The 121,896-nt window shown below is 39.9% G+C and overlaps 12 protein-coding genes, 1 long non-coding RNA gene, 1 pseudogene and 1 gene segment (V, D, J or C); 9 read left to right on the forward strand and 6 right to left on the reverse strand.

The window, feature by feature from the left end:
* The window catches only part of LOC113569799, a 2,169-nt gene extending 925 nt beyond the window's left edge, over window positions 1-1,244 (reverse strand). Inside the window, exons 1-2 of the long non-coding RNA XR_003409835.2 lie at window positions 1,069-1,244; window positions 1-216 (exon numbers count right to left, since the gene is read on the reverse strand). The exon at window positions 1-216 is cut by the window's left edge and continues 925 nt beyond it. This is a non-coding gene — a long non-coding RNA (uncharacterized LOC113569799). The remainder of the gene's footprint in view (window positions 217-1,068) is intronic.
* A 200-nt stretch (window positions 1,245-1,444) lies between these two features.
* Window positions 1,445-26,594, forward strand: dagla (diacylglycerol lipase, alpha). Its single transcript, XM_026997936.2, has 20 exons — window positions 1,445-2,704; window positions 10,749-10,850; window positions 11,542-11,753; window positions 11,984-12,085; window positions 12,461-12,599; window positions 13,245-13,332; window positions 13,552-13,686; window positions 14,260-14,337; window positions 14,510-14,634; window positions 14,864-15,014; window positions 15,471-15,554; window positions 15,707-15,784; window positions 17,333-17,413; window positions 17,540-17,682; window positions 18,077-18,145; window positions 18,240-18,312; window positions 18,755-18,960; window positions 19,221-19,347; window positions 22,816-22,979; window positions 23,452-26,594. The coding sequence occupies exons 2-20, from the start codon at window positions 10,756-10,758 to the stop codon at window positions 24,590-24,592; spliced, it is 3,291 nt and encodes a 1,096-aa protein (XP_026853737.1). The 5' UTR covers window positions 1,445-2,704; window positions 10,749-10,755; the 3' UTR covers window positions 24,593-26,594.
* A 1,283-nt stretch (window positions 26,595-27,877) lies between these two features.
* arih1l (ariadne homolog, ubiquitin-conjugating enzyme E2 binding protein, 1 like) lies at window positions 27,878-37,443 on the forward strand. The gene is made up of 14 exons (XM_026997973.2): window positions 27,878-28,340; window positions 30,941-31,008; window positions 31,271-31,415; window positions 31,919-32,011; window positions 32,218-32,273; window positions 32,382-32,448; window positions 33,306-33,412; window positions 33,556-33,598; window positions 33,716-33,787; window positions 33,951-34,081; window positions 34,200-34,257; window positions 34,741-35,001; window positions 35,259-35,371; window positions 35,566-37,443. The coding sequence occupies exons 1-14, from the start codon at window positions 28,059-28,061 to the stop codon at window positions 35,648-35,650; spliced, it is 1,581 nt and encodes a 526-aa protein (XP_026853774.1). The 5' UTR covers window positions 27,878-28,058; the 3' UTR covers window positions 35,651-37,443.
* A 672-nt stretch (window positions 37,444-38,115) lies between these two features.
* Window positions 38,116-42,686, forward strand: LOC113569789 (very-long-chain (3R)-3-hydroxyacyl-CoA dehydratase-like). Of its 2 annotated transcripts, none has more exons than XM_026997815.2 (9): window positions 38,116-38,164; window positions 38,293-38,394; window positions 38,809-38,857; window positions 38,951-39,061; window positions 39,277-39,404; window positions 39,525-39,637; window positions 39,720-39,826; window positions 40,124-40,255; window positions 41,958-42,686. In XM_026997815.2, the coding sequence occupies exons 2-9, from the start codon at window positions 38,347-38,349 to the stop codon at window positions 42,023-42,025; spliced, it is 756 nt and encodes a 251-aa protein (XP_026853616.1). In that variant the 5' UTR covers window positions 38,116-38,164; window positions 38,293-38,346; the 3' UTR covers window positions 42,026-42,686. The 2 variants fall into 2 exon arrangements, with proteins under 2 accessions (XP_026853616.1, XP_026853617.1); XM_026997816.2 differs by having other exon boundaries at window positions 38,133-38,164; window positions 38,296-38,394.
* Window positions 42,687-42,714: 28 nt separating this feature from the next.
* Window positions 42,715-43,486, reverse strand: helz2c (helicase with zinc finger 2c; the record flags this gene model as incomplete). Its single annotated transcript, XM_035533870.1, is given in 4 exon segments — window positions 42,715-42,922; window positions 43,008-43,062; window positions 43,064-43,188; window positions 43,309-43,486. Coding segments are annotated over 4 exon segments (474 nt in total), but the record flags the coding sequence as incomplete, so codon positions are not given.
* A 2,307-nt stretch (window positions 43,487-45,793) lies between these two features.
* Window positions 45,794-50,400, reverse strand: LOC113569901. Its single transcript, XM_026998005.2, has 5 exons — window positions 50,347-50,400; window positions 47,370-47,488; window positions 46,898-47,218; window positions 46,069-46,362; window positions 45,794-45,937 (listed from the first exon to the last, which is right to left on the reverse strand). Exons 2-5 carry the CDS (start codon window positions 47,434-47,436, stop codon window positions 45,846-45,848), a joined length of 774 nt encoding a protein of 257 aa, XP_026853806.2. The 5' UTR covers window positions 47,437-47,488; window positions 50,347-50,400; the 3' UTR covers window positions 45,794-45,845.
* Window positions 50,401-56,693: 6,293 nt separating this feature from the next.
* Window positions 56,694-61,107, reverse strand: LOC113586075. The gene is made up of 4 exons (XM_027023933.2): window positions 60,788-61,107; window positions 60,345-60,662; window positions 59,945-60,253; window positions 56,694-57,117 (listed from the first exon to the last, which is right to left on the reverse strand). Exons 1-4 carry the CDS (start codon window positions 60,816-60,818, stop codon window positions 56,753-56,755), a joined length of 1,023 nt encoding a protein of 340 aa, XP_026879734.2. The 5' UTR covers window positions 60,819-61,107; the 3' UTR covers window positions 56,694-56,752.
* A 1,092-nt stretch (window positions 61,108-62,199) lies between these two features.
* On the reverse strand, window positions 62,200-64,087 carry LOC113586067. The segment is given in 3 exon segments: window positions 62,200-62,859; window positions 63,504-63,845; window positions 63,995-64,087. Coding segments are annotated over 3 exon segments (549 nt in total).
* A 2,959-nt stretch (window positions 64,088-67,046) lies between these two features.
* Window positions 67,047-70,971, forward strand: cmtr2 (cap methyltransferase 2). Its single transcript, XM_027023932.2, has 2 exons — window positions 67,047-67,144; window positions 68,120-70,971. The coding sequence occupies exon 2, from the start codon at window positions 68,129-68,131 to the stop codon at window positions 70,349-70,351; it is 2,223 nt and encodes a 740-aa protein (XP_026879733.2). The 5' UTR covers window positions 67,047-67,144; window positions 68,120-68,128; the 3' UTR covers window positions 70,352-70,971.
* A 3,747-nt stretch (window positions 70,972-74,718) lies between these two features.
* Window positions 74,719-83,017, forward strand: LOC113586068 (calretinin-like). 2 transcript variants are annotated; one of them, XM_027023923.2, is made up of 11 exons: window positions 74,719-74,896; window positions 76,404-76,480; window positions 77,017-77,106; window positions 79,359-79,439; window positions 80,198-80,254; window positions 80,332-80,409; window positions 80,664-80,719; window positions 80,922-80,961; window positions 81,794-81,847; window positions 82,007-82,078; window positions 82,386-83,017. In XM_027023923.2, the coding sequence occupies exons 1-11, from the start codon at window positions 74,803-74,805 to the stop codon at window positions 82,500-82,502; spliced, it is 816 nt and encodes a 271-aa protein (XP_026879724.2). In that variant the 5' UTR covers window positions 74,719-74,802; the 3' UTR covers window positions 82,503-83,017. The 2 variants fall into 2 exon arrangements, with proteins under 2 accessions (XP_026879724.2, XP_035385454.1); XM_035529561.1 differs by lacking the exons at window positions 81,794-81,847; window positions 82,007-82,078.
* A 1,495-nt stretch (window positions 83,018-84,512) lies between these two features.
* Window positions 84,513-86,340, forward strand: LOC113586076 (annotated as a pseudogene).
* Window positions 86,341-87,375: 1,035 nt separating this feature from the next.
* On the forward strand, window positions 87,376-93,535 carry slc38a7 (solute carrier family 38 member 7). 4 transcript variants are annotated; one of them, XM_027023928.2, is made up of 13 exons: window positions 87,376-87,580; window positions 88,445-88,502; window positions 88,659-88,955; window positions 89,103-89,156; window positions 89,286-89,430; window positions 89,739-89,883; window positions 90,424-90,522; window positions 90,716-90,773; window positions 90,895-91,009; window positions 91,186-91,333; window positions 91,570-91,769; window positions 91,938-91,989; window positions 92,072-93,535. In XM_027023928.2, the coding sequence occupies exons 3-13, from the start codon at window positions 88,692-88,694 to the stop codon at window positions 92,184-92,186; spliced, it is 1,395 nt and encodes a 464-aa protein (XP_026879729.2). In that variant the 5' UTR covers window positions 87,376-87,580; window positions 88,445-88,502; window positions 88,659-88,691; the 3' UTR covers window positions 92,187-93,535. The 4 variants fall into 4 exon arrangements, with proteins under 4 accessions (XP_026879729.2, XP_026879728.2, XP_026879730.2 ...); XM_027023927.2 differs by having other exon boundaries at window positions 88,445-88,955; XM_027023929.2 differs by lacking the exon at window positions 90,424-90,522 and having other exon boundaries at window positions 88,445-88,955.
* A 1,263-nt stretch (window positions 93,536-94,798) lies between these two features.
* mrpl21 (mitochondrial ribosomal protein L21) lies at window positions 94,799-99,027 on the forward strand. Its single transcript, XM_027023924.2, has 7 exons — window positions 94,799-94,910; window positions 95,749-95,809; window positions 96,394-96,479; window positions 97,312-97,475; window positions 97,577-97,629; window positions 97,988-98,091; window positions 98,825-99,027. The coding sequence occupies exons 1-7, from the start codon at window positions 94,820-94,822 to the stop codon at window positions 98,887-98,889; spliced, it is 624 nt and encodes a 207-aa protein (XP_026879725.2). The 5' UTR covers window positions 94,799-94,819; the 3' UTR covers window positions 98,890-99,027.
* Window positions 99,028-99,130: 103 nt separating this feature from the next.
* Window positions 99,131-102,352, forward strand: LOC113586070 (ras-related and estrogen-regulated growth inhibitor-like). Its single transcript, XM_027023925.2, has 4 exons — window positions 99,131-99,456; window positions 99,745-99,801; window positions 99,998-100,071; window positions 100,719-102,352. The coding sequence occupies exons 1-4, from the start codon at window positions 99,348-99,350 to the stop codon at window positions 101,202-101,204; spliced, it is 726 nt and encodes a 241-aa protein (XP_026879726.1). The 5' UTR covers window positions 99,131-99,347; the 3' UTR covers window positions 101,205-102,352.
* Window positions 102,353-104,345: 1,993 nt separating this feature from the next.
* LOC113586066 (AP-2 complex subunit alpha-2) lies at window positions 104,346-121,292 on the reverse strand. Of its 2 annotated transcripts, XM_027023920.2 has the most exons (23): window positions 121,138-121,292; window positions 119,159-119,227; window positions 118,307-118,449; window positions 117,865-118,058; window positions 117,404-117,533; window positions 116,683-116,784; window positions 114,952-115,060; window positions 113,863-114,013; window positions 113,530-113,698; window positions 113,083-113,220; window positions 112,065-112,247; window positions 111,437-111,534; window positions 110,386-110,617; window positions 109,691-109,864; window positions 109,377-109,541; window positions 108,150-108,322; window positions 107,767-107,849; window positions 107,565-107,654; window positions 107,039-107,162; window positions 106,771-106,887; window positions 106,108-106,177; window positions 105,728-105,862; window positions 104,346-105,447 (listed from the first exon to the last, which is right to left on the reverse strand). In XM_027023920.2, the coding sequence occupies exons 1-23, from the start codon at window positions 121,202-121,204 to the stop codon at window positions 105,370-105,372; spliced, it is 2,994 nt and encodes a 997-aa protein (XP_026879721.1). In that variant the 5' UTR covers window positions 121,205-121,292; the 3' UTR covers window positions 104,346-105,369. The 2 variants fall into 2 exon arrangements, with proteins under 2 accessions (XP_026879721.1, XP_026879722.1); XM_027023921.2 differs by lacking the exon at window positions 109,377-109,541.
* Between the last annotated feature and the right edge of the window lie 604 nt (window positions 121,293-121,896).

Here is a 121,896-nt window from a genome sequence, read left to right on the forward strand (position 1 = left end):
CGCTCCCCTCTGACACACCCTCTGGATTAGGAGCTCCATCTTCTGATGATTTTTCTGGTTTAGCAGATGGGTCAGGGTCAGCCTTTGTAGGGGTCACGGAATCTTTCTTCTCCATCTTTGGAGCTGATTTCACCCCACTCTTGGCTTTAGTTTCCATGTGGATGTGTCAGAAAAGAACGTTGACCTTTATCTGTCTCCTGGTATGTTTGGAAGTGCCTACACAGATAAGTAGTGAAATGTGCCGAGAGAGAGAGACTCAGAATAAGAGGAAAGGAAGCAGAAAAATGTAATTCCAGTAACACAAAGATTACAACAACAGAGCATCCCTCTCCTTGCTTGAAAACTCTGAGTTTCAGAAAGTGCATGACCTTGAAATGCTGTAATGTATAACAGAAACAGAAACAGAAATCTTATACTATTGCATTTGTGTTCGTTTGTGTTCGGCTGCTTGCCAAATGGCTGCTCTCGGGACAACAGCCAATAAAGTTGCTTTGCAGGAAAAGTGCACATCTGTACGTGCGCACACTCACAAGTGTGCCTGTGTGTGTGTGTGTGTTGTCGGTGGTGGTAACAGAGATCAGGCGTGCACATTTACAAAAGGGCCTGGACAGAGACACCCCCCCCCCTTGTGCTCTTACACACGCGTGCACGCGCTGCGTGCACAAACAATAGAATATGTGTTACCCAAATAGTGCAGCATGAGACAAAGCTGTGACTACTATGGCTGCAGCATGCACAAGGGTTCCTTATAGTCTGCCTCTATCCCTGCCTCTCGTTCTCTCTGTGTAAAACTGCATGAGTCATATGCTGCACTGGAGAGGGGGGGGAGGGGTGGACTGGAAATCAGGGAATAAATTAAGGAAAGAGCGAAAAGTTGAGCCCCAAAAGAAAACAGGAAATACAGAAGAGAGTGGTCGGCGGGCATGCAGAACTGAACTGAGGACAAGGTCTTGATGGGCTTGCAGAGATGCAGGCCTGGGGAGACACCGGAGGGCCTAGGCCCCGAGGCCCCTCATCTTCCCCGACCAGAAACAACAGCACAAATAAAAGCACACTGACAGAGCCTACCTTTGTCTTCTTCTTTACGTTGTTGTTTATTCCTCCACAGCCTTGAGAGGAGCGACGGAGTGACAAAAGTAAGACCCTGGATCTGCAGTCAGGGCTCGATTTCGACTTCAAGGAGAAATAGAGAATGAGGGGAAATGCAATGATGGAGGATGCAGAAATCAGGGACTGGAGGACAGAGGGGAGGAGGGGTTTGGGCTGTACCACTTTGGCTAGGAGTGGAGGGTGTAGGGGTGAGCTGTGCAATTGGAATGTCTGTCATTGGAAATAATCTGGTATTGTTACCCACTGTGTATATGTGTCTGTGACTGTGCATGTTGTGTTAGAAAAAGTCTATTTTACACGTTAATTTGCAGTTGTAACAGCATGCTAAATTTGCCAGTATATTGGGTGAAAAATACCTCATTCTGTTTCACGCAAAATTAATTTCTATGCATTAGTTGAAAATATGAGGAGAGTAAACCAGAGGAGAGATCCTAACTGTATTGAAAGGGATTGACAGGAACAAACGACAATCAGTCGTCTAAATATATACAGAACACAAGCAAATTCGCTTCAGATACATCAATTTCTACGTATATGGTGGGAATCTTAACCAATATCATATTATTTAGCTTCAGTCATTTTTAAAGCAGTGCTCAACAGGCTACGTTATAGGGTGCGTTTGAGAGCAAGCACTCAGTGTTGAGGCACACCCTCCTTAATTAAAGTCCATCGAAACTCAGGAAATGACGAAGTCTCACTCCCCAACCTTTTTTTCGGACGATCCACACTATTCACAAAGGTCGTCGTCGCACGCCTCCCTACAGTATGCCAATGGTTTCGTATGAGTGGAAAATCGCAGTGACGTTCGCCAGAAACGCAATGAAAACGAAGCGCTTTGAGGACCATAAGGATGACGTAAACTACGTTAAGGACGCAGGTAGAAATCGTGATCCAAACGACACATGCGTAATTGTCGATGTGAATACCAACGACGCCCGTTTTTTCTGGGGAAAAAACGGAAGGAAGGCATTGCACATAGCAGTCAATTTCTTGAGACCTGCTGCGTGCCGTGGTACCCGAAGTGTTTGACTTGATTTTCCCGAGGCGGAGGGAAAAGTCACACCCAGGCTTGAAATTACACGTAGTCTGATTTTGCGTCCGTTTTACAGGCTACTTAGGTTATCATCGGGAGCATGGAGTGCCTGTCACTGAGAAATCACCGAATGTGGTATAAGACGACAAGTACGGCGTAAAAATATCGAGTTTATGGACAGTGTCAGTGGGACGGACGGACGGACATTGAAGCAGTTTGAAAAATCTCAGTTAGTGACGGTCGCGCCGGACCACCCACACCATGTCACAACTGATCAGTCCCAGCGAGTCGGACTGACCCGGATCTCTTGTTAAGCTGTTTTGGGTGGGCAGATAGTAGATTCAAGGATAGTTTTGGTGTCTTGCGGTTTTATCCCGTGGAAACGCCGTTTTCTCGCGGGTAGACCCAGGCGATTGCCCAGCGCCGCGACATCTCGGCGGCGGAACCTTTGCTTGGATCGGTTCTGCTGCTGGACCATCCGTGAGGATCCGCAGAGGATGGGAGTGAGAGAGCGAGCAGAATCGAAGAAGAGGGTCTCGGGACGACGCCGTCAAAATACAGGTGAGGACGTACTGGCGAATCGGCAGGGTGGGGGAAACGTCATTTTATCATCAGCCTTGTAGCGTGGAGGATACGTGTCGGTGGATTCTCGTGAGTAGACCTAGCTCCTGCAGATTGCTTATGAATAAAACCCGGGTATTCGCAGAGTTGCCGTCGGTCGTTTGTCGCTGGTGTGTATATGCATGCATGCATGCATGCATGCGTGCGTTAGCGCGCGCGCACATATGTGCGATAACGCATACTAACGATACTGAACCAATTAGGAACATGAACCGCATTTCTGCGGCGTGTTCCCTCAGTCATCGCCGGTGTAACCTATCGCGTCTGTGTCAGGTGCGATTACCCCTTTATGCTGACCATCACTATGACGCATCTGGAGGCTGCCTGGCTTTTTTTTTTGCAAGTGGACTGCAGCCTCTACAGTGTAAAAATCTCAAGTGCTGGGACAATGCACACACAAATTCTGGGAAAATAGTTCTACCCCGATATGCCAGAGCTTACACGTAGACACATTAATGGCTTGCTTGTTGTTCAGATGTTGAATGGGTTTAATGGAAACACATCAGGCTTTTCCATAGGGAGATAGAAATGCATTTGTAATATCAAATGGTAACTGATAGTGTGTGTACCTGTGCGTGCATGAGAGAGAGAGAGAGAGAGACAGACAGACAGACAGACAGACAGACAGGATAACATACCAAGGGAGATCTGATTTGTAGAACTCTCATACGAGCTGAGCTTAGCTGGGATAAGGCAGACGACTATCAAGCCTTGCAGTCTCTCTGGAGAGGTTCCTCCTATGTGCTGCAACAAGCAGTAACAACCAAACATGCTCTCACAGTTACCAGGAAGTACATCCTGGTTTTGGTACTGACAGCTGATATTAACCCAGAACACTAATTTATGCTGAATTGGCAGAAGACTTAGAACTATTGTAATCCACAGTACTGTAAATATAGTCATATTGTCAAGCTTTACTTTGTTTGCCTGGTTCAGCCAAACCTCCCATTGTGTAAATACACATAGAACTCATCCAGGAAGAGTTTCCTGTTAGGACCCCTTGCAGAGTGTATTTTTCTCTCTGCATATGATCCAGACCTGTTGTATCTGGACACATCCCTAGGGGCCAACCAGAAGCTACATATTTTTACTCTAACTCCATGTCCAGCCCAGCAGGATTCAGTTTTCTAACAGTTTGGTTCAGCTGTGTGTGGGACAATTAATGGGTAAAAACTTCAACAATGACTAAACTGATGTGTTGCAAGAGCAAAAGTGTGTGTGTGTGTGTGTGTGTGTGTGTGTGTGTGTGTGTGTGTGTGTGTGTGTGTGCACACTTGTGTAATATAACATTCTCTGTTCTGCAGGCACACCTACATTATTAAGATCAGTGCTACCAAATCACTATAAGGTGGAGAAATAACCATACATCAGACATTTCACAAAGTGAATGCCTGAAGCCACTGAAGACCTTTCACATGCTTCAGAGGGTTCAGAGCAACACAGGAAACTTGATCGATTATGTTAACTGATCCACTGAATATTGATTTTCTTTTAAAATGTGTCCCACAGTAACGTTTGCAGCCTGCTTTTAAGGGACTCGTGCTGCTTTTGTATCTGTGGTATTAGCCTTTCATACACAGACAGAAATAGCCTCTTGAAAATACTTTCCCTGGACCAGATTTTTTGTTACTCATTTTTAAATTGAATTATTTAATCGATTGCAAGTTTTACCAATTAATTATTTATTTTAACAGCTTTGACTCCACTGAATGGACTCCACTCCATTGACTCCATGTTTTATGCCAGAAGGTTATATTCCAGGGCCTTTGTATGCTTTGTGTTAACATGTGGTCAGCCACTGTCTCTGATATGCTAAACCCAACGGAATGTGGCAAAGGTATGAGTTTATTCCGAGCTCTATCTGAGGTTTTCACATCAGTCACATCGTGACAGTCATGCCACATCTTCTGAGGTGACACGCTAAAAACTGCATGCTCGTTCCCGTCTGACATCAGATGCTGCTTGGGGCCATTCACTTTTGTCCACCAAATGGAATGGGCCTGAACAGAATGAGGACAGCGAGATGTTACGGGACAGCACAGCCTGGGTGGACAGCTGCACTATTTCTTCCATCCTTCTGGAAGAAGTGAATATACCTGTAATCACTGCTGAATATCGTCGCTAAAGTCATTCAGCTAAACATCCATCAAAATCATGGCTCGCTCTATAAGTCAATGTATCTGCTTTTTATGCAATTATAAATTTTTAATGTACATGGCTGGGTTATTTATCAAAGGTTGAGATCATTTTCAATCCAAATCTCGTTTCAAGAAGTAATGACATGTCTGATTCTGAATGAGCTATTAGACTGAGGAGCGGAATATTAGACCTGTAAATGTAGTCGCTGTCATGCTATTTCGTGTGTTTTAGTGTGATTGTTTTTGGTATTCCCAGATAGTTTAATACTGTAGTTACTAGGGAATTCACAGTGGCTATAAATTTGAAAGGGAACTTGGGAGAAAAGTTTAATTTACACAGATTTTCTACTTGCCTCAAGCCAAAACATTTTCAGTGTCCAAAATGTGAAATATTGGCCTTTGCAATACTGATCTTGCAGAAAGCTGCAATATGCAAATGAGCTCTCTAACAGCCTTTTTTTACATTGTGTTGTGTGAGCATCCTTACCAGTCTCAGATATTTCTGATGAGTGTTCTGAGGGTGTTTAGATGAATCACAGCGTTCGCATGACCCCACAATGATGCTATTTGGTGGTCATAAGCCTCTATTAGTTAGTTAGCAAATCTTAAACTTTTAGTTCCAGTACATCGACTAAAAAGCATGAACAACTGTTGCTTGGTTATTCAACTTCTTTTGAGGTAAATAAGAAATTTGTGTAGCTCTGATCCCCCCCCCCCCCCCCCCCCCCGCAAACCATTTCTCACCTTAGGCATGTTAAGTGTATGCCCAGGACAAATGGGTTAGAGAGTGACCACCATTACAAGAGCAGGATTACAGCAGTCTCTCTCTCTGTCTGTCTGTCTCTTTGCATCTTTCTCTATCTCTCTCACCCTATTTCTTTCTCTTCCCCTGCCATGTTTTCAGGGCTGTTTCTCCTGTCATGACCTATTTATTTTTTAGCATCCTTTATCATGCTGTGTTCCTGCATGTCCCTTCAGCCGGTTGCGCAGTGTGCAGTTTGTTTCGCACCTCTTTCCTCCATGCTATTTCAGCCCTCGCACTTTGCTTTTCATTCTATAGGTCCAACGTTTTAAGAGAACACTACTTTTTCCTCCTTGCTTTCATCACGTTCTGTCATGCTAAACTTCGGTGTGATTTTTTTTTTTTGTTTTTTTTTTTGAGACATTTAATGTTTCTTCCTGAGCAACTTTTGAGCACAGGCTGATGTTCCTTGTGGCTTTTTTTTTCTTTCTTTCTTTTTTCTACGGCTCCCTCTGTTTCAGTGGTAGGGCTGCCGCAGTCCTGTTATGTTGGAACAATTTCTCCTGACCTCCATCTCTTCATCCTCCTCCATCATTTCTCCTCATTGGCTCATAACTCCCCTTGTGCGTGGCTCTCGTCACTGCTATCTCACCACCACCACCACCTTCTCCTTTAGTTTTATCTTGCACATCCAGATTCAGACTTTGGCATCAAACTGTGCTCCTCCTTATTTTAGAATGAGGACTATCTGCCACTCACACCCACTGTCCCTCTGCCTTTCTTCTCTATCTTAATCTTTCTCTCTCTCTCTCTCTCTCTCTCTTACTCTCCTCTCTTTATCTTCTGCACTCTTACCCTCTTGTTTTCTTTCATGTTTCCCTCGTTTCACTCACCGTCTTTCACTCCTGCCGCCACCCACTCGGTCCTTTTCGCCTCTTCCAGCTTGTGTGTGCGCATGCGTGTGTGTGTACGTGAGTGTACTGATGTGTGCATTTCAGAAGGTACATTTATGTAGGAGTCCTGACAGTGTGTGAGAACATTCTGTATACCACACACATCCGCACGCAAACACCAGGGATAAAAGATTGCAGACTAATCTCATGCAATTTTAACAAAAACAACATAAGCACATTGCTGGCTGAAGTTATCCTTTGCTGAGGTCTGTCTTTGAGTGCTCTTTCACTGTTCAGCGCTTGTTTATGCCATTCCTCTGCATCAGGAAACATTTCAGATTTCTCTGTGATCACCTACTTAACACTATTCAGACTATTTATTTATTTATTTAGTTATTTATTTATTTATTTTTAAGTTTTGATTTGAATACATATGGCTCTCTACTCTGGTGAAATAGGGGTGTTTACTTTTCTTAAGGGAGTCACGGGGACTGATTAGGAACAAATCAGAGAGAGTCATATTTTTTCATCATATAGCAATTTTGCTGTAAGTTTGCTGGCTTTACCCAGGTGTATGCGTGCACATGTGCCTTGAGACTTTTACACTGCTACACACACACACACAAACACACACACTTTCTGCTACCCAGAATGCCATCTCTGGTTGCTCGTTCTGTATGATTGATGGGTGAGAGATGGGTAATGGAGGTGCCCTTGGAAAAGAGACGCCTCTCTAACAGGCACTTACCACCTTATAAAGACTACTACTGCCCTGTGCAATCTTTGAATAGTGTTCAGGAGCAAAAATATATTGTGTCCTGCTTAGAGAACCACTATTGATTGGGTGGAGCTTGAGGTATTCTAATGTTTATTGGCTGTTGGCTGACAGCTTTCTTGTTGGTTATCTCAGGAAAGGTGGTGTACGGGGCCACCACCCATGTGATATGTTGAATATCCTAAATCATAATATACTCAGTATAACAGTGTATAGACAGTAGTGGTGCTGCAGGTTTGGGCTTCACACAAGGAACTGAAATTGTTGTTTTTAATGATTTTGGAGACATCAAAGACTGATGAGTGGGTTATGGTCTCACCATTCTTGCTGTCAGTACTATGCAGGGTGGTGCTGCAAAGTTTCTCTGCCTTCTCTCTCTCCCTTTCTCTCCCTCTCTCACCAGAAGCCCCCAAAAAGCACCATGAACACCCTTTCTGAAAGTCAGTAAAGAGGCCCTTTATATCAGCATTGCATAAATGAATCTTAAAAATGGGCCCTTTTGTATGAGCACTGAATGAAAAATCAAGGCTTCTGACTGGTCCAAGCAGGCTTAATTTCTTTACACCATGACAATTTTATGTCACATTAATGTTGATAATAATAATAATAATAATATTGTTGTTGTTGTTACTACTACTACTACTACTAATAATAATAATAACAACAATAATAATAATAACAACAATAATAATAATAATATCATTGGTGGTGTTATGTTCAAATACAAACACCTATGCACTCACTTATGTATGATAATTTGTATTGCTATCATTTTGTTAACCTGGCTATCTGCCTTCTAGAGAGCATTTAAACGAGACAAAATAGTGTCTTAGCATTGTTCACAACCACAGATCTGCGACTAACAGTGATCTGTTTATTAATCCATTCTTTAAAAAAATACGACATTATTTCCAGTTTGGCCGTGAAGTAACAGATGTTCAGGGTCTGGAAAAGAGCAGCAGAAACTGGAGAAAAAACACAGAGGAGGAGGAAAAACCAAAAAAGTAAATCATTCTCCTCCTCTAAATTCAGGAAGTTAGTTACTCTATGCCTTTTAGTATACTCAAACCAAATGAAAAAGGAGAAGAGCTACTGAGGTTGAAGATGGACTGGAAAATTGAAAGAAGAAGCTAGAGAATGAGCTAATCTAACTCTGGCTACAAAGAATAACTGTGAAAAAAATGCAGCCAAACTCTCACTAAAAAAAGACACTGTATGGCAATGGAAGGGAAAAATGTAAAAGGCTTTAGTGTTATAAAGTTTTACTTTTTTTTTTGTTTTTTTAGAATTTTGTTTGTATTTATTTGTCATATTCATGCATCATATCTGTAAAAAATATTGCATATATAATACATCCTACACAAAATCATTCCCCCAAACAACTGAATCACAGTTCCACAGTGGTTTTTAATGAAACAATATTGGCTCAGTGTAGATATTGGGCGACATTCAAATACAAGATATCGATATTGGATCGGTACAGAAAAATTGGTATCGTGCCATCTCTAATTACAGCCTGTTGGTTTTTTTTTCTCCCCCACTGCCACATTAGTATGTCTTTGACGGGGACCAGTATCCATGGCAACCATCACTAGCCTCTCTTTCAGTGACAGCCACAAGACTGTTGGACTAATGAACTAAGTCGTCTCTTCCTCGTTCCCCAATTCTCTCACTCTCTCTCTCTTTTTTGACTGTTTGCTGTAGGTTGTAAGACAGTATGCCTCGTCTTCTGAACCATCTGGTACCCACGTGTTTACCCACGTGTTGTTTGTTGTCTCAGTCTGAACCAAACAGTCTCTCTCTCACCAGGTCCTCATATCCTCTCACCTCTTCATTTCTTTCTTGCTTTATACGCTGATATGTATGTGATGTGTATCAGAGGTCTTTTTTTTAAAATTTGAGGAATATTATTCAAAAATAGATGCATTTAATTAATTCATTTATTTATTTAGTTTTTGCCCAGTATGTCCAGCCTATTGTGTTTCTCACTACAATGCATACAAATATCTGTTTAGTTTCCGGTCAGCTTTGTGGCATATTGAATTAATACATTTTAATTGCAGCCACAATTCACAACTGTTGCTGATTAATTAGACATCACAAAAAAAGCCTGGATTCAGTTAGAACATACAGTGTTTAAGAAGTCCAGCATGCCATAAATCATCACTATAATTGTTCATTTCAGTGCTCGGGTGTTAGCTCAGCTCTTTTGCTGCGGCACATGAGATGAATCCATTACTCTTTGGTAGTAACATGAACTTGGTCTAACCCTGGCCCTTTCAAATGCATGTTTTAGTAATGTGAAATTAACTTCACTGTCATACCTGTGAAATACGTGAGCCATGTAATACATTTAAAAAGATTTTACACATGCACATATACATAATTTTGAGTTTGTGTGTGAGTTCACATTTTACAAAATAACATTTTGGATCAACTAAAGTAGTTGTTGGCGGGACTGTAAAATTCGAATGTAAGGTTCTGGATGAAGCTGTTTGGGACATGAATGTTTGCCCCACCTGAGCAGTAGAGATTAACACAAAGACTAAAGAAGTTCATGAAATGAGATGAAAGTTTGGTTTCAGCTTCACAATTGGTAAAAGCCAACGGAAGTGCAGGTTTGAAGCCGTGCTCAGTCTGCCAAGAAAACGAGTAAAGGGTGGTTTCCCGAGACTAGTCAGGGCAGTGTGAATTTGTGAAGAGAGGAAGGAAAAAACCAAAACGAAAAGGTGTGTACATTTAGCGCAAATGAGTGTAGGGCTGTGAATGATGAAGCTCCCAGCCCACTCATCAGACATGTTTGAGACTGGTAAGTGTGCTCATACAAAACACAATGGGGGGGGACAAATCTGTGGCTTGCTTCACTGCTTGTTGACTAACTGTATAATCCATCAGATTTATGGAGTATGTATTACGGAAGCCCGTACTTTGATGAAGGGGAATATTTTATAGGTTAAGCTGTCTTGGTTCTTCCTGTGCTGCTCAGTGATGCATCGGGGACACCTACATTATCACACTAACACTTTATGCTAACCTTTGTCAGGTAGAATTGTTCCTTAATGTTTCCTTCCAGAATGTCTATGAGAAGGTTTTACCAGACTTTGAAAAATGTTCCAGTCCTATTATTAAAAAAAAAAAAAAAAAAAAAAAGTGAGTTGCATAACTCACTGGAGCGTGATAAAATGAAGAAGTGGTAAAATTTGGTAATGTGTGTTGTTGGCAGCTGTATGTGTAGCTATTATTGGCAGGGGGTGCTGGCTCTGTTAGGGCCCATTCTGTTGAAGCTTTTAGGTTTTTTTTGTGTGTGTTAGGTTTTAGCTTAATCAGGCTTTTTTTGTGTGTGTGTCTATGTATTATGTGTATATCCAATAAGATGACCATACACAACACACATGCACACAGGTTATTAATCTGTATGTACGTGCGTGTGTTTCAGGGCAGTGATGCCGGGCATGGTGATGTTTCGGCGGCGGTGGTCAGTTGGCAGTGATGACCTGGTGCTGCCTGCTCTCTTCCTCTTCATACTACACTGCATATGGTCAGTAAGAGTGTGTGTGTGTGTGTGTGTGTGTGTGTGTGTGTGTGTGTGTGTGTGTGTGTGCGTGTAACTTAAGTTCTGATCTTCATGATTTTGACTTGTATTTGGACTCAAACTTGTTAACTGAAAATATTATTTATCTGTTGAAGTCCTGATGCTTTCATAATCACTTGGCGTAGCAAAGTATGATTTAGTATCACTTTTAAGAAGAGGTAACTGTCTTTGAGGCAAGCAGTTCAAGACAAGTTTATTACTTTCTGCTCAGGCAAAATGAATCAGGATGTCATTGCTTCAAGTTTGTGATATAATTCACATGGTTAATTTAAGGTATCAATAGCAGTTGTAGTAACTATAATATTCATAGCTTCCGACCTTGAAATAATGTTCAGAATTTAGGATTAGCAGTAAAATACAGAAATATTAATTGCTTAACCTAACTTTATAACACAAAATATTCTAAATGCCTTACTCCATAGTTCTCACCCAGACACAATGGGAGGAATAATTCAATAACTGAAAATCTAAACATGAAAGTGTTTAATTGTCCTAATGTTGAACTACAGAGGCAATGGGTGGTTTGAAGTCCGTGGGCTGGAAGCTAGAGTGTGTCTGTGCATGCCTGTCTGTGTGCGTCTTATCTGCCTACATATGTATCTGTGTCCATATCTGTGTGTTGGTATTATGCTCTCAGGCTGGTGGTTCTGTCTGTGGTTCTGTTCGGCCTGCCATACGGGTTGGGCCAGTCCTGCTCCGTCACTCTAGTAGACCATGGCCGCGGCTACCTGGGCATCCTGGTCAGCTGTCTGATCTGTGAGAGCGCCATCATGTGGTTGAGCATGCGTGGTAGCATCCTCTACACCCAGCCCAGAGAGGCCGTGCAGTATGTACTGTATATACGACTAGGTAAGACACGTGTGCGCGTCTTTGAGGCACTTAGTCATGTTTAAACTGGGAAGCAAAACAGTATGTTAAAAAGAAATGATAAAGACAAGCTTGATATTTGTTTGAAAGTGCTTAGGAAACCACCGAAAGCTTATACATACAGACACACCCCTGACATTCTACACCGTCTGAACCATTCCAGTTCAGTTTCATGTAATGATGCATGTTATTTGCTGGTATATCTTCCCCAGCCATCCTGCTGGTTGAGCTGGTCTATGCTGTGGTGGGCATCGCCTGGCTGGTTCAATATTACCAACCCTGCTCTGATGTCACTGCCAAGAACCTCGCCCTGGGTGAGAGACGCAGGGTGGTCTGTAGAGCCGCAGTGAGAGATTAGAGGACTTCATGGTGTGTGTTTAGGAGGGAGCCAATGAAGAAAGAATGGAAAATATGGCATTGAGGAGAAATTACATGGGGATGCAGCATGTTACACTAGATACATATATGCCTTGGTGGCACTGGTAATTTAGACTTTTAATTCTTTGTATAACTCTGTAGGATCATTGTGTAAAGACGTTTCTGTATAGCCTTTTTAAGACTTAAGATTTTAATGTCTAATGATGTCCTCAGTGCATTATTTATTTAAGAACATTTTAATAGCCTAGTGTTCGCATTGGTGTATGGACCACTTTATAAAATGCTTGCGTGTGCACGTCCGTGTTTTACAGGAATTGTGGTCTGTAACTGGTTGGTGATCTTCAGCGTGTTTTTTACCATGATGTGTACATTTGATCCCACTGGCCGAACGTTCGTCAAGCTTAAAGCCACCCGACGTCGCCAACGCAATCTGAAAACCTATACGCTCAGGTATCACACACGTGACCTAAAAACTCAGTTAAAACACATGAGGTACAACAAGCTCAGATAAAACACAGATGACGTACACTCTCAGGTAAAACATGTGCGACCTGTTAAATGTGCTGCCACACACGTTGTAATCTAGCTAGTTACAATTCCAAACAGTGTGGCCTGTTGTTATGGTTACAGTTTGTGTTGTCATATGAGCCATTTTTCTCTTCGCTTTCCTGAGAGGATGGATGCGAATACTCAACAATGAGCCTTTTTTTAAGGTTGTTTTTTTTCTAGCTACCTTGACCAGTGGCATCAACTTTTTTTACACCTATGAGCTTGATGAACAAACCAACTTGGATGGTACCTGATTTATATTGCTCTTTTGCCCATTCTACCTTCTTATTTCATAAAGGCTATTTTTGAAAGTGTCCCCATTTCTGTATATGAAATGCTACTGTATTTTGGCCAAAATGGTCCAATATGTTTCCTTCCCTGATATGACCTACACATTCAGGTAAAACGTGACACTTGAGTAAAATGACCATTACACTCCGGTAAAACATATAAGTACAACATACAGACAGATGTAATGTCTGTATTTGTTTGGCGGTTAGTTGTATTTTCTAAACACTGCTTCGTGTTTTATGGTTCATTTTTCAGGCACAGGCTAGAGGAGGGTCAAGCCAGCAGTTGGAGTAGGAGACTGAGGTTCTTCATGTGCTGCACCAGGGCTCAAGATTCCCAGTCTGTTAGTACACACACACACACACACACACACACACACACACACACCCACACACAAGCATTTTCTGGCTCCACTGAGAGGTATATCTTTATATCCACTATTTATCTAAGGTGTGTTGAAAATCCCCTCTAGTCACTGTTTAAAGCAGAACAGCACTGGCCTGAGCAGCATCAGTATGGGTTATACATGCATTCATGTACACTCACCCACCACCTTTGTCAGGACGCGTATTCAGAGGTGGCTAGCCTCTTCGCCGAGTTCTTCAGGGATCTGGACATTGTGCCCAGTGACATCATCGCCGGCCTTGTGCTCCTCAGACAGAGACAGAGAGCCAAGCGATCCGCCATCTTGGACCAGGTACGAACTGATGGAGGAGCGGCCGGTGAGGGTTCAGTCAGCATTAAACCATATCTTTAAGAAGAGAAGAGAAATTGCTGCTTATTTTCCCTTAGACACAAAAGCTCAATACCTTCAATGCCAGTTTTTTTTGGGACATTGGTTAAGACCCATCTTGGATTAAATTGCAATGTTTTATGGGATTTTCCTTAGTGAATCCGGGGTTAGGGCTAATCTTGGTCAGGGATACTGGCATATAAAGTGGCTACTTTCTGTAGTTAGTTATTGGCAAGACCTTTAGATATTAAACTCTTGCTGTGGAATGTCCTTGAACATTGACACTTGCTGTATGTAAGGGTACTGGAAGGGCCTCAGCCTTGCTAAGCTGACGTCCATTGGGAGTGGGCGGTTCAGAGCAGGAATCCATGCTGTTCCCAGAGGAAGAGCCAGCCGGGCCCTTAAAGTGCAAATTAGGCTGAGAGTGCAAATTACTGTGTGTTCCGTGTGCATGAGAACTGACATGACCATACCTCCTAACTGTTTTTCCATCTTTCATTCTCTTATTTTTTCTCTCAATATCTGTCTCTGTTTCAGCCAAACAACAACATTTTAGCCTTCCTGTCCGGTATGCCTGTAACACGCAGTACACGTTACTTGGACCTTAAAAGCTCGGTAAGGGAGCGAATGCATGCGTGGGTGTGCGCGCACGTGAGCGTGGGCAGGCGTGCGAGCGTAGCTGTTCACATGGACATGCATGTTTGTGAATGAGCGTATATCACAGATGTACCGCAGGTTGTGCAGTTTGTGTTTGAGGCCCCTTTCCTCCTGGGCCCTGTTTTTCCAGGTGGAGATGGCCATGTATAAGGAGGTGTGCTATTACATGCTCTTCGCCATGGCTGCATATGGCTGGCCCATGTACCTCCTGCGGAAGCCTGCCTGTGGTCTGTGCAGGCTACTCAGTTCCTGCTCGTGAGCCACCCTTCCTACAGACACCTTCGTTTAACACTCCCCCTTAGCCAAGGCATTAGATCACATACGCTGCATATTGTGCAGGGTCATCGTACTTGTTGCAGCTTTGCGCGACTCATTTTATTTTATTTTTTTGAATGTTTGCTATTTCTATATCAGCTGCTAAGACAAATGCTAGGTTAATGACGATTTAGAAGTGATCTCTCCATCTCCCTCACATCCTGGCTAGTTGTCCGTCTGCGTCCGGTTCTCGTCTGTCTCACTCAGTAACGGTGGAGGAGGACAACTGCTGCGGCTGCAACGTTCTGGCCATCCGTCGCCAGTTTTTAGACCGAGACCTCAGACAGGTCCAGATTGTCTACACATCTTGCCATGATGCGGTGAGCATTCAGTCTGACATCTTAAATCAAATCTCAAACCCGAAAGTAAAATAAAGCTGAAGTAAGGCTGGTTTTGTTTGACTGAAACTACGACTGTACTTCGAAAGAACTGTCTAGACCCCCCAAGTTTCGTCAGATGAGGAAGTTTGAACCTGTGTGTGAATATAAACATAGAGAAATCCCTTAGTGCTCCAAATTTAACATCATGACCTGTGATCTCAGCAAGTACAAACTAACCCCACTGATCTTTGTACTGTATGCTACAGTTGTTGTTTAGCAAACTAGCTCAGAAGTTAAATATTATCTCCCAATCTTCTTGTTTACCCTTTCCTGCATTTAACGTCCTTTCCTCCCTTTATGTCTGCATTATGTTAATTCTTTGTATAATTTGTCTTTGATCTGTTTGTGAGATGAAGGAGGGGGGGCGTGTGTCATATATGCCATCTGCTGTTTTAGGTATATGAGACACCTTTCTATGTAGCAGTAGACCACGGGAAAAAGAAAGTCGTCATCAGTATCAGGGGGACACTGTCGCCCAAAGTGAGCCTTAACCTGCAGCCTACACGCACTTTCTAACTGAACCCCTAAAAAAAACACATTAGACTGAATAGACTGAAATTACAGTGTTGGCCTTGTCTCGTTTGTGCCTCATGTTCTCTTACTCTGTGTGTATCTCTCATACTCTGTCTCAGGATGCACTCACTGATCTCACAGGGGATTCAGAACGTTTGCCTGTGGAGGAACAGCATGGGATCTGGCTTGGACATAAGGTATACACACACACACACACACAAACATATATACATATACATATACATATACATATACATATGTGTGTGTGTGTGTGTGTGTGTGTGTGTGTGTGTGTGTGTGTGTGTGTGTGTGTGTGTGTGTGTGTGTGTGTGTGAAGGTCACCAGCTGGATAATTACTGCATGGGTGATTATGTTTCAGCTGGCAACAAGTTATTTAAGCCAAACTGATGCAGTGAGCAGCTTCTCATTTGTTAAACAACCATGTCGAAAGTCAAATCCTGTGGTTGTGGAAAAGATGTTAACCTGTTTCAGAAGGGTCAAATTATTGGCATGCATCAAGCAGAGAAAACATCTAAGGAGATTGCTGAAACTACTAAAATCGGGTTAAGAACTGTCTGACGCATTATTAAGAAGTGGAAGGATGGTGGGGAAACATCTCCAAGGAAGGAATGCGGTCGGAAAAAAATCTTAAATGATCATGATCGGCAATCACTTAAACGTGTGGTGAAATCAAATCATAGAAAAACAACAGTAGAACTCAGGGATATGTTTAAAAGTGAAAGTAAGAGCATTTCCACACGCACAATGCAAAAGGAACTCAAGCAATTGGGACTAAACAGCTGTGTAGCCTTAAGAAAACCACTTGTCAGTGAGGCTGACCGGCAAAAATGGCTTCAATTTGCTAAAGATTGGACATAAAGATTGGACTCTGGAGCAATGGAAGAAGGTCATGTGGTCTGATGTGGTCAGATTTATCCTGTTCCAGAGTGATGGGCGCATCAAGATAAGAAGAGAGGTGGCTGAAGTGATGCACCCATCATGTCTAGTGCCTACCGTACAAGCCTGTGGGGACAGAGCTATGATCTGGGGTTGCTGCAGTTGGTCAGGTCTAGGTTCAGCAATGTTATGTGCCCAAAGAATGAGGTCGGCTGACTACCTGAATATACTGAACGACCAGGTTATTCCATCAATGGATTTTTTTTCTTCCCTGATGGCACAGGCATATTCCAAGATGACAATGCCGGGATTCATCGGGCTCAAATTGTGAAAGAGTGGTTCAGGGAGCATGAGACATCATTTTCACACATGGATTGGCCACCACAGAGTCCAGACTTGAACCCCATTGAGAATCATTGGGATGTGCTGGAGTAGACTTTACACAATGGTCCGAATCTCCCATCATCAATACAAGATCTTGGGGGAAAATTAATGCAACTCTGGACAGAAATAAATGTTGTGACATTGCAGAAGCTTGTGGAAACGATGCCATAGCGAATGCATGCCGTAATCAAAGCTAAAGTCGGTCCAATTAAATATTAGTGTGTGACTTTATTTTTGGCCAGGCTGTGTGTGTGTGTGTGTGTGTGTGTGTGTGTGTGTGTGTGTGTGTGTGTGTGTGTATGCACACACCATGCAATGTCTTCTGTAAAACAAATATGTATATAAGCTCAACAGAGCAGCAAAATGTGATCCGTCTCGCTTGTGATTTCTTCCACCCCCTTCTCTCTCTCTGTCTCTCTCTCTCTCTCTCTCTCTCCCTCCGTCTCTGTCCCTTGCTTGTATAGGGAATGGTTTACTCGGCTGAATACATAAAGAAGAAACTGGAACAAGAGATGATTCTATCTCAGGCCTTCGGGAGAGATCTGGTGGGTTCCAACGTACTGCTTTTCTTTCCTCAGTATTGCGAGCGCTTGCACCGGACTGAACGTGGCTCGCCTATGCACTTTGACCTGCGGTGCTGTGCTCTAGCAGTTGTCCTTTTTGCCCATCAGAGCAAAGGAACCATGCATTACGGGCTGGTGATCGTGGGCCACTCCCTGGGTGCCGGCACTGCTGCCATTCTCTCTTTCCTGCTTCGCCCCCAGTATCCCACACTGCACTGCTACTCCTACTCTCCGCCTGGAGGTCTTCTCAGGTCAGTGAGGCTTGAGAGGTTCCTCCTTTACGACTATGTTCTGCTCTTACTCTCATCCCCAGTAAGGGGCATTAGGCTCTATGCCATACATTATGCTGCTCATTAGATTACCCATATCCTCACCCTTTCTGGTCTTCCTATTCGAGTTTATATGTACTGCAATTAGTTAGACTACGAGAGGCAGAAATGATGGGAAAGACCATTAGGTGCATGTAATAGATTATTTGTTGTGGAGGCTTGTCTAAATGACTTCAGTAAAAACCACCCATCTTTATCTATTAAATGTGTTTTGCAATGCAAAGTAGCTTCCTGTCTACGGAGGTAAAGCAAGACCTTGGGAGCAGACCCTGAAGTTCGCTTGAAGCTGACCATGTGTGCCATGTTTTCTTTACAGTGAAGATGCGATGGAGTACTCGAAACAGTTCGTCACATCCGTGGTGTTGGGGAAAGACCTCGTCCCTAGGTGAGCTCTGCAGAATGCCTGCTTCAGTCGTGTGTGTGTGTGTGTGTGTGTCTGTCTGTCTGTCTCATTTTTCAGTTTTGTGTTTTCTCCTTAGGATCGGCCTTTCTCAGCTCGAGGGGTTTCGTCGCCACCTACTTGAAGTCCTACAGAAGAGTGATAAACCGAAGGTGGACACACACACATAATTCATAAAAAGCAACGACAGGCAACCCTTTAAAGTTGAATACCTGTGATATTCCAGCCCTGTGTAACATATATATCCCTTTGGGATTGGTCAGCCTAAAGTACCAGTTAAACCTCGGTGTCCTCGTTGCACTGAGCAGCTTCCAGCAGTGAGTGATACGGCACGACACCTGCCCGCGCGCTGCCCCCCTCCCACGTGTATACGCCCGAGTGAATCACATCGCTCAGTTTCCAGTCCCTCTGCACAGCATCGTCCAGCCCAGCTCCATTCCACTCATACCGCACCACGTCAGAGGACAACTCTCAGCCTCAGGCTTTTCATATTGCCTCTCTTTACCGCTCACGCAGCCATTAAGTGTGCAGTCCTCGGAGGGATTCATTTTCTGCCTCTCCCGCTCTGTCTGCCTCTCTCTCTCCATCTCCCAGTGGAGGATTATAATAGGGGGCACTAAGTGTATCCCTAAGACAGAGCTGCCTCTGGAGGACGAGGCCCCATCTCAGGGTGTGACGCCCTCTAGCTCCCGCCTGTGTCTACACCCCAGTGACCTGAGCATCGCCCTGTCTGCTTCCACTCCGCTCTACCTGCCCGGCCGGATCATCCACGTGGTTCACAACCACCCGCCAGAGACCTGGTGGGTGGGAGAGAACATGCACATTTCAAAAAGGAATGCACAATATTGAGTATTTTCTGTGTTTAACTATTTAATGCTCAGTTAGTGAAAAATTACAATCAGACAATCAGGTACATTATGCATGAATATTTGATTCTTTGTTTTTGGTTACTGGGAATCAGCATTTACATTACCAAAATATTACTTTGTCTTATCTTTTTTGTTCTTTCTTCCGATTTCCTGTCCTCTCTCTCTCTCTCTCTCTCTCTCTCTCTCCCCAGCTGTGGTCAGGAAGAGCCCACATATTCAGCTTTGTGGGGGGACAACAAGGCCTTTGATGAGGTCATCATCTCGCCAGCCATGCTGAATGAACACATGCCACATGTGGTGTTGGAGGGCCTCAACAAGGTGGGGGTGGGTGGGTGAGCGGGTGAGGATGGTTGAGTGTGTGTGTGTGTGCACGTGCGTGCATGCATGTCAGCATGTCTCTACATGCATGTCTGCATACGTGTAAGTATGTATGTAGACATGCATGTATTGGTGTTTTTCGTGCTTTTTTCCGAGTATCATCTTTCTGGAGCCATGCTTTCTGTGGGTGGAGGGCCGTACTGTGGCACTCAAACCCTGCTGTATATCAGACCCAGTGCGGCTGAGGTTCAAGAGGCTGACACAATACGAATCAGCAAATCTGCCACTCTCTTAGCAACACGAGTCATCGCTTTAATTAGCTCAGTTCTGCAGACGGCTGGCTGTGGAGTGGCCCAGGGTTGCATTGGGTTACATACCTCTCCTTCCTGTTTGGCATAATTGGAACTGGGCATATCTGTGTTGCAAAGGCCATGTGTGTGTGTGTGTATATGCGTGCGTGCCTATGTGCACACCCAGCAGAGACAGTGTGAGGATGTGAGAGAGGTTAAGATGCGTCTGTGTCCTGTGTTTTGGTAGGTCTGCGTGTGGTGCTCTGTTTAGCTTTGATCCAGTTTACTCACTTTCCCTTGCTGTGGTCTCCTGGGCTCTCTGGACACATCTGACACTCCTTGGTCCTTTCTCCGCCCCTCCTCTCTTGGTACAAACTCTTCTTGCAGGCCGCCGTGTGTGTCTGTGTGTCCCACTGTATGAGCCGGCGAATAGTAATGTGTTCTGGTGTGTCTCTGCAGGTGCTGGAAAACCCGTTTTACCTTTCAGAGCTGAACACTGTTCAAGATGAGGATGCTAGTGCCCTGGTTGCCATTTAAACCCTACCAGAATTCCCCTCATGCCTCTCATTTGCAGCTCCAGCCCTCAGCTACCCCAGAAAACTCTCCATTCCTCACTGGCTGTAGTTAACTTATCTGTGCCAGCACTGCCGTCAGACGCTCAAACACTGAAGCCTCCTCCAGCCGGAATGTGCCGTCTATCTGATATCTGAAACCGGGCCGGCACGCCTTCAACACGGGCGGACGGTCTGGCTTAATCTGGGACACAGGACAATGATCTAATAACACTGCTACTTAATCAAGCAGCATCGTGCCGTCAGACCATTCCAGATAGCATTTCTTCTGGTCTGCTGCTGCCATTTCGTTTCCCACAGCACCACAAACAGAATCTGCTTCAGCTGCTCCTACACAAAATAGCCCTGCCAATCCAAGGGCCTCGATTACCCCCCTCCCCCTTCTGCCAACCAAACAATGGCTCAGAGCCATTGTGCCAGATCTCATGGCTGTAGACAGATAGCCCTAATTCCCGTCTACATTCCCAGAGCTCCTCAGAAGTAGCACTTCCACAATCCACTCCGTTGCCCAGGACGCTGGCGAGCCTGCAGAACTCCTCCGCCCAGCTGCTCCATTCTTTGACACTTTCTCAGGGCCACCTCTTCCTCTACGCCCCCGAGCGAAATCTCCGGGATACGCAGGATCTGCTGATCCTCAGCCAGGAACAGCTAGAGGGCCCAAACACAGTGGATGGCGTACTTTTGTGATGAAGTGAATGATACCGTACTTCAAGGCATGTTGCCACAGTGCGCGTGCTCAGTGTCCCGGGGTTCTGGGCATCCCAAACCTGCTTCATTCAGTCTAATCTCCTCCACTCTGGCCTGCTGTTCACCTGTTTGGTCTCCTGCCTTTATTCCTGGGATTTGTGGAGTATGACTGCTGTATGGTCTACTCTTCTGCCTCTCTCTTCCCTCTCTCTCCTCCGTCTCTGTATTATTGCGTGCGTGCGTGTGTGCGTGCGTGCGTGCATGTGAGACAGAGAAAACTAGAGAGTAAAATATTACCTTTTACTATTACTTTCAGTCCTTCTCTTCAAATGGCTCTTTGTTTGTTTCCTGTGTTTTCATTTGCACTGCTGACCGTGGGAAAGGAGACCCTGGTGTTTTGGTGTTTACACTTGTGCTTGTGCTTGAAAGCTTGTGCTGTGCACTGTGCCTGCTTCCTCTCCTAGTGGTGCTGGTGGTACAGAAATAATTTTTGTAAACTGAGATGCTCTCCCCTCAGTGCTGAAATGATTTATGACAACTGGAGTTCATTCCCTTCCCTAGATCATATAGAGTTAGCTTCATGGTCATATTTACATTATAAATTAATCCTTTTAGTGGGAGGATGTTTACAGGACTTTCATACCCCATTTTGTATCTGTAGCTAACATGGATGCCTTATTAACCAGTGATGCAGCCAATAGATGGCTTCACGTGCAATCTGAACAGACTGTGTAATATACTCTGGTTCACACTTTTGCTAGGTCATTCCTGTAAAGCATACCTGGATTTATGTTACCCATTTGTGTTTAATGCACTGACACATTTTCATTTTTTCATGTGTACGTGTGCATGCATGTTTGACTTGGCGCAAATTTCCCACAATTTGGGCTATTTACTCTTGCTTTATGAACTGGATTACTACATGTATTCTGTGGATGTTGTTTTAGTTATTAACATGTCTATGCTCATTAATAAAAAACCAACAGAATTTGAACATAGTGGCTGTGTGACTGGAGTTGTTTGTATAAATGTAATTTATAACTGAATTTTAATATACATGTCGTGTTTGTAGAGTTGTTGTCTGTGCATCTGCTGGTCTCTCCATTATTGCAGTCATTTCCATTAACTGCGTCGCAACATAATGAACATTTAATCCTATGGGTACCCTGTTAGATGTCTAACAAAAACGCTGATGGGTAATACCTTCGGTCTCTCTTTTTTTAGCTGTTAGAGTATCATTTCAGTAATTTATTACTATTGCTTATATGTTCTCATAACACCTCTTATTGTTTTATGATCATGTAACTGACTATATGAACTTCAACTAAACCTTATTTGATAGTAAACCTTGTAGTTACATTTTAAGTACATTTTAAACATTATAATGATGTATACAAAAGACCTAGTGGGATAACTGGCTATTTGAGAAGATACTGGAATTCTGAATTTCAGAAAAAAAGATCATAGCAATGTCATCACCTTTGCTACATGTGTAGCCAATCCTGAAATCTACAGCACAGTTAAAAAAAAAAAAAAAAGTATGTAAACAAACTTTTCCTGAGGTTTCAGGAGGGAACCAGTCGCTTTGTGTGAAGCATTTATGCATGCTCTAAGGTAGAACTGACTTGCACTGTAGGTTCTGCAGTTTTTTTGACAGGACTGACCATGTGTTTGCATTTGTGGGAGAGAGAGAGCAACCAGATCCAGGTTCATTAAGACTTAAGAAGCTTGTGTGAAAGGCTCAATCAAACTGACTGAGTAGTCAATATAGAAACCGAAAGCATCATTTTGGTAGTGTTGCATCATTTATTATATTGACTCATACTTCCTGGAAACCTACGTGATGTGATTTTCAGTTTTTATTTTTTCCTTACAATATTCTGCTTTCCCTACCCTCTTTATATCTGTCACACTATTAGGTTTTGGAAAACTACAATAAGGGGAAGACAGCCCTTCTGTCGGCTGCCAAGATCATGGTTAGCCCCACGGAAGTTGACCTGAACGCAGAGACTGTCTTTCTCGCGGCCTCCAATTCCCAGCAGCCCACACCCCCAGCTCACCACCGCAGGAACAGTAGCGTCCGGTGAGTCCTTCTCGCTAACCCTAAAAGAGAGTAGAAAGACCATATCGTGCACCTGTACTGGGATACCATCAGCTGTAGTTGTTATTTATAAGGATGTAGAACTGGTATTCTGCTTTGTAACGTTCTCCCAGACATAAAGTTGGCTGTAATGTGAATGTATGACGTTTATCAGCTCAGACAAGTTCAGCCCTGTGAATATAACTTGATCATTTCTGTTCATTTACTCTCTTCTCCCTCATCCCTCTTTTTTACCTGTATGGTTTTCCCCTGACTTTTTCATTCTGTTTCATATACCTGCTTTGTGTTTCTTTACTTTCATATACATTATTGCTCCTGTGCACGTGTGCACATACACACACACACACACACACACACACTCTACCTGTTCTAACCTTTTGCTGTTGTCATTTGTTTGTTTTTTTTGCTGTTTCCTGTCCTCTGCCCATCCCTTTTCTGTACTCTCTGCTGGTAGCTCCTGCGCACGCTCTGAAATCTCTCTGGATGGTTTCTCGGAGTGCCCCCCTCCTCCTGTGCCCGTGGTGTTGACTGGAGCCCGCGAGCGGTTGACAGTGGAGCTGCAGGAGCGCAAGGCGCCGCTGGCGGTGATGGAGAGCCTGTCCGATGTGGACTCCATCTACAGCCTCGACTCCCGCCGCTCCTCGGCCGCTCTGAGGGGCTCTCCATGCCTGGGGTCACTGCCATTTCCCTTGGACGCACCCATTCCTGAGGAGAACCCGTCGCTCAGCTCCCGGACCGAGCTGCTGGCCGCAGATGGCCTGCTCCAGGTGTCCCCCGAGCGGGAGCTGGGCCAAGCCGGGCCCTGCTGCCCCACACCGCCAGAACTCCTCCTGCCTTCTAACGGGGGCCATCGCCTCCTGCCTGCCAACCCGCGCTACAGCGGACACTTCCCTCCGCTTCTCCTCGGGCAGACCGTCATAGGTCATCCAGGCCGGCAGAGGGTAACCTCGCGGCCCTCTTCGGTGGTGTTTGAGGCGTATAAGCGTTCAGGTGTCCCTGTCGGCCGGGAAACGAACCCCGCGGCACCCTGGACCGGTCCTGGTGGGGAGGGTCATGAAGAGATCACAAGAGATGGAGAAGTGGAGAAAATGACAGGGAGCCTGGCAGAGGTCAGGGTGGAGCCGAAGAGTGAGATTTCGCACGCTGTAACTATGGTGACCCCACTCTCCAACGGGAACCCCAGCCAGGCTGTGCTGGAGTTTGCCCAGTACCTCGACTCTCTCTTCAGGCTAGATGAGAGTAGCTCTCCTCCTCTGGAGCTCTCTGACGCGGAGTCCGAGTCTGGCCGGGGCTCTTGCGGCCAGGTGGAGGGGCAGTGTGACAAACAGCATGGGGAGGACTCAGACAGGGACAAGCAGCTACTAGCCAGGGCAACCTTGGAGCCCAATCTCGTCCCTAAGCCCCCTCGTACCTTTGCTGGTTCTGCTGACCCCTCGTCTGGCATCTCTCTCTCTCCGTCCTTCCCTTTGTCCTCATCGGGAGAGATGAATGAACTCTCACCCCCGGACGGGCCAGTGACGGTCAACCACTCCACACTACGAACTTCCACTGCCTGTCCTTTCCCTGAGGAAAACACACTGTCATCCATGGTGTAGTGCCCCACTATCTGACCCACACACTTCTTGTTCCTTCCCTTGTTGGTGTTATTACCCCCTGTTTGAACAAAAACAAACAAAAAAAAGTGTGAAATTTTCTTGCTTTCTTGGACAAACTCCTCGAAACATGCATGCGTAGCAATGCGACTTCCAGACAGAGACCATTAAAATCACAGAATAGAAGACCTCATTTTGTACTATAAATGAACAATATTGCACTGAATGCAGTCTGTCTCATGCATATCTGTTACAAAGTGTCCTGTTTGCTGCCTGCAACATGAGGGCGTGAGGGTGTTTGGTTGCTCCTACGAAAAAGACATAAGCTACTGCTGCCATATCTGAAGAAGCTTTGCACAGATGACCCAGAATGCCCACTAAGTCTCATGTTTATGTTTACATTAATGCCACTGAACAATAAGTGTGCAAGGTTAACATATTTGCAGGGAATTTCACTTGCAGGGAATGTAATAGGATGGCCAACAAGGAACAGCTAGCTTGGTGGAGAGGAGTCGATGGGTAAGAGGCATGCTTGATGCCTACAGAGTTAGAGTTCCTAGACAAGGTGACATTTCCTCAGGTCTTTAAAGAATGGAGATGAAGAAAGGACCCCCTAACAGTTTCTGATGTCAAAACCCAGATTTGGTCATTCTGCTTTTCAGATTTTGGATTGAAGGTTGTGTGAAATGTTGGACCAAGCATACAAATAGTGCAGCACCCAAGACTGTGGTACAGATCGTGGTATGGTGTGCATGAGAAAATAAAATAAGGAATGCTTATTTAGAACAGTTCATTTTGAAATTTGCTTAATATCATTGATCTTTATTCATGCACACATTCAGTAACGATAATGTGCTTTTACTTCCTTTCTTTTTTGCCAAACATAAACCCTGCCAAATATGTGTAGGAAATGTTACCTGAAATGGCTTTGAAAATTTATGTATGAAATTTTTTTCCACTTTGTCACATAAATTTGATGTACTGTCACGTGCAAATCCACCATGTAACAGTGAATTGAACTGGATGGCAAAAAGCATGCGCCAAATGCAGTCACAGTTTTGAATGTCCATGCTAATCATGTCGTCTTTAGGCATTAGACAATATTTTATTTTTTATTTTTTTAAATTCTCATCTCATTACACAAGGGCATAGACTGGAGAAACCAGGCAAACGTGCCCTATCGTTTGACACTATACTAGATCCAGTAGCAAACCTTTTTTAAGGGTCTCTCTCATCTGCATTTTTATCATTTCTACTGTTGTTGTTATGAATATATTTCAATAATTGGTGGTTTATCATTATGATAAATATTTTAATAACTGTTACAGTTTAACTTGCCTTTTATATTATCTCTGAATGAAGTGGTCTTGAGTTGAGATATTTTGGCCTTTTTAATAGCAGGAGTACACCTTGTGTCTGTGTGGGGGAAATGTACAGCAGTGGGGCAGGTATGAGTTAAAACACTACAGATCAAACAGTATATTACATGTGCCATACACTGAATGGTATGTTTTTAGCACTGTATGCAGAAAGGGAAATTGTACAGAGTTTTTACATTACAGTCCTACAATATGGTGTTAGAACCTACCACATACACAGGCTATTCCTTGCCACTTTTTGATATGAATATATTACATAGCAATGTGTTATGGTTATATATGATCGGTTATATACTGATATATGAAACACAATGGTTCCCATTTTCACAGGTTTTAGAATATGTATAGTATAAGATGATTCTTCACTGTTACATTATTTTTTAATCTTCCACTAGTTTGAGAATGCTAACTGGAAGAGTGCAGAAATAGTTCACTGCTGTACTTTTTCAAAATGGTTGTGTATAGCATTATCTTTCATGTGATTATTTTATGCAAGTAAAACCCATCTTTTTTTCAGTCTTTAAAAAAAAAATCCAATTAAATATTATCAAGAAAAATGGCTGTATCATGTATCATAGTGATTTATCTGAAATATATAACAATACTGAAATCTATCTATCTATCTATCACCTTATATATATATATATATATATATATATATATATATATATATATATATATAGATAGATATAGATATATATATATATGGGGGGAAAAAACATTTATCTGTGGAAATATTCTGATTTAAGAAAATTAATGATGTAGCCATTGGTCTTCAAAAGAAACATATTTCTTTCTATTGTTGCCAGCTACTTTACCAGTCCTTATTTTTCATGAATGAGAATGTATTTAAGATTTGCCTGCACATACACATGCACATACACATTACCCTGCCTGTAAAAGAATAAAACAGTACAGATTTCAGACTCTGGTGCTGTCTATTTCTTTTTTTATAATCACTTTAATAAGGTCATTTCATTTTGTTCAAAGGTTTATTATAGTTGGTATTATTTGCACGTTTTGGAATACAATCGAATTCAAACTCATTAATTATATCTATTTTGTTGTATATAGAAGCCAGTTTGTAGAGAACATACACCTGCTTTATTAGAAACACTTACATTACATGTACACTCATTGATCACAGCTCATTTGCTGGCATAGTTCTACTATATTCATCACTGGTCAGTTTGTAACAGCTGGACCACTGCAGAGCAAATATTTAGATGGAAGACCATTCTCAGTACAGTAGTGACATGACAGATGAATGGTAGTAGGTGGTGTTCTTGTATGAATGTAACATGCAAAACAGGTTTTACATGTATCATTGCACTGCCAAGGTCAGATTGCCTATCCAGAAATTGTCACAGTGGTCCTGTGTTAGGAAACAGACAATTGATAAAGACTTGCAGAATAGCAAACACAAATTGTCTACAGTATCTAAGTTTTCTAATAAGTAAATGGTACAAGTGCTGTTGGTAGCAAGTAGAAGTACAACAAAATATGGTGTATATAGTTGTATTCTCACTGTGGGATAACAATAGAATGCTACGAAACAGCCTGTGACAGTATAAAGTCAATTAAGAAGTCTACCACCTATACTATTTTAACTGTGCCATATTAGCTACTGCAGACTGATAAGAAAACGAGGAATATTTTAATTGGGGTTTAGAGGGCATTATTCTTAGGACCATTTTGACCTTTTAATTTATTTTGAATAGGATGAGTCAACATTTAAAACAAACCAAAATCAAATTATACTGACCAGTTGTTGAAATCAGATAATGTTCTTGTTTTATGTATTATTTTAGACTAGTTTTGGTGTTTTTTGTTTGTTGTTTTTTTCCCTCTGCCAATAAGTTTTCCATGCGCATGACGTAGTACACGTAGTTCTTTGTTGGCCTAGCTGAGGCTTCGCAGTTAGCTGTTCCGGCTAATGCGGTTGCAGTTCCTAGCCTGTAGGAGCTAGCTAGCATCGGAGGAATTTTTTTGAATCAAGGAATATTTTCCGCTAAGACTCATCTTGTTCCGTTCGCTGCCGCAGACCTCGCGTTTGCTATTTTTGTCATACGCCTAAAATATACCACGTAATGGACTCGGACGAGGGTTACAATTATGAATTTGACGACGAGGAAGAATGCAGCGAGGACAGCGTTGAGGAGGAACCCGAAGACGACACCCTGGATCTCGGAGAGGTGGAGTTGGTTGACCCTGTGGTAGCCGGCGGTGAACGGGATGAATGTGGAGAGACCGGGGGCAGTGGCCTTGGGGCTAGTCAGGATGAAGAGGACTACCGATTCGAAGTTTTAACAACTGAACAGATCCTCCAGCACATGGTTGAATGTATAAGGGAGGTCAACGAGGTCATCCAGGTAGCTAGCTAAGTTTTTGCAAGCTAATACGGAGTTGTGGAGACTTTTGGCAACGTCGTGTAAAGTTAGCCTGTTTTGACATGTTGATGAAGGCCGCAGATTGCGAAATTGAAATGAAAGCTACCTGGCTAGCCGTGGAGCTAGCATTTAGCTACAGTCAGATAGTTTGGCAGCTCAAATACACACTTTAAGGATGTGTTTCGCATCTCTGACATATCATGGTTGTCATACGACGACGTCTGATTGAATGGTGAATGTGTACGTTCAAAAAGCTTAACTTGCGTGATTTAGCTAGCTAGCTAGCAGTTGCTAACGTTGACCCAATTCTGTGAGGTGCTAGCTAGTTAGCTATCGGCTAACCCGTGCCTGTGAAATACGTTTTGTTGGATGTTATTCTGTATTGGAGAGTAACGAGTAATAAATAAGGACATATGAGATATGATTAATATTTAAGTGTCTGGGTATTTGTTTTATGCCATTGATGAACTTATGTAGTATGCATATTGCTACAAGCTAATAATTAGCTGGCTAGCTAGTTTTACATGTCAAACGAGTAGCTAGCTAAGCGAATCGGGTAATTTTAAGCAGTAACGTTAGTTAGGTCTCCGTACGAAGTATTTAACACCAGCCGACGTTATGACAAATCGTCAACGACTGAATTTATTTAAGTAGCTAACGTCACTTCGTTCAGAGCTCACAGTCATTAGCTTCACATCATAACCATCCGCCGTAGAGTAAACGACACCTAGCTACCTAGTTAACTACTAGCTAGCAAACATAGCTTGATCGAAACTTCCTTGGCAACAGATACAAACTAGCTTGGTAGTGAGCTCACAGCTCCCCAGTAACAAATTTTAGATCAGCACTGGTAGTTACTTGTCATCGTTATCTGCTTAAATGCTAGTATCAAAATGAATAACAGTCTTGACTAGCAAGCTATTACTGTGACACAGGAGGTATTGACTTGTGATTAACCTAGCTAGCCAGCTAACTGGTTAGTATCTCCTCATGAACCGTTTTAATTCTGTTTTTGGATGTTTATGTTCTTTTAGATTCATTTTCCTAACGGATTAAGATTCCTAACAGCTTCCCAACATTGGCATAGCCGACGTTATACTGAATATGGATTCTGCCCTAAAATTCATTTTCGTATAGGACTGTTTTATCGCTGTTAAGCAAGCCAACCAACACTTTCTATGAAATGAACGGAAATTCTGATACTAATGTAGGTTATTTAATGTGTCAAACTAAAGGCGAAAAGTCACGTATAAATGAGGTAATGACCACAGCGTTCATTTCTATGATGTTTCGTTTCATAAGTACTCTGCTTATGTCGCTTTAAAGGGGTGTCTTCACAATACCAGAGTTATATGCTTTTGTCCTAATATAATTTTCCCCTAGAGTTTGATGATAAACGACGAAACAAAATAAGCCAGAGAACCTTGTATCTAAACAAAAATGTGTCTAAATCCTGTAATGGAACTGTGGTATTTTATGCTAAAGAGATAGTGAGAAACATGTTTGTAAACAAGCATCACCGCTATAACGATGTGGGTTGTCATTTTATCCTCATGCTGTTTGAGTATTTCCAGTCTAAAATGTGTTTGGAAAGCCATACTGGCCACCCATGTCCAAAAGGATCAAATTTGGCCACAGATATTTGTTGGCTTAAGTGTTTTGTTTGCTTGATCATGGTGAATACTGAGAAATCCTGTATAGAAGCCATTGTACACTTGGAGTAAGAGTGAGAACGAAATGGCCCACAGTCTTACTCTTCAGAGAGATCCCTGCAGACCCAAAAGCCTGTGTCTTGAGGCCAAAGTATTACATTTGTACCTGGAAATAAAGCAGTGTCACTCAGGAATAGAGTGCACTATTATGCTTAGTCTTTCATGGTTGGAGGGCACAGTGTGGTGACTGTTCCTGAGCTTGCATGGTGAATTTAGATAAACTAGGGGCAGTTATTTGTCTTGTCCCCAAAAAGCAAGGACTTATTCTGCATATGCTTTTGCTGCTAATCATGTTTATAGCTACAACCAATGCTCATGTATCCATGCCCAGTTTTATCCAGAGCCCCTTGCTATGTTCTAGCTCTTGTGCCACAGATAAATAGCAAACTGATGCAATAAGGAGGAATAGAATAGCTGTGAGCTTTTTTTCTTTCTAGCACTCGTCACATTTCACTACACAGTCCTACCTTTTAAGCAAAATGCGCACTATGGTGAAAGACAATAAGTATAACACTGCACCTAATTACAGTCACTTTGCTAACCCCATTTCTGCTACCCAAGTATCATAAAAAATGCATCTACCCATGTTGCATTTGCCATTGTCTTGCTCACCTGAGTTTGGTAATGCTTGTGGCTTGCTGTCAGACATAACGCTACTTAATGTGTTTCTCTGACTGCGCCTCATTCTGGTAGTATTCCCTTTAATAAAGATTCTTTCAAACTCTGTTCATCGCAGCTGGTGGTCCCAGTGTATGCTTTTAATGCACAATGCAGTGAAGCTTCAGCTTGACGTGTCATAAACGCAGCCTGAGGAGCCGGAGGATGAGATCAGCCTTGCGGCGCTCTCTCACTGTGCTGTCTTTGTTCTAGAATCCTGCGACTATAACCAGAATACTCCTCAGTCACTTCAACTGGGACAAAGAGAAGCTTATGGAGAGGCAAGTGTATACCCTCCACCCTCTAGCCCCTCGGCTCCTGGGCCCCATCACAGTATTTTAAAAAAAAGTTGCATGGCTTCCTAGTTGAGAGACAAAGCAGCCTCCTGACATTCTAGTTCTTTACACATGGGTCTGGTAAGACTAGTGATTTTGTGAATTAAGCTTAAAATGAATGCTCTAGAGGGCATTTACATATCCAGTGTGCATTGCAAAAATATTGATAATATTTTTAGGCTGCTGTACGATCCGTTTTGCTTTTCAGGTACTTTGACGGGAATCTCGATAAGTTGTTCTCGGAGTGCCATGTCATTAATCCCAGTAAGAAGGCGAGGACGCGACCGATGAGTACACGCTCCTCCAGCCAGGACATGCACTGTCAGATCTGCTACCTGAACTATCCAAACTCGGTCAGTAAATTGCAGTTCATAATGCAACTTTGAGGTGAAATTTGACTCTCAGCAGTTAAAAAAAATGAAATGGAGATCATCATAAATTTTATTTTCCAAACATATTCTTACTTCTAATTTTCTGTGCTTCCACTCAAACTTGATATAGCCAGAAATGAGAGGTTTTAGACATTTTCTAAGTGGGCAAATATTGCTTTTTGATTGGCAGTTACAGACAAATGAATTTTGAATTCTAAATTGATACTGTTGTCTCTTGCACAGAATGACTAGGAATGTGAACTAAAAAGATGAAAATGGACCATCTTGATTTCTGCTTGGCTTTGAAGTACTCATAGTGCATTTTGATCTCAATTTCCTGTTCTACCCCAGAGCAGTGCTGTGAGATGTGCATGCCCATGCCCATCTCTGGCCGAGGTTTCTTCATTTTCTAGCCAAAGGAGTGTTGTACCATATAAGTAGGCCTGTTTGTCACCACATGCTTTAACAGTGCTTTTCTCCTGCAGTACTTCACAGGTCTGGAGTGTGGGCATAAGTTCTGCATGCAGTGCTGGGGTGACTACCTGACTACCAAAATTATTGAGGAGGGCATGGGTCAGGTAAGGCCCTGCCAAGAGGTTTATATGTAAACGTTTTGTTAACTGCTGTAGTGTTGTATTACCTGTTTACAGAGTAAAGATCAGTAAAACCAGTATGCTGCTGATTTTGTCATTTTAATTCAGGTTTCAGTTAGACGTCTTATTATTGTAAATTAAAAGTAAAATGGTTTGCTTAATATGCTATATATTTCTCCCCTCCCCCCCAGACCATCTCATGTCCTGCTCACAACTGTGACATTCTGGTTGATGACAACACTGTAATGTAAGATGTTCTATTCAGTAGCGTGCTTTACTTTGTGAATTTAATTTACTTGGTTTTGCTTACAAGAGGGTGTCAAATTGTGCTTTGTGCGTTGTTTGTTCTATGCAGGCGGTTGATCACCGATTCAAAAGTGAAGTTAAAGTACCAACATCTAATCACAAATAGTTTTGTAGAGGTAAGAACACTTGTTGTATTTGATGGGTGCAGCAGACCCCATTAGCCTACCAACCAAGCAAAAGCACATCTAATTCAACTTTAATCAGTTGCTCTCCCTCTTAAGTGAGATCATTTGTTCAATTGTTTCAATTATGCTCTTGCTAGTGCCTATTCCTGTTCTAAACTGTTGAAATAAAGAAGAAAACATTCTACACAAACTGTTTAGGACAAAGGGTGACAGTCCCATGTATTTCTCCTGCACTTTAACTTGCAGGCTATTTAACAAACCCTGTATGAGCTAAGCTGAGCTAGCATCATATGTAAGTTATAAGCCATGTAGGTACACACTCATAACACCACCCCCCTCTGGCAGACCAAGCATAAGAAAGGAGAACTGCAAAATACTGGCCAACAATGATTTCTTGTTTTATTGTCCTCAGAAGTGCGAGCTTTGGTCATAACCATGGCCCAAAAGAGCAAACAATTACCCCAAACGAAAACTCCAACTAAACAACTATCACCCCCTTACTCTCCTGGGTTTTAGAATGTAGGTCTGTATAAGTATACACCACACAGTTGCACACCAGCTCCTATTTCAGTACAAGAGTGCAGTCACTGGAGTGGATGAAAGGAGCCCTTTTATCCTCAGTCATCCAATGAAACAGATCCTGGATCCTAAACGTGGGGCACCTGCAGATCAGCAGAGGGAGAGAGACACGAACCAAGGCAGACGCACGATGTCTAGGCTACTAAAGCGACATACGCTACATCACAGAATATCATAGAGGGTCTCCAGAACGAGGCTTAAGAAGCATGGGTTTAAGCTACATGCTGGCACCAGTGTCTCAGATCCATGGTTTGCCTCCTCTCCTGTAGTGTAATAGGCTGCTGAAATGGTGTCCGGCTCCTGACTGCCATCACGTTATTAAAGTGCAGTATCCAGATGCCAAACCAGTGCGCTGCAAATGTGGCAGACAGTTCTGGTAAGACTTTAAGATTTTAGCTAAGCCCTCATAAAGTTAGTGGTCATGGGCATAAGTCAGGGAATACGGGTTCATAAACACACCATTGTGTGATTGGAAAGGAAGCCCAAACTAACTGCTTAATCCTTGTTTTGTCTATGTAGCTTCAACTGTGGAGAAAACTGGCATGACCCAGTAAAGTGTAAGGTGTGTTAACCCCTGTGTCTTTTAAAGAGCACTAGAAACAGTATACTGATGCTGTTACACTCAGGTATTTTACTTTTATTTATTATATGAATATATTTATTTGCTTCTCTTTTTAAGTGGTTGAGGAAATGGATTAAGAAATGTGATGATGACAGTGAAACATCTAACTGGATTGCAGCAAATACCAAGGTATCAAAAGCTTCACAAGAAATATTGTTTGAATCATAGTATGATTCATTGAGTGTCCACCGGCATCTTCCACACTAGTTTGTGAGGTAGTACATTCTGTTGGGGAGTAAAGGCACAACCTGTGAGCTGTGACATCTCAGTCTGGTTTTGCTTGTACTTTCAGGAGTGCCCCAAATGTCATGTGACCATCGAGAAGGATGGTGGCTGTAACCACATGGTGTGCCGTAACCAGAATTGTAAGGCAGAGTTCTGTTGGGTCTGCCTGGGGCCCTGGGAGCCACACGGTTCTGCCTGGTGAGTGCGGTCCCCACACAGCTGCTGTTGGTGCTACATTTATCTCGCTTGTTACATGTATAGAAGGGCACTGGCTATCAGCTAGAATATTGCATACTTGTAATGCTGTGTTCTGCAGGTACAACTGCAATCGCTACAATGAAGATGACGCAAAAGCAGCGAGAGATGCCCAAGAGGTAACACGCTCTGCTCTCATGGCACTCAACATTGCTTCAAATGCCTGTTGCATGGCTTACTGACTTCATTTTCCTCATTTGCTCGTTATACTTGCTAATGAACAGTATGAACTCTTGTGTAATGCATATTTTTGCATGCATTTGGCTACATTTTGTGTGCTCAGTGGACTACTACTCTAGTCTTTCCTGCTCCAACACACCTGATAAACCTAAAAAACACAGCTGCCCTGGTCAAGACCAGGTCACTCATGAAAGAGAACAATAAAGATTGACACAGCACATACAGGGACAGGACTCCAGTGTAGTCTGTCAGCTGACCTCAGGCTACAATAGCCATGCCAGGAGTGGTGGATTACAGCCTGCAACTAACTGAAATGTAGCACAGCCTGTGACGCACAGCAGTAGACTAGGTGTACTTCTTATAAAGTGATCACTCAATGTGGGATAAAGCCAAGGTGTGTGTGTACGTGTGTTGTGTTGCAGAGGTCCCGTGCAGCATTGCAGCGCTACCTCTTCTACTGCAACCGCTACATGAACCATATGCAGAGCCTGCGCTTCGAGCACAAGCTGTACGCACAGGTGAAGCAGAAGATGGAGGAGATGCAGCAGCACAACATGTCGTGGATCGAGGTGCAGTTCCTGAAGAAGGCTGTGGATGTGCTGTGCCAGTGCCGCTCCACGCTCATGTTCACATACGTCTTTGCCTTCTACCTCAAGAAGAACAACCAGTCCATCATATTTGAGGTGTGCACCGCTGGGGGCGGGGGGGTGCTCTGATTTTATAAAGAGTGAGTACACTGGGGAGTAGTTAACATTTTAATTTTTGCTTGTTTTGCTTTAAAATAAAAAGTTCACTTGGTGTATTTGATTTTAAATGAGTGCTTTGACAGCTGAAAAAACAACTTGGATTGTTTAAACTTTGATTTCAAATGTACATTTTAAAACCAGTAGTCTTTTGAGTTAAGAAGTGTGTGAAGTAAGTGTAATCGGCTATCCTCCAGAACAATCAGGCTGACCTGGAGAATGCCACGGAGGTGCTGTCTGGCTATCTGGAGCGAGACATCTCCCAGGATTCCTTGCAGGACATTAAACAGAAAGTCCAGGATAAGTATAGGTGAGTTGTGATCACAAAGCCTGTCCCATTTTATTTGTTTGTGGTCCTCATAATTATCTTCCTGAATGGTGGGTCTTTGTATTTGGTACATTCAGACCTCCCAGCATAGTCTGCCCACATACCAACGTGATTTGCTGTGATTAGCAGCTCCTTACTAATCTGGACATTTCTCTGGTGTCGTTTGCTTTGTTTAGATACTGTGAGAGTCGGCGGCGTGTTCTTCTGCAGCATGTGCACGAAGGCTATGAGAAAGACTTATGGGAGTACATAGAGGACTGAGGAGTCCTTGAATAATGAACTGTGCAAGGAAGAACCCAACCCCACCTACCCCCACCAGTTCAAAGAGTGCTGTTGTCCCTCACCTCAGCACTTATCTCAGCCATCTCCATACATCCTGTGTTGCATCCTCTTTTTCATGGCTATTGATTTATTTTTTGCTTGTTTGTTTTTATTGAGAATTTAAGTTAATTTTATTCTAATAAAAAGTTAGACTATTAAAGACAACCCCTGATGTCAGTATTGCAGTTTGCAGTGGAGTTGATTGTGAACACTGCAAGATTCTTCTTTCCTACAGTGGTTTTTGTGGAGACTTCCTCAGTAGTCTGTTTCGTTTTCTTTAGTTTCTTCATTTTTTTTAGTAGTTTGAAAATGGGCATAGCTTTACATGTTGGAGCCATGTGCAGTTGTGTTTAGAATGCTTGTGTGCGTGGCTTAAAGCTTGTTTTCTCAAGAGCAGAGGTCTTTAGGCGCTGGGAAAGGAGACATATTTCAAGCTGTAAATAATGTATGTGCATGGAACATGGCATGGGATGCATTTCTCTTTTTTGCTTCTTTTTTTCCCCAAAATATTTATTTCTTTACAGATATTCAAAAAATGCGTGGCAACCCAGTGTGGTGGGGTCATGTTCTCTCAACTTCAGTTATTTGGGTTGGATTTTTAGTTTTAGTTTTTAAGGGGTGGGAATGTTAATCCTCAGATGCAAGAGGACATAAACACAAGCAAGGGGCACAGTATCAACTCCCCCATGAGGACATGCAGGGAGCCTTGACATTAAGTACATTTTGAGTAGAAGTACTCCAGTTGTTGGATGCAACAGAGCCCTTCCTAAGTTGTACGTGTATGTGGCCCTGGACCAGACTGCTTTTAGGTTGGCTGGTATGGAACTATCCAGCTATCCTTACTTTGTCACTGACCTGCACATTTTCTCAGCCTAATTAAAGGCCATGCCTTTCCTAAAACAACTATGATTTGATAATTAATACGCTACTAGTTTCATGAGAGCAAACATGAGTGATATTCACTCAGCAGACAGCACACCTCCCTAGAGCTTTTACCTTTTTAATCATTATTTTAAAATATGCACCTGCACCTTTTGGGTTTGAGGAGGCAGATGGCATATTATAAACATTTATATGATGCACTAGCCAGCCAGGTGGTGTCCAGATTCATTAACACTAAGATGTGGAAAAGTAGTAAATTGAAGCTTTTGTAATGGATCCAGCATTTTTGGAAGTTGTCCTGTGTTTTAAGCTTATTCAGAACCATGCTAACACTACTAATGTACAGAGTGGTTCCAAACCTCCAGTTCACCATGTATGACCAAATCTGGCACTCACGGGGAATATGCACATTCAAAATTTGTGTGATTTGTTCGATGGGGAGAATTCTCACCCCCCCCCCCACCCCACCCTTGCCTTTTTGAGAGATTTCAAAGGAACTTATTTGAATGCTCTGTAATATTTTCCAACATCTCAGAAATTTGCATATGTATCTGAACCTGGTTTGTAAGGTAGCTGGCACCGTTTACTATCATTGTCACTCTCATGGCTTTTAAAGGGTCTTGCCTGGAGTGTACATAGTTGTGTGTTTTCCTCAAACTCTCATCGCAAGACGCCTAAAGGACTTCTCTGTTGGCTGTGCTGGGAGTTCTTTTCACCAAAGTGTGGATCTAGAATAAAAAAAAAAACTCAAAAACTGCCTCTGATCGGAGAAATGTTCTTCAGTGGCTTTCATGTGTTATAACCATTCTTACAAACAAATGTCCTATTTAAATAAATCTCATTCAAAAGTATTGAGTTTTATTTATTATTTTAGTTAAATCTAATGCTTGTGTACTTACACATTACATGCCTTTTTTTTCTCTAATTTGTGGAGATAGCTTTGTGGTTCTCCTAGTTCAAAGCTGTTAATGTGAGGTTTACACATCTAAAAATCATATTTCACCTCTAGAGAGGACAGGTAGAGAAGTGTGAACAATTGTGGACAGAACACAATTGTTTAAGGTGTTAAGTCATTAACAGTGTTAATGATGCTTCAAACTGTTTTTGTTATCAGATTCTGTTTACAGCTCATGATGAAATTGGAATTATTCTTGAAATACCCCAAAATAATAACTAATAATTTACTAATATTTGAAATGCATCTACTTGTGTCTGAATAATTTAATAATAATCTATTGGCCTACTAATAATCTACTGACCTGTTCACAACATTTGGAATATAAGGTGTTTGCCGTTTTGTCCTTTGTAATAGTGAATACTTTGAAAAGAACATTTATTTATTTTAGGAAGAGGGTTTTCGCGATTAAGTTTGAGTTTGCACTTGATGTGTGGATAATTTAATGCTCGTAGGTGTAAATGGTATGTTGCATTGTACGTCAATGTGTTTATTATCAGTTTATTTTTTTTGACAATGTCCTGAAAGTTTCGCAAGAGGGCGCACAAGTTAAACAAAACCAGTCTGACGTTCTTCCGCCCTTGCCCACCGTATTGCAATCAGAAAACAAGTCATAGGTATTGATGTTTCTCTGAGGCTACACTTTACAATGATGTTTGTACAACTTAGTGAACATTATACTGTATGTTTTCGTTGACTACATAGTCTATAGTTTTAGGATTTACATGCGTAAAATTTATGTCAGCAGTCTGGTCGACGGCATCTCCGAAGATTTGTCGGTGTAAATCACTGACAACACATGGTGATTTCACTATCACTATTTGCGTCCGAAATGGAGCGTCAAGAGGTAACTTTCATTGTATGGGTTTAGTAATAGTGTGTATGCGAAAGACTTCCCGTTAGATTCTGCATGCAAAACAAAAAAAAGCTATCTTCATAACATATCAATTGCAAAGTGTCAACACCCTCCCCGCCTCTGCCTCAAAACAGCCATTGTAAAGAATGTAATAAGGAATTGGGGGGGGGGTCACATGGACTTTTTCATTACAGAAAAAAGGATGGTTTAGACTTGTCTCAGGTAGGTTAGAATCCTTATTTTTTACACAAAAAGGACCTCTATTGCTGTGACTATTTTGCCACCCTTGATTGACTGAAAACTATCTTAATAAACTAGAACCAGTTTCGGTTCTATGATGGAATGGTAGCAAAAACTGGTCTGACTACTCCAGTGATGCTTACAAACATACAAACACTGTTACAGGGGGATGAACAGAATATTGCAACTGAAAGACATCTGGAGAACAAGAATGGTAGGCCATAACAACAAAGTGCATTGCCAATGTGAATCACATTTTGCTATATTGTTAGAATGAACCTTAAAGTTTGTGTTGCTTTTACATTAGTGTTGGACGTTCTGAGACAATGCTACCTGTTCTTGTACAACCTGCTTCAGTTCCTGGGGTTCTCCTGGACCTTGAGCCGATTGACTGCTGATCTCATATTGCAGGGCCAAGGTTACACCTCACCAGTTACATGCTGAAACAACTCTAAATATGATGACATAATGCTTAGAATTACATAATTATGGATGTTGTCTAATTAGCATACACAATAATAAATATCACCATTGTTCATATTAAAAGTTACAGAAGATAAAGTGATGAACTATTGTATGTAATTATGATATAGACTTATAGGACATATAGCTGTTTATGTATGTCATCTCTAGGTGCATTGAACAGTGCGTTTGGCTCATGTGCTGCAGTGCTGTACAGCTGTCAGATGCTGGCAGCACTGGAGGTGATGAATGCAACCCTGGGCCTTGTCAAGACTCCTGTCTTCCCCACTCTGATACAGGCAAGGCTTCTATCCCACAGCAGAAACCCCCCCTTTCACATCTTGCATCAACCCTGAAAACATGTTGTGTTTTGCTGCATTCCATCACACTGAGACTGCCCTGCCCTCCGTGGCTCACAGGTAGCGGGGAGAAACCTCATTCTGTTTGTCGTGTTCGGCAGCCTGCCAGACATGCAGGGACGAAGTGTCGTCTTCTGTGTCTTCTACCTCTGGAGTGCCATGGACATGTTCAGGTGATGCAGGTGGCTGACTGAAGCGGGGTGTGGGGCGAGTCCCATGCATGGTTGGATCTGACCCTGTTCGTGACTGCTCCAGGTACCTTGCTCATGCGGTGGTGAGCATCGGGATGGAGAGGAGGACCCTCACGTGGCTCCAGAATGCCGTCTGGGTGCTGCTGTATCCACTCACTGCTGTGGCAGAAGGTGACAAAGCACTCAGTAGCAAACACCTGGCCATGCATAAGCAAATTGATCAATTAAATTATTATAGATATGCACAAATGTCTGTCTATCACAAATGAGTGTTAAAAAAGGTAGGTTAAGTTTACTCTCAAACTGAAAGGTGGTAGGGCAAAAATGTATTAACTGTCACAGTCTAAGCCAGAGTGTGAGATAAAAGAGCCCCCTGCTCTCAGATGTGCAGTTTGGTTGCAGTTCCACATTGGGAATATCATATATCGTGTAGGTTAGGGGTTAAAGTCGGGCCATGTCCTCTTTCAGCTGCAGCTGTGCTCCAGTCCCTGCCTGTGTTTGACAAGAGCGGACTCTTCAGCATCCCTCTCCCTGAGGCAGTGGGCTTCTCCATCAGTTTCTCTTTCTCTCTTAGACTCTACCTGGTCCTCATGCTTTTTGGTATGATAAATCTGTTCTGCCATGTTAAACTTGATATCATTTATCTTTGTGAAAATGATCAAAGGCAAACTGGTGCCATTTGATTGGTTTCATTGACATACATTACAGTGGATATAAGTATAACTCTACACATTCCTGTTAAAATGCCACGTTTTTGTGATGTATAAAATTAGACCAAGATGAATCATATAATCTATACAATTCAACTGAAGAATTGATCCAAAATGATGCAAGAATTATTTTGGAGGGAAAAATGAAAACTTACAGTAACATTTGTTGCATAAATATGCACAATCACTTTGATAAAGCACCATTTGATTTTATGCACTCAGTCTTTTGGGTAGGACTCTATCAGCATGGCACATCTTGACATGGCGAGCTTTACCCACTCTTCCTTGCAGGATCGCTCCAGATCTGTCAAATTGTGAGGGAATTTCCTGTGCACAGCCCTCTTCAGGTCACCCCACAGATTTTGAGTGGAATTCAGATCTGTGCTCTTGTTGGGCCATTCAAAAGCTTCCAGTGAAGCCATTCTTTTGTGGAAGTGTGCTTTGGGTCATTGTCATGCTGAAAAGTGCAATTCCTCCTCATACTTAGTTTTGTGCCAAAATTGACTGATATTTGGCAGTGGTCATAATTCCCTCCACCTTGACCAAAGCCCCAGTTTCAGATGAAACAAAACAATTCAAAAGCGTAATACTGCCATCACCATGCTTCACCTGTGGGTATGGTGTTTTGGTGATGCAGTCTTTATACCAAACATACCTTTTGGAATTATGGCCAACATTGGTCTCATCAGTCCATAACACATATTCCCATGTGCTTTTGGCAGACTTGAAGTAGGTTTTTTGCGAAATGTAGCTGGGCTTGTGCGGTTTTTTTTTGTTTTTTTTTTGTTTGTAAGAACAGGCTTCCATCCTGCTACCCTACGCCATAGCCCAGACATGTGAAAGATACAGGAGGCTGTTGTCATATGTAGTACACAACCAGTACTTGCCGGAAATTCCTGCAGCTCCTTTAGTGTGACTGTAGGCCTTTTGGCAGCTTTCTGGAACAGTTTTCTTTCTATTTTCAGCAATTTTAGAGGGATGTCCAGTTCTTGGTGAAGTCTCTGTTGTGCCATATTTTGTTCTCTTGTTGATGACCATCTTCACTGTGTTCTATGGTATGTCTAATGCCTTGAAAATTTATTTGCAGTTCATTGCTTTTGCTGCAAGATGCTACTAAGAAAATGTCAGAAAAATCTTACATGAACAGTTGGATTAAATATGGGGTTAAACAGATTCACTTTAAATGATGGCAGATGTGTACTGACTGCTATTTATCAAGAGTTAGAATGTGATTGGTTAATTCTGAACACAGCCACATCCCCAATTATAAGTGTGTGTGCACACTTATGCAACTGCATTATTTCAGTTTTTTATTTTTATTTTGCCCCTCTAAAAGATTTTAGTTTGTTTCTCAGTTTAATTGTACAGATTATAAGTAAAAGCTTTCCATTAAAAGTGGAAATCTGAAATTTTTTATTGGTCTGATTTTTTACATCACAAAAACGTGCCATTTAACAGGGGTGCATAGACTTTTAAAATCTACTGTATATTATTGGCTTGTCGCTGGTCACATAACCTATCATTACCCACCAAAAAATGGAAGGTAGTTTCCCAACTGGGAGATGTGCACATTACATGTGTTTGTTTTACAGGTCTCTTGATAAATATCAGGCACCTGGTAAGCCAAAGGCGAAGACAGTTCCAACTGAAACGTGACTAACGTCTGTGAAAACAAACGGATTTGTTACTTTTAAATCCTCAATTTCACTTCATGATGGTTACACAGTGGTGATATGTAATTGCAGAACTGCTGGGAGGATGTTTGTTGTGTTTCCATAACTGATCATTTTCAGTGACAGCAAGGTGAATTTCTATTGTCATAAACCAGACAATAAAAGTATAGCTGTTTATGAAATTAAATCTGTATTTTCCCCCATTCAGCTGGGCAATGACAAACACAAATGTCAACAGAACAAGAAATAGATAGCAAGCTAAGTATATATTTAAAGCTATTTAATGATTGTTAGGATTTTTTATAGTCAGTGAGGAAATGGTTTCTGTAAACCATTGACTGCTTAAAAGTTCAACTCCTCTCACACCCTATTCATCAAAATATGATGAGTGTTTACAAATGCCATGAGAATACTAATCCATGGTAAGAAAAGGCTGTCATGAAAGCTCAAACGTTTGGGTACAGAATATTTATCTCTTACAATAACAATGCCAGTATTTGTTAATCTGCAAGCATTTCTTATTTAGACGTATTTTCTTTAATGAGGACCAAAAGTTTTGAGCTAGTTGCAGTGGTTGCTTAGCGGTTAAGGTACTTGACTTGTAATCAGAAGGTTGCTGGTTCAAGCCCCAGCCCTGCCAAGTTGCTGTTTTTGGGCCCCTGAGCAAGGCCCTTAACCCTTGATTGCTCAAGTTGTACTCAGTAGTAATTGTAAGTTGCTTTGGATAGAAGTGTCAGGTAAATGTAATGGGTTGAAGATGTTACACAATTAGCAGTTATGCCAGACTTTAATGTTTTGGGCTGAAATCAGCACACAATTCTGTGCTTGATAGTGAGATAGCAGTTTTTTCCAGAGTTCACTGCACTCCAGCAAGTGAGAATTACCTGCAAAACAGAAAAACACAAATCGCATCACTCCTTTGTGTATTTGTGTGAAAGCAGTGTGTTTGCTTTGTCCTTTGTCTTTTACCCAGAATGCAGAGTCCATTCTGAGCATGCATGATTGCGACGTTCACCTGGTTGGGGGTCAGTGACATACCCCAGTTTCTTCCCTAGCCAGCCTCTGCTGGCTACAGCCAGATACCTGTTTTGTATCTAAGAAAGAGGACAGGCTCGCACTTTAGAAACTATCACATAAGGCCACTTACTCCCTAAACACTCATACACACCCACATACAAAATACATATTGTACAGCCATTTCAGTCTTACAAGCAGACCTCAATATGTGGAGTTAACCTGTGTGAGGGTCTGTGAAAAAAAAACAACACACCTTGGCTTTTCATAATTGTGCAAACACTGACATGCTCAAAGCCTTTCTTCTCACTAGTCTTCTTTTTCAAAATCTTTTTGATTGTGGACATCTGTGCATTATAAGGTGTCAGGATGGCGATGATCTAAGGTGGCACACCAGAGAGACTGATCAATAGATCAGCTACCCACACCTGATTACAATAGAACCAAAACAGGGATTAGTGATTGCTGCTTAGACCAGCATCATGTAATATCCAAATTTATGAAATGGTTTAAACATCCCCTATTATATATTACAGCGGGTGAAATAAGTATTGACCACGTCACCAATTTTCTAAGTTTCTCCATACAGGAGGCGCCTTCAAGCTGTCATCGCCAACAAATGCTTTTGTACGAAGTATTAAATAAATTTCAGTAAGTGTGTTCAATACTTTTTCCCTGTGTCATTTCTCATTATTACACATAACGTAAGTTATGGACATCTATGGTTTTATTTCTTTGTACGTGTGGATTGGATGGATTGTTACCGACATCTGGTGAGAATTTCATGTCAATAGCACCTTTAGAAATATGTTTACTTAGAAAATACTTATTTCACCCTCTGTATATAAAATCCTGTAAAAATGTCATCTCATCTTTAAAACCAAGAAAGAATATCCTATAATACGTTCCTATAAGGTGTCATTCAGGTATTGGTGCGATCGCATGAATGTGTTCTGGTGGATATCATTGTTGATCTGCATGCTCCAATCTTACTGCTTGTTCTTCCTCCAATTTATTGGCCACTGAATTTTTTTTGCCAGCTTCTGTTGAAACAGCCAAAGTAATCTCATCTCCCTTGACGTGACCAAAGAGAATAGCTGTTGGTGTATTTCTGTTATTAAGCAGAAATCTGGATCTTTGCTGGGCTTCAGTCCTCAGCTTGCCTCCATAAAATTCTTCAGATGGAAATTTGCATATACTCTCTTGCTACGAAGGACAAAATAATAAATGCTTGATTTATTTATTTATTCCTTAAAAATGGGGGTGGGGGGATGTTACTCTAAGAGAACTAAATGAAGTGTACCAAAATCCTTTAACATTCTGTATGTCATTCAAAGAGAGACTGTTCCATGTCCAGCTCCTTCAACCGAGCAGAGCATACTATTGGCCAAACCTGTTTGTGGTCTCCCATAAGCACAATCTATAAAAAGACAGGGCAAATTAAACAAAAAAATACTTAATAGTTTCTAGAATTTGGATTTTGTGCTGTTCTAAATTGCTTTTTGAACATGAACTGAAAACAATATGTAATCTATTTAGAAAACTACATATCAGGGTTTGCAATTTGATAAGTGAATATGTTAAAGTACTTGACTTACAATTGAAAGGTTGCTGGTTCAAGTCCCACCACTGCCAAGTTGCCACTGTTGGGCCCCTGAGCAAGGCCCTTAACCCTCACTTGCTCAAATTGTACTCACTCATGATTGTAAGTTGCAAGCATTAAGACACTTGCTAAACATCAGTGTTTTGCATGTGTGCATCTGACAGATTATTTTTGACTGCCTATGCATTACCTACCAAGTTATTGTGTTTGAAATGCAGTGCATCATGATAGAGTCCCTAACAATCAAAGCCTTAAGATCATCACTCAAAGGTTGTAATAATCCTCCATCATCTCCATCAGTATTATCACTGAGAGACATCATGAAATATTTCATGAAATGCCTAAGTGATAAATGCTGCTGTGCCTGTTAAACCCACAATCAAGTCTTTAATGTAATTGCAAATGTTACGAGGGGTCTGCCATGCAAATAAAATATGACCATCAGTTGTACTGAGGCCAGAAGCCAGCCATGAATGATAATGATCACACTAACCACTGTGAGAATGATTACATAACTTCATGTGTGCACTGTTTGTACACACTTCACACCAAACAAGTATACCTGTTGCCAACCTCTTTATATTTAGCTATAAGTTGCTTAGGCACAAACTGAGCTTTCATTTTGGACACACACACACACACACACACACACACACACACACACACACACACACACACACACACACACATTGAATTCACCCTGCTCCCAATCCCCTGCATATTGATTCCTTCCACCTGTGTTTACCTCTTTTGTTTTTCCCTCTATTTAAAGACCACAGGAGCCCGGGTCCAGTGCTGCACATTGCTTCTCAACTACTGCGTTTCCAATGCCCCAATTGTATTTTGCTGGCAGCCTTCACTGACCTTCACTAACTCGCCTGTGTCTATATGCCTCGAGTCTTTACTGCCAGTGCTTTTCTTCACTTTCATTTTTAAAAGTTTTAAAAAGTTGTCAGCTCGCTGCTACGCTTCCTCTGTTCTATAATGACTATGCAGAATAAAGAGCCTCCCTTTCCACACTCACATCTCGCTTCTTACCTGCCACCACCACAGCTTAATCTGAATCTTTTTCTTAGGTGGTGATGAGTTATTACAAAAAACACACACAAAGATGTAATAAATGTAATTTAATGTGCAATAATATATTTACACAAAAGTTCCACATAGTGTAACATTTCAGCATTTCATTTTCATCTGTAGAATCTCGTCAATCTTTTACGTCTTTGAATGTAAATCCAAACCACCAGAATCAGACACAAAATAGTCCAACAGATATACATCACTAAAAAAGATCAGTGAAGGAGAATAAAGGATTATAATCAAGACTAAAGCAGGCCATTAAAAACATGATTTGAAATAATAAAATATTGTAGAGGTGGAGGAAACATGACAAAAACAAAATGTATTTCATACCTTTGGGAGGACTGCTTGAGATTTGAACATACACTTCTTTTATTATCCTATTCCCAAGAGCCTTTGTCACTGTGTATCTCCCTTCATCATCCTTTGTAAGGTGCTCCATAGTTAAAAGTCCATTCTTATATTTAAACCTTCCATAGCTGTCTGTTTTGCAAACTGCCCAGTCCAAAAAGAGAGAGCAAAGCCACTGTGGTGAGTCACTGTTGATAAACTTGATTTGAACTTCCTCAGGTGGAATAAGAATAGTCAGGGAATCTCCAGCATACCGGTGAAGTTTTAAAATTTTCTCTAGAAAATGCAAGGCAGACGATAGAAGCAAAATCACTTTCAATATCTACTGCAAATTGTAGCAACCCCCCCCAACATACGGTGATATGCAGAAGCAAAATATTCTCAGTTGATCTCAGATGAAAAATCAGACAGCAGATTACTTCACCCATAACAGTATCAGACTTGCAGTGCCAGTCCTGCACACTATTGTGTATTCAGTGCTCAAAGCCACATCAGACCCCTCAGCAAAGGCTTGAGAATTATTCGGAGATCATCAACTGAATCAACAAAATATGGGACTGGAATTCACTTTGGTACACCTTTTGTTACCTGTTACCTTTTGTGCTACATACTACTATGGTTATTATACAAAGTGTACCTTGGTGTGTAGTGGAGATCTGATTGCTATATTTTGTGACAATTTCTTGTTCATCATCTTTAAATCTATGTGAAGTATAGGAGCACAACACTTATTTTGATTCACATGACATGCAAATCAAAGAGGCATTTAAAACTGTATACTGTAGATTTTCTAATAATCCTGATAAATTACCTTCATACACATCCAGAATGATTGAACTAAGAATTCCACGGTAATAGTCCAGGCACTTGTACACACCACTGTCTGTGGTCTTTGTATCTGTTATGCTGAGAGAAAAATCCCCCTTAGGAACAGACTCAACTTCCACTGTTGTCCTGAAACTGTACTCTAAATCACGATCCATTTTGCCATCATGAAAGTCCAGAACTATTGTATCTCCTTTCTTCCACTGCATATGAATATTGTTACTGTTAAGTTGTTGGTCAACATGACTGTAGCACGGCAGAATTGCTGTGGATCCCACGGACACACGCACTTCCATACTGTAAGACACTGACAAATTTGAAAAAATCACTTTAGAAAAAAGTAGTTTTCAACACTATCGTGTGTAGTTCTGTCATTACATGCATACTAAATAAGGAAACTTTATTTAATGAGAAAGTGAGGAAATAAGACAGGATATGCAGGACTGATCTTGACTTACCACTGAGATGCAGTATGATCAGGACAAAGCTGACACTTGTAGCCAGGTTTGTTGGTAACAAGTGCATTTTTTTTTTTACATCTGCAGCTTGAACTACTTGATGTACTGGATATAACTGGCTGCAGGGAAATAAAAATGTAAGGGTGTAGAAAGCTACAGTATTCAGTGTGCATGCATATGTGCCATGGCGCATCAGGCACTCAGCCACTCTCACACACACCCACACACACACACCCATACACATGCACACACCACACCTGTCCCGTTCCCAATCACATGATTATTAACCTTGAGTACCAATGCCTTATTTGTTCTCTACCTTTTTAATGGCCAGAGGTACTCTCTTCCAGTGCTGTGCATTGCTCAATTGTACAACCACCTAGAAGCAGTCGCATGCAAGCCTGCTTCCACATCGATGTGCCATAAGCCATTGTTACGCTTTGCGTATTGTTGTGTTATTATAGAGAATAAAGACTCTCTGCAATTGTACTCTCATCTTGGTCCCTCCCTGCCACTTTTACAGTAGGTTTTAACTGCACTTGTCTAAACACTGAAACTGAGAATTATTTGTGCAGTTTAATTTGCATTCTAAACATTTGACATGATCAAACTTTACACTATTCAGACGCAAAAATAAACCAATACAAACCTTGTGCAGGTAAGATATAAATTCTGTTTCTTATGATTGTGTTGTATGATTATATAGTGACAGTTTTGCAGTTTTCTATAAATAAAGATAGTGGTCAAGATGATGGTCTCTTCAGTGCTTCTGTGCAAAAGGCTATAGGCTACTGTATGCCAAAACCTTGAGATTCTACCGCGGTCAAGCTTGTGTGTTTTTTTTTTTTAAGAGCTTTGACGAAGACACGCACTATTACTAGATTTAAAAGTACAAAATACAGTTTACTTGATTGAACTAGTTTACTTGCATCATTAGATCAAACACAATCAGTAATATATTTAAACAGCTTAATAAGCATTGTGCAAAAATGCTTTTTTCTATATGATTATTATAGTGCTTGAGTGCCAACTAAAACAGGGGTTATCACTAGTGAAATAGTGCAAGGCATGGGGTACTCCAGGGCTGAAAAATTCCACTGCCAGTTGAGTGGTGGCCCTTGGCTATCACCAGATCAAGTTTGAAAGATTCTACTGCACCAGTTTTTTAAATAAATCTATACTGTAGTCCTTGTATTTGTAATGGTGTTTACATGTGCATTTAATTCAGAGAAAGTATGGTTAAATATTTTTCTGAATTTGAACATAATGCAAAAACAGTTCCACTACCACATGTGAGCAGGAGCCCTTTAGCATAGGCAAAAAACTACCTTTAGGCAAAAATAATGCACTCATTTTGTATAGGCTAAATTTGGATATCTGTTTCTCAGAAATTTCTCATAATGTCAAGACAGTTCTACTAACACATTAGAGTAGGAGCCCTTGCCAATCAGCAAAGTGTGGACAGATTTCACTGTACCATTTTTTAATAAAGCCATATTAAAGTCATACTACCTTTGGGTGAATATGTATTAATTTCATATAGGCTGAAATTGGATATCTGTTTCTCAGATATTTCTCATAATGCCAAAACACTTTCACTACCACATAAGAATAAAAGCCCTTAGCTATGTTTACGATGCTGTCACTTTACCTCTCTTTTGTCACTCAAGTTTGTTGACTGAGAGTGGTGAAGTGCTGATGTTCCAGGGTGCCCTCATGCCTATGGTTCCTTCTGACTCTATCCTTTTAGCTATGCTGCCATAGATAGATCTGCTAGAGTCCATCTTTGCACATTATGGTTCCCTAATTTACACACCCTCGTACCTGGACATGCCTAACAATCTATTCTCTCTTTATGCTGAGGTACACCTACCCCTGATGTCATGATATTACTGAGCCTCAACCTGTCTCAGCTGCCATGGCTACTCCCATCTGATGTCCCATGATGTAGCTCACCACACCTCCATCCCAGCTAACTACTTCCCTGTTGACCTTGATGGACATTCTCTTGCGGGATGGGTTTCAGACACGCATACACCATTGGGACAGGACTATGACTTCTAAAAATCTGGACTAAACATGAATTGCTTTTTTTTTCATTTTATTATTTATTTATTTATTTTTCTCTTAAGATATTTGCTATTGTAGTGACCGTTGTCGGCCAGAGGAGGATGAATCTTAATTTCTCTCAAGGTTTCTTCCTCATGCTCTAAGGAGTTTTTCCTTGACACTGTCACCCTTGGCTTGCTAACTGGGGGCTTGGACCTGGATATTTGTAAAGCTGCTATGTGACAACATCTGTTGTAAAAAGCACTATATAAATAAATTTGACTTGATTTGATTTGATTTAACCGTGAATCGCTAAAGCGCGGATAGCTTCACCACAGTAAGACTCCGTGGAGTTCTTGTAAACAAGCGCTTCGGTACAGACTTTAAACGAGAGAGTCATGAAGATTAAAACATTGATGTTAGTGTGTCATCACAAACAAACCTGTAATCTGGCATGTAACCTGTAATTTGTTTAGCTATGGCGCATGAATGTCAGTAATGTCAACAAAAATGAATGCTGCAGCCAGTCAATAAGGTAGTAACAACAAAATTGAATTCAGAATTGCTTAACTACTAAACGAACTGGGCTGGGTTTCATCTACAAGCTTCAAAAAACAAAGATCTTTGTGTTACATATTATTACATATTTTACTTTCAAGACTACGAAGATTTTGCGAAACAGGACCCTGTTTCACATTATCGACAGTTGTGAAATACAGTTGACTAATTTATGATTCTCCATTACCTATGGAATTGTTCAACGTTATGTTAGTCACTGCACCTAAGGAGGTAAGAGTCTATTATAGAAGCATACTGGGAACATTTTACATTAGCCTATTATTAGATTACTACATTTACAACCTGCATTTACATTACTAGTTGCCAATGCATAAAACTTGATTTTGACAAACTAAAGCATTCCACTTACCAAAAACAAATTCCATTAATAGAAACAGACAATTTCGCTTTCGTTTTTACGGAATTCGTGCGCAAGGGTTTTTTTTTTTTTAATGGAAAGCCAAAGTGGTCAAAATTCGCGTCAAACTAAATCGCTTTATTTGTAAATCAGGCAAAATTCGGCGTTTTGGACATTTTTATGACGAAAAATACACCATTTTTCACTACGCTGTAAAATACGCCGCAACAAACATAAAAACGCCCTATTTTACCGAGTTTATATGTCAATTTAAAAAGGCCAAGGCCTCCTCCGGCCACTAGAGGGAGACCTCGAGTCAACCACACCACTAATCAGGCTTAACACCCAACAGCTGGGTGAGACCTTATAAAAGCCCTGTGACCCAGTCCGTCAGTGCTGGGTCTTTGCTAAAGTTTTGAGACAAGCTTCTAGCTGGTGACTTCAGGTATTTAGGTCTGTGAGCCCTCCTGCTACACCTCACTTCTTGTCTGTGTGGGTGTTTGTGTTTGTGTTTTCACACATCCCCTCCCCTCTCCAGTTTTCTCTCTCGAGTCTGTCTCTCTCCTGAGGCTTCCTTTAGCTCTTCAAGTTCCTCTCTGTTTTCTGGTTTTGTTTGGGAAGTTTTAGTTTGGTTTTCCCCAGTGCATCGGGGTTGCCATTTCTTCCTGTGGCATCCTTTGTTCTCCCTTTTTCCATGCTTGGTGTGGTGTTTAGTTTTTTTCTTTTGTTTTACCTAATGCAAGATCTAACTGTTCTGCACACGGGCCTACCATTCTTAGAGTTTGGTTGCTCACCCAGTAGGCTATTGGTGTTGTCACCTAGCTGACCTGGGTTTGAGCCCACCTTACACATACAGCTATTACATTAGCTAGCTAGCATGAAGTTTAGCAGACCTACCTGTGGTGACAATGGTTAGGTACTTTGAATATTGTACTTTTAAATTAGCTAACTAGTTAGCTAGCCAGCAACATTTCCTACAGCTGGAAGATGGTGAGGAACTTCATTTTGAGTTGTAGACAGATACAGAATGACTGCACTTGACAATCCTGAGCCTGATGTAATTCAATCAATAACTAAGGGCCATTTAATTGCAGACTTAATCATTAAAATGATAAAATACTAAAGACAACTAGCTAATTGATAATTGGCTGCAAAATCAAACTCACCCAAAGGTAACTATTGTTGGCAAGTAGTGAGTTGTTTCTAGTGCTAGACTGTAAACAAATTTGTCATCTTGTAGGAGCAAATGCACATTTGTGTCAAACTTGATTTTTAGCTAGCTATCAGGGGTACAGGCTGGTAGCATTGTTATAGCAATTGCTCACTTCAGACTTTTGTTATAATTAAAACTGAATGAAAGGGGAAGAGGTTATCGCAACAAACTCAAGAGGAAAGCCAAATAACGAATATGGATAACAGCATTATTGGATGTGGAGTTTTACTGTTTTGTACACTTGTGTTCTTGCTCCAAGTCTAGCACTGGGCAGTCTTAAAGTTTCAAGAACTGCCTGGTCTCCAAGCTTCTGAGTTTATTTGGTTTTGTTCAAGCTTGAGCTGTGTCTGTCTTCAAATAGCAGCTACTGAGTATTTCCTTCTTAAATGACTAATGAGAATAGCTTTGTTCTTTAAAAACTGTACAGTTTTTAAAAAATTATCTATGAAAATCATCTAAAATTAGATTACTGGTACATTGTGATTGTTGAGAGAATCTATATAAAATGTCTTCGTTCATTCTAGTTCATTTGGCTTGTCTGTTTTTCCACTGTGGGTTTTTAACAGTGTTTGATATGCCCTTTGTTTTTCTGTTTGTCTCCCATTCTGTGTGTTCTTGGTCAGGTTAGTTCCTACCACAGTGGAGTCACCTGCATGTGCCAGAGACACTCCTGCTGTGCTTGAAAACAAAGGCCTCACCTGTATGATCACTCATCCCCATGAAGAAACCAGCCTTTGCTGGAGATTTTAGTAATTAGCAGCCACCTTATTCTGTCTGGTTTGGTGATTGTCCTCTGTGCACTACAACTACAGAAGTTTCACCCTCTGACATAGCCATGATGGACTGAATTCTCATTCCCACTCTTTTTAAGTGACCTCTGTCATGCTCTTGTTCTTCATTGGTCTCTTCTGATTAATCTTAAGACTTATGTTTTAATGAAGAAATTTAAAAAATGAAAAAGCAGAGAAGTATGCCACCTAATTTTCCACAAAGTCGTTTGTTTTGGAAGCTACTCATATTAATTAGATTACTCTTTTTTGAAAACAAAAATATGAACAATTATACTTTTAATTAATTTATTTATTAGATTAACAAGACCAGTAACAATTGCCTTCAGAGCTGTAATATTTAATAAAATAAATAAAATACAAACACATGAAGTTAAAAAAAAATTGTGATGGTCATAGAATAAATCATCAGTTTTTATAAAGTTCCACTACTTCAGTAAACACTTTTCAGTAGTTCTGATGTACCTAGGTATACTTTCTTTAGGATCATGGGTAGGTGTACCTCAGCAGAAAGAATAAAATATATTATTAGTCATGTCCAGGTACGAGGGTGTGTAAATTAGGTAAATATAGTGGACTCTGGCAGATCTAGCTATGGCAGCACAGCTAAAAGGATAGAGCCAGACGGAAACACAGGCATGAGGGCACCCTGGAATATCAGCACTCTGCCACTTTCAGTCAACAAACGAGCATTATAGCATCCCAGTTTACTATAACTTTCAATGCTCATGGACACCCAGACCTACACCTTTACCTAAGATGGAAGGCAATTAACATGCCTGACTGTACAGTAGGTAACATTTTTTTAAATGTATAATGCCACCTACAGGTAGCATATATAAAGAAAAAAGCAGAGGCTTTAGAACAGATCTTTGTGGGACACCATAGCTACCCTTGTATGCTGAAAAAAGTCTCATTTATGTTAACAAACTGGTAATGGCCGACTAGATAAGATTTAAACCAGGAAAGGGCTATTCCCCTAATCCCAAGTCTATCTAGTAAAATGTTCTTATCTATAGTGTCAACTGCTGCACTCAGTTCAAGCGCTATATGCAAAGAAACATAACCCTGGTCAGAAGCCAACAACAGGTCATTAACCACTTTAATCAGTGTTGTCTCTGTACTATGATGAAGCCTAAACCCTGACTGAACGATTTCATGTATCTGGCTCTGATTCAGGTATGAGCTTAGCTGCTGAGCTACAGTTTTTTTTTTTTCTAGGACCTTGGAAATGAATGAAACGTTTGATATCGACCTGTAGTTTGACAACTGACATGGGTCAAGGTTAGATTTTTTGAAAGTGGTCTGATTACTACTAGTTTGAATTATTTAGGTATGTAGCCAATGTTCAAGGAGGAGTTTATTAAATTTAGTAAAGGTTCAGTTACTTCAGGTAGAATTTCCTTAAGAAAGTGTGTGTCTAGTAAGCAAGTGGAGGATTTTAAGCATGAGATCAGAGATGTAAATTCAGGCTCTTAGGTGTAAAGGATTCTAGAGTCTTTTTTAGCTTGGTTGTTCTGATCTCTAAGTAGCTGCCCAGTGTCACATCAATACTCTGAATGTTATCTGTAACGTGCTTAATTTTCTCATTGAAGGAATATATATATATATTGTTACAGAAAGATGGATGTGTGTATATGTGTTCTGCCAGGATTTCTAACCTGTTTGATACTCTGCCCTATTCCTTGCCAGGTTTTCCAGCCAACTGTGTCGGCTATTTAAAAACCCCTCCCACAAGAGAGAAAGAGGAAGAGAGAGAGAAAGGAGGCTGCATGTTAGTTTGGAGTTTTGTTTGGCTGTGACTGAAAATGTGTATGATGTTTTGTGTATGACCTTGTTTTTCCCCATTTTTGGACATTGTCTTTGGCTTCGCCCCTTCTGCTTCGGTAGCTGTGTATATATGCACATATATAGATTGTGTAAAGAGTGTAAATATTGTCTCTGTTTATGTATCAGGGAATTAGGAAAGTCTGTTGTATGTTTCTTGTGTTATTAGGCTTAGTTAGCGTGTATGTTTATTTAATTAGTGTGGGTTTTGGTTATTATTTTGGCCTGGGTCACTCCTGAAGGAATTGCACCAGTAAGATTATTTGTAAATGATAACCCCAGTAAAATACACTGAAAAAAATCCATTCCATTTGTGCTTTTGTTTACTTTGTTGCTGTTCACTTTTTCACAACTTCCATTACACTAGCCGTTTGTACTTCTTTTTCCTTGTTACGGCCTTACAGCCTAGACGGGGTTGTAACTATATATACTGCCTGGCCAAAAAAAGGTCACACACTCTAATATTTCGTTGGGCTGCCTTTAGCTTTGATTACGGCATGCATTTGCTGTGGCATTGTTTCCACAAGCTTCTGCAATGTCACATTTATTTCTGTCCAGAGTTGTATTAATTTTCCCCCCCAAGATCTTTTATTGATGATGGGCGATTTGGACCATTGTGTAAAGTCTACTCCAGCACATCCCAAAGATTCTCAGTGGGGTTCTGGTCTGGACTCTGTGGTGGCCAATCCATGTGTGAAAATTATGTCTCATGCTCCCTGAACCACTCTTTCACAATCTGAGCCAGATGAATCCAGGCATTGTCATCTTGGAATATGCCCGTGCCATCAAGGAAGAAAAAATCCATTGATGGAATAATCTGGTCGTTCAGTATATTCAGGTAGTCAGCCGACCTCATTCTTTGGGCACATAACGTTGCTGAACCTAGACCTGACCAACTGCAGCAACCCCAGATCATTGCCCCCACAGGCTTGTATGGTAGGCACTAGGCATGATGGGTGCATCACTTCAGCCGCCTCTCTTCTTATCCTGATGTGCCCATCACTCTGGAACAGGGTATATCTGGACTCATCAGACCACATGACCTTCTTCCATTGCTCTAGAGTCTAATCTTTATGCTCCCTAGCAAATTGTAGCCATTTTTGCCGGTTAGCCTCACTGACAAGTGGTTTTCTTAAAGCTACACAGCTGTTTAGTCCCAATTCCTTGAGTTCCTTTCACATTGTGCATGTGGAAATGCTCTTACTTTCACAACATATCCCCTACTGTTGTTTTTCTACGATTTTATTTCACCACACATTTAAGTGATCGTCGATCATGATCATTCAAGATTTTTTTCTGACCGCATTCCTTCCTCAGAGATGTTTCCCCACCGTCCTTTCACTTTTTAATAATGCGTCGGACAGTTCTTAACCCGATTTTAGTAGTTTCAGCAATCTCCTTGGATGTTTTCTCTGCTTGATGCATGCCAATAATTTGATCCTTCTGAAACAGATTAACATCTTTTCTACGACCACAGGATGTGTCTTTCGACATGGTTGTTTAATAAATGAGAAGCTACTCACTGCATCAGTTAGGGTTAAATAAGTTGTTGCCAGCTGAAACATAATCACCCATGCAGTAATTAAACAATAATGGTAGGCTCTTACCTATTTGTTTAGTTAAATGCAGGTGGTGACCTTTTTTTTTGGCCAGGCAGTGTGTGTGTGTGTGTGTGTGTGTGTGTGTGTATGTGTATAATTTATTTATATAATCACAAAGCAGCTTTACAAATGAGCTAGCCAAAGTCAACAGTGGCAAGGAAAATCTCCTTGATAAATTAAGAAAAACCTTTACAAGACCAAGACTCAAGAGGTAACCCATCCTCCATTGGGTGGCCCAGCTAGAAACCAGTCCATGCTTTATTACATTACGTTTAGTCCAAATAGCCACTTCTGTGTAGATGTGGAGCTTCAGTTATGGTCAAAGCAAAGCAAAGACAGCCACACACATTATGGTGACTGGAGAAAGCAAATGTCAGCATGAAAGGAAAGCCAAATCCTGGACATTTTAGGTACATTAGAAACCCAAGATGGACACATTTTAAAGGTCCCAACGAATGTATGGTCTCCTTATTTTTAAGCCCTCCCTGGTTCCAGGCCCAACAAATACAGCTGCAGGCTGAGCAGCTGTCTCACCATTCCCATACCGTTTCCGCGGAACCTCCTCTCAACGGAAGTAGGTGAGCAGCAATGTGTTGACATGTTATGATGTTAGTTGGAATAATTGCAGTGGGTCTGTGGGAATTTCTTTTTTAACTATGAAAAAATAAAAATAATTATATCCCCTTCATTAATTTGAAGACTGTAATTATTTCTACATAATTAAATGCTTATGTATTTTTTGTTTGTTTTTTTGTAATAAATAGGGAAATATAAGTATTAAAAAATGATAATGCTAGCTAGCTACATGTGTTTTTTTGGCCATTTAGGGGCCATTTGAGACATGACTTCAAAACTGAGACTAACTTCACTTCTTCCTCTGTTCTCAGCCTGACAGCTCATCTAAAAATTAAACATTCAAAGTCATTGTGTCAATGGGTCCAATTTAATGTTGTTTGATAAATGTCAGTGTAATAATATCAATGTAATGTTCAGATTCTGACACAAAAATAAATACAAGAACATACAATCAATGCAATGAAGACACGATTTGTGTTACATGTAAGTTCATTGTTATTCTTAATATTCTCAGGTGAAACGATGACATAGGTACAGATGGTCTGATGTTTGCTTCTGTGCATTATATTATATGTACCAATATGTTCTTTTCTAACTATTTTAAGTTCCATGTCATAAAGTCTTTTACTCCAGTCCATGGTGTTGCAGGATGTCTCACATATAACAATGTAGGTTTGTGAAATCTGTGGTCTTTGGAAGAGAACATTTACGTTCTCATCAGTATGTAGTGGAATTAAGAGTGCTTGTCCAAGAGCAACTGGTATTGTCCTGTGACAAGCTGAAAGACAAAAGGAGATTTAAATATTAAATGGTGAGTACAATAGCTAAATATTTGAAACACTATGAATGTCACAAAAGCCAAAAAAACATATCATGTCTGTTTTTTAGCATATATTACACACCCATGATATACACACGCACACACGCACACACACACACACACACACACACACACACACACACACACACACACACTGTGGAAGTCCATAATAACAATACCTTTCTTGACAAATTGAATCAATTATAATATATAACACATTTTCATTACCAGACTCTAATAGGTTAAGACATGAGGTTAAGAAATTAATCTGAATAATACTTTTCCATAGTAAAATGAATATCCTACCTATTTCTTCTTTTTCCACAGTCCCCCCCCCCAAACGAAAACCCCATGACATAACAAAATGAATCTTCCACAACTGAATCCCCTTCCTCTAATTAACCTTTCCTATCAATATTCCTCTCCTCAAATCACATCAGACCTTTGCAAAGCAATGCCAGTTATTCTTCTACTGCAGTCCTGAGCCATTTTCTCTCTCTGTATCCTTTGGTATTTCTCTTTCTTCTTGCCTCTGTCTTTTTTTTTTTTAGGATTATTGTTTTTTGCTCTGCATTTTTGTTTTTGTTTTTTTGTTTGTTTTTTCAATGCTGTCTGGGGTATTCAACATTTTTGCTTGTGTCTCCCATTTTGTTTTATTTGACTGTGCTTTGTTTATTTCTGCCCGAACTGATCTGGATTCTTTAGCTTTTGATCACTACCTCCTCCCTGACTCTGCCATCTGGACTGTATATACCAGTATTTCCCTATTAAAAGCTGCATCATTGTCATATCCCTTGCTACGCCCTCTAGAGTCCCCTGCTACGCCACTCTTCCTCACACACACAAAGGACTCTTGCGTTTAGACTCATTCCAAAGTCTATTGTGCTGAGTTTTTTTGCTGTTGATTATTCATCCTTTTTTGGACTGTTCTTTGACTTTGCCTTTTTGCCTGCCTCTCTTAACACTGTTTGCCCCTAATTGGAATTTAGACTTCTTTTTTAAACTTTGCTTCTTGCTTATCTCTCATCAATTGAGTCATTAATGTTTTGAATCAATTGAGTCAGGTCTGATTTGGGGGGCCTGTAGCTTCCCTAAATGTTATTGAGCACCCCCCCCCCCAAAAAAAAGCATGCATTATTGGTTTAAATCATCAAAAGTTCCTATTAATTCTATTTTATTCGACTGTGCCATCATGTCTCTAAATTGTCAATATACTGAGATAAAGAGCCACTAGGACCTAAGGGAGGTGCTGCTGCCACACAACAGCCATGAAACCTGGATTAATGCAAACATCTGAAAGATGTTTAGGGGATCTGTGACACTTGATTCACTGTGCACTGCTTTGCTAAAATCTCTACCAGTTTCAGTGTCTTGTGTCAGAGAATGTTCCTGAAGACTCTAACTTCAGCATAAAAGTAAATATCTAATTTGAATGTCTGTTTGTCTGAAATGAAATATCTTTGACACTCACTGATGATAAACAAATAATGTAACTACTTAAAAACCAAACTAAAAACTACTTTTGCTTTAAACAATGCAGCAGTTAGGGCAGGTGTTAATGGATGGCTGTTTTTCAAGTTTGCATTTCTCCTGGGATGCTTAGCCTCCCATTCAGAAATGTTCAGTGATGACCCTATCTCTGATATGTGTGTTTGCCCCCATCAACCTTGTTTATTGTAATAAACCAATTCTATCTTCACTCCCCCTTGTTTCAGTCATTGCAGTCATTAGATTGCACTCCCTGTAATGCTGAGAAGTGGTACACAAGCTTTTTTACTACAGTGAGATAATATCTATAGATAAACTTCGACATTATAATTTGATTTCTTTATATTTGTTTGTGAAAAAATATATTACTGCATATGAAATTCTGAATCAAATATCATACCAAGGTCTCTTTTTCAAGCACGTTTTAATCAAAATAGTGCAGTATGATTATAAGAATTCCTGTGAATTCCTGTGAATATTAGCCTTTGATGTACTTAGATTCAATTAGTACGATTTGAATTTTCATCCACAGAAAGTTTCCATCTAAACTCTTTTTTAAATAATGAATGATATATCTGGATTTGTTTAAAGATATTTTTTGTGGAGATTAAATTATTGTATTTATTCTTAAAAAGATTTTACTTTTTTTTTTTACAATTGTTCAAAGGATTTTGCAACATCTTAGTTTTTAAAAAAAGATTTGAAAAGAGGTTACACCATGAAATCTCAAAGAGATAGTCTCATAGTGGCAAATCTGAACACTGGAAACATTATTCTAGCTCTTGTTTTGTTTATCATGTATGCTTGTTCACTCCTTGTTGGCTCTTTGACCCTGGACTATCCTTACGACTACGACACTGTATTTGCCCCTAATAAATCTCTATTTTCCACACTTGCGTCCGCCTCCTTACCCCTTGTCATTACAATATATAATAACTTTTTACAGTTCTCCAAACTAATAAGGTAACAACATGAGAATAGAAAGCATGAGGAAAGTGAAAGTTTTGAAAATTATTTACATAAAACCATTGATATTAAATATAATGTGGGGAAGAGCTGATCTTTGATTTATACCCCACCATGATTATTTAAGCTTACAATGGTATGTTAACATTTAATGGTTAAAAAAAACACATGATTTATTCATTTTATTGCTATTATCACTAATGTTCAAAAGTGTTCATTTTTATCAAATTCCTCAATAGTGAATTAACTCTTTTACTGTTAAGAATATCATTCATTTAAAAGTTAGTTAATTCAACGGTGTAGGTATGGCACTGACATATGCTCACTATACCTGTAAGTTGAAGTGTCACGTGCTTGACATTGTTGTCCATTTGGCATGTATATGTGCCATTATCAGAGAGATACGTTTCACTGAAATGTAGAGAGATGTTGCCCTTTCGGATCTCGGAAGGTGTAACAGTAACTCTTTGTTGGAAATTCTTGAACTTCCTTAGAATTCCATTTTTAATGCTCAGCACTATCTCATCTCCTTTAGTCCACTGCAGAGTAATGTCACTCTCAGGTGTGTTTCTGTTTATACGTGCGTAGCAAGGGAGTGTTGCTGCATCCCCCAGCATCACATATGTTGCTGGCAAGCTGGCTGTGAACAAAAAGAACATCTTTCAGAAATTCTAGCTCTCAAATAATATAGGTTTATAGATGATTACTTGAATTATATGATAACCACTTACTCATAATTTTTAGAGTCCAGCTGTTCAAGTGTTCATTTTCATACCAACACTCATAGGTGTCATAGTCACTATAAACTGTGGGAGAGATAGTGAGTGAAAAATTCCCCTTCTTAAGCGTCCCATTGTCAGGGAGATGCACGCGGTCTTCAAAACCTCGGCCAGGCTTAAAAGTCCCAGCAGAATACTGAGCCACCATTTGGTCTGATGTGCTCCATTCTACCCTTCCTGGATAGTCTTTTTTCTGTTGTCCTTTACACAGGAGTGTTACTGGATCCCCAAGTTTTACTTGTTTCACATTGAAGGAAGTTGCTAAATACACTACAAAGGGAATTTTTGGTTTAAGGGAAAGAATTGAGTGAACTGAAAATAAGAGTAATTTATTACCAGATTTACAAAGAGTTTAACAAAAGACTTAAATGTTACTGAAAATAATTATTACTTACCAAAACTGAATAAAATCCAAAAACATTCCATAGGTTTTACTAAATGCAAAGTAATATTAATTAATTTGGAGGAAATTTTATTCCACCGAATAAAGAGAGTCGAGGAATCTGTTTTCTTTTTCCTAGTTTTGTTTTGCTTGATCGAACAATTTAGCGTTTAATGTATATAAGATACAACCACACAAATACAAGAAAAAAATCCCGCTGTAAAACAAAACACGCATTGATATACAAAAGACTACTAATAAATGAGTTAAATCGATAGATAGATATATATAATATTTATTAAGACTGTCGTTCCTTTACATAACCTCACCTGACTATTGATCACTTTCCATTTTGCCACTTTCAGTTTTGACAAACCGAAAGTATATTTTCCACGAGTATTTTTCTATTTTCCACATCGACCATGAACAAAAGTTTGTTCTTCATGAATGTTGTTTTCTCTTTCTTCTATTTACCATGAACATGTATGAGATGTTTCTTCTAATATTATATATTTAGGACAATGTAGCAAACAAGCTACACTCGTAATAAAAGTTCAGAATCTCAGTTTAAAATTGCTAATATTATGTCGATTTTGTTGGAAGTTTAAGCTGTGTGAAGAGAGGAATTAGCAGTTCATTGCTCAGATCTATCAATTGTTATTGCATATGTAAGGTTCTCAAAGAACAACACAAAGCCTGTTGGATATTTGTTTATTATGTTAAGACTTTTTAACCTCTTAAACTAACCCCTGTTCGAACACATGAATTGGCTTGCTTCTAGTTAAAATTAAAGATATATAAATCCTATGAACAAGCCAAGAAATTGCCTTTTGTGAAAGTTCTATTTGTGCGTTCAGTCTTGGCCTCACACCTGGGTCTTGTTTAGTCTTGTTTCTTTGTCTATTTAAACCGAGTTAGTATTTGTTGGTTTTTGTAAATATACATGCGGTTATTGTAAATGTGCATCCTACTATTGTGGTTAATTCCATTATTGTAAACATAGATGCTGTTATGTTTTTATGTTATTGTTTTGCTATTGTTATTGTTCATGTATCGTGTTTGCTTTCCTTTTGATCTCAAGTCTCTTGTTTGTTTCGGTCGTTTTCCCGTAATTTTATTAAAGCGTCTCACTGTTCGTGTATCTGACTTCCTGCCTCGTCCCTGCCTCAACGTTACACCCACAATTGGGTATAAAAATGGCTGATGTATAAAAATACCTTGATCTTGGGATGAAGATAACGACATGCAAAAAAAAAAAGCATTAGTCAGCAAGAAATTAAAAGAAATTAAAAGAAAACTCTTCAAGCAAAGCAAATAAATGCTAATGACCTTGATATTTACTTAACTTTTATATTAAATTCCAAATACTCTTGTAGAATATTTACAGAATTCAAAATCATTAGCAACAACAGAAGTTTAGCCAGGTTTGTATTTATTTACTTTGAAATATTCCTCTGGTAATTGGTATCAGTATTTGTCAGTACTTCCCTGAAATCAGGGAATCAGAAAAAGTTGTGTCTCACTTTCATAATATTACACCAGTGTAGCTGTATGTTGTAAAATGTGTTTGCCTACTCTGCCTTTCAGCACTACTGAATATTTCTCACAGTGAATGCAATTAGATCTCTTCAGCCAAAACCAGGTATCCCAAGTGACATGTGAGGCATTCACTGTGAAAAGCTACACCCAGTAGCCTGGGTAACTGTTCCCTAATCAAGTTTAACACATTGTTACATTATTGTGGGTGTGAGTTTTTAAATCATTACTACAGACAGAACATGGCGGCCTAAATAAGAGATATTTTTACCATAATAAAAATGTCTTATCATTTCAATACATTTCAGAAATTGAATCAGTGCAAGTCAAAGTAGGGTGTTGTGGGCCTTGCATGATGTGTCATTTTCAACCTCTAGACTCTTCTTTGTCCACTCTTGAATGATGAATTCTGTGTTTCCATCTGCCGTGTCTTTAGGTGCACAGCCAGCACTACTGATACCATTATGAGAAGTCCAACACTGATAGAGCCAACAAACCACATGTAAGGGAGGACAAGGGCAGACTCTGTGATGTCAAGGTCTGCAATCGCTGTAAATTAAATGAAAGATATGTTACTTGTTTTACTACAATATTTTATCTTTACTTCAGGGTCTTTTAAGTCAATGCAAAATGTAAGATGCATTGTAATTATATTTTTTGAAAGATTAAAGATTTGTCAGCAATGAGGAGTGTCTCGAATTTAACCAAAGTAATATCAATTTTATATGAAGTGCTATTTAAAATATAAGTTTTCATTATTCTCCAAGACAGAATGTGTACTAGGTGTTATGGATTAACCTCTAATCTTCAAACCTACAGAACTTCTTACCCATATGTGTCAGGGGAAGGCTTGATGGCTCAGAAAAGCTCATATCTTTAGTAGCAATGTGAAAAGAATGTAAAAAAGTGCTGTTTAGATTCTGTTTTGTGCTGTTTTTATGTTTCATCATATGACAAATATTGCCACTGTAAATTTCCTGTGAGATTAGGCAAAACCATTTTAAAACCACTTCCTCAGATGGCAGTACCCATTTCTTTTTATATATCTGTAATTGTCATGATAACAGCTGTAATTACATATAAACTTTGAGTAGTTAAAATAAAGCATAATTGACAACAGCAATAATAAAAGTTAGATTTAATCCCTGACAGAATACTGGAAGACACAAAAATCACATCGATTTTATACTCACTTAGATACAGTCTCGTGCCCACTCCAAATGTCAGTTTGCCCCTGATCCTGCCAATACAATAGTATAAAGCAAGATCATCATTGCTAATGTCTCTGATTTGCAGGTTGTTGGTTTGACTTGAGTGGTTGACGACTGCAGAGAAGCGAGGGTCAAGGCGGTTCTTCAAGTAGACACTTCCATCATGTTCATTGGGCCCTGAAACAAGCAAGCCCTCTGGTACTCTGTCAATCCTTTGCCTTACCCAGACGGTCTCCACATTAAAGGATATGTTACAGTGGACACTTACAGTGTCACCCTTTTTGACTGCTATCCATTCCACTGATTCAGATAGCAGCCTTTCACCTGAAAAAAGCACCAAGCAGAATCAATAGTTCATACTTTTGCCCTCGCCACTTGATCAAATGCATACCTTTACAGAATCTAATAGATACATGACTTCTTTTCATGTACTGTCACTGTCCTAGTTTGCATGTTTAAAGATGGGCACATACCAAGAATTAAAAAGAACCACAAAAGCTTCATTTCCTTGTGCTCACCTTCATTTAAATAACAAAGGCTACATACAACAAAGGCCCTTTTGTCTATCTTCCTGTAAGATGCCTGAGTAATCACTTAACACAGAAGTTTGCGGTTTTTGCCACGTAGACAGGTTTCCTTTCAGCAGAGCTCCCTTAGTAGTTATTACATACGTACCATAACATTTGGACTCATTTGAAGTATAAGCATTCTGAAAGTACAGTAGAGAACCAAAAAAAAGAAGAATTTCAAGAGCAATTTATTTTTTCCTGATTGTTCCTGGTGCAGTACTTCACACACAAAGCAGGTATTGTAGCTGGAGCACCATAAATATCTGATGCAGTTCATGACATTTCAGGAACATCCTCTATTCTCAGATCCTGCTTAGGTTAAACTACTTTTTCAGATATTAAAAATAAAATATGTACAGCCACCGTAAGCATGACAGGGTTAGAAGCTATACGACACTAGGGGGAGCTAGGGTACCACACTAAACACTTTAGAAAAAAAAAACAAAAAACATATCACCAAATCAAACCTAAGTACTAGTTGAGAGTTTGCGCTTCCCCTCTCTGTAACTCCACCACACACCCAAAATCTGTGTCAAAGATCAGTGGGATGTTTGAGTTTGTCTGATATCAGTTTCAAAGGCGCACAAACCTGTAGATGCATCTACATTACAGCTGTGAACTTTAGGAGCAGAATCCTCCACTGCTCCACTTAGTTTGATTCTTGAATGTTCCTCTTCTCTCTCTCTTAAGACTAGAGAAGAACAGAAAGAAAACATACAAGAATTATGTAAGAAATATTAGGCATAGAAAGATAAAAAAATCTTCTAAGTCATAATTGCATTGCATTGCATTACACATCTCTCCCTCCTTCTCTTCTCTTCTGGTTCATTGTGTCACTTCAATAACTGTCATGATGAGCTGCAATGACTGCTTGGTTAACAGTTTTAATAGTATCAAATGAGAACATCCCCACATCAGGAAAAAAAAAAACCCACTCCTGTCCCTTATTCAGGAAATTAAAGGGAGTCAGACAGATAGAAATTGCATGCATTAGCACATTTATTTGTGAAACACACATGAGTGCACACATATATAGATGCATCACACTTGACAAGACACAAGCATCAGCTTTGTCCTAGATGCACTTGACTACGAGAAATTAAAGAACAATTAAAGAACTCTCATTCTAACAGTTATTTGCAAATGCCATATATATAAATATATATAAATATATATAAATATATATATATATATATATATATATATATATATATATATATATATATATGTGTGTGTGTGTGTGTGTGTGTGTGTGTGTGTGTGTGTGTGTGTGTGTGTGTGTGCGCGCGCGCGTCTGTGTGTGTGTGTTTGTGAATTGTGTGTGTATGTATTGGATGTTGGGGTACATCATTGTTGGGGTGGAGCATGCATATATGGAACAAATGCTACTGCTGATGGGGAACACTAAGACAAGCTAGGCTTCAGTTTCTATTATACCTTAAAAGGGTTGGTTATCCAGGGTGCCCATTGCAGTGTCTACACTTAGTGGTCTCATTAATAAGAACAATTGTACAACCAATTTACTGGAATTCTCAATTCATCACTGCTAGGAGTACTGCTGAGCAGATATTATTTGGATGGCAAACCATTCTCAACACAGTCCCAGCACTGACATGTGCGGTGGCACACTGAGAGTGTTGAGCTGGTTCACGTTCATGAGGTACAGCAGTATTGCAGCAGTACACAGGAACTCACACATATAGAGGAGGCTGAGTACTATCCTTGACACTGGGCATACTGCATTAACAGAGCAATAACTGATCCCGGCTCAGTCATGAGATCAAGGTCTGCCTGACACCATGGCAATACACTGCATCATATCTCTAGACATAATGGCTTTTCATAATTGCTTGTCATTTAATGGTAATAACCAGACTCTAGTTATCATATTTTAACACACACACACACACACACACACACACACACACACACACACACACACACACACACACATGATTCATCTATCATATAAAGCTATACAGTCCTTTAGTGTGAGGAAGAGGTTGTCTTTCTCATAATTCTCTCATACACACACATTGTACAGTGAATAAGACCTGTAGACCAGCATTTACCAAAAGATAAGGATACTTTTTAAAAACTTGTTGTGAAACGTAAATGACAAATAAATATCAAAAACTATTAAGCAATCTGTTGCTTAAACTGTTATATCATTACAATGAAGTCTTATGTATTTTGTTTAATTTTTAGTATAGCAATATGAGTTGTGACTGCAGTGAGACATGAAAACAATTCATTAACAAGTATGAGAGATCATTTCAGGGGCGTCATTAGGGTCATGCCGTGCAGACATACAGACAATAGCTCACATTGTTATGATATCACTTTTACCATGTCTGTTTCCCCCAGTGTCTGCGCAGGCTCACACATTAGCCTTGTTCTTGAAATTTCTCTAGGTATGAGTATGTGTGTATGCATGTGTCCATTCGTGTGGGTAATGGGGCGTAAACATGGATAGACCAGCAGAAATCAGTAAAGCCTACAACCATATACAATATTGAACATAGGTGCGCATCGGCAGTGCTAAGGATATGATTTTGTCCTCACATAATTTAGCTTAAGCCCCTACCTAACACCTTATCCAGCTAATTAAAGTCTCCAAAGGCCTTCAATTAATACCTTGAATATTAGTCAATTCTGGACATTAAATCCCGGACCGGGTAGAGCTCACTCTTATGCTTAACTAGGAGTTCAAGGATATTATATTTGTCTAAATTTCCAATCAAAAATCTACCCTTCCTTACACTGTTTTACAACTTAATTTAAAAGACAAAGAGGCTCGTAAAATTATTCATTAATAATTATTCTAGTCTTTGTCATATTTTCAAAATTTGAACCCAGCAAGTTGTGTCTGTAGGCCTAATTTATTGATCAATTCAGTCATCCATTCGTGTTCCCTCAAATGGGGGAACTACCTAGAAACATTTGGCAACCTTGGTGCATTATGGTCGTAATGCAGCTAACTGCAGTCCATGAAGGTTGTTTTCCACCTACCACGTTTTCAACTATGTTTAAGGGAGCCTGAAGTTTGATAAGGTAAACAATTCGCATATAGAGACTAACTATACAAAATTTAAATATATAATACATTTTGTATGTAAATGTAACTGAAATCAGTTCACCTAGCTAGCGGCCGCTTCTGTTTTGTTGTACCTTGAGCATTATGAGCAGGCCTAGAATTTGACCTCCTATTTTCCTGTTGAGTTTGCCGAGCTAGCGATTCATACAACGGTTACATGGCGGCGTGGCCATCGGATGTTCAAGGTGTGCTGGTAGATTTTTGAAATCGTCAAGATAAATGGGCGATTCAGCAGCAATATTTGTTAGTATATCAGTATAACTGTTAGCACAGTTAAATATCTCTTATTAGATTATATTCCCATAGAATAAAGGGGAAGATCGGTCTGTGTTAACTAAGTCTTAAAATAACCAGTTTGTTAGCTAACGCTAACTGTTCGTCAACGGGGAGAATCTCTTAACAAACAATTTACAGATCAGTACATAAACAAAAACGAATTACGTAGGTAAGTGATGGCAGACAAACGAACACATTAGACACTGCATAAACATCCTCCACGCAGTAGTTAGATTAACGTTTTTGGTAAAACTTGGCTGCGTTATTAAAACATGGGCTACCAGTCAACTCCTACATTGTGCTATAGCTACAAACCACATAAGCAAAACGTATTAAAAGATGTTACAACAGCAGTAGATTTTGATAAAGAAAAAACAGTATACCCAGATTAAATAAAAAAGGTAAAATAGAAATTTGTCAGACCTAAAGCACAGGGATTGTAGGGTAGTTTATTATGGGTCCTTCCGCATACTTAGGCAGAACCCTATAGTTAAAATTAACATTCAGCAAATAATATCAAGTGTAATTGAATATTTTGTATTTTGCTGTGTAGCATGACTTCCATTTTAGAAGATAATGAGGCACCTTGAAATTTATATTTATTAGCCTAGTTGCTTCTTTGAGTTTTTATTTTTCCTCCATGATCTCAACTGCAGGATTGGAGAATGAGCAGGGCGCGTGGCACTAAAAAGAGGTTGCCCCCAGACAAAGCTGAGGCCACTAAGTGTAACGATGAGAGGATCCTAGAAGAAGTGAAGCAGCTCTTTACTAAAGTGAGAAGTTATAGTCCTCCAACTGGGGTAGAATGGTGCCTACCCGACTCCAGAGTGGTACTTCAGGACTGTCCCTGGAACCACCCACCGCTACAGGCTCTAAAACAATCCCTGAATGAGGTGAAGAATCAGCTCAGTGACAAAGACCTGGCAGTGTGGCACCAGCACACCTGCTCTACCAACCGAGCAGGCACCGTTACAGCCCACCTTCGTGCGACTACCAATGCAGAGCTCTGTACTCAGGCCTGGGCCAAGTTCTATGAGATTCTGGGCACCTTCAGACTCCTACCAGAAACAGCATTGCAGAATGGAGAATTGAACTCTGTACATTTGTGCGAAGCCCCTGGAGCATTTATTTCAGCACTGAATCACTACCTGAAAACCTGCTGGCCACACTGTGACTGGAACTGGGTCGCCAATACATTAAATCCATATCATGAAGCTAACAGGCGAAGCAGCACTATTGCAGATGACAGACTCATTGTACACACTCTCCCTTGGTGGTTTTTTGGCTCTGACGACACGGGCGATATCATGCTGCAGAAGCATTTGGTGGAACTGCAGGGATTTGTTAGCAACATGCACAGTGTGGACTTGGTCACTGCGGATGGGAGCTTTGACTGTCAGGGAGACCCGGGTGAGCAAGAGAGCTTAGTGGCCCCATTGCAGTACTGTGAAACAGTATGCGCTCTGCTTCTACTGGCACCTGGTGGTTCATTTGTCCTGAAGATGTTCACGCTGTTCGAGCACTCGTCTGTCTGCCTGCTCTACCTCCTCGTCTGCTGCTTTTGCTCAGTTCATGTCTTCAAACCTGCAACCAGCAAGTCGGGAAACTCTGAGGTCTATGTCGTTTGTTTGGGCTACAGAGCTAAATATGCCTTGCGGTCACTGCTCTCAAAGCTGATCCGTAACTACGGGCCAGATCTGGCATCCATGGCAGCACTATTTCCTTACAACTGTATTCCAAACTCTTTCCTCAGGCAACATGAGGAGATCTGTACATTTTTCCATGCAATGCAAATTGACACCATCCAGGAGAACCTGTCGCTCTTTTCTGGCATGAGTGCTGAGCAGCGCAAGTGGCTGGACCAACTCAGAGAATATGCCTCTCGGTTTTACATGCAGCGGTTCCAGGTGCAGTTCCTCCCTAGGAAGCGATGGGTATGCCGAGGTGGGTCGGTGGGTTCGGGGAAGCCATTTCAAAGGAAGCAGATGGGGTCCTTTAATCAGCGTAAGGAAATGCAGTCCAAGGAATGGAGGCTGCGCCTTGCCCTGGGAGCTTGCCGGGTAAGGGTTGAGGAACATTTCCAGCCTTCTGAAGGGCATGATTATGTCCTCAGTGGCCCTTTAGATGGGTGTGACTTAGATTCATGGTTTACTCTGGTGGGAGCAACCCTGCCAAAAGTGTGCAGTTCCACTTTCTGTGAACAGGAATTGTTGGATCTCCTTAATGAAGCTCTAGAGGAGTGCAAATTGGGCCTGGAGGGACAGCCTCTGGCTACAAATGCACCGGTGTGTAGCTCTTGCTGTGCTCAGTCTCCCACTTCCATATTGACTGAGGTCTGCAACCTTCCAAATATTACTTCTTGTTTGGTGGTGGGTAACCTTTCATGGCAGCACTTACCCCTTTCAAAAGACATGCTACAGCCACAGTTCTATCCGGGGCCTTCCTACGAGGAGGTGTGTTTTTCCACTTTGCACGATGGAGATCCAGTTTATCAGCATGAGCTTCTGAGCTGTGTGCTGTCTGCCCTACATGACCTTGGTGAAGGATCGGTGCTGGTGGTTCCGCTGTGTTCGGCTTTGACTCGTTTCTCTGCGTGCCTGGTTCTTGCACTCCACCTCTGCTTCCACTCCATTAGTTTCCGCTGCCCATCCGGCGGACCTCCTGCCGTGCTGCTGTGTGTAAGCTTCACAGCCTTCCCCCGGTTGAAGACCATTCTCCAGGAGGTCCTGGACAGAATGAGGCATCTGGAGCAAGGTCGTCAGCTCCTGCAGTTTGCACCCACTGCAGAACTAATTGGAGGAGCACTGTCTCATTTCCTGTCCAGCCTCAATAACACTGTGATGAGACAGCAGCTTCATATGCTGCTGCAGACTGGAGGAAACAGATAGCACTGCCCTCCGACATACTGCTTCTGATGCCTTCTTGACTCCGCACTCTTAATATTCTATTGTGTTTAAATGGCTCATTAGAGCCCAGGAACCAGTTATGTAGTGGGTTCCTAATGTATTTCATAGATTTTGGAGTTTCTTTTCCTCTGATTGTCAATGGTGTGCCTACTCAAGGTGATTAGAAAGCACCAAGATTCTTACTTTTACATGTTGACTATGTATGCTTTATTTTGTGTTTAGCACCTAATCGAGTATAAATTCTATATTCTTTATTACATTTTGGATTTATTTATATGAAGTTTGTAAATGTTTTACACTATTTAAAATGATGCTGTTTAAGTTGACTTAATTACTAAAAAGAATTTTCTTTACTGGACTGTATTTGTATACACAAAAAGATTGGGCTGTTAGGAAACCTTAAGAGCCCAAGTTATCCAGAGTGAATCTGAACACTCAAATAGCCTAGATGTATAAAGAGAATCATTTTATTTTTTGACTGGTTCAGTTACACCAAAATACTTTGTTTACATTTTGTTTGTTTACTGCTCAGACATGACATGGGAATAAAGAATGACATGTTTATATATTGTCAGTGTTTTGCATAAACATTCAGAATTTAAGATATCCCTGTATGCATTTTTCTTTTGCTGTAAGGCATTTCTTTTAGTCTGGCAGTTAGATATTTGTTAGATATTAACTCGTGTTTTTCTATCACTAGTAAAGGGAGAGCAAAAGAAACTGGAGGAAATACATTGTGAAAGCTGCCAACAGCTACAAACTCTTGCTTCACTTGATGCTCAAATACATTCATATGCACTGCTTGTATGCAAATTACATACATGCTGTAGCTACTACAGAACACTGCCTGGGAGTCACTATGCATGTTCACTGGTAATTATCATTGAGTCTTAGCACAGCCGTCAAAGTCTTGTTAATTTTCTGCAACATGTTGTCAGAACTGCTTTATTAAGTTTTTTTAAGAACACAAAGCCGTATGTGCTCTTTAGTATGATTTAGTGATGTTTGTGTAAGTGTGCGTCCCTGGCATCAGTCACACATAGAGCAGTGGCCTAAGAGGGAATGATCTTTAATATCTAAAGTTGCAGGGGGATTTTCATGTGGAACAGGAAAAAATCTATATCAGTCCAGTTGTCTAAAGCCTTACAGTCCAAGTTGACTTTTCACACTACCAGAGGAAGCATGTTTTGTGTTTTTTTTGTTTGTTTCCTCATTTATCAAAACATCCATCCCCAGCCAACATGATCAATCACTGTCAATTATCAGTTAATCTTTGGTTAATTAGAGAGATTGTGTTCTTCCCCCATTCTGTGTGTGGTATACACTTTTGTAACACTTATGAGTGCACACAGTTCTTTTGTGTGTGCATGGATTTCTAATTTGCAGGTGCTGAATTGACAGCCTCCACATTCACATTAGCTCTGTGGTGCTTCAGTAATCCTTACCACTCTCTGTGGCCTCCAATTAAAGGGACTTCTTATTCACATGTCATCCCACCATCACTGACAGGATGGATTGTTACCAAAAGGCTGGAAAAAAATCCAACATTCATCAGCATGAGTTGTGAACTATGGAGAGTTAATTCCTTTGCTAATTAAATTTGTGACATTTTGGTGATAGACCTGGCAATAGGAATAGCATAGCACTGACACAATGATCACTGATTACCAGAACAAAAACAATGGAAAATAGTTGTATATGTAAAAATGTTCTGGAAACAAAGTTGAGCTGTTCTGGCTAGTCCTCTACCCTGCACAGCATCCTGGAGCTTCCACCAGGATAGTTTACAGACTGTCTTTCAGTCTACTTTTTGTAGTTGAACAACAGGGTAATTCACCTCCCTTAATAACTCCCATGTTTTACAATCATGTTAAACTTACATCCATCCCTTCCATTCAGTCTCAAGCACTCCATCCAAACTTTTGTCAAAAGCTCCTCCCGAACACACAAATACACACTTAGCACTTAATGGTAGTAGCCTATCGTTTTGTGTGCTTCAGTCAAACTGATTGACAGGTAGTACAAATTGCCTCGTTGACGAGAACTTGTCTGTTTAATATAATCAGACTTGAAATGAAAGGTTACAAAGCCCAGTACTTTAGTCGCTTGGAGCAACTATAAGCACATATACATTCACAGTCTTTGGGCAGCTAAATGAGGTATTCCTTTTCCAGGGGTTACTGTGTTTGATCTTTGTTCTTTAAACTAATTTGTTACACATCAGGTATGGGTGTATAATCAACTAACCATTCAGTTTTCTAAGCATATCAGCCAATCTGAGAACATCTATAGGTGTACCTTGAAGATGACAACAGAGCAGTTTCTAACTGGATATTGTATGCATTGTATGTCATTATACTGCACCATATTTGTCAGAAGGCCTAATCCATGGAAATGTAGCACTTTGCTGAATTAAGCACATGTCAGTTGCATTTATACATTTTGGGGATTATCAAAAGTCATCAGACCCTTCCTCCTGCATGTGTGTGTGTGTGCCCAGAGTTGTGGGTTAGATGTGGATTTGGGTTGAGTATGGGTGGGTGTGTTGGGGGGCGGGGTGTTGTTGAACATTCTGATGTTGATTCTTTATGCCAATTCTGAATGATGTTTTAATGTCAGAACTGTAAAAAGTCTTGAAAGTCTCTTACTCATACCCGAGTCAGGCCCATTGAACTCTGACCCAACCCTCCACCACACTTCTCTGCCTCATATGATTACCTTTCCACAATAAAACAGTCAATCTTAAAATTTCATCTGAGCTCCAGTCATTACATGTCCATTATTTCTCTGTCACCTTTGTCTGTTCCAGCCACCAAATTCTCTGCTGTTCTCTCTGTCTTTCCCCCACTTAGATATGCTTGACTCAAGCTATATTTTTAAACAGACGAAGGAGACAGCTGATTGGATGCTGGAGTAGGTCATCATATGACCAAAGATAGCTGTCATGTGTAGTTCAGGATTGTGTAGCTTAGTTAATATGCTAGAAAAGAGAACAGCTTTCCATTACCAGAATATACACATATACATTCACCTTGACAGATATCTCCCCAACTCCTCAATATATAGAAAAACATATGTTGGAAAAACCCCAGCAAAACTGGTAACACTCTTCTTATTTATACCATAAAAGCTATTTTGTAGATAACACAGAGAAATAACTGCCATATGCATGCACAGTATGAATAAGCACATCTAATGCACAGTTACAGGACACAAACAGGACATAACCATTTAAGTGCATAAATTACAGTATACATACAGTTCCAGTCAAACATTTGAACACACCTGACTGAATGTTTGTTTTTAATAGTAATCAGGGCATTTTAACCTAATGGATTACACTGAAAAATAAAAATTGGGAAGAGTGTTATTCTATATATGAATTCATTTTCAAAACACACAGGCACAATTTTATATACACCCTAAGCAAAAGGTTTTCTTTCAGAACTTTAGTTACTCACACTACAAGTGCTCTGTATACGTGAGAATGTCTTCCAGACTGATGGAAAAGCATCACAGGTGGCTGCTTTATGAAGCTGGATAAGAAAACACCAAGAGCATGCAAAGCTGTCATCAAAGTATAGAATAGTTACTTTGAAAAATCTAAAATCTAACATAGTCAAAGTTTGTTTAACACAGCATAATCACATATATGCTATTTCCCTGTTTTTTCAAATGTAGAAAATAGTAAAAATAAAAAAGTAGGTGTGTCCAAACTTTTGACTGGTACTGTACATTGGCAAAATGGGCATATATCAAACACAGCATCAAGCATACTTTTGTGCTTTAGCTTACTGAAGTTCAGTATGCTAAATCCATACAACAGTAGATACATTCTACGAAATATGTGATGTAAATCTATACAACAGTACATAAACAAATACTATTCTACTTATCAAGAAAACACATGTCCTCCTGTCTTGTAAAGTAACACAGACACATTTGTGCTTAAAACAGATAAGCCTACATAATATGCATTCTATTTTGTGTCTCTATCTTGCCTGGTGTTCTTCAGAAAGGTATTTTTCTGATGTGCTTTGGGAAACTTTGATGTCACTTTGATTGCATACCATGAAAACTCTATATGCACAGTACATGTATATTTCATGCATATGATGTTCATTTACATAATCCGTGCTCCTCGGCAGTGGGGCCGAGCTCGATTGTTCTGAGCTGGTTTAGGATGTGTTCGAATGACGCCCATTGGCCAACGCGTGATTTACAGCCTCTGTGGAATTAGACGACGAATGCGAACAGTAGTGCTGGGAGAGTAAGGGTGGGTTGGGTGGGGGCGGAGGTAGATTTTCCTGGACGAGGCGCGGCCGGGGGGTGAATTACAACTACTGCCGAAGTCGAGCCATTTGAAATACACAGTGGTCTTTGAGACTGTGAAGGAACTTCTGCCGAACACAGACACAGGAACAGTAAGAGTCATGTCCAAAAACGCTCATCAAGCTCCTCGTCTAAATCTCGCGGAACTTACTGCCAAGCAGTTCACTGACATCTGGAATCACTTCGATAGCGATGGTAAGTGGAACGTGCTGGTAGAAGGTACACCCTTCAATTAAACTATTTACATTTTCAGTTTTTGGCATGTACTTACATCTATGTATCAGAGAGTGTACTCTCCATGAGTAGCGAATCTATCATCTTGGTGGTGTAAACACCTACTCTACCACGTGAACTACGGGAGCGTTAAAGAAGCTTTTCTTGAGTACTTGTTCATATTTTTTAATCTTTTATTTGCCTTTATATGTGCTTTATCGATGCCCAGTAATTCGGTGTTCAAGTACGCTAACTGAAACTGTTCACTGAAAAATAGATGCATAGAGTGTTATATTATCGCACAGCCTATTTAGACGTCAGTTATTTTCTCGTCGCTGAGATATCTATAAAGTAACAGCGGTAAATCACGTTCTTGTTCACGTGTAATTCACTTTTACGATGCGATTTCCCTTCTGAATTATTCAAAGAATCTTGTGCATGGGGCACTGGGTTGATTGCTTATCTTTGCAAAGTTGCGTGAGACTTATACAAGCGTTTTCTGGGAGCTGTAAATTACGCTCCCCACGGCACCTATTGATTGTGCGCACAGCAGAAACGAAAGCTGTGAATTAATTAAGTATCCATGAGGTTCAAAGGAGGGATGTGATTGACTGCCGTGTTATAAGTACTATTTAATGACCCAGTAGAGACTAAGATGAAGTTTGGACCAGCCATTATCCAAATACCTACGCCTGGTTGTGCGTTTTGTGATTTATAATTCTAGTTATACGTTAGAAATGTTCCCGCTGAACCTGAACTATGCTTTTTATCATAGATGGCAAAGGAGCAAACTTTAAACCTTCCACACTGGCCCTTATTTATTGTACATGGACCCATTCGGTGAACATGATTATGCTGCTGTGATGCGAGAATAAAACGTCAACAACAGCGCACGGGATTTACTCTCATCCGCGAGCGAAAAGGCAGTCACTCCTGAGAGTGCAAGGGAATCCTGCGGAAGCCCCGTCGCTTTACCGTCTGCTCGAGTACCTGATACGTTTTATAGGTCCGTTGAGACGTGAGTGCAACAGAGACGGTCCATCCCTCAGAGTGCCAGGGAAAAAGGCCTGCTGCGTGGTCAAACAGGATGAAACATCAATTTAGACCCCAGGAAAAAAGGGGAGGGAATGAAGTTTAGAGACACTGAGGCATGCGATGATCCGATGATCAAATGATCTGTTATATTTAATATTCACAAGAAGTGTCTTTATCCATAACTGGATTATAAGCCTACTAGCCTATATGCAGACCTGGTGCATCAAATAATAATAATTAATGTCTCACATTTGATGATAAGATGCTTCGTACTCAAGTTTTTCACTGGTCATGTTTAATCTGTGTTCAGTGTGCACGCAGATCCGTGAATAAAAATAGGTCACTAAGAATAAATACATGAAAGCATTTCCTTTCCAAACACTTTACAGAAAATAGGATATTTACATGTACAGTTAATGTATCACATTAATTATTATTTTTGTTTGTTTCCTAGGTAATGGCTATATTGAGGGGAAAGAGCTGGAGAATTTTTTCCGGGAGTTGGAGACGGCACGTAAAGGGCTAAACGCGGTAAGAACAACATTATCCATTTCAGTGTGGATCTTTATTTTTAAATCAAGAAAGTAAATACTTTGTAGTTTTTCAGTATTTTAACTGTCTCAATGTACAATTTGAATAATTCGAGCCTACGTTCTACTGATTCTATGATTCTGCTGTACAATTACTGTGAATGAGGGCTTTTAAATTAAATAGACAGTTCTTCTTGAGGACCTAATTGGATTGGTTTCTCAAATGAACACTTTTGCTTAAGTAGATTTTATAGCTACCAGAACATAATTCTGTAATAAAATGTATCAAAGTAAAGCACTACAGAATCTGGTCACATAGTAATTTCACATAGTGAAATGGTTTCTCATTGTCTTAGAGCACTCTCATTAAACTCAAAACAACAGTGTAAATTTCTTGGTGTGCTGTTATTGTCTTCCGATCTTTATGCTTTACATTTTTGTAGCTTTTTAGGTTACTTATTTTGAAAAAGTACACTTTTAGCCAAGAATGTATAATGGTATTTTTGTGGAATAGTTATATGTGCTTGGCCCTGCCAGGGCCCTGCCAATGCTGCATTCAGACAGAAGATACAGGAGCTCATGCATAAATTTGACCAGAATGCGGATGGCAGGATTGAGATGTCAGAGGTAAAGCGCCTATCCCTAACTTCCTGAAAGACTTTATTGCATATGTAATGCTGGTTTGAAGGCTTGAAGGGGCATCATTAGAGAGCCCCTGTGAGATGGAGAGAACATCAGAGATAGAAGTGGAGGATCGGAGATGGTAGAGGCAGGAGGAAATTTGGAAGAAAGTGCACATAATGGAAATAAGAATGGAAGGAGTTAAAAATGAGTAATAGGGAAAGGGAAGATGGATCAGGGTGATGAGGATCACATGCTACTTCCCTCTCTCCCTTTGTCCCAACTTCTCTCTCCATATTCTACGTGCGTGCTTTCCATCATGGACATTTGTAGTACTACCTCCCTAACTGTCTGTCTGCCTGGATAATTGGCTCATGGGCTCATAGCTATTTGACTCTGTGTCTGCACCTCTCCTGTCTTTGTGCTGTCCATCATCTGACTGGGAGCAAAAAAAAATCTAAGTCAGACATCTTCTTGCATCTGTTAAAAGATTAATTAACAAACATGGCAGAAATTATGAAGCAAAATTATGGGACTAAATCACATGCCTGACAATGATGGACATGATGCTCAGGTAACTGTGCTAATCACAATCACCAATTAATTTAGACTGACTTTAAGTCCCTTAGGAGAAGATCAGAGATGTCCACTCATCTTTTTGTGTACACTTTGAGCACTCTTCTTTAATCTCAAACTCAAATGCAAGGCTGGCAATGGAAAGACAGCTCATTCTGACTCTTTATATGAGACTATGAGGCTATGAACTGTGAACCAACTTATAAAAGCCAAGCCCCTGCAGAGACAGCTAGAGATTGAAATCTGTGGTAAGCCATTTTGTTTTTATGATATTAGTAGTTGCTTGTCAGAGCTTGGACCTAAGGCATGGGTTGAATTACAAAGAGTTTAAGCAAAGTTTTAGAGAGGAATAAGACAGCGCAGTACTCAGTGATCAGCCACTGTGCCACTGCCAGCAACACAAACAGAGAATGAGACGTGTCAGTGTTATGCATCTAACAGCCCCAGAGACCTAACAGAGTAACATGATGATTTATCCTGCATTCTTGCATGGAATGATTGGCACCAGTCAGGCTTGGCACCAGTCAGGTTTGCCATATTAAGTTTCTCTGTTAGTAGCCAGGTTGGATGAAATCAGCTCTTGAAAAAGAATAGGTAAATCTGATAAAGAATAGGTAAATATAATTTTTAAAAAATAGGTAAATCTGTTAGAGAATAGGTAAATCTGATTACAAAATCAGTCAATCTGATAAAATAATACATAAACCTGATCCTTTATGACATTTTAGCTGACACTTTTATACAAATTGATTTACAATTACAACTTGAGCAAATGAGCATTAAGGGCCTTGCTCAGGGACCCAACAGGGGGTGATGGAGTATGAACCAGCCCCCTTTCAATTACAAGTCAAGCACCATAACCATTGAGCTACCAAAGGAATGTTTTTTTTCTAAACTGCTTTCATTCTCAGACAACTTGGTTGTAAATTGAGTACAAAGATAAAAAGCTTAAATTTTCATTTTCTCCCATAAAAATGAGGAATGGTAAAAATGTATGAGCTACTTTTAGAGAATTAATGCCAAAGCCCCATCTTTTGGCTGTGGCTAATTAACCATTAGACTGCTTTAATAAACACTGACATGTTCGACATTAAGTGATAATTTTGCATATCAATGCAAAAGCATCTGGTTTAAGTGGACTGACGGCTGTCGAGCTTTGTGAAGTTTAGGGTTTCACGGCTTGGGGGTGTCAGTGATTCAGTGCTGGGGGCTCTCTGCAGAGAGCAAAAATGATAATACAGGGCATGAAATTGAGCCTCTCATCCCTGTCCAGCACTTGCAGGAATGTACATCCTAAGATAGTGTGGAAGGGGTTATGTGTAGTCTTTCTGCCAAGTTGCAGCTGCGCGTTGAGCACACAGAGCTTCAGATGCCTTTGGCTGTAGAGTGTGGTCTGTATGGGCTGTAGAGTGGTGCTGTCCAAGGTTCTGAAATCTCTTTCCATGCTCATGGAGCCCTGGAGAGGTGTGGTAGGTTGGAGGAAAGGGGCTTGTTGTACATTTTGCAGCAGAAGAAGAGGGCTTTATCAATTGTATTTTCTTTTAGATCTATGTTACATTGCATTCTGTATGTATTTAGATCTTGATATTTGTCTTGAATAAATCTCACTCTTTCTTTCTCTCTCTCTCTCTCTCTCTCTCTCTCTCTCTCTCTCTCTCTCTCTCTCTCTCTCTCTCTCTCAGCTGGCTCAGATCCTGCCTACAGAAGAGAACTTTCTCCTATTTTTTAGACAGTTTGTGGGATCTAGTGTTGAATTCATGGTGGTATACACACACTCTGGTTATTTTACTGTACTTCCACACTAATATATATCTTACATCTAAAGACAGATTTGATGTCATCTGTTGGATCTCATACACATTTTACCCATCTCAATTTTTTTTTTTCTGTAGAATCTGCGTTAGTTAATTCAGGGGATTATAATCAGTGATTCTTGTTGATCTCTCTCTTTCTCTCTTTGTGTGTGTGTGTGTGTGTGTGTGTGTGTGTGTGTGTGTTAGCTCATGTAATAATACACGGTGACTTTGTAAATAATACAATACAACAAAATATGTCTGCTGTGTTGACTATCTGGATTACAATTACAAAATGCTAATTTGTGAATCACTTTGGAGTAGGTAGAACATTTGACATATGATTGAATTTAATTTAAAAAGCATTCTTTGTGCACTTATCAATAATAATTATGATACTAGAATTATACAAATAATGAAAACAATGAAGTCTTAGTTACTGTATTGGAATTACAATTGCTCTGAATATTCTGAAACATAAACTGAATAAACTGAAAACCAGGCTCCTGAATAATTTTCAGTAATTTCTCAACAACACAGAAATAATTACATATTTAAAACAAGAAAAGCTGTTAAAATAAAAGTAATTAATAAATAAACTGAAGTTTTATTTATTTACACCAATAAAGAACTCTATTCATAAACAATTAAGACAGTTGCCAAAGACAGTAAACAAGTGAACAGCTATCTCAAAAAGAATGATGCTCAGAGTAATGTTTCATTTTTAGGCATGGAGAAAATATGACACTCACCGCAGTGGCTATATTGAATCCAATGAACTAAAGGTAAGTAAAATACCTTAGCTGTAGGTAATAAATTAATACACTCCTTCAGTTCTCTGACTGAGAGTCTCTTTTTTCAGAGCTTCCTCTCTGATCTCTTGAAAAAAGCTAATAGACACTATGAGGACAAGAAACTGAATGAGTACACCCAGACTATAGTAAGTAGATTTTTGCACTTTGAATTATTGCAAGCAAATATTGCTATGCCTATATCTAAATCTAGTCTTTATCTCATTAACCTAAAGGAAATCATTTGACTCTTTTATTGTTTCAAGTAAAACAAATAAAAAAACCCCATTTGACCTGCCTACGAGACCGCACCTGAGTGTCTGTTTTCCATAGAATATACACACATATTTTCAGTGATATGTCTGCCAAGATTGTGTAATATGTCTGAGCATTATCTGCACAGCTAAAGATGTTTGACCTGAATGGGGATGGAAAACTAGGACTGTCAGAGATGGCCAGGTAAGAAACAGAAGTCTGTGTGTGTGTGTGTGTGTGTGTGTGTGTGTGTGTGTGTGTGTGTGTGTGTGTGTGTGTGTGTGTGTGTGTGTGTGTGTGTGTGTGTGTGTGTGTGTGTGTGTGTGTGTGTGTGTGTGTGTGTGTGGCAGAGTGTGAGTATGAGTATGAGTGTGAGAGTGTTAAAAGTCTTTTGTGGTGCTTCTAGGTTACTCCCAATGCAAGAGAACTTCCTGCTCAAATTTCAGGTAAAGTCAAATTGCTTTCATTGTTTTGTAAAGAGCATTATTATATCATCATATACTAACATTAGATATAACACCATTACATGCTGCATTACATGTTCTCAGACATGTATATAAGCATATATACAAAAACATAAGCCAAGCAAAATTATGTACAAATAATGCACAGAAAGTACATTTCATCCTCTGCCGTCTGGATTGATAAGGATTATTTTAATCCTTATATGGTTATGATAATCTCCATATATTTATCTTGGATACAAAATACAGCTGTCTCAACTGCCCTTCAATATTTTATCCTCTCTCCAATTCCCCCTCCCACCCAGTCTCTCTCATATAATATGCAATATTATATTAAATGGTGGAGGGACATATGAAACATGGAGAGGTAAAAACTCTAGATAATTGCAAAATTCCATTCCTGCAGCATGTTTACAGCAGATAAAAATAGGGTTAGAAATCATTGTTGTCTTTTTCTTTTTGAATGCTTTGAAATACAGAGGAGAAAGGTAACAATGTCATTTTCACAGATTAATTTTAGTAATATCTTACAGAAAATATGGAAATGTATAAGTAATATGTATAATATTTTCTGAAATAGTCATGATTAGAGATAAATAGCTAAATCTTGACTTCATTAGTGCAAAATTCAACTGTAATCCCAGGAATTGAGAGGATTGTTTCTTATTATATTCAGTACTATGATATGTAAAAGCAAGTATTTACAATTATAATGTGCACATTCCATTGTCTCTCTGCTTAGCCTTTCTACTCTATCTCTCAATAAATGAATGACTAAATGAATGAACATTTTAAATCCCTGCTTCTTCAATAGAGCTTTAAATTGTCTTCTGATGAGTTTGGTGAGATATTCACTTTCTATGATAAGGTGAGAAATCCTGTTAACCAGTTCTGTGAAATGACTGTACCCTTGCATGCATTTCATCTTGTGCTGCCTAGTGTCTAACTGTCAAAACAAAACTATTAAACACCCACTTGATTCATTCTGTACTTAAGGCTGTAGGGCTATATTGTTGTTTCTCACCAGGATAGTAATGGTTACATTGATGAAAATGAATTGGACGCTCTGCTGAGGGACCTCTACCAAAAGCACAAAATGGTGACTAAAGGGGGCCAGGGAAGGCGGGGTAAAGCAGAAGAGACCTATAGTGCATAATTTATGTGTAATTATGGAAAAGTGATAATACTAAGTGAAATAATTGCAGAGATGGAAAGTAGGATTACGTGAATGAGTAATGAACTATTAAGTATTAGGAAAGTGTGGAAGAAAACTATAAAGAAGGTGATAAGAAGTTTTGTCTTTTTGTTATGATAAGTAATTCTTATTGATATCTGTGCATGTGTGTGTGTGTTTGCGTGTGTGCGTGTGTGTGTGTGTGTGTGTGTGTGTGTGTGTGTGGGAACAGGAGGCTGATATACAAAGTTTGGCCAGTTCAAAGAATTGCATCATGGCATTGTCTGATAGAGGAAAGCTCTTCCGTACTGAACTGGAGATTTTGCTGTGCAAGGAGCCCTTTCTCTGATTCCTGACCTCTAACTCTTGCTCTCTGACCTCAGAGCTTTACCCCACTCATCCTTTTTCATCCAATCCTGGTGCATGTCCTCACCTCACCTCACCACTTTCCTCTCCAGTCAGTGTATCAAATGTGCAAAGCTTTCTGATCTCTGGGGCTTATCTCTCCCTGAAATGTGGCTTCCTGATATATGCTTGTATAGCTTGTATTTTTGAATATTAGAACTAATTGTGATAGTACAGAAATGGATATGTGTAGCTAGTTACTTATTTGGTGATATATGCTGTCTAAATTAGTTTTCATGAAATCTCTTTTAGTTAAATCCCCATTCTGAAGTCCAGAGTGCCAATGTTAGACAATACTGTACTGGACACAGATTATGGTCCCGTCCTCCTATGCTATTTTGTTCTGTTTTTCTTTCTGTTGTCTCTTACTCTCTGTCTCTCTCTCTCTTTCTTTCACAACCCCTCCCCCTTACCCCACTTTGGGTTGAGATAGAATGCCTGAGCTGTATTGTTGTTATCTCTGAGAGCATTACTTAAATAAATATCTGAAGACTTCCATTTCTCTTTAATATGACCAGACCCTCTCTCTCTCTTCACCCTATATTCTCCCTTTAATTAATGTTTTCCTGACAACTGAATTACAGTACTGTATGTGAGGTTCTGCTCCTCTGAAAAACCACTTTAAATCTTGACACTTTAAATCTTGACACCAGTCAACCACAAAGTCCTTGTATAATGGATTTTTCTAGGCCCCAGCTAGAAATGACAATAGATATTTGCAGTGTGTATGGTAGCTCAGCGTAGTTTATTTTCCACAGAGATAAGTTAAAGAAAAAAATATTCCTCACAATGTAGGTAGCTTTATCTTCCCAAGAGCTGGGGGCTTGTGTGACCTCTTAACCCCCCCGCCACCCCAGGAAGTATCTACGAGGGTGGAGAGGTCCAGCGGATGGCAAAGCACGCACACAGTAATGTCACACATTTCTCTGACCTTATCTTCTTTCCAGCTTCTTGAACTTAAGAAGCACAGCTTAAGATAGAGTTTTGGCTACTTTATAAAAGCACCATTCGGTTTATCAAATAGTGAAATTGCAGTGTGGAAAGATGTTCCTACAAACAATGTCAAAATAAATACATTCTATCTTTGAAGGCTGTGTGCTCGAGTTGCGGAATATATTTTAATCTAAGCGGTACTCCCTACCATGTCTAGTAAATGCTTATAGGTTGAAATAAGCAGATATTGGTTGTGATTGGACCAGGGGTTTCCGGTTCATTCATCGTGGAGACGATAGTAGCAGCCGGTTTATGAGGAGCCTGGCCTCTTTCTCTTCCTCGCATTATATCAAAATAACTTCAAAACGCCAGAGGGCGCTAGCGAGCGAATCCAAAATCAATTTGGGGCGGAGGGTGAATAGAGCTAAACAACTAAAACGAAAATGTAAAATAATTTCATACCACATGGTCAGGATCTACCTTTAATTTTGGAAAGTATAAGTATGTATTACACTAACAATAGCAAAGAATACCTACCTGTACATTTCCTATTTATATTATTCCTATTCCAAACTGGTTTTTGGAAGTAGGACACCAGCATTTCTGCTTCTGAGTGCTGATAAACTGCTAGAGAAGCATAAATGCCATGCTGCAAAAGGCACATAATCCTGACTTGAGCGGGAAGTCATACAGTCACTGTTAGTTCAGTAATACTTTTAAGTATTTGGCTGCTGTCTCTCCTGCTTATGGAGGCAGATGCAGTGACAAATAAATCACCCAAGAGTCTGTCTTCAACTTCTCTGACAGTAGCCAATATTGTATTTGTATTTGCAAAAAAAAAAAAAAAAAAAGAAAAATATTAACCTAGCTAGTGCTTATTGCTATTGTAGCTCATGTAGCTGTCTGTACCACCTGTTTTTTGATAGGCTGTTTGGTGTATTTTGGTGCATGCATGTGTATTTTTGAACATACATGTTTTGACGTGCATGTCTTGTTCGGCTCATGGTGGACTGAGGTGCAGATGGGACCTCCTGACCCCATTCTTGGGGTGAAGGAGGCCTCCAAACAGGATTCAAATCCCCAGAAGTTTAATCTGGGTGATGGTGCATACCGGGATGACAAAGGCGAGCCCTATGTTCCCAGCTGTGTCCAGAAGGTAAGTGCTCTGTTGCTGTACTCTACCCATTTGCAAAAACACTATGTGTATGTGAAGATGAATGAGGTACAAATAACTTTAAAACTCAGAATAGAAGAGCTGTGAGCACATCTAATGCATGGCTGTTAAATCAGGCCTACAAAATGATGCAGACCTGACTTTATCTCTGCAGTAACATACACATTTATACTGACAACTTGAGACAACTTGAGAACTTGAGTAAAAAATGGATCATTAAAGATGTTTGTATGCAAGCTTGCAGAACAGAGAGGTTTTATCCATACTCTGTGAACTCCTGTGTATAGTCTAACTGTGGAAGGCGTGGGTCAGGGGCTATGTTTGACTCAACAATTTAGATATCTTTACATATCAATACACACATTCTACTGTCTGCTTTCAGCCAGAGTAGGATGGCCCCGCCCCCTTTGGTTCTTCTCAAGGTTTCTTCCTCTTGCTCACTGGAGGTTTGGACTCAGACATTTGTAAAGCTGCTTTGTGACAACATCTTGACTTTGACACAGTGCAAATAATAGCTACTGTTTGTGAATGTCCACACTGCATTTTTTTTTTCAAAGGAGGTGTAATATTAATTTATTAATTTATACAAAGTTTTTAACCCCCTGCCCATCCCCAATTCCCTCTTAAAATAAATGTTGATCTTTCTGCACAGGTTGAAGCTTGAAATGGAAAGATGTATATAAGGTTGGGAAGGACACAATTCCCTGCTTGTTCTGGCACAATCTGCAGAAGCAAAACGTGCTGGTGTTCTTTGACATGGTCTATCAAGGCTTTGCGAGTGCATCAGTAAGGATGCATGGGCAGTGAGGCACTTCACTGAACAGGGCCACAATATTTTTCTGTCTCAGTCCTTTGCCAAGAACATGGATCTCTATGGTTAGTGTGTGTAAATACAAGCATGTATGCATGTTTGCATGTCTGAGAAAGTGAGTGTGTGTGAGTGTGTATGCCTGAGAATTGGTTATGTCAGGTTGTAAGCAAAATAGCTTTAAATATTACTGCTAATGATAACTTTGCTTGGCGCTGATGATCCCATTTACAAGTGGCATGTTCGTTCTGGTAGGCAAGCATTTGGGAGGTTTCATAGTGGTGTGCATGGATGCTAAGGAGACAAAGAAAGTGGAGTCTCATCTGAAAATCCTGATTCTTCCAATTTACTCCAGTCCACCAATGAGCGGAGCCCGTATTGTGGCCACCATTCTTAACAGCCCAGCTCTGCACAGTATGTGGTATGATGTATACTGGAATTACACTTACATTAACTTCTTTCTTGTTTTTTTTTTGTCTTTTTATTATGTTTGTTATGTTTTGCATGTGTAGGCTGGAGAAAGTATAAGGAATGGCAGATCAGATTATTAAAATGAGGTAGATGTTAGTGTCTAATCTGAAAAAGGAAGGCTCCACCCACTACTGACAACACATCATCAACCATAATGGCATGTTCTGCTTCACAGTACTCAAACCTGACCAGGTAACACTGCAGTGGCGCTCCTACGTTATTACATGTTTGGCATCATCTAATTGTATATGTGTTTCCCAGGTTGAGCAACTGATCAAGGAGTTCTCTGTGTACATGACCAAACTTGGTCGCAACTTTGGCAAACATTCTAGGACAAGAAAGGAAGCCGTAGCTGTCTGCATCACTTCCTGTTTGTATGTGTTGGCCCACATCTAGACATTGGACTTGGCTCTTTGTTTTGCTTCAACTAGCTGCCTGCTTAGATCCTCGTGAACCCTGATCATGTGATAAAGAAGTGCATAATGGATAATGGTTCTTCTTTGAGTCAGATTAATTTATGAGGAATCAGCTGAAATGAGTTTTTTTCCCTGTTGCATATTTCTGTATGAATTGTATTTATTGTGCAGGAGACACTGAGAATTAAAGAAGATTTCTGTATTTGTTTGATTTTTTAAACTCATCTTTAATAATTTCATTCAAGATCTGATTTTCATAGTGGTCCTGGGCCTTCTATTGATTAAATGAATGACATCTTGTACTGTACAAGCAAAACAAAGTGATATTGAAGGTAGTTGAAAACTTCCAAAAACTGAAGTATATGATAAATGGTAGCTGTAGGAAAGAATGATGAAGAACATGAATAGCAAACAGGAACTCGAGCCAACTTGTGTAGAAATTTTAAAATGGATTTATTTACATTTTCCACTTTTGATTTTTTTTTTTTAAACCACTGTAGTTGTTCATGCAGTGACAATTCTTGTGCTGTTTAACCAGCTATCCCAAGATCCTAAGCAATTCTCAACCAGAAAACCCTTTCATAAAACCGGTTTGGTACCGGTACATGCAATGCAACGAAAATATATAGAATAGAAACGACAGAAAGGTGGGAAATGGAAACTACTAAATGGCGAGGAACGGATATACCCGCACGTAAAAACTTCAGTTTGAAAAATTTCTGATGCAGTAAATGCAACAAATCTGCTGAACCTACATCAGGGTATAAAATACAAAAAAGCGCCAGAGCACAATGTTTGTTGGTATAAACCTTCTGTAAGCTATATGACGAAGTCAAAAACTGACCTTTGAGCTTCATTAGGCACGTATCTTATTACACGTTATCTTCTAAACGGCGAACATCTGTCCACATGCAGGATCAGAAGTTTTGGTAAAGATGTTACGCCTGACAGCTGTAAATCGAAGCTAGCAATTCCCATCATGCCCGACTGGATCACATGACTGTCACATGTTACTGTATCAGCAGCACTCAAATTTAAGTACGGTGATGAGGTGACTACGAAGCTACAGACTTCAGTGGGAACAAAAGAAATACTACTAAGAGGACTGTTTTATTTTTATTTTTATTTTATTTTTGTTGTTGTTGTTGTTGTTGTTGTTGTTGTCGTCGCTGTTGGCTGCTTAATTTGTTTTCACGGTTAGGGAGATGGATCTAGAGCAGGTCAGTAATAATTCTAGTGCTAATATTACGTGGGACACAGGAATTTCGGGGCCTGTTAACAAATGTTGCTACACTCTGCCGAAATCTGGTTTCACTGACAAGTAGTGATACGTTCTTGCGCGTTGCCGCTGTTTATATAAATGCCTCATGTCGGGTGCCAAAATGGTTGGATTATTATTTATAAATTAGCTATCTTACTCGGTCTGGATAATACGAAATAAAAGCCGAGACCTTGGTTGTTTTAGCTGTCTTCGTCTCGTAGCAATCAGACATAGTCTTGATAAGTGGGGCTGGAGTTTTACTGGCTTCACACTAGATGCTGTGAAACCACATTTGACATTTATCAGCACGTCATCGTCTTGAGCGTCTGTACTCACCGTGGACGTCCCTGTGTTGCGTGAGCCCTTTCAGTCAGTGCCCGCTCTCGGCCTTATATGTTTGGGTGTTGAGCCTATTGATTTAGCCTAAATGTTTAACTTAATCGCGTGGGTTGAAACGAAATTGATGTATTGTGGCTTGGTGAAATTTAAACCTGCTGACACGTTACGATACTTAAAAAAAAGGAGAAGCGAGGTCTGTGGCCAGCCTATAAGTCTATAGGCAACGTCGCATCTTTCGATTCCTCCACTTTATTTTGCACACCATTGGATTAGCGGTATGGTGGGTCACGTGAACTCTTTAGAGATTTAGGGCAGAGAGCCACGTGCCTCACGTCTAAACCCTGTTATTTTATTTTGTCTTGATAAAGACCCAGAACACTTTTGGTGTCCTTGTAATATCATCTTAAGTATATTGTATAGCAAGTACACCATATGTTTCTCTCATTTAGTATTTGACTATAAAAATGTTTGGTGCTTTTCATAGGTCCTAAAAGGAGTTGAACACAGTGGCCTGACTATGGACAGTTCTTGACCCGCAACATGTGGGTTTGTATGAAAGTCCAGTAGAAGTGTGAATACATGTGTCTGCTTTTGTCTACATGGCATTTTTGCCTCTATGGTAAAATATCCTCTGGTATCTCTGAATGTTTGCAAGTGGAAGCCCATAACCTGTGATCCCTGCTACATGTTTGCATAAGGCTGTTTGTTAGTGTGCAAAAAGAGGAAGAGCAATGTCGCAGGTGGACTTGGTCGTGAACGCCGAAGTGGGTGATTGGGGTTACAGTGAAGATGCTGGTGAGAGGGTGTGGCTTTTACAGAGCCCCAGTGTGGACTCAATTCAGCCTACAGGCCAATCACAACAGCGCAAGGGTGGGACTTCATCATTTGGAGCAGTCTTCATAGTGGTGAATGCTGCCTTGGGGGCAGGGCTTCTGAATTTCCCTGCTGCATTTAACATGGCTGGAGGAGTAATTGCTGGAGTGGTCCTGCAGATGGTGAGAGACATATGCAGACATATCCTGCAGAAATTGGTTTCTCACTCAAGACTGCAGACTGATGATGCATGCTTATTTGTATTTTTAGGTGATTAAAATCTAATGTTTGTTATTTAAAAAATGCTTAAATATTTTCTTTTTTTCCAGAGTTTATTAATCTTCATCATCACTGGCTTGGTGATCCTGGCGTATTGTTCACAGGTGAGCAACTGTACTACTTTATACAGCATTGCATGCACACAAATCTTATCGTACAAAGCTGTTTCTGATTCTTTATACGGCATCATATGCACACAAATGCATCCTACAAAGCTGTTTCTGATTCTTTAGGTCAGCAATGAGAGCACATATCAGGAAGTAGTTCGTGCTGTATGTGGGAAGGTTCTGGGAGTCTTATGTGAGATCGCCATCGCTGTCTACACCTTTGGCACTTGCATAGCCTTCCTCATCATCATCGGAGATCAGCTAGACAAGTGTGAGTATCTTGCATATACACTGACATGCCTAAACATTATGGCCAGTCGCAGGTAAAGCAAATAACGATCCTTAGTGGTGGTGTTCCGCTGATTGACCATGGCCTCATTCAGCAGCATAATGCACCCTGCCATAGTGTTGTTCCCCAAACCAGCCTTGGAGCTGTGTTAGTGGCACAAGGAGGACCAACTGCAGAATAGGCAGGTGGTCATAATGTTTTAACTCACTGCTGTACACACACACACACACACACACACACACACATGCATGCTTGTGCCTCCTTATCTAACTGTATGTGTTTCTGGACAGTGATTGGTGCAGTGGCTCATGAGTCAGAGGCAGCAGTCAACTCTCACTGGTACACGGACCGCAAGTTCACCATCACAGTCACATCAGTGCTCATTATACTCCCACTCTCCATTCCTAAGGAGATTGGCTTTCAGAAATATGCCAGGTACAGATTATTCAAATCTAACAATTCACTAATTTCACCCTAATTTGACTCTGATTTAATCAGACTATCAGTTAACTACTACTTGAGTTGAAAAGGTGCAGTATAAATTTCTGTAGACAGTATGCATTGCCATGCCCAATTCAAGCCATCTTCTAATTTCAGTGATCAGTTTCTGACCAAAGGTCTTGTGTTGACTGGATATTTGTAGGTGGCTCACTGCTCTCAGCCTAGCAGGGACACTAACACATGACACTAACATGTAACTATAACTCCAGTAATGCCTCAGTGCCTGTACTGATATCAGCACAACACTCCACTACCATCCCTTTACCATGTCCACATCACTACTGGGTTTGTCCACCACACAAATATCTGATTTGTTTCTGTGGTTTGATACTGACAGGTGAGGAATGGGTTTAGCTGTTTTCTGTTTTAGCTATTGTATATTCATGGACTGACACTCAAGTTCTTCCTAGCATGTCCATAGGATTGTGTGGAACTCCTTGAATGCAAGCTTTCTTCTTACTACTTAATCTTTAGCATGCTGAGCGTTATTGGCACCTGGTATGTGACAGTCATAATTATCATCAAATATATTTGGCCTGACAAAGAGGTTTCTCCTGGAATCATTCCAACCAGGTTTGCATTATATTTTGCATTGCTCTTTTTTCAATAATATGACACTGCAGTAGTAACTTGCATCTGTTTTAAGAAGCGCTATGTAAATAAATTTTGATATTTGATTAGTACCTGAAATTTAAGTGCATCGTCAGTGTGTTGCAGTAATATGAACATATTAGATCATGTGAACATTTTCTGGTGTTTTTTCTAGCCCTGCATCCTGGACCGATGTGTTTAATGCCATGCCGACAATCTGCTTTGGCTTTCAGGTGTGTTTGTGTCTGAGACACATTGTGCATATGGGAATTATATCACTTGATGAACGAGTGTTGTAGTAATAAAGCCCTGCCTTTATAAAGGTCTCCTTATTAATCTCACCTCCCCCAACAGTGTCATGTGAGTAGTGTTCCAGTGTTTAACAGCATGAAGAAGGCTGAGCTTAGGTCCTGGGGTGGTGTGGTCACGTTCAGCATGATCATCTGCCTCTTTGTTTATACAGGCACAGGTATGTGGTGTTATAAATGTGTCTTTGTGCATAATGGTGTTTGTTACATCATTTCAAAATGCAAAAAGAAAGCTCTGTTTTAGCCGTTCCTCAGTTCACTGGGATGTAAGGCGAATGCATACATTTTTCCTCTCCCTGTTGAGCTGGTTTGATGTTGGGTGCTGCTTTTGTTGCAGGGGTGTGTGGTTTCCTGTCTTTCGGCTCAATTGTGAGCCAAGATGTTCTGATGTCATACCCATCTAATGATGTGGCTGTGGCCATTGCCAGGGCCTTCATCATCATCTGTGTGGTCACCTCCTATCCTATACTGCACTTCTGTGGAAGGTAACCAATGATAAAGTGTGTGTGTGTGTGTGTGTGTGTGTGTGTGTGTGTGTGTGTGTGTGTGTGTGTGTGTGTGTGTGTGTGTGTGTGTGTGTGTGTGTGTGTGTGTGTGTGTGTGTGTGTGTGATCGATCTACCATGTCGTGTAAGCAGTGGAATGTGCACATTCATCACTGTGTTTGTGTGATGGATGTAGTGTGGTGAGGTTACTCTTGTGTGTGTGTGGGGCCATGGCAGGGCAGTGCTGGAGGGTCTCTGGCTGCGTTTTAAGGGTGAGGATGTGGACACAGATGTAGCAAGAGAGAGGAGACGAAGGCTGTTGCAGACTCTCATCTGGTTCTGCCTCACGCTCCTCCTTGCCCTCTTCATTCCTGACATCGGTCGCGTCATCTCACTCATTGGCGGCCTGGCTGCCTGCTTCATTTTTGTGTTTCCAGGTATGCTAGTCTACTTAACATAATGTTAATTCATTAATGACAAGATTAACACCATTCACGCTATCAGTATTGTCTTCTAATATTGTTTTTGATTGTAATGGATTATTCATGCATTGACTAATTCTTATAAGATTTGATTGAGTTTGGTATTTGCTTTGCTTTATGTAGGGTTGTGTTTAATTCAGGCCAAGCTGTCGGAGCATGATGTAAGATCAGCCAGGTAAATGCATTTTCTCTAGTTAACTGTAACCATCTGTAAATGTATGTGCATATTTAATGGTTAAATTGCTCATAAATTGTAGCTGGAAGGGACTGGTGACTTATGGAGTCATCCTGGTTACTATCGGAGCCTTCATCTTTGGCCAGACCACCACCAATGCCATCTGTCAAGATATCGACCATTCCAGAAACTTATAGCCAAGAGGGTCCTGGTATCCCACTGACCTTGGCACCCAGAAACAAAGTCCTTTGGTGAAGGGGTGCAGGCTGTCCCTGCTACTTATGCACTGACCACATTCTCTAAATGATTTTAAATGTGCAGTTATAACAAGACAGTCAGAATAAGCCAACAGGGTCCTACCTCTTATGAAAGCCAGAAGATGACAGCATGTAGCATGATCCCTGCTGCTCTTGGTGTGTAAAAATCAGGCACCAACGCATAACACACTACACACTTTATGGGCGCACACAACTTTTTAAAAGAATTTTAAGTTTAAATTTGTTGCTCAGATAGACACATTTTTAATGCACTATTACAAACACTGAAACAAATCAGGTTCAGTGTGCGGAGGAGTTACCAACATTTTCCCATTTATTCTGTTTTCATAAATATTTTCTTTGATCTTGTTTTGTCTGTTCATAATTTTGTGCCATTATAGATGGTTTGCTCACCAAGCAGAAAGTCAAGGTCTCCATTTAAAATTATTCTGCTTATTATTTTAACTTTTTTTCAGGTGAATTGAATATGAAACAAGACGGAAAAGTCATGTTTTAGGGGCCGTTGCCTGGTTGTATAAAACACCTTAAGCAAAATTCTCCATTAGGAAAACCCCTAAAGGGCACATAAAGAATTGCACAGTAAGAGCTGAACGGTCCTCCTCGCGTGTTTTTTCTTAAACTTGAAATAATGAGTGCGTTCGCATGCATTTAAACGAGTTGTTATTTTTAAGTACAATAAGTCACTTTTGATCTAGACTATCAGTATAGAAGGGAGAGCAAATCAAGAAACTTATGCTGATATTAAAATTCAAATGCACTGGAGTTCTCCCCTGGAACTGTCAGTTTTTCTCTGTGTGTGTGTGTGTAAAATAAATAATTTTATATATATATATATATATAAAATATGCTTTTTGTGATGTCATGTTCATAAATTCACTGTTTACAAAGTGGGAAGAGCACTGTGCAGAAGCAGTTGCATTGTTTCCATCAAAGGCGAAGCTACAGAGGACTTTTAATTTTGCATGACTGATATGATCGTGATAACTGGGCAATCAAATTTGGATTAAATTTAAAACATTGAAAACTTGTGTTGCTTTGTGAAAGTCATATTTCATTAGATCACTTTTAGCCATTACTTGAACTTTTAAATCCATGTCTGTCACTTTGATCGTCAATACAGTAATAATCAGTTTAAATACGGTTCAAGCAAGTTCATTATTGATCAGTGTTGTACACAAAATATGTCGAAGGTTTACAGTTTTTTTTTTTTTAAAGGATGAGTAATGCACTTTTGTTTGAAATCAATAAAGGGAAATTATTCAGTCCAACATATGATGTCTGATATTCCATACATACTGCATTGTGACTGTAACATTACTTGACAACTATGTTGTAGGTTTATATTGGTGAAATACTTTATTATGCAGTTTTGTTAAAAAAAAGTTTTCATCCATAAACTTTTTTTTTCTTTCTTTTTTTCCTGTGATGGCTAAGTGGTAAATGTAAATGTAATCAAATTATTGACAATTGCATTCAGGATGGACTGACAATATACATGCAATATGCGGGTTTTTTTTTTTTGGGGGGGGGGGGAGGGGGGTTAGTCAGGATTGAAAATGTTTGTATTGAAAAACAACAAACAAACATTCACAAATTCGCCAGTCAACTGCCAGTCTGGACTGGGCAAAATGAGCATTTCTGCTTTAAAAAAAAAAAAAAAAAGGAAACGTGATGCACTCATATTACTACACATAAAGATGTGTACATACACTGGTTCACCCTTGAATGAAGAAGTGGGTGGATTTCTATTGTGGTTCTGCTTCTCTATACAGAGAAAATCACACATTTGATCCAAGTGTATATGTACATAAGACAATACTTGACTTAGTTTTACATATCAAATACACAAATAAGCTACTTGACACTAAATAGATGTAATGCATGGAAGGAAACGAAAACTTAAGATTAATTTTGACTGCGAATTTTATCCTGAGACTTAGAACAGCTGTCGTGCAGCGACGTCATTTAGCAGCGTCACGCACTATGAACCATGCAACATGAGAAAAATTAGAAAAGTTGAATAAAGTTTTCTTTACCTACTGTAGCCTGTATATCCCTGTCGATATTTTATTTCTCTAATTAGTCTACTATATTATTGTCATTGTTGCATGGATTCCGTATTTTTATTGTTACTCTTCTTATAGCCACATCGAGTTCCTGGGATGAGCAATGTCTGGAGGTTACTGTTAAATTCCTGAGCAATTAATGAATGTAGAAAACGCCGTCTCCTTCCGATAAAATGTAGAAAGCCTGTTGATGAATTTCATTGTATTCTAGTCAGTCATTCTTAAAACGGAATATAAATTCACTGCTAAAGCTTTTATGCACTATAAAACTAGGTAAAAAAATATGTTAAATAACATGACCCAAAACACTCTGGTGTGGTCCTTTCCTTTATCCAGAGAAACCAAAGGTATTGAGAGCGTCCACCCATCCACCCATCCACCCACTTTTGCTGCGCCGATATACACAAGAATCGTTGGTTCCTAGGGGAAATAATGTATAGTAACGCAACAGCAGTCTAGCTAAAGTACTTCCGGTTGAATTGGAACATGGCGATAACTTTGAAGAACAGTCAAGAAATGTTGCGAAGATGTTGGAGACTAGGATCACGTTTGCAATTTCCAGTTACAAAACAAATTCGTAAGCATTCTTTTTTTTTTTTTTTTTTTTTTTTTTTTTTTTTTTTTTTAAAGCTCGGCGATAATGTCTGTGACTCTATCAATAACAATTTGATTCACCTTAGCTAGGATAGCTAGCGGTTCCTATGCCTTCTGTCATCACTGAATGTTGTAGCTAGTTTAGCTAGCTAGCTAACCTTGTTGTTAATGTATATTTATCTTATTTCCAGTGGATAGGTTAAACTTTCATAATGTTACCTATGTTAGCTATGGGCTCTACATCCCGTCGTCTTGCTTTGCCCTTCGTTTATATTTGGGGTTTTGAGCGCTATTTCTGGGTATTATTTTTTCCTAAGGTATTACTTAGATACCATACCATACCATAGTATTGTTTTATCTATAATGCTTTAGGATTACTTTCCACGTGCCAAAATTTTTTTTTAAATTTTGTTGATCTTAATCCTGTATGATACTGTACTTAGCCGTCCATAAACTAATGGTCAGGGCTACATTTCTAAGGGATCTCAGTCTTGTCTCTATCTGTAACACTGAGCTAGCTAGTTACTTCATTTTTCAGGTGATTTTTACTGTTGAAACCCTGAGGAGCATAGTAAACAAATGTTTAAAACTTCAGCACTAACCCCTAAACAGCCCCTGAAATACACTTTGTACTCCAATGCACAAGTGCAGTGTTGAAGAGCCATGTCTTATTTGTATTATTCTGTGTTGTGATTGCTAGAAGGACCTTTCTAGGACCTCGCTGTGGAGACAAAACAATGTTGAGTGTAGTAATGAGCAAAACTAACCATTTTCACTAAAATTTGACTAAAATTAACCAAATCCGATTTTACTTCTTACAGGCTGTATAGTACCTTGCTTTACACAGTGTCAGAGGTCTAAGTGCATCATCTATCCTAAGAGGTAGGCATCCACCTAGACACCAGTTGTACCCCTACACTGCACATTTTATGTGGAAAAATCTGTTACTGTTCTGGGTTTTGAAATCCACGAATAAATTAGTCTTATTTATCAACCAGTCGGGAAATGTCTCTATGACAGGGTTGTCCTTCCTAAATGTCAATTTCCTATGTCAGTTTAATGCTAGACGCTAGACTTCTAAATCCTTGGAGGGAGGGGCTTTGGAGAAGGGTTTGGATGGAGTGTGTATGATTGAAGAGGGGGGTGGCAGATGTCAAGAAATGTAATGTTAATTACATCAGTTATAACAAAAGATACTAGATTGATTACTTTATGACAGACATTTTACCTGTCAAGACATATTGTTCATTATAAATGTATACAACTAATAACTGAAACTAAACATTATGGCCTTCTCCTTCCTAAACTGATTTAGTATGCAATAGCAGGTTATAAAGAATGTTCATAGGTAAATTCAGTCTCATTCACTGAAGAAAGTTTGCACTGGCTAATAAAATAATTTTATTGACAATTATGAAATGAACTGTGATACTTGCATTTCCTTTTCATAATTTTGTTTCTGACAGTTACATACCAGAGACATCACTTTCCAGACCCCCATGGCCAGAGCTACCGTTAGTTGACCACGAAGAAGAGCAAAAGAAACATCAAGGCACAGTAGCACGCATTTGTCATCATTTCATTTTCATGTCTATTAAGTACCAAAGAATATATTTCCTTATATTTATTTGAACACATTTGATCTTTAAATAAATTCACTAATAATAAGGAGGCAAAACGTTATTCTGCAGTTAAATGGTTAAGTTTATGTTTCAGCCATAGCAAAAACCTAAAAAAGATTCTGAAAGCCATGCATTTGTTTTATTTAGTTATTCTGGATTCACTTGTTGCAAGGCCATGACTGGCTATGTTTGAGACCTGTGCTAGTCAAATAAAATCAGTTCATTCCTTTAAGTCACATCGTTCATTCGTTTAGGGAATCCAGTAGGAAATCAATGCTACTTGAAATCAAAGGTCCTTACAAATTTTGTCATTTATTTTCCTTACTTCCTTACAAAGTAGGCCTACAGAGGACAAAACTGGCCTATTTATTTTGTATTTAGAGTCATTAGACTTCTCATCATGTGCTTTAATATATGGGTAAAATCTAATATGTGACCACTTATGATCTTGTGACTTGTGTTTAGATTAAAATTTGATGCTGTTGTAAATCTACCCAGCCTTTGCTGTAACATAGCTTTCGTTATTGGTAATGAAGTGATAGTGATAGTTAGCCCCAGGACTCACTGGATCAATCATTTCTCATTGATTTTGATAAATTATACATATTTATTTGATACATTTATTTTATTATTTTTTTAAGTGACAAGTGTGAGTACACCAAAATAACGTAATAAATAGCACTTGAAGTAAAAGACAGTTGTAGTAAAAGACATTTGAAGTAAAAGACTATTGTCATGATTGTTGTCCCCTCTTTTTTACAGCGGTTGTCCAGAAGGTTAACAACCTTCTTGAAAATGTAGAATATGGCCGGTTATTTGCAGTTGTCCACTTTGCCAGCCGCCAGTGGAAAGTTACCAATGAAGATCTGATCCAAATTGAAAACCACATTGAGGCAGACTGCGGTGATAGGATAGTACTGGAAAAGGTGCAGCATGTTCCCAGCATCCAAATTACACATTAAAGTGTTTGCCTTTGTCCCGTCAGATCTTCAAGGGTATTTGTCGCTTACAGTCTCGCTTTGTGTAGGTGCTGCTTGTTGGAGGGGAGAACTTCACACTCATTGGGAGACCTCTTCTTAGGTAAAGTCTATACCCTAGCAGCACTGATTATTGGAACAAATCACTGTTTACACTGTTTTGTACAGAAATTTTCTCTAAGAGATGCAAAAAACTAACTTTTAAAAAAATCTGTTTTTGAAGAAGCCACAAAGATTTATAAAAAAAACATGTTTGCTTCTTGGTTATGTACAAATCTAAAATTATGCTAAATTTAATATTATATCCCCCTTCCACATACACAATTGTAATACCTCTAATTCTGTTTTTCACGTTCATGTTAGAAATGGCAGAAAATGTGGCATGTCTGTTTTCTGCATGCGAAGACTCTGTTCCTTCAGCTTTTAGACTGTCTGTCTGTCTCTGCTGTTTTCACACCCAGCCGTGATTTGGCCCGAGTAGAGGCTACAGTCATCGAAAAAACAGACTCGTGGCCCATGGTTCACATGTGTTTCTGGAAGAGACATAGGTTTCAGAAGAAGAGAAGTGAGTTCATAGCAATCTAGCATGCATTAAAAAAAAAAAAAAATTCTATAGCTGTTCCACCAGTCAGGATATAATATCCATGAATGTGCCGGCGCATTAACTTTACCACTGGCGTTCACCATGAATCTCAGCTCTATGCATATTTTATAACTCCATGGCTAGATCATGGCTGGGCTGAAGCTTCAAGTATGAGTTTACCACATCTATTCTGATAATGTGAGTGACAATGTGTGTGTTCTTAGTGAAATTATATGCAAATGCAAGAATACTAGTTAAGTACACTGTATTAATACGAATGTTTGTTGTTTTTGTAGTTCTTCTATAAGAGCCACCATAAAAATATGGATTTCACTGACTCTAAGCACATGCCACTCCTGGATTATCAATAGGGAGAATCTCTGGTAGTCTTGACGAATGGCCTAAATTCCTGTGCATGCACAGATGCCATTTACTGGCTAGTTCAGTGATTTGTTTGAAGTAAACAGGAACTTTTCGTATGCAGCAGAAGTGCATAAAGCGGATGACTGCTTTCACTGTCATGACCGTTTTCATTGTACAGATTGTTTACAGTAGGCGGCACGTTCCACTTATCTGTATAATGTGAATTGCATTATTATGTATACTATGTGCCTGTGTTAACCTGTTACTCTAAAGCATCCATATCTTGGGTTGGGACTTAATTGCTGGGCTGCTTTTGAAGTGGATGTGAATAAATTTGTTTGTGTTTTTGCAGTTATTGTACAGCCACAGACGGTGCTTCGGATCAACAACATTGAGGTGTCCCCAGGACTAACCTGAGCTGGCACATTTTGTAAAAACTGTATGTGTCCCTCATTTGAGGAATTTGTAACTCAGTCTAATGAAATTTTGAGCAACATCTGTCTCTGTTAAGGTTATCATTTAATAAAATCTTGCTCCAGTTGTCCTATCATAGAATTTACTACTGATGACATTGCATTTGTTTCCACTGCTGCCACTGGCATTAGTCATTTCCATTGTATTGTAGGCATACAAAAACGAGGTTTAAACAATTCTGGTTGATTTGCACGAAACGAGGGAGATGAATTGACAGGGCAGGCATACGTATGGTGGAGGGCGCTCTTGTTCTTGTGCGTGCGAGAGATGAAGCTCGCGCATAAGGGACAGGCGAGGGCTGTTTCTACTCACCGCGTCCGTGCGTTGGTAGCCTTTCCATTTTCACGTTACATTTTTTTCCTTATCCGTGGATTTTTAAACGTAGTGAGTCAGAAACTGCAATGACAACTAATTTTGGCCTATCAAGAACTTTGCGAAGAACCGGGAGTTTTCCGTCTGCAAGAACAGTTAGAATTGTAATATTAGGACAAGGCGCAGTGGGCAAAACAGGTAAACGGATTACTAACCGTTTGTTCTATACAATTTGTCGTAAAGCATTTACCCCGACTGTAGCCGAGAATGAAATGTATGTCTGTGAGCGTGTACTCGGCCATTCGCGCTTTTTTCTAATGGCATAATAAAATAATAGTTAAAATGATCAAGTTAAACAATGGATCAGTCTTAAATGAAGTAATGCATAAGGAATTAGTCTTGCTCGACAGAAGAACGGCGTTTTTCATGTGCAAAATGTCCCATCAATCATACAGCGCTAATACATAATTCACGTGTTTTTCTCAGCACTGGCTGTACGATTTATCACCAAAAGATTTATTGGCGACTATGACCCAACTCTTGGTAGGTGATGTTGTGGAACAAAGCTGTAGGTTTCGGATCTTTTAGATCCAGTTATTTTCTTTAACAGTATTGAGTTGGTTGGCTAGTTGCGTCATTGTAGCGCAATGAAATTGTAAATGTAATTAATTTGAGATGAGAAAATAAATGAGACTTGGGTAACATTAGAAAATAAGTGCGGCTGTCCCTCTTTAAACAGAGACCATCTACAGGCATGAAGTGACCATGGGGGGTGACGCGGTTAACTTTGAGATATTAGATACTGCAGGACAGGTAAGAGAATTATAAGAGCCTCAGAAGTTATTAAACCACACAATTGTGACTGGGCTAATGAAAATGAATGCTACACCAATTTCGGTTATTTTTAGTCTGAAATCAATTATTTATTATAGTGTGCTTTTTAAAGAAATTGAGATTTAAAAAGAGAGTAAAATCTCGGTGAATAATCACATTGCAGACCCCTAATAAGCGTACGTAAAAATAAATCTATCATTATAAAATGTTTGATTGCAGTTGGCCATGTGAATCTATTTAAATCAAACGAAAAAAATATTACCCTTTCCATTAGCATTCTTAAGCCTATATCATAAGATACATGAACTTGTCTGGTCTCATCTGAGATGATGGCCTACTAAATGTTACGTAAAAAGTGTGACCCATGGGGGTTTTAAGGCTACTCTTGTATACATTTCGTTAATAACTGACGTGTCACGCTTCTCATAGCTGATTGGTAACAGCAGCGCTATCTTGGATTTTCTTTGGAACAGATTCCAGTGTGACTGTCATTTAAGAATTTATTTTGATCTCAGATTTTAGTACAGAAGCATACAGAAAAGTGCTTGTTTAATGACTTTGTTCTGCTCATCTTTCACAAATAAGGAGTATTCAGGGAACTGAATTGCATTATACATTGTCTATAGGAGGAAGATGCCCTGCTGATTGAGGAGAAAATAAAATGGGCTGATGGTTTCGTCATCGTCTACTCTGTGACCGATCGTTGTAGCTTCGATGAGGTCATGCGCCTCTGTTTCTTGGTGAATCACATCCATACAGCAGGTAGCAGACGGAACTGCCCTGAGCCTCCACCCATGATAATAGTGGCCAACAAAAAGGACCTGGAGTTTGACAGGATGGTGTCCGTCCAGGATGGCGAGAGCTTGCGCCGGAGCCTAAAATTGCCCCTGCATGAAGTCTCAGTAAGGGATGGGTGGGAGGAGACAGCAGGGGTCTTCCAGGCACTGTATGCTGACATTGTGCAGCAGATGGACTCCTCTCCCCCTTCATTCCGTAGGCGAGCAGTCTCCAGACTGATGGAGAAGATTCCCAGAATCCACTCTAATTCGGCTCTGGGCTCAACTGGCCGCAGTTTCAGCTTCAGTTCTTTTAGAGATCTCCTTCCTGACTGAGTGCTATGATGATGTTTAATAACAAGTGGGAAAATGTTTTGAAAAGGTTCATTCTACAAGGCATATTTGATTATGGTTATTAGTATTCACTCAGAGCAGAGAAGCATATTGGACAACTACCATACTTTGGTGCATTGGGGAGCAATTCTGTAAGCTTTTGGGTTTCTTTTTCTAAAGAAAACCTGAGAGCAGAACCAGATTCTGAACTTGGACTGGAAGGACCATAAAGGCAAAACACAGTGCAACACCCTTTTGAAGATTGATTTTCACCAGTAACTTTCTTGTGAGCCTGTTCAATTATGGAGCAGCTATAGAAAAAGTTTACAAAAGAGCATCGCAGTGTTCAAGAAAAGATTAAATAAAAATGGTCTTTAACAACCAACACAAAAATTTGGCTGCCTGTGTCACCAGTTCTGGTTCTGTTCCAACTGCATTTTATTTGTGTACCTCAAACATGATTTATATAACTGTTTAAATGTAAAGTGACATCTAAATGTCTTATTTTTAGAGCCAACCAAATGCTTTATTGTCTGTTGTCATTTTTCTAATACAGTTACTTACACTGTATGCATGAGTACAATCATTAAAAATCTACAGATGAATCACAATGCATTTTGTTCCTCTTTGTAAATATTATATATGATATGATAGTAGACTGGATCTTTAGCCACGATCCTTTCTGATGGGCAGCAATCTGAAAGCCAAATCATTACCTACATCAATTATGACTAACACTAGAAAAAGCAAAAACTTCAATTTCACTCAGTCATTAACATGCATTCTACATCTGTAACAAACTGACAAAAACAACAAAGTACCTGTAGCACATGGCATAAAAGTAATTAAAAATACAACTGACTCCATTTAATCATCATCTAGTCAATTAGCGTCACATTCTGCCACACTATGCTTCATGTGAACCAACCGACTTATTCATGCAAATTAATGCAAATAAGTGAGGATACATGATGAAGCACAAAGAACAGCCTACGAGTTGAAGAGCACAGGAAAGACAGAAAATCAGCCAAGGCCAAGAAAACCCATCTTCAGATTTCATTGTAGCTCTGACTTTCCCAAAATAATAGGCACTCCCAACTTGTGCTCACTGCCACTGACCAGTCACAATAAAGGTACAGTTAAGGTTTACACCCCCCCCCCCCCCCCGCCTTTCTATAAACAGGCACAGTATTCAGGGCACGTAATAGTAGGTCATAAGATCAGTGAAGCATGATCTTAAAAGGGTTTCAGATATATTAAATATATATATACACAGGTTTAATGTTGACTAAGTATACTGCATGTTATTGGTATTTGAACAGAAGGAGCCTTTGGGTGCATCACTTCAAACTACTCATCAGCTTCTGAGAGGTGGAAATGGTCATAATAAAGGCTTTGTGTGTGGTCTGTGGAGATTTAAAAACAAACGTGTTTTGTACCTTAGGAACAAAATTAGACCCTTTTAAAAATCAAGAATCAGAACTGGCCAATTCTACAGTACCAGTATGTGGTATTGTCTGTCACACTTAAATCAACATTGTCTTCACTGTTCATTTCAAACCAGAAAAGTATGCTATTACATGTTTGAAGAAAAACCTTTGTGGCACACCTGATTTATGACATATCCATTTGTTAACATATTCCTCTCTCATAGTTTGATACTGCCCTTAAAGCAAACACCACCTATCTCTGGCACCATGTCCAGCATCAGTCTGGAACTTCAAACTAGATTCCTGATTTGATGCTAGCTGGCAGCATGACCAGGATTCACATTCTAAAGATACAGCCTTGACTACTTTGAGTTGTCCTGATTAGCTTGCTGCATTCTCCACAAAACAAAACAAAACAAAAAAAAAACCAAATAAAATAAAAGGGGATGTTGATTAAAATGATCCTAATGACGTATACAACAGGAGCAACCATTGAATAAGACTTACTACAATTCACTATGTCTTTGATGGATTATGAAATAGTCCTTCTTCTAGATCTTGTAGGCGAGTATATAAGGTAAGACTTGTGCATGCACATGATGGGGAGAACTGAAGGCCAAGCTAAGAGTTCCTTCACTAATTTTTGCTTGAAATAGTACAGTTTCAGGTCTCTGTGTGAGGCAAGTTGCTACAGCTGGGAAGGCATGCTTGGCAAAGTGAATAAGTGATGATTAACATGCTGAGAGTCCCTCATTAGCATGCTAAAGTAGAACTCATTTTTAGGAATATATTTTTAAGAATATGGTAAGGGTATGAGTTTCACTTGAGTTATGCTGCTACTCTTTGCAGTGTAAGGAGCAAGATAGAAAAAAACATTTTTCCAGGCCAAACTAGATTCTGTCAACCATCTGTGCTACAAAAAGTGGGAAATGATTAAAATACTGATTAAACCTTCTTGAGCTTCAAATCTAGGACAGACATTGCACTGGTGCAAAAGATAACAGAATCATGCTTTTCCTCCTTCAGCAATGCTTTGGTTTGTTTTATACTTTGTTTTTGTCCATTTGATATAGCTGGGAATCCTTTGATGTCTCACTTTGATATTCAAGTTTTGATGTCCATCACTCATGGCAAGGTTCCACAAGAGTACAGCTGGCAGTGCTCTTACTGGGCAGGAAGAATGACATGCTTCCTCTCTTCCTGCCAGTACAGAGTCATTTAGTAGCTACTCCCAGGGACATCTGCTAAGTCACACAGACAGTACTAAACAGTCAACATTCTCCATCGCATTGGCCTGCTTGAGTGGCATCTTAAAAATATGCAGTGAGTGGACTTGTGTGATACAACACTTAGAAAAGAACACTGGGTGAAAAGGCATTAAATATATTCAAGCTTCTGATTGGCCATCTGGTAACTTGGGACTCCTTTTGTTTGAGATCAGCATAAAGCCATTTCTACAAAAGGGAGGCGTCAAAGAAGAAACAAAACCTTTTCTGAACATCCTTTGCTCCAAGATCCATCTACTGATTTCACCTTGTTATTATTGACTGAACTAAGTGATGACATCCCTAAAGGAATCCTTGCTGTGGAATCCTCCATGTTTAAGCATGGCTGCACCATGGCACTGCCAAGACCACTAGAGTCAGAAGTGAGCACATTTTTTTGTAAATAAAAATAATGAATAAAAATAAAATAAATATAAAAGACAAGCAGATGAAACAAGTTATGTAATTTAATTGGTGAAACCCCATCATATGGTTGTGATCAGTTCATGCTCTCAGATGCAGACAACAAACACACGGTCATACAGCCACGTTTACATCAGTCAGAAGAAAAACACATGTTGAAGGCACATGAAGAGCTGGCAGTGACCAAGCCAGTACACAGACACAGGTTAATGTACAAGCCCTGCAACACAAGCAGGTACAATTCTTTGCTTCCAGGATAGTCAGGTACACAGAGTGTTTGCCTCTGGTGAAGCCTATTGAACTCAAACTCTCATCACTGGTTTAGTCCATGGATTTGGAATGAGGTTTCAGGCAAAGCTGCTGCTGTCCCCTGAGAATGTATCTATTCTACATGAATGCAGCTTCAAGCAAGTGAGCTCTCTCTGCAGCAAATCTCTCCACAAGACACAGAGTTCTACATGTACTAGACAAAGGCACTTGTTTTGAATAACTGGAGTGACTACTGTCAAGTTTTGTAACATCAGGCAGGAGCTAATTCCATCCAGCCCACTTCTGCTTGGGCTGAGGAATGCCTATAGGAGGAACTTACTTTACTAACCATTGTTCTAATTTACCACAACCTGCCATATGGATTTGAGGTGGGAAGAAGGTGGTAGAAAATAAAACAAAAACACACACACACACAAAAAAAACCCCCGCAACACACCCTCAAATATATAATAGAATCTGTATATAGGAACCTGATTTAAGCAATTAAGGATTAGGCAAGCTAAATGTGTGGAGAATAAGGGCAATTTATATATGAGAAAAATATAAAAGCATCAGGAACTTTACACTGTACACTGTGTTAATATTGATTTATATGGAGATAAATGTGAAGGGGAGCAGAGGGGTGGGAGATGCTTCAAAAGGTCAGTCAGACCATCAGGAGTGTTGATGGGCAAGCAGAGGAAAGGGTATACATATCGCAGTATGCTTTCACAGAGCAGAAGAACTGCTTGAAGATGATAGCCCTGCTAACACAGGCATGACTGGATACCTTTGGCACAATCAGAACTGATCTGAGAGCAGGTCACAGAGCCTTTGGGACACGGTATCTCGACTGGTCCTCAGTGTGAGTCGGTACATCTAGAAGGAAGAAAGCGCAAAGAAGTTGTAGAACTTAATGTAATATTCTTTAGAATATTAAACCTACTGCAGCCCCTAATGTGACATGGCTAAAAACTAGCCTGTGTCATTTATCACATTTTAATTATTTATTTTGTGAATGTTGCGATTTAAAAATGCACTTGAATATTTTAATCTTACCTTTTGAAATATCAGTACTACAATAGTCAATATTACAATTAATAGTCATGAGTGTATACAATGCTGCATGAATGTGTGTTCTTTTTACACTGCAACTTGCCTGTGCTTGTGTGTTTGGCTCTAGTCTCAACAGGCAGCCGACCTGTATAGTCTTGGTGTGGATCACACCAGCACCCACAAAGTTAGATGGATTTGGATCTACTCCATCCAGCAGTGCTGTTCCAAATCCAATGATCTATCACCCCCCCGAACACGAACACACACACACACACACACACACACACACACACACACACACACACACACACACACACACACACACAATTTTTCCCTGGAACATTAACTGACCCTTGCAAGTAAAATCAACAGAGCTTATTATAAGCATGCAGTGGAAGAGGACTGATGACTTTTGTCCAAGAATGGAGAGCTCAATTAACATTAATTAAACTTCATATTGGTCATGCCTCATTTTGCAGTTACCTTAGCTTTTGTGACCTCTGTGTCCATGGAATGCTTAGCTTTGAAGATCTTTTGCACCTCCTGCTGGGGACTGAGGGTAATAAATTAAGTTGACACTTTAAAAACTACCCCACACATTATCTAAATTAGTAAAACGTGTAATAAGGGAGATGCTGTATAAAACGGACGTGACAAGGTGACAGACAGACAGACAGACTTATTCCTGCTGTATGCTAAATAATACTGGATTCAAAATGAAAAACTTACAAAGGGCAGATAATATCCCATTTATTTCCAGGCACGAATGAAATAAACAGCAATGAAATATTAGCACTTTTACTATACAGTCACCTAATTATGGCTGATTATAAATATTCTGACAAAGTACTTAAAAGTAGTGAGCATTAAACATCAGGGTATCTGCATATGCATTGTATTGTAAACTATTGCAACCACTGATGCCACACACTTAATATCACCAAAAAAAATATTAAGACCAAATTGCTCAAATCTATAAACAATTAAAAAACACATAGTATACTGCTGCTACAAAAAAAATCCAGAAATGAAATGTTTCGTTTGACAGTGTTCAGTACTTGTTTTCCCCCCTCTTCCTGAACACAAAACACTTTAGTAAACAGCAAAAATATTAGCTGTATCCACTGTGCCATGAAGGCTGCTTACGCGCCAAGCTGCTTCCAGCGCTGAAAGAACTCTTGCGATGTCATCTCAGTGGGCTGGAAAAATTTGTTGAGGGTGATGGGCAGTCTAATGGAGATATTCTGCATACTTCCTCCGTACCTGCAGTGCAGTACACAGCTTTAGAGCTATAGGTAATTTCTGTTCCAATATACTCTCTCCCTCACCCTCCTTCTATAATGCATGCATGCATGAAACATCCAGTGTGCGTCACGAGCTCTGAGCAACACAACAAAGTGGCAAACACACCCACCTGAAATGAACGCTGAGCACTGGTGCCTCCACAAAGTCCAACAGGCACTCGATGTTAAAGACCTGCTGAAGTTGGGCGCCACCATCTACTACAGGGTCTGCAGGTGTTGTATGAATATTCAGCTGTGAATGAGCCATTAAGGACACAATGGATGCAGCAGTCACATAAAAACAGGACTGTTCACTGACACCAGGAAAGACACCAGACAAACCAATAACTACAATATTTGGACTCATGTGTTGACTAAAGTAAATACACTGGAAGTATATATTAATTAACATGGGTAGTTTGTGGGAAAACCTTTATGAAGTTTCAGATATTCATAGCAAATTTTCCATAAAGTTATCATCACCAATATTGAACCTACAGATGTTCCTGGGGTTTAAAAAAAATCATAATTTTAATAATTCTTTATATTTTTAATGTTAAAATATTAAAATGCTTTAACATAATATTTATGATGTTTTATTACTACTATGGAAACCTAATAGGTGGCAAAACTTTCAAAGATCTTTTAAAAGGATATGAGTATTAAGGGCATCTTGACAGACCAGAGAGGCAGAGAAATTCAGGAACTGTGTTGTGGTTTTGTTTCCATAGAACACATACATGCGACCTACAGCAGACAAGAGTGCGGTTGGATGGTGACACAGGAGCACTGAAAACATGGACTCAAGAACACATCCAGGGGAAACTGATATTATTGGTCATGTATGTGAAGTATTTACCCAAGTTCTGTCTGAACTCAGATTTTAGGCCTATCTGTAGAAGCTGGTTCTCATATAGGACTCCATTGTTCTTACAAACAAACCTAAAAGATGGACAACTAGAGAAATTAGCACAAAGCATTGTTCTGAACATTAATTACCTTGCAAGGTTGAAATACACACAGTTAAAACTTCTTTACTGTATTTTTGTCAGGGATAATAAAGTCCAAATACACACATTTAATAAAAGAAACCCAGTAAATTGACAGTTTTTATCTTCTGAAATTACAGGATAAAACCAGACTGAGTCAGTGGTGTAAATTTTACCCTGATATATTGCTTGGTCAAATGTACTTGATCATCACCATTTACATGAATTATATCAGGGTGGGGCTTCTCCAGACCTTGAGAAGTTTTCCTCAATGATTGATGTTGGAGGCACAACAGGAAGGCTTTCTGTGAACACGTCCACCAGCAGACTGGCTGCGTTGGAAGTAACAGGGGGGCTGGCTGAGTTCAGGGCTGCTGCCTGAGTGTGGCCCAGGCCCAGGAGATCTGAGGAGGGGGATGTAGTAACCTGGAAGAGGGAGGAAAAGAGGAGTTATGCAAACAATAAAAGGTCATAAGCACAGGGGATTGGGGTAAGGGGATGGCACATGATGGAAACAACAAACATGAATAAATAAAAATCAACAACTCCATACCATGCTGTTTATATGCAAAAAAACCCCCAAAAAACCAAAAAACAAAAAAAAAAAACCAGAGGCAGTTTAACATATACAAGATCTGTTCATTTAATGAGGGTTAAATGAACAGTAATCATTAGCCCACACCCATGTACTCTTCATGCATCTGAAATAAGCAAATGGTGTGATATGACATGAGGTATGACATCACAGATATTTCAAGGATTTTGTGAAACTCAAAAAAATAAACTATTAAAATAGAGCAATTGTCAAAAAGAATAATAGTGCCTAATCATGTATTCTAGCTATTAGGGATATCAAGTATCATGATAAGTGATACTTGGTGCTAAAGTCAAAAATTCTGAACATCACTGTACTTGTTTGCTATGGTATCGAAGGTACTAAACTTATTATTTGGAGATTGAGATTTCTTCAGAACTGAATCGCGGCATAATAACCCTACAAATGGAGTCGTACATCAAATGCAAAGGGAAGAAAGTGGATGGTAAAAATATAACATGCAATAACCGACCAGGGTAGGCAGAGTAACAGGTTTGCTGCAAAAAGAAAACAAACAAAAAGTCATGCATGGAGATATTTACATCTGAATTGGATGATCACGCACAAGTTATTGACAAAAGCCAGTAAACAACGTGCCTCAGAGCATCTGGAGGAAAGGAGGAAACACCTCAAACTTATCTATGAACCTCAAAAGACAGACTTCCATTATTCATGGGAAATGATTGCAATTAAAAGGTTAATGCTTAAATTTTGTGTCGTCATCAAGTGGAGTCGGGTCAGACTCTGTTCACTTGACAATATGCTGAAACATCCATTCCAGGGGTTCATGAACTTTGGCATGCAAATTTGCAGCACACCAATTTTAAAAACATAGCAAGCTAGGAAGCAATTAGTCATGCAACCCAATGAAATTCACACAGGAACCTGGAAGAAGGTCGGAGCAGGCGCTGAAGTGGGAAGTCTATAAGCCTGCGGTGACAAGGGGGAGAGGGGTGTGTGCAGAAGGGAAATGGAAGAAATGGGGCGTGGTCTGTTGGTTGGGAGAGGGGCTGTAGCCAATAGATCACAAACGAAAGAGGGAGGGGCGTGCTGAAGAAAAGAAAAGCAAAGAGGGAAAACATGAAAGGTTCAGACTTGTAACATGGGTGTGAAGCAAAGAACATGTACAAATATCTATGACAGAAAAAAAAGATCATCAATACAGAAAGGTTATTATTGCCTGAGATCTGTTATCACACCTTGACATTTGTGTTGGCCACGATATGATCATTGCTTCCGTTCACATTGGTACTGCGCTCCTTGCGACTGTCTTCCATATCAGACACAGTCCCAGAACCCTTCTTCTTCTTAAGTTTAGCCAATATGGAGGACTCTCTCTCAGGGAAAGGTGGCATCTCCTCCAATACTGTGGCCTTTTAGAATCACAAATCATACAACTGACTAATACATTAAAAAAAAAATTATGTTCAGACTAAGATTAAGAACACGTTTTTGTTGCAATTTCAATTAAATTCTACTCGACTTCAAAGCACAACAGAGTTAATACTCTAGATAAAAATGAAAAACTTTAAATAGATTTTGTTCAAATTCCTAACATCCAAACACTGGAATCATTTGGAAATGTATTCAGTCCATAAACACAAGCATCAGAACACGTACCAGGGCAAACAAGGACAAAGTTCCCTTTTGACTGTTTCTGACTATTGCTGAGATTAAGGCATTACACCCTAATCTAAAGCAAGACCCAAATCAAACAAAATAAGTATAGGTTATTTTAGCACAGTTGTTATATGCTTAAGTGTATATGTTCATACTGGCTGGGCCATTTTAATGCCCTGTTAAAGGACAATAAGTGATCTGTTGAACTGAATTCTTTCTTGGATGGCCCTTTATGAAGTGGGCTAAAGAGGAGATGCATTTCTCAGAGCTGTACCAGTATGTCTGTGCTAGCGATGCAGCTCAGGCGCAGGTACTCCACAGCGCGCTGCTGCAGCTCCACATCAGCATTGCGAAGCTGACTGTCGGCACGCAGCACTTCCTGTATGGTGCCCTTTACCTCAGGGAAGAGGTTGATGAACTTTACGTAAGCTGAGAGAAGCAGCGCCCGCGTAGGAACTGAACACAGGTGGAACTTTGAGTGGAGCAGGTTAAACTGTATGAGTGGACTGAGAGAGAGAGAGAGAGAGAGAGAGAGAGAGAGAGACTTTAACTGTACAAGGGGTTGACCGATAATCGGGAGCTGATATTTAGCATTTTCCTGAATATCGTAATCGGCAGTTGAACTTATTGCCTTGCTGATAAAAGCATTTTTATAAATGTATGTGCATACCTGACGCAACCCCGATCAACCCACCCCAAAAACATCTGGCCTTGCTTCAAATGTGGATGAAGCAGTTCTGTAATCTGTTTCTACATTCCATCCACAATGCTATTGGATTGTTAGAAATGTGGACCATGTGCCAAGTAAATCAAATCAAACATGGTTTTAAGCATTTATGAGAAACGCAGGAATGAAGCAGCCATTTGCTTCCACAGCAAGATGAAAAGTAAGAACATATCAGAGTTGAACAATGCAATTGGCAAAAAACATAGTGCATTCGATAATAGAATTTTGCTCACTCATTCTCGCATACACACCATGAGACACCACAGTCTTGATACTTTACTGTTTTTGTTCTGATGCACAATTACACTCTAGCCAAACATACCCAACTCATGCATGCAACATGCACCCGACCAGAAACAAATGTATTTTACGCAACAGACAAATTTTTTGGGGTGAAAATGATGTCTCTGATGTTGCATAAAATACATTTTTGACTGAAGGACAAAATTAAATCAAGGTTATTATACCCTGTGGTGAAGGCTGAGGGCAGCAACCCAAGTCTTGGGAGCAATAAACGTGTGCCACCAGACCAAAGAGTCAGCCAGAGCAACCAGATTTTTTCATGTGTTCAGAAGCAGAACTCCAAAGTACTATGTACCTAGAGCGTGGGTCTCCAGCGATAAGGTTACCGAACTCGCCCAAAATGTAGCCTCCCACCTTTACCAGGTTTTCATGACAGGCAGGAGCCTGCAGGGCCTGAGGAAGAGAGGTGGGACAGATTAAAGAGCTGCTATCAAAATTTCATATTCCCCACAAGTGGTGCTGATTACAGGATCAAAATGACATTCTTCAATAGAGAGATGATGCACCAGGAATGAATAGAAGGGTGTTAAACTCATTTTTAAGGCACTGCTTTTCTTCTGTTTACAAACGTGCAACTTTTATAACCATCAAATAAGGACTTTCAGCATTTAGGGACTATAAAATTTGCAGAAGTCTTACTGTTCTTTGGTAATGAATAAACCACTTGTGAGTCAAATTAAGTGCATAGTTGAACATGGTTTACTGCAGCTGAAGGACTAGAACTCTATTTTTGTGGCTTTCTTTTTATACCTATTGTTTATAGCCTTCAGTGATTTAATTACCAAATATCAAAATCAATACGGTATCAAAACTCACTGTATTAAATATAATCAAAAACATTCTTATATGTATTAAAACAGAAAGGAACAGCCCTAGAAGAGTCAAAGATTCTAACAGAGAAACAGCTAGAGAGCAAGTCATACCTCGAAAACAGTCTTGGCAGCATAGCCCTGAACGTCGTCTCTGTTGATGACTATCTGAATGACTCGGTACCACACCTCCTCGCTCACGTAGTCGCCAGCAATACGGATCAGATTTAGGATGGTGTCTACGTACCAGGTATAGTCCACTGCATATTTCTCCGCAAGGATGGCCACTTTTAAGACCTTATGGAGAAAGTGGTGGTGGGGGGTGAGAAACAAAGAGGCAAACAATTTTCAGCAAATTTAAACGTTGAGGACAGCATTAGAGAACATCTGGTGCCAAGACTGACTTATATGCACATGCACACAGTCAAATAGTCATAAGTATCTGTGGTGGCACCTTTAAACTAAATTAGAGCTAAAGCATTAGTGAACAACTGCAGTTCAGACACCTAGAGGAATCCATCTGTCTATAAACAATAGAAAACAGGTTTTTGGGTTTAAAAAGGTGCATTAGTCAAGAGTCAAGAAACATCAACTTTAGAAATTATGGTGAACACAATAACGTTGGGCCAATTTTTTTCTTTTTAGATTTGCTTTTCATTCCTGCCCATGAAGACAAAGCATGCCTCTAAGAGCTATGGTGGCCAGGGGTGTACAGTTTTCTTGCAATACCTAAACTGTGATGACTTCACTTTCGTGTGATGAGGTAGACTGTTAATGAATAATACTTCGCTATTTAACAAGTTGTCAGAAAAAGCGAGCCACATTGCAGCAGTTCTCTCGGTGCGCAAGTGCTTATATGACAAAGCCTAGATGAATGACGAGCGTCAGGTAAGGGTTACAACACTGCTCTCCCCTGGCAAAGAACTGATTTATTCTCCTTAGAAAATAGGCCAAAACGGGCATCAACTCCCATTTCTTTAAACTAGCAAAATAATATTATTTAGAAAAGAATGTTATGGAAAAAACTAAATTGGTAATCAAATTATTAATAATGGACTAATACCCAACAACAATACATTTAGTGTTAGTGAAGACAGAGAGAGAGAGAGAGAGAGAGAGAAGATAAACATACGATTTCTTCCCGGATTGAGTAGTCTGCGGTTTCTAGGTAACTGAGCATCTCTGCGACGATCTGCTTGGCGTTGCTCCGGTCACACATGGCGTAGAGAAGGTCGACGGCACGTTGCCTCACACTCACATCCCGCTCAGTCTGCAGGGCGCAAACACACTCCAAGGTCAGGGCTCAGCATGCATCAAAGAAAAACTGCAGCTTTTGTGCAACGTACCAGGTCAGAACCAACAACCATCTACTAAACGCATGTTAAACTGTTCCTCAGCTTGAGTTCTCAGCACTTAATGCACTGCATATGTGTGTGTCTACAATGCTCTTTGACCCATGGGTCAGCTCACAATGGACTCGACAGAATGACTGTAGCAGGTATGTTAGAGGAAAAAACAGGGGTTCCAAGGACTAGGACTGAGAATCACTGGCATGCTCCCCAACAAGTGCAATGATTACCTTAAGAGCATTGATCACAGTCTCAATGTGTGTTTTGACAGCCTCGTGGGAGAATTCTGAGCTGGCGAGCATGCACATGCTCTCCAGAGCAAGGTAGCGGAGGTTAGTCTCTCTGTGCTGCAAGAACTGACCCAACTGATTACACGCGCGTACTAGCAATGTGGGTTCACTGAGGGTTGGGGGAGGGGGGTGTGAACACGATACAGAGACAGACAGAGAGACAGAGATTTGGTTTAGAATTGGATAAACAACATGACTGTGGGCACCATTACAATGGAGTTAAACTTTAGAACAGTTTATTTTTTCTGAACACAGCGTGTCAATGCACAAAACCTGTCGTGATGGATGATGAGACTGATTGCTTCAAACAGCACAGCATTCTTGGCATTGGAGTGTTGCACTTTCTTGGACTTGGGAGGCTCTTGGGCCTTGTTCAGGATTGTTTCCAGGCATTCAGTTAGACGTCCACGAATGGCCGCATCCTCTGAAAAGGTGTCAACATAAAAGCACAGAAAAGAAAAGGGTAATGTATGAACACATCCATTTAAAAGAAACGCTTAAGTACACCAATAATAAATTTAGCCACAGGGAACAAATCAGTAGAATTCAAATCACATTTGGCATATAACATGACCTGTAGAAAATGTGTGGGTAATTCTGTACATTCCTACACAGTTAATGCAAATGCACGCTCACTAACAAACACATATAGCTCCTGTGATTGCTTGAACAGCTGTGCCCTCTGTTTTTCATCAGTATTTTACTATGTACCACTCAAGAGAAAGCGTTATTGTTATTGCTGCCTATTACATCTTAGGCATGGAAATAATATAAACCTAAATAGAAACAATTACTAAAAACATAATACTGAACTGCAATGAACTTCTAGCAGCTTCTTTCAATACAGTATATATGGGAATAGCTGTGAACCCAACTCTAAAATGGTGAAGAGAGAACTGAATTGAAATGTTTACCAGTAATGTTTTACATTTTGCTAGGGGCCAGGTACATTACTGTCACTACAACACAGAAACATAAAACCTTATGCAGTGGTTTAGTTTGTAACTAGAGAGGGAATTAGATAAAATAATTTTGAAGGTTTCTTTATGCAAGAGTGTCCAGCAGCAAAATCAAGAGCCCATACAAATACAGTGAACTGTTCAAGCCTTTAAAACGCACATTTATGTATTCGGAAGTCTTGGCAATAAGAACATTTAAAAATATGTTTGCAGTATAAATGTGTCCTAAAGTTTCAGCCAAGACCTATCCTTTGGTCAAAATCAGATCAATCAATAGAGATGACAATAAAGCTTCACATAATGTACCTAGCATATAGGACTCCAGTGCCCTCTTGTAAAGCAATGTGCAAGTAAATGTACAGCATGCCTGATATCCATAACACACATATATACAGCTCCCCACCTGGTGGTGGATAGCACTGCAGTAGGCGAAGGAGCTTGACTGACAGCCAAGGGGCAGCAACAAAGTAATACGTGTAGTCCTGCAGGTCTGTGGACGCGGATGTAACAATCTGACAAAGGGAGAAGGCAGAGGGAGGGACAGGCACAAAAAACCCACTCTTTAATCTTCATCAAATGATGTCTTTGAGTGATTATTAGGGATGCTCCAATCAATCAGTCACCAATCATTATCTGCCGATATTCATTCCAAATCCGAAAGACGATAAAATCACTGTATGCAATGTGTGTGTGAAGTAGAAATCCCTCGTGGTGGTATACATCGATATTTTAGTACTATGAACCTCACTGGATATGAGAGAATTTATAACATCAACAGCAAGCATGAAAGGCATGCCAGCACAAAGTCACTAAAGCGAGTTAACCTTTTAGCAACTCAGTTGTCCGTGGGGGGACTTTTGAACATTTAAGAAGACAGCTGCTTGCTTTGTCGCAGAACAATAAAAGCTGCTTTCCCACACCATGTGGCACGAGCCTACCTGCATGCTGTGCACAAGTGTAAATAGCAAGTGGCTATTCAGCACAGTGGCGAATGTTGTACATGAGAAGAGGAACAATGTGGAGACGCTTATATTTCTCAACAAAAATTGGAATAGATTTTTCTTGCATTGTATAGGCTTTAAATGGTATCTTACACTTCCTTGTGCTTTGAAACAGTCCAGATTGTTGACCATATTAAAGTTTTATTCCATAGGAAGGTTAAAATATTTACTAAACTGCTCTTTAGCTAAGCATAGGCCATTAATTTTTCATTGGTTTCAGTTTCTTGTAAATCTACATGACCTGTTAAGAGAATAGAATATGTTGCATGTCACCTTACAATAAAGAGTTGTCAATTTATTATTTATAACATTATAACTATAACAACATTTAATAACTATAAAGATTTCTGGATAACTTAACCCCCCAACCCTCCTGTGTATCGGTCCCAAAAACTCAGCCACAAAAAGCCTGATTGGAACAAAATAAATAAATAAATAAAGGTTAGGTTCAATGGTAAATCAAATCAATTTTATTGTGATGTAAAATTTGTTGTGTTATATATCTCTGTTAATCAACAAACCCAGCAGTCTGATCACCCAGTAGCATTTTTCATGTACCCAAACTGGTATGTTTGTTAATGAGGGCCAGGTGCAAAATACTGTTCTGTCTTTTGACCAAGTGAATATAAATACAACTGCATTACATTTTCAAAACAGTTTTGAGCATCCATCAGATCCACTAAGCAATATGCTCTTTCAAAAACATACGATGCAAATAACTAATGTGATATTTTCATGGAAAAAAGTCCCGATGGTCATATTATGCACCCTCATTTAGCCAAGACATCATCACTTGACCTTCTGCAAGAATGTCAAAGAGGTAAAGAAATCTCAGACTGGTATTTTGAGATTATTAATCTACATTATCAAGTCACTCAGATTTGGTACTCACCTAAGTACTCTCCTCTTTAGCTCCTGTTACAGATTTCAGTGGAGTTTGGGTTAGTGAACTGGGATAACTGAAGCCCAAATGGGTCAATTTACACAAGTCATACAGGCAAACAACAAGGCAGCCCCTATACAGTGTTGGAACACTTTGACTTTCTATATGGACATTGTGAATAACACTGATATGTCCATTAAGTTACATAAGGGTTTGTGTTGGAAAAGAGACCCGAGTGTGTGGATTTTACCCTGCTGAGTCTGGCCACAGCCAGAGAAACGGAGGTCTTGAAGTCATCTGGGTTCTTCTGAGCCAGAGTTATTATAAGACTTGTTGCAGCAGTCACCACCCCCTGTGAGAGGTAAATTAATCCCATTACATACACTATTAACTTTTAGACTTCATAGAAAAGGAAGGAAGAAAAAAAATTGTAAGCATGGAACTGTACATTTTTCACTACCGGCTTGTTATGGGTAAGGGTATGGAACGCATAGTAGGTATGAGCATCATATTCATACCCATTATGGGCAAGTTAGGGCCTGGACCATGATACATAAAAAAGGCAGTCTTCTGTAGTGGTTGCTATGTCAAACTGCATGATGCCATTTTTAGAGAATTTATGAATAGCATATAATGACTTTTGTCTATAGTGCACATCTAAAAAGGTCCAGAGAGCAGACCATAGAGCCACTATCATACTTGGCATCAAAAGAAGAATTCAGATTAACGATCACAACACCTTGTCACACTCCATAAGAAAATGGCCAAACTTCTGCCAATGCTTTTGACAAATGTCAGAGTTTTCAGGGGCATCTACTGAGCTACCTGCCTACCAACAAAATTATTCACAACCCTAAATTCTCCAAGATTAGAAAATCTGGAACACATTTGATGGCCATCAATAAAATGGCAGAAGCAATGAGTGTGATTGAGGCATTGGGGTGAGAAGCTGAGCCAGGTTGGAGCTGTACCAGGTGCTGGTCGTTGAGCAGATGCACCACGCGAGAGGTCCACTCCCCCATGGGGATCAGGTCTGGAGAAGTCCTGTTGAGTCGCAGTAAACACAGGGCTGCACTCTGCTTCACACTGTCCATTGTGTCCCTGTGAAACCCAGAGTCACAGTGGTGAGATTGTCTTTGATACAGCAATGAACTGGTAACAGGTTAGATAAACATATATTGATAGTATTCTTTTCCATAATCTTGCCTTCATTTCTCTATAAAAGCCATAAACTGATGAGCTACAACTCATTTTCTTCTTTTTGCTTATGCTTTTAAATATTGGAGAAAGGTTATGATGGAGGTTATGGGACTGAAGAAAGGGGGTTGACTCCTCTGGTGGCTACATGTGGGGTGGAATTACAAAATCAATTGTTGCAGCTTTAACTCAAGGCTCATAGGGCATGGCATAGAGAAGCTGCTCCCTCGCTCACCCTGCCACCAAGATGCGCGGCACCTCCGCAGCGAAGGCCTCTGCCATCTCTCTGCTGCCCACATTGGCGATGCAATGCAGGGCCAGGTTCATGAAAGTGGGGTTCCGACTAGACAGGTCGTTCTTGATGGCATTGTTGATGAGCCGGATCAAATCACTGTTACTATTCACCAGCACTGAGATGAACAGATAGCCCTGGAAAATGCCAGAAAGATCACATCCACTTGAGAGTATAGGATAAAACTATTCAGTGTGTGAAAAGAACATCATCTGGCAAGATCTGAGCATTCACACCATAAAAAGAACAAAACAAAGCCACACACACAGACTGAGCTATGCCCACTTGCACACAGTCAGAGCCACTAATGAGATGGCAATATTGCATTTTCAGTTGCCCACAAACACAAGTGCAAACATGCCCACTACCATGCCAGAGCACTCACTATCTGTTTCTCTGTGTACTTGTTGGAGCTGAGGAGGTTGACTGCTTCCATGTGACCAAAGTCGATATCATGGCCCAGCAGGAAAATGAAGAGCAGCTTACACACATATTTCTTCTTACTGTAACCATCCAGAGCTTTATCTCCTAAAACATACCACAGCAAGGAACATCTAATGTTAACATATAATGTTTTATAAACAGGTGTGGGAAGCTAGGGACTCTGGAGATCACTTGTCCGCTATGTGAAGTAATTTTGTCTTGCCACTACAGCCCTCAATCGGGGCACACAATTTTGTACAGCTACTTTGTTACATGTTCCAGAAAGTATAATCCCAAAATAAAGAATGAATGGAACTAAGATTAATGGAATTGGAAACTAAATTGTTGAAAGGTTAAACTAAAGGAGATGAGTCAGCAGCACCAGACAGGAAGAAGAGATCCACATGTTTTCTCCACAGGGAGCAAGCAAGCCAGCGCTTACTCAGATTTGGAGTGCTAAAACATGGGCTCTTTTACTGCTAATGTGGCTCAACTTCAAACAGACATGGAACAAAATTACATGACATATGGGAAATAAATTCTCTCAATTTGCCACTTGAAATTGTCATTTTACACTATTATCTTCTAGGCTAAAAATTGTGGAAGTAGCTTCTTATGGGAGTAAAAATGTAAAGCCAAGAATCTCTAAACTACTTCTCTAAAAAAGCTATTTTAAATAAAATGTGCTCTTTAGATGAGTCATATTTGTTGCTAAAAGCATGATGGCATTAGATAAATGTTCTGTTCATCCATAGACTTGACATTAGGCAATCACAGTTTTAAACCCTACTTACACCCACACTTCTCAACTTACCTTTAAACTTGGAGCGAATATTGGCTAACTCTTTGTTAATTCTTTTAATCTCTGCCTCCTTACTTTTACCTGAAATAAAGAGTGCAAAATACACCTTAATTTTAATGCTTGGATCTGACAGTTACACATCCACACAATGTTACACATTGTTTTGTCATGTGCTGATTATGACAAAAAATGAGGATCAAAAGATGTACTAATCTATATTAGGCCAATTGTAGACTAAAACAAGTATCAGAGAACCCACCAGCACATACCCCAACCAGAAGTGTATTGAGCAATACTAACTTCCTTTTTCACCTTCTTCAGCAACCCTGTTCAGACAAGCAAAGTTGTTCCTCAATAGTTAAGGCAGAATTTGATCTAATCTAGCAATATTATTCTTTCCAAGGTTCCCTTGTGCAAAGCTCTGAAAGATAGCATCTCCTACTTTGTTGCTTAAAAAATTTATATATATATATATATATATATATATATATATATATATATATATATATAGTGATATCTGAAGATTTCAAGGAGAAACTGCAGTGTACTGTAGTAAAAGATGCTGTAGTATAGGTAGTCAAAATTGCTGTGAAATACACAAAGTTTCCAGAGATACAGGATGTTTTGAAAGTCCTTCATCACTGTGCAAGCAAAATGCAAACATTAATTTCAATGAGGTTCTTAAATATAAATAGGAAATGAAGTAGATAACTGTCATGTTTAACATATGCCTGGCTTTTAATTCCTCAGGACATTAACATGCTGCACCATAAACTAGCATCAATCTAACACAGCCTGTAATCCTCTTTTAAACTGGAAGTCTTCTTAAAGTTGCCTAAAATGCAACCAGCATGCATGGAGATACATAACATATACTGAATTAATTTCAGCATTCCTTTAAATGCCAGAAAATCATGTAAACGTTAAAACTGGATCCTAAATGGTATTGTCACACCATTTATTTAAAACACATATGTTGGTGTGGACTCGAACTGCATTGTACAAACTTAATCTTTTGTCTGTCATCATCTCTGACATAGGCAACACTATAATATGTTTCCAAAAGCTTAAATAGAATTTCCTTTTTAAATGTAATAATTTTCTATTATAGTTATATTATCTTTACTTTCTGTGTAAACCGTTTTGCGCTTAGACATCTTCCCCAACGATCGTTTAACAATTTGTGCATCAGTGACAGTTTCCTTAATTGGTGCTATCTTTTCACAGTGGCTCGTAACAGTGCACGCCACATACATTTTTGAAGCTAATCCATCAGATAACCTAGATACATATTAACCATGGGACATACATTTAATGAACGGTATGTAATTTTTATTTTTCGTGTAAATCCTCTCTTACAAATCTCACACAGGGTCACGTGTGCTAATCAAAAGTTGGTTAAAATCTAAGGGTCGTTTAAAAAATTTAAATTAACCAACATAACTGCAGAAAATTGCATGTTGCTTTGAATTAAAATGAGGTTTCCGTGTACGATAATGCTTGCCATCTTGTTCTATTTATGTTTCTTGCTTAAGATAGCAGGAAGGTTATAACCTTAATAATCATCTGACGTCTCTCTGCAGGAGGGATGGAGATATAATCCTTAGCTCAAGCTTTAAACCACCTAGTCTAGCTGGCTAGTTGTAATTTACGATAAGGTTCAAATCAAAGTATCCAAAAGATGTTATCCACACCCATTTGATCCGCTAGGCAGCTACCTTACAGCGGTAAGACAAATTAACATCTTATATCGAATACAGTAACTTGAATAGCTCATATTTTCTCAACATAGATGAATAATAAATGTTTGTATTACGCACAAACACCGAGGTCTCTCCTGTCGCTTAAATTGATCTATACAGTTAGCTAACGCTAGCTAACCAACGGTACTTAGCTTAGCTTATTTATACTAACACCAAGTTCACTTAATTAGCTAGCTAGCTAGCTAGTTAGCTAGCTTGGAAAACACCCATTAACAGTAAATAACTTACAGTTTCTTATGTCAGAGATAAAAACTGCAAGGCCTCGCATTCCATCTCCCTTAGAAACCGCTGGCATATTTGTTGCAGCCGATATTTTAAGTCCGTTTTCGAACCAAGCAAATCAAGACAAATAGCTAGGTTTACGATATTCTTCTTCTATTACATTTCCGGCAACCAAGACACGATCATGCATTTACTGCCTCCAATAGGTCGTTCATAAATTCTCGTCTTAAAAAAAACATGAAATACTTAACCTAAAGGAACAATACGTCATTTTACCACCAAAAAGTACCAAACAATATTTATGAAAGTGATTATTATTTTTCCATTTTTCTATAAACTACAGCTCACATGAGATGAAAAATCAAAGTGCTTCGTAGTCTTCAAATGAATCAATTTGAGCTCCATAGAACGGGTCCACCACATGGACGTGGCCGTGTTTAAATTATAGACCACTAGGTGTCAGTATAAATGGATGTTTCATAATGTGAAAAGGAATCTTTGGTATTCTTTGCTGATCCTTTAAATTTACTGAAGCAAAAATAAAAAATATATTGTAGCATCAGCCTGGAAAAAGAATCAGAGAATGCCATTTTCTGCTTAAGATGACAGCTCTTTATAGCAAATGAAGCTTTTGGAAAGATTCACACACAACAAACAGTAGAAACTAGACTGATGGAGGAAAATGAGTGTAAGGTTGCTAAAGAACACACACTTCACAGACTGCAACACTTTACACTCACTAATTTTAATAAAAAGGGAACGATA

Source organism: Electrophorus electricus, chromosome 1 (assembly GCF_013358815.1).
Source record: "Electrophorus electricus isolate fEleEle1 chromosome 1, fEleEle1.pri, whole genome shotgun sequence".
Lineage (NCBI taxonomy): Eukaryota > Metazoa > Chordata > Actinopteri > Gymnotiformes > Gymnotidae > Electrophorus > Electrophorus electricus.

Coding starts and splice junctions, on each gene's coding strand:
- LOC113586066 (XM_027023920.2), bottom strand. CDS start 121,204: ATGCCAGCGGTTTCTAAGGGAGATGGAATGCGAGGCCTTGCAGTTTTT. Junction 117,534..117,864: donor CCGCGCATCTTGGTGGCAGG/GTGAGCGAGGGA, acceptor TGGGTTTCACAG/GGACACAATGGACAGTGTGA. Junction 116,785..117,403: donor TGCTCAACGACCAGCACCTG/GTACAGCTCCAA, acceptor TACCTCTCACAG/GGGGTGGTGACTGCTGCAAC.
- mrpl21 (XM_027023924.2), top strand. CDS start 94,820: ATGGCGATAACTTTGAAGAACAGTCAAGAAATGTTGCGAAGATGTTGG. Junction 94,911..95,748: donor TCCAGTTACAAAACAAATTC/GTAAGCATTCTT, acceptor TACTTCTTACAG/GCTGTATAGTACCTTGCTTT. Junction 97,630..97,987: donor ATTGGGAGACCTCTTCTTAG/GTAAAGTCTATA, acceptor TTTCACACCCAG/CCGTGATTTGGCCCGAGTAG.
- slc38a7 (XM_027023927.2), top strand. CDS start 88,692: ATGTCGCAGGTGGACTTGGTCGTGAACGCCGAAGTGGGTGATTGGGGT. Junction 89,157..89,285: donor TCCTGGCGTATTGTTCACAG/GTGAGCAACTGT, acceptor CTGATTCTTTAG/GTCAGCAATGAGAGCACATA. Junction 90,774..90,894: donor CAATCTGCTTTGGCTTTCAG/GTGTGTTTGTGT, acceptor CTCCCCCAACAG/TGTCATGTGAGTAGTGTTCC.
- arih1l (XM_026997973.2), top strand. CDS start 28,059: ATGGACTCGGACGAGGGTTACAATTATGAATTTGACGACGAGGAAGAA. Junction 33,413..33,555: donor AAATGTGGCAGACAGTTCTG/GTAAGACTTTAA, acceptor TTGTCTATGTAG/CTTCAACTGTGGAGAAAACT. Junction 35,002..35,258: donor ACCAGTCCATCATATTTGAG/GTGTGCACCGCT, acceptor GCTATCCTCCAG/AACAATCAGGCTGACCTGGA.
- LOC113569901 (XM_026998005.2), bottom strand. CDS start 47,436: ATGCACTTGTTACCAACAAACCTGGCTACAAGTGTCAGCTTTGTCCTG. Junction 47,219..47,369: donor GATCATACTGCATCTCAGTG/GTAAGTCAAGAT, acceptor CAAATTTGTCAG/TGTCTTACAGTATGGAAGTG. Junction 46,363..46,897: donor CATTCTGGATGTGTATGAAG/GTAATTTATCAG, acceptor TGCATTTTCTAG/AGAAAATTTTAAAACTTCAC.
- cmtr2 (XM_027023932.2), top strand. CDS start 68,129: ATGAGCAGGGCGCGTGGCACTAAAAAGAGGTTGCCCCCAGACAAAGCT.
- LOC113586068 (XM_027023923.2), top strand. CDS start 74,803: ATGTCCAAAAACGCTCATCAAGCTCCTCGTCTAAATCTCGCGGAACTT. Junction 80,255..80,331: donor TTGAATCCAATGAACTAAAG/GTAAGTAAAATA, acceptor CTCTTTTTTCAG/AGCTTCCTCTCTGATCTCTT. Junction 81,848..82,006: donor TATTCACTTTCTATGATAAG/GTGAGAAATCCT, acceptor GTTTCTCACCAG/GATAGTAATGGTTACATTGA.
- LOC113569789 (XM_026997815.2), top strand. CDS start 38,347: ATGGTGATTTCACTATCACTATTTGCGTCCGAAATGGAGCGTCAAGAG. Junction 39,638..39,719: donor AGTGCCATGGACATGTTCAG/GTGATGCAGGTG, acceptor TGACTGCTCCAG/GTACCTTGCTCATGCGGTGG. Junction 39,827..40,123: donor ACTCACTGCTGTGGCAGAAG/GTGACAAAGCAC, acceptor GTCCTCTTTCAG/CTGCAGCTGTGCTCCAGTCC.
- LOC113586070 (XM_027023925.2), top strand. CDS start 99,348: ATGACAACTAATTTTGGCCTATCAAGAACTTTGCGAAGAACCGGGAGT. Junction 99,457..99,744: donor AGGCGCAGTGGGCAAAACAG/GTAAACGGATTA, acceptor TGTTTTTCTCAG/CACTGGCTGTACGATTTATC. Junction 99,802..99,997: donor CGACTATGACCCAACTCTTG/GTAGGTGATGTT, acceptor CTCTTTAAACAG/AGACCATCTACAGGCATGAA.
- LOC113586075 (XM_027023933.2), bottom strand. CDS start 60,818: ATGGAATGTTTTTGGATTTTATTCAGTTTTG. Junction 60,254..60,344: donor CTGGACTCTAAAAATTATGA/GTAAGTGGTTAT, acceptor TTTTGTTCACAG/CCAGCTTGCCAGCAACATAT. Junction 57,118..59,944: donor CGTGACACTTCAACTTACAG/GTATAGTGAGCA, acceptor TTTGTCTTTCAG/CTTGTCACAGGACAATACCA.
- dagla (XM_026997936.2), top strand. CDS start 10,756: ATGCCGGGCATGGTGATGTTTCGGCGGCGGTGGTCAGTTGGCAGTGAT. Junction 10,851..11,541: donor TTCATACTACACTGCATATG/GTCAGTAAGAGT, acceptor TTATGCTCTCAG/GCTGGTGGTTCTGTCTGTGG. Junction 19,348..22,815: donor TGTTGGAGGGCCTCAACAAG/GTGGGGGTGGGT, acceptor TCACACTATTAG/GTTTTGGAAAACTACAATAA.